The 144,179-nt window shown below is 38.1% G+C and overlaps 2 protein-coding genes across 2 annotated transcripts; both read left to right on the forward strand.

Moving 5' to 3' along the window:
• The first annotated feature begins 18,676 nt into the window (after nt 1-18,676).
• On the forward strand, nt 18,677-37,893 carry LOC115435778 (sodium/potassium-transporting ATPase subunit alpha-1). Its single transcript, XM_030158397.1, has 23 exons — nt 18,677-18,855; nt 19,277-19,390; nt 22,631-22,690; nt 24,337-24,438; nt 24,589-24,690; nt 24,777-24,890; nt 25,139-25,273; nt 25,670-25,787; nt 25,983-26,251; nt 26,355-26,663; nt 27,196-27,330; nt 27,526-27,718; nt 27,823-27,998; nt 28,487-28,623; nt 29,042-29,192; nt 30,872-31,040; nt 31,123-31,277; nt 31,968-32,091; nt 32,511-32,656; nt 32,752-32,882; nt 32,984-33,085; nt 34,082-34,173; nt 37,728-37,893. The coding sequence occupies exons 1-23, from the start codon at nt 18,844-18,846 to the stop codon at nt 37,754-37,756; spliced, it is 3,075 nt and encodes a 1,024-aa protein (XP_030014257.1). The 5' UTR covers nt 18,677-18,843; the 3' UTR covers nt 37,757-37,893.
• A 2,878-nt stretch (nt 37,894-40,771) lies between these two features.
• Nucleotides 40,772-72,608, forward strand: atp1a1a.1 (ATPase Na+/K+ transporting subunit alpha 1a, tandem duplicate 1). Its single transcript, XM_030158387.1, has 23 exons — nt 40,772-40,991; nt 57,263-57,376; nt 57,673-57,732; nt 59,157-59,258; nt 59,420-59,521; nt 59,908-60,021; nt 60,236-60,370; nt 61,010-61,127; nt 62,219-62,487; nt 62,591-62,899; nt 64,479-64,613; nt 65,020-65,215; nt 65,340-65,515; nt 66,385-66,521; nt 66,702-66,852; nt 68,180-68,348; nt 68,434-68,588; nt 68,664-68,787; nt 70,214-70,359; nt 70,470-70,600; nt 71,647-71,748; nt 71,916-72,007; nt 72,229-72,608. Exons 1-23 carry the CDS (start codon nt 40,980-40,982, stop codon nt 72,255-72,257), a joined length of 3,078 nt encoding a protein of 1,025 aa, XP_030014247.1. The 5' UTR covers nt 40,772-40,979; the 3' UTR covers nt 72,258-72,608.
• The last annotated feature ends 71,571 nt before the right edge of the window (nt 72,609-144,179 follow it).

Below are 144,179 nucleotides of genomic sequence, written 5' to 3' on the forward strand. Positions count from 1 at the left end.
TAAAAAATGAAACAGATCTTGAAGAATAAACATTTGGGAGTAACCATGTAGCTGTGATGGTTCATTTATATGAAATAAAATCAGGCGTCTGGATTATCATATACTGAACCCATTTCTCCCAACATGAAGCAGAAGGTTCCAGTCTATGATGTACCACTCATTCCACTATTTTGACTGACATTTTAGAATGCGTCCAGATTGTTACATGGGGTTTGGTAATGTCACTTAAAAATGATAAGAGCAAGCAATGTTTATGCATGTTTCGAGGTCTTCATAAGTCAGTAAATGTATCTACAGTGTTGAGACAAAGATAAGAAAAAGTGCCCTGTAGAATCAGAATGGTAGAAAATGTTCCATGACTCTGGATGGACTGAACCAGACATTTAAGTGCTAAATGGACAGTCGGGTCGATCGAGACGTTCTGTGACTTGATTATGAAAACAAGAGGTGAACATCAGGGCAGGACTCTACACAAACTTCCTGTCTCATTTACTGTCTGCACCAAGTCCAACTTTGTCTACCTCACACACAGTGTGGACAGTGCACCTCTAAACTTCTACATCGTGTGTGAGACCTTGTTGCTAAGCAACACTGGCCGATGTCAGAATGTCCCTACATTAGAGACAGGGCTCTGGGAATGCTGTGTGTGTGTCATTTTCTTATAATAGTTATGAGCTGAACTTGTGTGGACTGGTTTGATTATTGATCATGTGAAGAGTTGTGTGTGGGCTACATGAGGACATCTGTGTGTGTGTTGTCACTAATCTGGGATACTGCGTGCAGTGTGTGTATAAGCCGTAGAGAGACACAGAGGGAATATTTTCCCTCTGCTGTCAAATCTAAACTTTGCAACGCAGAATGTCTGTATTTATTTTTCAGAGTCTAATATTGGTAGAGTTACCAGTGTCATATTTTATTCTTCTCTAAGGATTCTGTTTGTGTATCTTAGTGATGTGTAGTTAAACAGAAGCACTGTGACATCATTTTGTCTGTTTTCACCTAAGATTTGCTGTTCTTTGAGCCAAAAACTGTCTGTGCACACTATATTTTGTAAATAACAAAGTACGGACAGAGGAGACTTGCTTAATTGCTTAATTAAGATTCATCCTAGAATAATTATCGAGCTTTTCCACTGATGCATTAACTGCAGAAAGTGTTTGCGCTGTTTAGCCTAAAATATATACTTTCCATTTCAACATTCAAATTTTGTTACATGAATAATAAATAAGTGCTGACTACCCAGTTCTTTTTTGCTTACTTTAAAAAACAACTGAGCTAGTGTTTTAATGACTAAATTTTCTAGATAAATTATTCATTTTCTCAGAACACTGGGCTGGATATTACATGTTAGAAAGCTTTGCTGACATGGGGGTGTAATATGTTTATGAGTCACATGTCAAATAGGAAGTAACAAAATGGACTCCTTGTGTAGACTACATGTTTGCACCATTATATGATTTTCATTATGACTCAGATGCATTGTAGCTCATGTTATTGCATAATTCAAGGCTGGAGGACATCGATGGACAGGACAATGTGACGTATATATTTTATAAAACATTCTGTCTAATCCTATGTTAATCTAAAGCCCCTAACCCCACATGTCTACACATCTGGACCTACCCTATGCAATGAAATAATTTAACCTGCAACAATCCTTCAGGAAATGGAATTAAAAGTCTAAATATAGAAAATTAAACACATGAGAAATCTATAGGTTGTCTGTTAATCCTGTTAACCCTGTGCAGTTATGTCCCTATGATCTCAGTTAGAATAAAACTCATCATACTGATTGTACATGTGGCATCATCCTCCCCCAGTTGGAATAATAGAGGTGAATGTAAATTTCTAAGAGTCACGTATGATGAAATGACCTGTTCAACTGGAAACTTGTGCAGCCTTTGGGCTTAGGTGTTGTATTCTGCTGAGAATATCAGGTTGTCCAGGTGAGTGAAAATGTGTAGTTGCATGGAAATACGCATGCACCCACACAAAGGAAGCTCAGTGTTTGTGAAAGAAGCACTTCTGTTGGCTCATCCCAGTCAGCAAAACTGGAAAACCATTCACTATTTTCCCACTAAAGATGCTACAATTTCTCAGTTCTGTATTGAAGTGGTTTCTTTGGTTATTGGTGTCCATCTGTTGTATGTTACTGCCATTTTCTGATACTGTTCAACTCCCCTGCTGTCAATGAACTGTCGCTGACACCAGGCTCACATCAGTAACATGCACCAGTGTTCAGTTTTACGGGGGCTGAGGGTGATCTGCTATCCTTTTGCCTCTTTTCCACTGATTCTGTCACCTAAATTTGCTTTAGTTTGGCTCTGTTTGGCACCAGGCTTGTTGTATTTCCAATGCAGGTAGAATACTCAGTGGCTGGTCATCATAGCAAGTCACTGTAAGCAATTTTGACATCGTCTTCAGTGCGACTACAGTCACCATGAAACAGTGGAGGATGAAACTTAAACTGTAAATTACAAACAAAAAAAAATTATACTAAGAAATTTCTGAGTACTTTGGGTTTCATCACTTTTATTTATGGAGATATGTTGAGGACGCAACCTCATTTACAATATATCCAAGACAAAACAAAACATTTGAAACATACAATGGACATACCAGAAATACGGAAAAGTAGCATTGACAAAGACTAATTAAAAACAGCGAAATCTACCTAAAAACAAGAGGCGCTGGAGGTAAAATAATACGGAATCATGGATTTAAAACACAAAATATTTGAAACATACAATGTCATATCAGAAGTACCAAAAAGCAAAAGTGATAAAAATGAACTAAAGACAAAGACATCTACTTAAAAATCAGGAGCAGCTGGAAGTAAAATAAGAAGTGATTAAGGATTTAAATTGTCCTAATGATAAAAGTGTGGTAAGTTTCAGATGGTTTTGGAGCGTGTTCCAGGTTTCAGGTGCATAGTGAGAAAAACTGGACTTTCCCAATTCAGTATGCACTGAAGGAACCTGCAGTGTGAGCCAGTCCTTTGAGCAAGTGTGATATTCACTCGCATTAAACAATACTAAAAAATAAATATAAAATGATAAAAGACCTGTGAGGGCATTAAAAACAAATAAAATCCAATGTCTATCACACCTGTTGGATAGAGAGGGCCATTCAACTTTAGAATAAAGGTCGCAATGGTGAGTGTTGTAGCTGTCATTTGTAATATATCTTAGGGCTGAATGATAAGCTTTAGCTTCACATGATATACATTGACACAGTGTTGATTCTGGATTGACTAATCTGTGATCTGTATAACTTTATGGCAGCTTTAGTATTGCTTTGGCTTGCTTGGCACCTTAGTGAAGGTGGGACTAGAAATAGCATCTGATAGTATGTGGTAGTCCCCGCTCTCATGTAGGAGGAACACCAGAAAAGCCATGCCTTATTTTTGGTGAGTCAGGCTGATACAGTGGAAAAATGCATGGGTCTTGTCAAAGCTGCTTGATAGTTTGTTTGTTTTTTGTGTCCTTTAGCTAAAGATTACCTCTCAGCAAATTATAATTCAAGTGAGATGTCTGCATAATTATGTTTTCAAGCTGTTTTATGCAATTTTTTTTCCTAATTATATACATTTTCAGGCAGATAGGAGGGTTAAATACACTGTTGCCCATAAAGTTACAATAAAATCTTTTTATGTCTTCTCATAAGATAATTGTGACAATGTGATTTATTCTTGATAGATAAAACGTAACTTAGACTCAGTGCATCTGGTCGAAGGTGATTAGAATAGAGAATAGAATAGAATGCCCTTTATTGTCATTATACTGAATGTACAACCAGATTGGAGAGCTTCTCCTTTTTCAGTGCAAACAGGTAATTATTTATAAAATATAAGGTGCAAAATATGTACAAGATAAAGTTCTACAAGACAAATATGAAGATAAAATGATAAAAGTTGAGGATATAAAAATGTAAAAGTGTATTGCACAGGATGGTTGGCTATATACAGAATAACTATAGTGCATAGGGTGATTAATACTCACAGATGAATATATATTACATGTGAGAATAGTTGTATTGCATGGGATGAAGGAATGTTGAGGTAGTACGTATGAGGTACAATGATAGATATATTACACAATGTTCTTTATATTGATGGCTGTGGTCATTACATGTGAGAGTTCAGAGTGGTGATGGCTCTTTCAGTCTATTTGTCCTTGCCTTGATCCACCTGTTGTGCCTGCCAGAGGACAACAGGTCAAACAGCTGAGAACTGGGAATTACTGATGTGTATAAACAGGAATTAAAAGAGGAATGTGTTCTAACTTCATGGGCAACAGAGTACATTCCTGACTGCTGTAATTAACAATTGCTAATCAGATTCTGGAAGGCGCAGGCTGAATGTGACTACTGCTCTGTTCCATGTTACCAGGTTCATCTGTCTTTATATTTGCTGCATTAATGGAAAAACTGAAACTTAGGAGCATTTAACAGATTTTCTACAATATCAGTTAAGTATATAGGGAACAGGTAAATAATATGATAAAGCACCTTCCAGTTATAGTTGGGTCAGTAGAGGGTTAGTCCATAGAGAGGTGCTGCTTTGAATGGACTATCTCTCTCTCTTTCTCTATGTGTGTGTGTGTGTGTGTTTGCAACATAGTGTACAGTGTAAGCAGTGGGTTGTCTGTCAGTCTGCCTTTCAGCGCTGTTAGGAGTGTAAATACCGCGAAGGTCATGCGTGGGGGTGAAGAAGTGGGGAGTTTTAAAAGTAACTTTAATTTTCATCATCATTTTATTACCATCAAAGACACTCTCTGTCCCTTTTTCATCACTTGTGCGCTGGTAGTTTTCCATAAGGGAAGGCATTGAGGGCCTCAGGGGAAAGTCTAGAGGGGAGGAGTCAGCTAAGGAATTCTGTGTATGTGTGTGTGTTGTGACAGCATGGCTACGATATGAAGAGGGAATGTGTGGGAAGCTCAGGTGTGTGTGTGTGTGTGTGTGTGTATGTGTGAAAGAGAGAGAGAGAGAGAGGGAGTTTTGAATGAACACCAATTGTTCAACAGCAGAAGTTAGCGGAAAACTCCACAGTACAAAAGAGGCATGAGTGTGTGCGGGCTTAGTGTGTGTTGACGGGAAATAAGGGACTGTTGGGTAATAGGGGAGTTTGTCATTTCCGTGCTGCGCATGCCGACACACCACAGCAGCAGATTGTCACATGGTTTATAAGTTTTGAGTAGTAGAGACAAAGTTTAGTGACGTCAAAGGAAGTTAGGCAGCGAGGAGATAGAGAAAGGAGGGGCGAGAGAGTTAAGGACAGAGGAAGGAGAGAGAGTGAGAAGGCAGATGCAGAGAGATAGTAAGACAAAGAGATCATTTGTTGTCATATGCCCGTGTCCTTTCCAAGGACAAGCAGACATGCCACTATCGTCATGTGAGGAGACTCCTCCTCCCCCTCCTCTTCATCTCTGTCCGTTCAACTCCTCCTCCTTCTCCTACTTCCACTTGTCCCCTGACTGAGTTTTCTCCTCTGGACTTCTTTCAACTTCTACCTTTAGTCAGTGACACAAATTCAGTAACAGATGAATTTGTGGGTGCATGAGTCAGTAACAGAGAAACAAAATTAACATTTGTGTTAGTTGTTATCAAGACCAAATCATTTAATAAATATAAACTAAAACAAAATTACACTGCAGGTAAGATCAGTATTCAGTGACAATCGGTGTTAACTGTGTAAAATATTGAGTTTGTGTATGTTTAGTCCTTACCAGGCAGTGTGCTGCGGTAAATGTATGTGCTATTGTCCCTATAGTCATTATAACTGTCTACATGACCTTTGACCCAAATACTTTGCAAAGGGTCTGTGGCTTCTCTCACTGGCAGGGGAGTAAAAAATGGCTTTGTTGTGAATAGGAGTTACAGGAGGGCTTTTATTCTGAAAACCATTCCTAATTCCACTGTTAAACTGTCACACAACTGTGACTCAGATCACATGATAATTACAAGTTTACAAAGACACTAGTTGAGTCATTGATGAGGTGTTTCTAAATGTGCCAGAACATCACTTACTTCTGCTCCATGCATACTTTTTCACTTCTTTAAAACAGGGATTACATGTTGTTTTCTATTAGTAGGAGTAAGTAGTTCCATATTTACAATTATGGTTGGAATAGTTATGGTTGTGGTTAAAACAGTTGGCTTTCAGAAACATGGCGAGCTAGTGAACTAAAGCCTGAGCTGTGGATGTTGATTTTTTGATAACAGTGACTTGAAACTGGAGAAAGATGTTTACACAGACAATTAGGCAACGCCTTTACTTATCAGGACTGTATGACCCTTAACAGTTCGCAATAATTGATGGTCATTTCAACACATTCAGTCAGCGGTGTGACCTTTTCACACCAGTCTGGCTCCCACCCAGACACAAAGAAGGAGTGGATGACGGATCAATGTATGACTGAGTCTGAGAACGGAGCCAAACCAGAGAATGATGTTGTTTTGCTGATGTTCATTATGTCTCTGTAGTCACACATCAAAGCTTTGTTTTATTTGACAAGTTTAAGTTTTCTTTGTTTGCATCGAGTTCAACACACATCTGCAATGGAATCCATGTAATGCAATAGCACAACATTTATTTACATAATTCTTCGGTCAAACAACATCAATTGATGCAACCCCAAATCATAACACTGCCCCTAGGCATGATGGGTAAACTTTTCATCTTACTCTGACATGCCCATCACACTAGAAAAGGGTCAATCTGGACACATTAGACCACATGACCACAGTCCAATCAATGATGTTTTAAGAAATGAGAAGCTACCCACTGCTTCAGTTAAAGGGTTAAAGAACTTGTTAAAACATATTAACCATTGCAGTAAATATCCAATGGAAGGATCTGAAGTATTTGTGTTGGGAGTTGGCAGTGTATACTCATTTATAATTTCCAGTAATACATGATTAATTAAAATGCATGCTGCAACTCAAGTCACCAGAGATAAGTTGACATTGCACACTCCTCCAAACCATAGATCTCTGAACCAAAAATACTCATCATATCTCATATAAACATCATTTCCTTTTTAGGATGTTGTAGTATGTACAGTCATTTCACTAACTTTACTCCTTTGCCTCTTTTTAGATTTCCTTCTATGTGTTTTTCTCAGTGACATTCCAGAACATTTATTAGCATTTTATGACTTTGAAAGACGTTTACTGGCAATAATTCTCATTTATGCAAAGAGTCGTTCTGTGTCGCTGCCAAGACCTTTGGCTATGACTGTACATGCTTCTCAATGAAAATATTTGATATTAAAATACACATCGTATGAGCTTGTCAATACTTGTGAATCATTTTGTGTTAATAATAAACAATCCAGTCACCACACATGTTTTTGCTGCTCAACATACAGGAAGTGGGCGGGGGGTGGATTGTGGTTATACAAAATACACGACTGTGGCATCAGAGGTTTAGATTCTAGAAGTACTTGAATGCTATGGTTTTGTTAAAGCATTCGTGAATACATTGTGAGTCAATTCTGTATATCTGTTTGAATCTTTGTCTACTCATGGTGCACATTTTGGGTTGCAATTGGGTCATCATTTTCTCTCAGTGAAAAGTAACGGAAAGCAAACATGCACAGGGAAAGTACATATGGTTGAAGCCACCTTCGTTAGTGATAACACACAGTCAAGTACGGGGAGAAGACAGAAGAATCTGCAGCCAACTGAAAGTTTCCATAGATTGAGGAGGCTTCTGAGGTAATCATCATTATACTGCATTCTTGACATATCACCTGAACCAGGAGAGCCAGAAAAACCCAAGTCAGTCAGATATATACAAAACCAGTTCAGCTTCTCAATAATAAAGCTAAGTGAAATCGTAAAGGTTGTAAGAATCATCAGCTTGCAGTGAACAAATTGATACTGGAAGCCCGAGTATAAAATGTATTCGGCTCAAAACTGGTAACACTCATTGATGGTTTGCAAAAGCCTTAGTTTAGAGAAAAAAAATCAACAACCACGACTGAAAAGCCACATCTATTTTTAAACCAAAGTGAAAATCAACCATTTTTTCCTGCACATGCTGGGCAGTTTTTCTGACTGCAGGGCCTCCTGTGTGGAATTTTCAGAGAACATCCCCCAGGTTAGCCCAATGGCCCAAAAATAATTTACATATGGTGGCCCTTGTAGTTAGTCCATTTGTAAATCTGGGTGTTCGCAGTGCAGTATGCGTGCATATGTGTGTGAGACACACTGAGCGGAGACAGTGGCTCTTTGTTGCAGTTGCCAGGATTTTGGATCAGCCGGGCTGGCAGTGCCTGCAGTGGCTCTTTTTCTTTATCCTCTCATTCACTAGTTTTCTGCAGTACTTTATTTTTCCACTGCACATGTATTATTAAAGATGTATTATGTGAAGTAAACTATTTTTATCCAGTATTTCCTGGTCTTTATTTCACTTAAGCAATGCAGGAAACTAAATGTAATGTATATTTACCTAGAAGTATGTATTTTCTATTCTTATATATCTCTAAAGACTAGATTTTTTGAACATACAACAGAACAGAACACCTCTCAAACATTGTTACACAGTAATAGAGTAACACTAGCTACCAAGGTTGTATTCATAACTTCAGTAATACAATCAATATGAGGAGAGAAATTAATGTGGAAAATAGAAACCTGATGAGCCCGACCGAGCCCTCTGTAAAGCCAGGATACATCTTACTTAATGACAGTAATTCTATTGATATCCTTTCTAAATAAATTACGCATACGTAACAGCACAGTACGCATCAGTGTGTTGATGAATCAATGTTTTTCTTGATTGCAGGTTACTCTTTAAATCCCCATTTGCAGCTTTAACTGTGACCTCAACTGCATAATACTAGCAATACTGACAATAACAATAATCAGAATTAGACCAAATACATCTCTCACCCTGTCTGTCTGTCTTTACGCTTCCTCTCTCCATCTCACTTTCTCATTCCTCTAATTGCAACTGTAATCCTTGGCCAGATTAGAGGGATGTGCAGTATCTGTATGTGTGTGTGGATACGAGTGTTTGTGTGCGCGGTCGTAGTGTGCAACGGACAGATCCATCAGAGATTACTCAATTCATGTCATCATCACACGGGTTGAAACTGACAAGAATCCAAATCCAATTTAGTGTATGTCGATGTTTTCTCAGATGCGGAACGCGATCCAGCAGCTTGTGACGTGTCTACACTGAACCGCAAAGTGTTTTTGTTGTTGCTTGAAGCATTGTTTAATTACAGTTCGATCTATCAGCTTTTTCCGACAGATCTGAATTCTTTGGAGAACAACTTCTTCCATAATTTCCCTCTGATCTGAGTGATGAATTTCAGATCTCCCGCCTACTTTCGCTTTCATACAGGCAACTGGTCGGAGCAGGGTTTCTGGAAAATGTTTTGGGTCTATAAATAGCTACACTCTGTGTCTCTTTTGTGGCTCTCCTCCTCTCTTGCATAGTCTGACCTACTTGTCATGAGCCTTATTGGCGTGTAATTATGATCCATCAGTGTAAATGCAACTTACTATCTTGTCATTTGGGAGTGCTTTTTAAACCAGGTTAGAACATTTAAAGTTTCAATAAGTGATAAGTCTAATGATTTTCTATATTTTTATTACTACCGACATAAACTGCATGAAGTTTAACACCACAATACAGTTCCATGCATGTATCAGTGACCTGGTTTTGCTCATTTGTCAGTGCTGTAAAGTTCCACTGTTATCTGAAACCAGTTAAAATCTTAATAATGACATGTTTCTTCCTTGCATGATGGCATGATATGCTCATCTGTAACAAAAACCCTTCAAGGTCAGTCACTTCTTACCCTGTCCCCTGAAGGGGAGGCAAGGGGTTTTGTTCTTGGTTCGGTTTCTTTGTTTGTTTCTTTGTTTGTTGACACTCTAGCAGTACAACTATTGGTGGAATTCATACCAAATTTGGTTTATAGATTGCCAGAGATCCAGTATAGATCTCATTACATTTTGGGAGCAGTAGGCTGAAGTTCAAATTTTTTTTATGAATTTTTCCACCCTTTTTTTTCCCCTATTACTTATAATGGGCAAAATTTCAGATATCTATAGCAGCAAAACTATTGGTTGAATTCATACCAAATTTGGTTTATAGATCGCCAGTGACCTAGAATAGATGTGATTACATTTTTGGAAAAGTAGGTCAAAGTTAAAAGTTTTAATGAATTTTTAAAACCTTTTTTTGTCTCCTATTTACTTTTAATGGGCAAAATTTCACGTCTATTAAAATATAAATCATATTTCAATTTACTTCAAACTTGGCACATATATAGAGGCAGTTGATATGCTGACATCACCATATAGACATGATAGCATCAGCTGGATCGTTGCCAAAATAAGCTGCAGTACGTGTGAAGGGCGAGGTTTGTTGTGCCTGGCACCACTTGTTTATAATGATAGACAAGTTCTCCCTAGCAAAAAACATGTATTTCTTTACATTTCAGACCTGACTAGGCACAGTTGTCTATCTACGTGGAGCTCTACAGTACAGATGAATAAGCAAAATCACATTACAGATGTAATACCAGGAGTGTACTGGGTTGTGATTGGATTGGATGAAGATGGAAATCAACTGATGGAGCCTAGAGACAAGGGGAAATAGTACTTGTGATTTAGAAGCAGCATGTGCACAGTGGTACTCTTCCTGACTGAATTTTCATTAGACTTCAAGCTCTCCAGGCATAAAAGACGATGTGTTAGATGATATTGATATAATTTTCAGTCATTTTCATTTCCTGTAAACAACCCATCACTGCATCTTTATGATTTGCTTCTAATCATTAAAAAAGTACTTTGCAAAATGTCAAACTCCTCAAATATTAATGCCACTTTTCTGCATTTTTACTATCTTTGTTAAGTCTTGCACAATCATATTGTTTTCCCTTTCTGCTATTGCTTTTATCTTTGTTTTTCACTTATTCTTCGGAGGACCTTGACAGAGTATGAGTATTCACAGTAGCAGTTTAGTGAAAGGGTTGAGAGGTGGATGGAGTCACACATCTGGTATTCATGGTGTCGTCTTCTCCCTTGTCTGTCATCTTTTTTCCATGTAGAAGTGAGATATTTGTGGGAATACTGCAATATTTTTAGACCCACTAGCCTACATCTTAATTCTCAAATCATCGTGCATTACAGCAGCCCCTGTGCTCACAAAACAACCCAAAATTGTCAATAATGTTGACAGTTTTAAGTCAGCACTCAATACAGTATCACTATTTATCTCTTTGCCGTAGAGAGAAGATTGAGACACAGTCACTTGGGTTGGGAATTTCAAGCAGGTGTGTGAAGTCTCTTTTCAGGAGTTCTCAGGCCCTATTTATGCAACAGACTTCACCAAGTCCAGGGAGTCGACAATTTTCCTGGGCTGTACCTGATAGAAACACAGATTATCATTCTATGCTTCTATTTAGCTCTCCTAAGTAGCCCTAATATTGAGTTTCAGCTTAGAACAACTACTTTATTCAGCAGAGAGAAGGGGAAAAAAATCCCAGAAAGAGTAGGTCATTGAAATAAAACATGCACAGAAAGTCCGCATGAATCCACAATGAGCCAAAACATTCTAACAGATAAAAATAGTCAGGGGAAAAAATAAACATGGGCAAAATATATTCTGCTGACAGCATAGAGATATACAGGGTAGCTTTAAACCTGATAACTTTACACAAATGAAGATAGAGCATGTGAAGGTATTGAGCAGGGGTCTCGGGGCCACATACAGCCTAATATAATATAAAGTGAGCCGGACCAGTAAAATAATGTAAATAATAGGATAAGAACTTATAAATAATGTCAACTCCAAAGTTTTTTTTATGTTTTTGAGCGAAAAAAGTACAATTCCGTAATGAAAATGTTTACATCTACAAACTGGACATGAACATGACATGAACAACTTGAATTTTTTTTTTTTTTTATACTTTGTTTTAAACAGATTTTACATTTGTAAACAAACAGATAATAAAACGAAAATGCAAAGACATAAGAAGCAACAGACGTCAACACGCACAGACAGGGCAGTATCAAAACTTAAAGTACAACGGTAAAGAAGTGGGTCAATGAGTCACAATATTATTCCATCATGATAAGAACTTGAAAATTTTTAAGAAAAATAAGTGCAATTTTAATAATATTACGCCTTAGTTTATAATTTAAACATGTACATGATAACTTACAGATTAGCAGTGGATCTACAAATACACAAAACATTTAGTAACAGGCAGAATATTGGTAAAATTTGACATAGTTGTCTTAAGGCATTTCAGGTTGTTCATATTGTTTTAGGTTATTCACATTGTTTGTAAAAGGCTAGTCTATAAATGTAACCATTTTTCTGTAATTTAACTTTTTTTTTTTTTTTTTACGCTAAAACAAAGAAAAATGTGCAGTTTTCATTATTCATAGGTTATTATGATAGTATTTTTTCTGGTCTGGCCCACTTTAGATTGAATTGACCTAAAATGACTTTTAACATCCTTGATTGTTAATATCTTCAGTGTCATTTTTACATTTCACAAATTCTTCACACAGGCCGGATTGGACCCTTTAGTCTGGTTTTGGCCGCATGTTTGACAGCTGTTTGACAGTATAGAGTATATACAAGTCATGTGCTCTATTGTAGTAGAAGAGTAACAATAGAGGCAATCACTGTGGGCTTGTGATCATGTTCCGTGTCTATCTTAAGGCACATTTTTTGGCTTCAGAGCTTATTGGAGTGTGAAGAACAGGTTCCTGTCTTTTAACAGTTTGTGCCTGAAAAATATACTTAGTTGAATAAATTGGACCATGCTCTTACAATGCAACTATGCACTGTGGGAGAGTCCTGGAAGCTCTGTGGGCTGAGAAACATACTGTTCGCGCGACGTAGTGGGTTGGAATTTGACTCAAGGCTGTGGTGGCATTTTACATTGGCTTTGCTGTTCATCCCGTAGCCAGAGAGTCACAGGTTTAGTAGTTCCAATCTCATGATGGCTGAAGGATGGTAAAAAGCATCATTGTCTATTCAGGCTGCTCTGCTTCTCTGCATGTAATTTGAGGCTCCTGTGTAGAATAGTTTAATCCTCAAATACCTAAATAGACACCATTGACCAAAAGCATGTACTGATCTAAAATGTTTACCAACTTTTGATCCATTACTCTTATCAGTACATTGGAGTAATTCAAATAAAATGCAGTTTCTCAGCTTTTCATCACCCATTTGGGCATTCAGAGGCTCCATAGTCATATTCTGCAACACTGATTCACTAGTAAGTGTAGTTTGACAGATTTATAGATGCTCATTTTTACATTTTGCTGAAAAAGTCACTATTGCTTCTGTTTTCCCTGATTTGATTTGATTTACTCAGATCAGTACATTAAAATATAAGAAAATACAAGCTTTTCACTAAAAAAATATTGAATAATCTCATAATAAATGGTGATAAATTACTTAGAAAAGGTTAAATGTAGTGGGAAATTTATTCAGAAACTGGCTTTAATCCTTTGTAGATGTGTTGAATATCACCGGTGTCTCTAACCTTTAACCTTAGATTAGAGATAGTCCTTTTCATTGTTTTTATTTTGATTTCTAATGTCTATCAGGCAACAGGATACGTCACTGCTCCTATATTAGTCAGATAATCCTCAGGCAGTTTGTCAGTATCAGTGAGTGCAAATACAGTTCAGTATCAGATCATTTATCTGTTTGGATAGATGCTGAGTGTCCTTTGCTTTGTTTACCCTCCTCCTCCTTTCGTGTCACTCAGTGTTGGACTTCCGTCAGATAGTAAGGCTTCAAACAGAGGAGAATTTGGTTTGATAATTAAACACTGAAATGCCTCAACGTCACACCTGGTCCAAAGTTCATAACAGTTCACGATCCTACAAGGGCAACCTGCAATGGAGTCAAACATTTACAATGAAGTTTTTTTTATAGAAAACCACTTCAGCACATGGAGAAATTATCCCTGCATAATGTAATGTTGTAACTAAAGGACTAAAGGGGTCAGTTGATCTGATACGCATGTTGCTGCAGAGGTTTTGAGATATCCACATGTGAGATTTGTTTACACCGCTTCAACACTGCTGAGGTGAATGTACTCACAGGGCTTAGTTTGTCAAATATGCTGAAAAACGACCAATCAGACCTTTGTTACCACAGTAACATTCAGTCAAACTAGTGGCACTAACTGACACAAAGGAGGAAACATAATATATGGCTTAATAATATTGTGGTAAGAGAAGAAGAGTGGTGGTCTGAGCTCTGTTTGACCTTCTAGTCACCTTCAACATAGAGGTTGTGTGATCAGTCCCATTTGTCTGTTTATCAGGTAGATTACACAAAAACTACTGCACTGATTTTCATGAAGTCTAAGGGTTGTATAATGACAAACCTGTTACATTTTTTGAAGAAAATCCACCAACGGGGCTTTAAGACTTCAAGACAACCGTGACAAGTCATAAAAACTGACTGGATTTAGTGTTTGGTTGAAGCCAATTGAATTTTTTGAGGCTTTCGTCACCTTGTGCAGTACGGAACTTTGGATGTAAAGGTATAAGTGATGTGTGGGAAGATGCTGCCATCACACAATGTTGTTCTGAATTGTTAAAGTCTGAACCCAGTGGAACAAGACGTGAAATGCATCTTAAATTGCATTCATTGCGGTGTTAAGAAGCTGTCGATCGAACTTGTGGAAAACCTGCAGAAAAGTAATTGTGCTGCTCTTTAATACTGGGGAGACTTGGTCGAACACAGAAATTAAAAAAGTAATAAAAAACGCACTTGAACAAACTTTGACCTTAGCTTTGCAATCAAATCTTATCAGACAGAATTTTTCCGTCATATACGCATATATATGTCAAATTAAAAGATACGTTTACAGCTCAAGACAGACAGGCACAGTTTGTTGTAAAACATGTGAAAATACATTATTCCAAAGACTAAACACACAAAAGTTGCAAAAGAGGATATTATTGTAATCTTCAAACTGTTTAGAGTTGCTGAAGATCTCTCTGCAGCTTCAACATGACCTGACTTGTAGTGATTTCCAACTCTTTTAATGTTAGTTTACCTCATTCTTGAAGATAAAGGTTAAATGTGTTGATGTCGCAGTGATGCATACATCATGCAAGAAAAGGACCTCCGACTCATTTCACATAAAATTAGATGTTACTTACCACAAACTGCAACTGTTTTGACTTAAACAAGATAAACATATGTGTAGTTCAACGCACACCTCACAACACAATTCACACTCACAAAAACAGAATCAGAGAATTCTTTCTCTTTCATCACTGACCGCAGTTCCAATTCTTGCTGAAATTCGGTTCTGTAGGTGCCTTTTTATTGGTGCCAACTGACAAATTCAACGTCAGGCTTTTGGCACCAACCGATAATAATGAATTAAACATCATGAATTTGTGTTCTTTGTGGTGTAATAATAGTGGTGAACAAAATGAATGATGGGCTGTCGGTCATGGTGGGGTTCTACGCTTTGTGGTTGCCATTATACCTAATTTTGTGTTATTTTTTGACTGTTCTTTTATTCTCAGTGTTTTGTAAGGCAGGAAATGTGAAACATTTACCGGAGGTTTTGTTGATTTTCTTTCTTCAGGGGTGCATTTTGTAAGATTATCTTTTGTGGTGCTCTGTGTACAACTCAACCCAAAAATAAACTTGAGTCTTGAGGTCAATGCAGTGGAGTAAATAGTACATTATAATATTATATTGCTGTGCTTCAGTGTGTGGAAATGCCTTTAACCCTGTAAAGCCTGAACCATTAAAGCATTGACAGAAAATTGCAGTTCTTTGAAACTGGAGCCTTTATTGGTCCTTCTGAACAACCAAAAAAAAATGTTGTCAAATATCAATTTCCATGTATGAGTTTCAATTTTGTACCATATTTGATACATCGGGTCTCAATGCTCAAATATTATTTTTGAACAAACATGTCTAACAAATTGGTAATTCCTTTTCAAAATTGGTAAAGTTCTACCTCCTTCCTCATTAATGACAATCTTGTAGTGTCACTGGAAAGGCCTCTGGTCAATGAATTCCTCCCCCCTGGTGGATTATATGTATATTGCATGTATCTAATTGTATACATCAGGATTTTCAAGTAAAAAAATATCATACTGATCATGTAGAGGGCTTCAAACCTCATGTATCAAATATGACATGTTTGGCATTATAGGGTTAATGCGGGTGAACTAAACCTTTAACTCCACAGTTTTACTCTCAGAGTTAAATCTCATACCAGAATGGCTTTTAGATGATTATTATGTGCCACATGTTATTAATATGTTACATTACTGTCACTCCATGCACTTGGTGACATCCCAAAGGCCATGTTTTACGTTGCTAGCTGTTTACATGTGTCAGACATTGTTTTGGGTTAAACAAGAACGCTTTTTGCATTAATTACGGAGCTCCAACCCCCATCAGCCACAGAAAAACTCTGAGGGAGCCACTTAGACTCAATCATGGTTTGGTTGTTTTGGATTTTATGGATGCATGAGTGATGTCAGTGCTGCGTGGGAGGTCATTTTCCCACAGACTTAGCCATAACTCAAGGTACAAAGCTTGTAAATGAAAGTGTAAACGCAAATTCTGTGTGTGTGTGTGTTCAAAAATATTTAAATAGAAGGTGTGGTCGTCTGTCACTGTGAGGCTGAGCAGACAGCTGACATGTAAACACACATTTTTGCGCCTTGAAGACCATGTTTTTTGTTAGTATCACAATTAATTACTGCGGGATAACATGAGTAACTGCACCACAGACCCATTTCCACTGGGCTGAATTGTGTTGTGGTTAGTTATGACCATTATCTGATGGATATGGATATACAGTGGTCTGCATAAGTGGAAAAACAGCTTTTAATTTATCCCGTTCCCTTATGATTTCCACAAACTTTTTCCCTCTTTGTATCACTCACATCACTTGTGTTTCCTCCTTGATTTTATCTCCCTCTCTTGAATTGGATCAGAACAAATTGAATTCAATACACTGTAGGCTCTACTACTACCCACTAAACAAATATTACGTACATCCAATCTATAACTAGATCACACCTTTTTCCCTGTTTCACCTTTTTCCGCTCTAACCTCTCCTTCATCTCGTCGTAGCATCGATGCCCCCTCCTCCCTGCATCGTCCAGTGACTATAAACAGCCAGAAGTTTACTACAAACACATCTAACAACCTCCACCAAACAGGCAGCTAACAAGGACAGTCCCTCCTTTCCCAGTTTGACTGAACAGGAAGAGCACTTCATGGTTTTGTGAGTGACTCTAAGGTCATGAGTGTACTTTGATGCAGCTAATGAGGCAGTCTTAGATGATGACTTTGTGATTAAGGAGCCTGAGTGAAAGCCTTTGACCTGGTAAAAGAGGTTCGCGTTAACGCTTTTGACATTTAGCTTTTTTGTTCCAACCTGAAGACCGTTTGAGAGAAAAAATCTGTTCAAGGACATGGTGTATTTAAGGCCCATTCAGCCTACATTGCTCAATCATTCATTAAAACCCTCTCTGTTAATCTTTATGGCTTTGCTTTAGGTTTCTAACTGCTGGGTGGTTCAAGCACAGTTTCCAATTCAAGCCTAAAGCCTGTTGGTTCCTGTTCGAGTATCAGCTGAACTAATCAAAGAGCAGTTTGTGTTCATTTCCTGGCCTGGGATCAGCCGGACACTGACGCGAAACCTAAATCTTACAGAACAAATTGGGTCTCAGATGGGGATTTTTGTGTTTTTCCTGAATGATTAGCATATATTAATCCTTTTGCCTCAGAATGTGAGAAGCAGCAGCCTTTTAAGCCCACTCAGTACTGCACCAGTATGGACAGCCCTGCTGAGCCCGATAGTTGAACGCTGTGAAAACATTCCAGTTTTAAGCTCTTGGCTTTTTTTTTTCTTGAAGTGTGAAAACTTCAGAATCGATTACAAGGTAGTTTTTATAGGACAGGGTGACCTCAGTGAGGGAGTGAGGGAAAAAAAACTGAAAAGCTCAGTAGATTCCTCCCTGTGCATTCCACATGTTATCTGGTTTGGTCCAACCTCTTTCTCCCATGCCTAGTGGGAAAAAAGTCGCTCACTTTTCATCACTGTCAATCTTTTTTTTCCCTTTCGGCTTTTGTCAGTCAGATTCAACAGATAGGCACTTGTATGCTGGACTTTCACCTTTTCAGTCTTTATTGATATCTGTTTCTCATTCACTATTCCACTACTTTGCCTTCTAGTTCATGCCTGTTTGTGCTGTAAACGTAAAACTCTGCAGAGAGATTCACTCATGCAGGAGGTTGATGTTTAAGTTGTCCACACCTTGAGCCCGCTGCAGGTTAATATTCATTGAAACAAAATGGTTTTAATAGAAAGGGAAGGGAGTAAAGAGCAAAAAGAGGAGGAGAACAAAACAGGGAAGTTGAGCAACATTAACCCCTCCCCTTTCTTCCGTACTCCTTTTCCCTTTTTATACCTCCTCCCCCAACCCCCACCTCCTCCTTCTCTTTTAAACCCCCCCCCACCCACACACACACACACACACACACACACACACACACACACACACACAGACACACACACAATACTCACCTGTCCAGTTTCACCTCAACCCGACTCCCCTCCCCTCAAGCTCCTCCTCTCAGGGCAGGTGAGCCGGTTTGGGTATAAAGGTATGCTAATGTGCAGCAGCCTATCTTCTCTGCTCTGGGGAGTGTGGAAGGAAGACACAGGACGGAACAGGGCGAGAGAGAGAGAGGGAGAAAGAGAGAGAGAGAGTGTGTGTGTGAGAGAGAGGCGGAGTAGGAAAGTTGCAATTTAAACACAATTGGATTGACTGTTCTCAGACTTACTTGCAACCATGGGGCTGGGGGTAAGTGTTGGAACTTTGTCACATGTTTTGGCCTAGTTTGTAAGAGTCTTTAGATTGAGGTTAAGATTAGGCCGTTATGTTTTTACAGTTTTGAGCTCAGATCAAGTTTTGGTCACAAGTTATGAGTTAAGCTTGACAGTTGTGGATTGCTTGATGTACTTTGTACTTTTGTTTCGAAACGTGTTGTGCGGCCAGGTTGTTGCTTCACAGTTTTAGGAATATCAAACTTTCACATAGGATATATTCATGAGTTCTAGAAGATGAATTCATACACACTCTAACAATGATTAACACAAGTTTCACAGCATGTTTGAACAACACAGTTTACTTTCTTTTCTGACTCTTGACACCGTAAGAGGAAGCTTCATGCGGTCTCTGAGCATGTGCTCAGTCTTATTGAAACTCATATTCTTCTCTACAGAGAGGGAAAGAAGAATACAAATTGGCGGCAACGTCAGATGGCGGGGACAAGAAAGGAAAGAAAGGTAAAGGGGACAAGAAGGATATGGATGATCTTAAGAAAGAAGTCGATCTGGTAAGTACACAAAAGTAAAACCAGTCTTTAATTAGGTCTTAAGTATTTAGGAGAGTTTCAGTTTGGCAAGACGATAGTTAAATGCTCACATGCTGCTTTGTAAATCATCTGTGAAATGTTTATAACTTGAACCTTCAGAGACTTATTGCACTTTCTATCCTCCATTACACGTTGCCTCATACTTAATGACAGCCTCACTCAGGCCGTGTTAAAGCACTGGTCACTCTAAGTCACTGCCATTCGTCACGCAAATGATACAGTCACGGTTGAGACAAATCTCCTTGTTGACCTCACGGCCAGTCACATGAGATGTAGCTGTCTGCTGTATATTTCCATATGATTGCTACTTACACCTCTGCATGTCATGTTGCATGTCATTAAGGAGTTCACAGCTATACTTAACTGCAAAGTCATACTTATCTACTTTGACTTTTAGCTTTGAAATGTTGAAAAAGCATATGAGCTGGTCCTTTATTCTGTGATTACACAGCTAATATGCATTACTGTGCTTCTACTTTACCTCAAAGTTATTACATCCTTAGTTTTATTGCTAGTAAAGACTGTTCAGAGGGGATGTAGGATAGTAAAAGGCAGGTTCTTTACATGCACAGAAAGTTGTAATTTATATACTGAGTCGGGTTTAAAGTCCCAATGTTAAAGCGGAACAGCAGAGTAATTTCCACTGGTGTCAGCCTTTCCTCTGTCAGGATCTGTAGCTGGTTGAGGTCATTTCCCAAGGTCACGCTGCTTTAAGTTCATCCTTGAGTTTGTACCCCCCCGCCCCACTCCTGGTTATATGTACAATGGGGTGTTTTATAGTCACTGCTAGTAAAATCTGCCCCCTCTCAAATGTCCTGAGGTTTAATCTGCAGCCGTATAACAACCATGTTTGGTATTTGTACATGAAGTATCCTCAGACAGCTTGGTAAACGACAGAGGCCCTTTAACTTTAAGGATCAGGTCAGTGTCCGCCACAAGGTCACTGTAGTCGGAGGAGGCCCAGATCTTATCTCGAAGCGCTAATGAAATATTTCACCTGCTGAAACTACCAAATAATAGCACAACAATTACCACTGTTACAGTTGATATATTTAATTTTTGCTGTGTGATGTACTTTACAGGAAAACTAACCTGCGATTTTCTCATGTCATTTATTCAACTACCTCTATTATACTCTTGAAAACAGTAAAAAAATATACCAATTTGATGAATAATTCCCTAATTACTATGTGACAGCCACAGTTTCTGCTCAGTGTCATGCAGGTCACAGAGTACTGCAAGTTATTAGGTAATAAAAGTCACATCAAGGTGACATATTAATGATTACTGTTCTCAGTACATGTTAACTCGATGTCAAAGTCCCACAGTGACTGAAGGAACATATTAATGATTACTGTCCGCCATACATCTTGACTAGATCTCAAAGTCCTTCCGCTGCTGAAGGACATTTCAATGCCACAGTGACCGATTAGCTGTCTCCCATAACCTTGCACAGTGTCTCAGATTTAGGTGCTCAATTTCTAACTGGAATACACAGATGTCATGGTCTCCAAAATGTTTTCAAGTACATTTTCACAGTTTGTCTAAAATCTACTGGAGTGCATTAATGAAACAAAGGGTTCTTACAGTATCTGAGCTGTGGTTAAAGGATAATAGCACATTGGGATTTAGTGAAACAATAGCAGGAATATTGAAGAGTTTCTTTGAAGAATATGGAGCTGGCATGTTAATGATTATTGCCCCATTGTACACTTACCTGTCGTAGCAAAGTCCAGCTTAAAACAATGAGAACCGTTCCCATAGTAACATAAAGCAGCTGGTGATTTGATCAGATGTGACAAAGTCTACCAGAAAATGCTAAATATAGAGTCCTTTTTGATTCCAGGGAGCGTGTGGTTGGTCTTCCAAACATGACCTTAATGTGTGTTTAGACAACTTCTGTATCAAAGCATGTGAAGAAATGTCCTCTGCAGGCTTCAGAGGAGCTGCTGACTATCAGTTTAAAAAAGCAGCAGTAGTTTGGTTCATGTGATAACACATTATCTGTGGCACATTTGACGTGGAACACTTCGTTTGCTTATTGTAATTCATAACTATGGAGGCCAAGGGAAGAACTATGCCATCACAGTCTTTTCTTCACTGAAATTAGAAATCAGAATCAGAAATGTGTGATAGTATGTAAATGTGTTTAGCAGTGAAAGATAGAAACATTAACCTTTAAAAACACCAGAATAGATTTGTGTTGGGAATACTCTCATATCATTTATTTGATTTAATTTAATACTGAAATTGGAAATAAATGAGAATGTGATGGTGAAAAATCGGAAAATTACTCTTTCTTTAGAGGCACAGTGGGCTAAAATGTTATTCTTTACATATGTTGGATATATAAACTAATAGAAACAGTGTCTATATCACTGTCTTCCATTTTGTGTGAAGATTGCGGTGTTTTGGTGCTTCTGAAAACACTAGGTGGGAGTGGATGATATTGCAGATCATCCAAATTACATTGGAAAAATTTTCTTTTACTATTCATCCAATCGCTGTAGGCGTTATTGAAAAACACAGTGTAGGCACATGAATGTGTCAGCTTCTCTGGTTGTTCATTTGCAGAGCTACTTTTATTTGCATTCTCCAGCCACCTCTCCCCCATTGTGTCATTCAAAAATAGAGCAGTTGCTACGGTGTAAAATCATCTCTAATTACCTTAAAACTAATCTAAACATACATTGAACAGCACTCTAGAATATCAAGTTATTCACCAAATCACATGAGTGTAACTGTGAGTGGGCTCCACTTCTGGGTAAGCTGCATCAAAATGTCAAACACATGAGCAATGCACTTGGGAGCAAACATCAGTGTATCAGTTGGGTGACATTGATTCATGTGGATGGACTGTTTGCTCGCAGCACACTGACTCCCTGGATGAGTCTATACATAACAGAGCTCATGGCGGCTGTGCGCTGCTGTTTGGATACGAGTTTCCAATCAGCACAGGCCGCAGTTTTACTCAAATGTCTGCTAATCTTAAAATCACACTGTATGCACATGCGTCCGTAATCCTGATCAGACGGCAGATTTTACCTTGTCATCTTTATGTTCCCAGTGTCCCTTTGGAGGACATGATGGGACATTTTTTAATCCTCAACGGAGATAATATCTGCAGTTTTAAAATAACAGGGATTTCGGCTTGTTTCATGCAATGTCACTCAATCTCTGTCTCTGCCTCTTTCCCCTTAGGATGATCACAAGTTAACCTTGGACGAACTGCACAGAAAATATGGAACCGATCTAAGCAGGGTGAGCACTTTCAGAGTAACTGTTCACAAATGTTTACATGGGCAAACAAATAAGTCTAGGAGGATTCTGCCATTTCATTGCTTTACTTTTACTCCTCTACATTTGTCTAAAGCTTTAGTTACTTTTTCATTTTCATAACTTTACAGTACAGGCTACACGTTTGAATGTGTGCAACAGACTTAAGGATTAAATGTTCCTCTATTGGTTGAGTTTAAAATTCTCCTCCTTCTTAAGCTAAATAAACTCCCATGGATTAGCTGGAAAGAGTAACGTCACAAAGCTGTTTTTCTGAGCTCATGAAAAGTTGACTTTCTGACATATTATGATGGTAATCTTATAGAACATCATGCATGTCTGTAGATTCAACTACCACTAGTATATTAAATCAAATGAGCGAAGTCAACAGCAACATATACATCATTGTAGCAGTTATTAATCCAAAAACATCATATAAAACAATGTGAACCACTTAAAGTTTTGCCAATAATACACAATTTCACTCAAGGTTTTCAATGCAGAACTTTTTTTTCAGTTGAACACTTTTGCAATGTGGAATTAGTACTTTTACCTAACTAAGAACCTTTACAATTTTACCACCGGTACAAAGAGAACAGATATAGCAGGTTTGATAACATGTTACCTGAATACAGAAAAAGGAATAATAACCACAAATCTACAGCTTCTTTTTGCTTTTGACCTCTTACAAAGAAGTGTATTATGTTTATGACTGCTAATCTCAGGTAATGTTTTCCTATTTTTCTTGTCAAACTCAGAAGTATGTGTACAGAATTTTTCTCCCCCCTTTCATCCTATAATCACACAGAGTCCGATAATCCACACACAGAAAAACAAAGCTGCTATGTACTAAAAATATACTTTTTTTCTGCTTCGAACCCTGGTTTTCATCAAGCTGAGGACCCGCACACAGTTTCATTACACAACACAATTTGACACTGGCCAAATGCTTCACTGATGCTGATTATCTCCTGAAATCTGATCTGTCTGAGTTTGCCCCAAAACAAAGACTTCATTCACGCCCAAACACGGGTCTTATTGACCCTACCAACAAAAAAAAAATTCTTCTTTCCACCTCTCCACTCACAATTTTCTTTACTCTTCTGGAAAAGCTTGACCTTGTGGAAGTACACACCGTTCACTGACAACAGAGACACTGATTGTAATGTCTCCCCGTCTCACATTTCTCATATCACAAACTGTTATTTACCACCAGCTGTGTTTTTACCATCTAATTACGTAGAATTGTGAAAACAGGAAGCTGTAACTGTGAGATTACTGAGATTTCTCTTCCTGTGGATGTGGCTTTGTCTAATCCACCAGCTCCTGAGGTAATAGTGGCCTGCCTGTTTACCAAATATTACAGTCCAGCAGGATATATGTCTCTCTGCTCTGCTTTTCATTGTGTTGCCATTCAGAGACAAAAAACAAAGACACAGTGGGGCAGTGAGAGTAGCAGAGCAAAAACAGGACCTACTGGTTTTTTATGGGTTTCCTTAGTTTACACAGACACAACCACACGTGTGCACAAGGCAGCACAGTTGTACCCTGTCTCCACTTTCATGGCGTCACTCCACTCGGCTCTTTCAGCACAATGGAGTCTCACATCCTGTCTTTCCACCTCTCATTAGGGGTTGTCCTCCTCCAGGGCCAAAGAGATTCTAGCCAGAGACGGCCCAAACGCCCTCACGCCTCCTCCCACCACCCCTGAGTGGGTCAAGTTCTGTAGACAGGTAAAAGTCACTTCTTGTAGAAGTGGGAGTCCTATGTTTTTCCTACCAAAACACAAATCTGTGTTTGAATATTCAAACTTTGTAAATGTAAATGTTCTCTGCTGAAGGCATTCAGATTGGTGACTGTTTTTTTTTTTTTTTTGTTGCCAGCTCTTTGGTGGGTTCTCTATGCTACTGTGGATCGGTGCTATCCTCTGCTTCCTTGCTTACGGTATCCAGGCTGCGTCTGAAGATGAACCAGCCAACGATAATGTAAGTAGGCCTTTGTTAATGTACCAAATGTAAAAATTATTCTCTCTCAAAATGAATTGTCTGTAACAATTTCTGTCTTCTTGTAGTTGTACCTGGGTGTTGTACTTTCCGCTGTCGTCATCATCACTGGTTGCTTTTCCTATTATCAAGAGGCAAAGAGCTCTAAGATCATGGAGTCTTTCAAGAACCTGGTGCCACAAGTGAGTTTTTCTTGACTTTTATTCCTGTAGGTGATGTCATATCATCTCCAGTAGTTCAAAAAGGCTAATCTTGTCAGTTTCAGACTGCAGCACAATGCAAAGGAGGTCTGTTTCTTCATTAGAATTACTGCAATTCTGACACATTTTGCAGTTTCTACAGCTTTTCACCGCTGGGGATAAAACCAAAACCTGTTAAAATTGTAATACCGCTTGGCATATGAAACGTGTCTTTACCTTTGATCTCATAGCAAGCCCTGGTTGTCCGTGACGGTGAGAAGAAGAATATCAACGCTGAGGATGTGGTTGCTGGAGATTTAGTGGAGGTGAAAGGAGGAGACAGAATCCCTGCTGATCTGAGAATCATCTCTGCCCACGGCTGCAAGGTATGTCCTACGGAGTCCTCTTAATTAGTGCAAACAGAACTTTAATTCTAAAAAAGCATCTACAGATATGAATATTTAAATTTAGCTTGAGTTTATTATAGTTATTACACCCATCATTATTTGTTTTGTTTATTTATTTCATTTACATGTTTTTAAGAGAGTGCAAAGGAGGACAAAATCATGATTTAGTCACATGCCACCACGTGACGCAAAGTGCTTCATGCTGACAAATGTGCTTTATCATGTTACTTCCTCTCAATTATTTCCTGTCAGTGAGTTATTTTATTGAACCAAAGACAGAATTCAATCTTCTTACACCCTCTTTGACCCCAATGTGTCATCTGCCTAGCCCAAGAACAGACATGATGCTTTTCTGATTTTACTGTATTCTCTCAGGTGGACAACTCCTCTCTCACTGGTGAATCTGAGCCTCAGACTCGTACTCCTGACTTCTCCAATGACAACCCACTGGAGACCAGGAACATTGCTTTTTTCTCCACCAACTGTGTTGAAGGTAGACAACAAACAAGTACAGGGATCATATCACTGGATTTTTTGTTGTCTTATTTGAGTATTTTTTTATACTTGAGGTGGACTGAAAGTGGATTTTCAAATGCTGAAATAGTTTTGAGCAATAGCTGATTAACTGACTGATATTTGTCTATTTCTACTTGTAGTCTTACGCTTCATGTTATACATTTCTCATCAGGTACTGCTAGAGGAATTGTCATCAACACTGGAGATCGTACTGTCATGGGTCGTATCGCCACCCTGGCTTCCAGTCTGGAGGGCGGTAAAACTCCCATTGCCATTGAGATTGAGCACTTCATCCACATCATCACCGGTGTGGCCGTCTTCCTTGGTGTTTCCTTCTTCATTCTGTCCCTCATCCTTGGATATGGATGGCTGGAGGCCGTCATCTTCCTTATTGGTATCATTGTCGCCAATGTGCCAGAAGGACTCCTAGCTACTGTCACTGTGAGTTCCGGTGTTAATTGTATCGTAAAATTGTAATCACGTGTCCTAAAATGGAAGACTAGTTTCCTCAGTCCCTATCTGAGTAAAGTGCTCCCATCTCCAGGTATGTCTGACTCTGACTGCTAAGCGTATGGCCAAGAAGAACTGCCTGGTGAAGAACTTGGAAGCTGTAGAGACCCTTGGCTCCACCTCCACAATCTGCTCAGACAAGACCGGCACCCTGACCCAGAACAGGATGACTGTAGCCCACATGTGGTTCGACAACCAGATCCACGAGGCCGACACTACTGAGAACCAGAGCGGGACCTCCTTCGACAGGAGCTCCGCCACCTGGGCTTCCCTGGCAAGAATTGCCGGCCTCTGTAATCGTGCTGTCTTCCTGGCAGAGCAGAGCAACATTCCCATCCTGAAGGTGAGAAGGTTTCTGACTTTCTCTAAAAAAATCTCATTGTCACCAAAAAGCTTTGCTCCAGTTCCCCCTTTCACATCACCACAAAGAGAGTAAATAATTCATCAAGATATCAATAACACCAGATCTTGTGTAACCGCATCTCTCAGAGGTAAAGACCAGGGTTCGTTATTTTTTGTCCTTAAAGCCTTTTGTTGAATTGGATACTGTATCAACTCAATTTGTAATTCAGCTCAATGACTAAAAGCAATGTGGGTGATGTCTTGGCTTTACAACTTGGCAACTTCAAGCCACACAACCCAGCCAACTGCACTACAAATCTTTATAAAAAGCACTCAACATAATTAAGGCCTTTTCAGGAATATATTATTGTGCCTCTAGAAAGAAATGGCTGCACAGGTTCATTGATTTATCTCATAATGAGTACTGATGGGTGTATTTTTTTCTAGAACGTCAGAGTAGAAGCTACGAGAAATCTGTATTTATGAAAAGTTTATTGCAAAGTGATATCTAATCGTTCTCTTTAAATTCACAGAGAGATGTAGCCGGTGATGCCTCAGAAGCTGCCCTGCTGAAATGTATTGAGCTGTGCTGTGGCTCCGTTGCTGGAATGAGAGAAAAATACCCCAAAGTTGCCGAGATCCCTTTCAACTCCACCAACAAATACCAGGTGACATATTCAGATTATTTTCAGTATAGTTACACGATGCACTGATGCATATTTACCATAATATTTTTCCAATCTCAAAAAAAGAAAATGATTTTGCACCCTCTAGTGGTCAGGTAAATCATTACACAGCTGTCAATACTGTGATGGCAACAACAAAACATGCACTGAAATTCAGGTCTTTGCTTTGTCCTACAGCTCTCCATCCATAAGAACTCAACACCTGGAGAAACCAAACATCTGCTGGTGATGAAAGGTGCTCCAGAGAGAATTCTGGACCGCTGCTCCACCATCGTGATCCAAGGCAAAGAGCAGCCTCTGGATGATGAGATGAAAGACGCTTTCCAGAACGCCTATGTTGAACTGGGAGGACTGGGAGAGAGAGTACTGGGTATGGGTTTGATCTATTCGGTTAAATCCTTGTATCTTCTGCTGATGATAACTCTAAAAATCCCCCATTCTAGGTAATTTCATCCAACTTCCTGTCTTATTCAGGTTTCTGTCATTTCAACCTCCCTGACGACCAGTTCCCAGATGGCTTTGCTTTTGATACTGATGAGGTTAACTTCCCCACTGAGAACCTGTGCTTCATCGGCTTAATGTCCATGATTGACCCTCCTCGTGCTGCTGTGCCTGATGCTGTGGGCAAATGTAGGAGCGCTGGAATCAAGGTGCATAAAAAAATACTTTTGGTTTTTACGTACATGGAAAGTCTCTAACACATTAAAAGTAAGATTGTTTTGATTTGCAGCTAGAATTTTTGTGGGCATCCATCGCTAGCCTGTGCTTGTAAAATCTTGGCTAACCAGTTATTGTGTAACGCACAGACTGATTATAAACAGGGAAGAGGTTATGTGTTGTCAGATGAATGTCCAGAATGTGCAGTATACACACCCAAATAATGTTCTGAAAACCTTCTATCAGCACATCACACATCCCTAAATCAGAAAATGTCACATTCAGAATAATCCAAATGTGCCGACATAGTATGCTCTTTACTTGTTGTTTAACCATATCGAATTTAGAATAATAAGTACGTTTCAATATAGTCTTTCAATCAGGTTGTCATTTTGCTTATTTCTGGAAACTTTTAAGTCACAAGAAGTATTTTGATGATCCGTTGTAAAACTTTTTTTGTTGAATGTCTTTTTCTCCTTAGGTTATCATGGTAACAGGTGATCATCCTATCACAGCTAAGGCTATTGCTAAGGGTGTGGGTATCATCTCTGAGGGTAACGAGACCATTGAAGACATCGCTGCACGTCTGAATGTTCCAGTTTCAGAGGTCAACCCCAGGTTAGCATGTTTAAGGCTCAACTGACCAAATCTGAGCATGTATTTACCATAAGGAGGATAAAATCTTCTTCTGTCTTTGCCCTGAGTGGACATCTTTCCTTTTTCCTTAATGCCAGTTCTAATTGTGCAAAATTAAATCAAACTGTCACTAACAAGGCTTGTGATCTACTCAGCCAAAAGAGCTTTTATCATTAATTTTCCACAGACAAATAAATCTAAATTAAATTGTTCCTTTATCAGCAAGTTTAGTCTGAGAGTTGAGATCACAGTCTCAGTGTGAAGTAACTGTCCCCCTGCAGAAAAGTCATCCTAAAAATAATGTGAAATGGTTGGAAAAACCGCCCCCCACCATTAGTTTTATGAAAAGGCGCGTCTGATTTGAGCTGTTTTTGTAATGCTGCTGTGATTTCCTCTCCAGGGATGCCAAAGCCTGCGTTGTTCATGGTGGGGAGCTGAAAGACATGACCTCAGAACTGCTTGACGATGTGCTGAAACATCACACTGAAATCGTGTTTGCCAGAACTTCCCCTCAGCAGAAACTTATCATTGTGGAGGGTTGCCAGAGACAGGTCAGTGTTTTGGAGGAGCAGAGATATTTTACCACATTAATTAAGATTCAGTCCTCTCAGCGATTTCTAGTTTTGACTCAGATCTGTCTTTAAGTTTGGTTTGAAAGTCAGTTATGCAATAGGGATGCACTTGTAGAAATGGACAACTTTAAGATTAGTTTAGTTTATTTGTCTTAAACTTTGAAGTTAAAAAAAAAAACAAAAAACCAAAAAAAAAAAAACAAGAAAAGCAAGAAATCAATTACATATGCACCCATCATTAATCACAGAAAAAGTAACAAAATACAATTAATTGAACATAAATGTACATATGAATCAACTCATAAAACACAGTTTGAGAAGGGACCGAAAGAAGCAAAGGCTTCTCTAGTGCTGCCCCTTCCTTAATTTCAGTGTCAGATTCTTAACCAAATAAATTTCCTTCATCAGCTATTACGTTAAAATAAAATAAAAGAAACTCTGCAATGGAAAAAAAAAAAACAAAAGCAGAATGAAAGGCTGTCAGTGTGCAAGATATGTCAGTTGTATGTATGCGAGTTCACATAAGCCTCATCAGGCTCAGAAATTACATTCTTTACCATTGTTTGGTGATACTGGTGATGTCTCTCTCTCTCTCAAGTACTCATGTAATTATTCTGATTTTCACTCCCAAATACCCAACAGGTTTGAGAATTATTGGGGGCAGCCTTGATGAGTTTAAACAGTTTGGGAGGGTTACAGTTCAATCTATTCTGTCATATTTCCAGATCGTCTATTTATTGAATTAATCATTATTTAATCAGGAAAGACTGACTGAAGTTAAAAATGTCTTTTACAAGAGCATCCTAGCCAACACAGGCAACCCCACAAGTTTACCAGGTTGCTGACAGGGTGACACACAACCATACATATACACAAACATGTTATGAAATACAATGAAAGTATAAAATGATATGTGCAAAGAGAGTACACTGGAAAAAATCTAAATCTTACCAAGTGTATGTTTCTGATTTCTAGTCAAAATATTTCATCACACTTAAAATAAGACAAAATCGCCTAAAGAGTAACGTTTCAGTGAGATTTAAGAACTTATTTTTAGACAACAGATCTTGAAAATCTTATTTCAAGAAATCTTAGCAAGATAATTTTCACTTGTTCCATTGGCAGATTTTTTTGCTTGAATTAAGAAAAACAAACAAACAAAAAATCTTGAATCAAGGAAAAAAATCTGCCGATGGAACAAGTGAAAGTTATCTTGCTAAGATTTCTTGAAATAAGATTTTCAAGATCTACTGTCTAAAAATAAGTTCTTATATCTCACTGAAAAGTTACTCTTTTGGTGATTATGTCTTACTTAAGTGTGATGAGATATTTTTACGAGAAATGAGAAAAATACACTTGGTACGATTTTGATTTTTGCAGTTTGATGTAAGTATTAAATTAATTAGGCTAAACATCTTCGAATAGATGTTTCTACCTCTATAGAAGCCAAAAATCTGGGTTGATTCAGGTCAGAAACACGAATTCACCTCCAGTTGTCAACAGTGCTTAACCTGGTGTAATTCGCCGCAAAAGTCATGTTGTTATAGAGCCCAGCATTATCATGTTATTTTGCTAAAAAAAACTCAGTGTGAGTGTGGGTTGAAGGTAATGTCTATCACCGTCACTTGGGTCTAAATACCTTTTCCTTCTCTTTGTAGGGAGCCATTGTAGCTGTGACAGGTGACGGTGTGAACGACTCTCCAGCTCTGAAGAAGGCTGACATCGGTGTTGCCATGGGAATCGCTGGGTCTGACGTCTCCAAACAGGCCGCAGACATGATCCTGCTGGACGATAACTTTGCCTCAATTGTGACCGGTGTGGAAGAAGGTAAAGGCCTGCGCTGCCTCATCACTGCCTGATTTCATGACCAGTCAGTGTATTCACTGTATTCACTTCCTTTTCTCCTCAGGTCGTCTGATCTTCGATAACTTGAAGAAGTCCATCGCCTACACTCTGACTAGTAACATCCCTGAGATCTCCCCTTTCCTCCTTTTCATCATCGCCAACATCCCTCTTCCCCTCGGAACTGTCACCATCCTCTGTATTGATCTGGGAACCGACATGGTGAGTTCTTTGACATAATGCTGCAGACCAAATTTTCCTTCACTTTATCTGTATTTTTCATAATCTTAAAGGGGTCATATTTTGCTAAACCCACTTTTATTAGTCTTTGGTACATTTATTTGTGTATTTGGACCCTAATAGTTCCAAAAGTTTGAATTTGAACCCTCCAGGTGCTGCAAAGTTATCTTTATATTAATTTAAGCAAAAATCGAGGGCATTTCTACAACCTGTTTTAATTCCTTCTTAATTTGTTAGATCTATAACTAATTACATCAGAACATTTGTATATTTAAGGTCCAGACTTCCGAGAAACATTTCTTCCAGTTTGTCAGCAGCAGCGGTTGAAATCCATACTGAAAATATGTCCAAACTTCAAGCTGATTACCTAAAATGTTCAGTTTTTGGTTGAACGGGACAGAGCAGCACAGCCAACAACCTGCAGGGGGTGGAGCGTGAAGTGGCTCATGTGCATTTAAAGGGTCATTACTCAAAAACAGGGTTGAAGATGGGTCTGGGGAGTTGAATTAATGAAGATTTCAGACCCAGGCATAGCATTTACAGTTTATGTAGACCACAGGGAGATGTTTTAAAATGCATAATTCTATTTAAAAAAGCAAAATATCACTCCTTTAAGACCAAATATGTGCTACAAAGAGATAAAAAAAAAACATGTCTTTCATTTATTTCCAGGTCCCCGCCATCTCTCTGGCTTACGAAGCAGCTGAAAGTGACATTATGAAGAGGCAGCCCAGAAACCCCAAAACAGACAAACTGGTGAACGAAAGGCTTATCAGTATAGCCTATGGACAGATTGGTGAGTAGAATAGTCTCATAGGGGTCTCAGAAAATATTTATACACTTGAATGTCAGGACATTGTATTACGTTGGAAAATACTGTGTTATATGCAAAGATTTATGGCAGATAAAGGTTAATTTTGTGCCGTAGACCCTAAACAGTGGGTATCAGTGAGTCAGTCTGTCTTTAGCCGCTTGAAAAACTGGCTCCATATGTCTTTACTTACAGCACCACCAGTTATTGCAGTTTATTGAATCATAACCCCTGTACCATGACTCATATGTATTGTCAGATTTTTGCCCTAATAACTATGGTTTTTACTCAATAAATGTTCAAAGTATACATGCTCGCCAGTGATTTTCTTTCCATTCAGATCTTAAGCTCCAATAACAGATGTAAAACTTTTGACTTGACTGCTTTTTTTCTCCCTCTGTTAGGTATGATGCAGGCCACAGCTGGGTTCTTCACATACTTTGTGATCCTGGCTGAAAACGGTTTCCTACCGATGGACCTGCTGGGAATTCGTGTTTTCTGGGACGACAAATATGTAAATGACCTGGAAGACAGCTATGGACAGCAGTGGGTCAGTGATAATGCCTCAGCCTCTCAGAGAAAGTAAAGTGAAAATGGCATCCCTGTCTCCTAAATATGATGTGATTTTCCTTTTTTTTTAACCAGACATACGAGCGTAGAAAGATTGTCGAGTTCACCTGCCACACAGCCTTCTTTACCAGTATTGTGATCGTGCAGTGGGCTGATCTGATCATCTGTAAGACCAGGAGGAACTCCATCCTGCAGCAAGGAATGAAGTATGTGCATCTATAAATTCAACCTACGTATTTAGAAGTGACTCTCTCATGTGAAGTTTACAAGAAAAAAAAGGAGCTCATTATTTGCTTTTCCTGTACAGGAACCGCATCCTGATCTTTGGGCTGTTTGAGGAGACAGCTCTGGCTGCTTTCCTCTCATACTGCCCTGGTATGGATGTCGCCCTCAGAATGTACCCTCTCAAGTAAGTAAAACACACATCAGCACATAGTATACAGAAATAAACTACCCACAATTCATACACGTGATGTATTTTTAACTCCCATGGTATAATTCTGCCTTTTATTCATTTATGCAAACGCATTCATATGATACTAATTAAATGTATCCCTCTTCAATAAATAATCCATGAAATCCTTCTGTGTTAATTTGCCCATATTTGCTGGTTTTCTTCAGTCAATCAGTGCAGCTAATATGCTATGCCATTGTTACGCTTGGATTTTCACTTCAATGTTATCACTTGATCATCTTGTTCAAAGAGGTGGATATTATCTAGTGTCAATGATGCTTCTGAAGTAGAATAAAGCTTCAGTGCCGAGGAGGCCCAAAAGAGAAAAAAGGAAGCAGTAAGGGCACGATAAGCTCATTAGCTCAGGAGTTTCAACTGAAATCTCCATGTCTAGTTCTCCTCATTATTGTTTCCCCTAGTCTGCCTTCTCCTTTTTCATCTCTTCCCGGTCTTCCCATCTCTCTTCTCACCCTTCTTCTATCGTGCTTTTTGAGTTTCTCTCTCTCTTCTTGTTTTATATTCAGACTTGAATAGCAGAGGTTTTTATTGCTGCAGTTTGGTTATATCTTCTCATTAGGGAAGGTTTTCAGAACGGTCATGCCTACTTTGACATTTGTAGAGTTCAAGTCCGAGCACTTTCTCCTGCATGACCTTTGAGGAAGCCCATGTTGGCATTTTAGAAGAAAGATGAGACTTAGTCCACTATTCTACCAGTGAATAAGGCGGCAAAGTATACTCAATAGCGGCACAAGCCTAATGCTCAGCCTGCAAAGCTTTCATGTGCTCTTAGAGTACCCTCAGCCAACCATAATGGCGTAGAACTGGTGTTACATACCATCTCCGCCTCTCAAAAGGCTCAACAGAGTGCTCTTATCTTTTTATACTTGTCCTACGCTAGTTGTAACTCGGTCTATTTGTCTGTCTGTCTGTCCATTCATCCATGTGCATTAGGCCAAGTTGGTGGTTCTGTGCTTTCCCCTACTCCCTCCTCATCTTCCTCTATGATGAAGCCAGAAGATATATCCTCAGACGCAACCCAGGCGGTAAGAACTTTTTCTTTTCTGAAAATAGTCAAAGCTTCTGTCTGGCCTTTGTTCTCTGTATGTAAAAAGTATGATTCATTTTATGTAGAAAGACATGTTTTTTTATTTGTTATGTAACTTTAGACTAAGTATTATTGGCATTTTGTGCAATTTTGAAAGTAGCTTAAAACACAATGAGAAAACCTCAAAACTATTGTTATGATACATCTTAGATTCCCCCTGAACTGTGAACCATGCAGAGAGCAAAGGCTCACAGTGTCAGTGAATGGTGTGTTAGATGTGCAGTCGTGGAAAAAATTATTGGACCACCTTTTTTCTTCAATTTCTTGTTCATTTTAATGCCTTGTATAACTAAAGGTACATTTGTTTGGACAAATATAATGATAACAACAACATCAATAGCTATGGCATTGTACAAAAACAGTACTTTTAGGCATTCTATGTTTTCTTTTCTGTCTGTTTTAGTCACATGATGCACACAGGAGTCAATACTTGATTGTATAACCATTGTTTTTGATGACTTTTGATGGTCTAATAATTTTTTCCACGACTGTAGATGGCATACAGAGCTATGTGTTTAGCGTGGAGGATGTATGTGTTTTAGTGTCTTTGTGTGTGATGTGTCTATGGTCCTGTTTGTTATCACTGCCACAACTGCGTCTCCACACAGACCAGTGAACTGTGGCAGATGGTAAGTCCCAGTGGGATTTGGACCCTCAACCCCGCCATTGTTAATGCCTCGTTCCACCCACGGAGCTGGGCAGAACCTGCATGCAGGCCTGGCTCTGATGCAGCTGTGTTTCTGTGTGTGGGTTTGCTGCATCTGAGCCCCACAGCACAGATCAGTGAACATCCCATTATCCATTCATGGTGAATGATGTGTCACAGTCGCACAGAGAAAGAAGTTAAACTGACACAATTTTTTTCTGGCTTTAAAGAAGAAGGTTTGACCACTAAATGAAAACCTCACAATTATTTTAAAAAGTTATTCTAATGAAATTACTCTAGAACCTTACATTTCTAATCACTGTCATCCAGTTTATGTATCCCCCTGGTCTCAGTAGAGGTTGACAGGTTCACTCAAAAGAGGAATCCATGATTCCAGCCCAGTGATTTTTTTGCCTTATACAAGTACATACAGCATAAGGCTAAAACTGGATGTAGCTTTATGCTCAGTTGGGCCTGAAGAAAAGCGCTGCCAACAGATATTAGACTTTATATATCCAGCTTTATTGGAAAAACAAGGGGTTATTATTGTTTTTTCAGGGCCGATACCAATACTGATGACTTGTATTCAAGGACACAGTTGTGGATCAAGCACTTAGACAGAGAACAAACAGTTCTAAAATGACAAGACTGGGATTATTTGTCCCAAATATATATTCAACTAAAAAAACGTCAAAGCACTGTGCATACTCACAGGGCCTTTAAAAAGAGATAAACAAAACTCTTACCAAATTACGACTGAACAAAACAAGACATAATCAAATGAGACATAGACATATGTACTAACTGATCAAATCAACTAAGACAAATGTTTGAGGATGACAGAAACAACAGCTATAACAGTACGAAGAAACTGCATGTGCACTCTTCTTTCAGGAACACTGTGCATTTAATGTACTATTTAACAAAATCATCTTTCTAAGAGTTTTGTGTGAGATTGAATTGACTGACAACAAAATCACTTTTGGTCTTTTTCTGATGACACCAAAATGCAAATAATATTTGGAATTAATATATATTTACAGTAAAACTAAATAGATAGTAAGTGCTGTCCACAGAAAAAGACAGCTGCATCAGAGCCAAAGCAGAATACCATTTTGACATATTTTGGGGTCTGGGGTTCAAACCTGGGGTCTTTCTGTGTGGGGTATGCGTGGCTTCTTCTGGATGCTCTGGTTCCTAAACCCAGTCCAAAGACATGCACCTGAAGAGGCTCATCGCTCACTCTAAAATGTCCATAGGTGTGAACATGAGTGAGTGGCTGTCTGTGTCTATATGTCTGCTCTGTGATGTTGACCTGTCCAGTGCCTTCACCCAGTGTCACGCAGGATAAGCTCCAACCCCATCTGAACTCATCAACGACTAAAACATTCATGAGTGAAGTAACCCTTAAAGATTGGGAACTAGTTTCTCTGTTCAACCATTCCTAAGTGATTTATCATCATTTATTATATTATTATTCTTTGGATATTTCAGTGAAAATTAGGTCTTTTCCTGTATTTTATTTACTGATCATATAGATGTTCATAAAAGCTCAGAGTATCGAGAAAACTGCAGAAAAAAATCATTAACTGAACATAAAAAAGCACCTGCAACCACTGCAATTCATCAAACTACATGGGTTTTGCAAGTGAATTAGGCTACGTTCCAACAGCAGGCCAGGTTTTTGGGTGAAATCCGATTTTTTTGTGTGTGCCCGTTTATATTACACATTAAATGCGACTTCTATCAGTTTTGACTATGAACTGAATGCAACCCTGAAGTGACCCGCATGTGTAAAAGAGGTCCTTATGTAATACGTGATCATGAAGGCATGCAATGTGTTTACGGAGTAACACTCCTGGGATGCAGAATTGTGACGTTTATCGCATTTCAATTATGTAAAGGTCAGATAAATGCGACCTGGCTGTTCAGACTGAAGTCGCATTGCAAAATATACGATAGGTATCAGATTTAGGACCACATATGAAAGTGGCCTGGGTCGGATTTGAAAAAATTGGATTTGTGCTGGTCAAATTGTCTTTAATAGATCGGATACAGGTCACCTATGGGCAAAAAAAAATTAGATTTAGGCCACATTTGCCTGCAGTCTGAACATAGCTTTAGTGTTGCAGAAGATGACAGTGGTGCCACGTTCACTACAGAGCTTTTGAACGTCCAAACGAATCGTATGTGATGACAAGAAAAAGCTGAGAAATTGCATTTTACCTGAATTATTTACATGTATCAATGGGATTAGTGTTTGAAATGTTCTTAAACATTTTAGATCCATGGATGCTTTTGATCCCCAGTGGCTGTTTAGGTCTTTGATGATATGAAATAAAGCGATACTGTTGATGAAAAAGCTGGATATCAGATTGGAAAATGGCCAAACTGGTCCATGAGAGATGCTACCAATGTGTGTGGCTATGTTTGAACCAACTGAGCTGCACGTACAGATTAGTTTATGCTTTTCCTCCAAATAATTATAGCCTGAAGGTTTGCTACTAGCACAACTCAAGGGTGATGTCATCATCTCATGACCTACAGAGGCACAACCTCTTCATCCTACTGGACACATCTCTTAATAGCATCATCAACATAAGTTCAGCGTGTTGCTCACACTCACTGATCCCGTCTTATTTCTTTGAATCACTGTCAGCCAACATGAGGGATGATATCATCCTGCAGCCTGAGTGCAAAGTCAAATGTCACAATAATTTCAGTGTTGTCGTATCCCTGTCCTTCTTCATATTGTCTAGAGAAAACATCAAGGGGACCTTTGACCCTGAATTCAAGGCTAAACATCCCCAGACTATGTTGCTAATTGTGCCTCCTCTGGTTTCTAGGTTGGGTGGAGCAGGAGACATACTACTGAGTCCACAAGACACAGTCACGGAGGGAGAAGTCAGTGTTTCATCATTATTTACTGCCATGTTACATATCTGTCTATTAGTCAGACCAAAACACAAAGCATGGATAAATTAAGAACTTGCTGTACATGTCATTCACAATAAAACATTTCCGTACTGTTATACACTGAGGCTCATTGGTAATTTGTTTGTTCACATACGTTTCTACTTGGTTAAACTTTAATTTCACCAAACAAATACTAACAGCATGTTTGTCTGCTTGTGTTATCTCAAGGACCAGTTTGCTACAATGATGTTTGCGATGGATCACTCCGTTGACCGCTAATGCAAAGAGGCCCTCAGTGAAAATTAACTCAGACCACTCTAGTGCTATCTACTTGGTGTTTGCCCTGGTCATTATGTGCAGCCCCTTCTCCCCTCCCCTTTCCTCTTATGTGTGTGTGTACATGGCATCCAGTCAACCTGAACACAGATCGCCAGCTTCACATACACTTAAGAACCACTTCGTAATAATTATTAGCTGAGTTTATACACAAAAAATGCATCTTCGGGATAGATTTCTGGATGAATAATGGACAAATCAGGTTATTGATCGTCTTAGTTCTGAGGTGATTTCATTTACAGCAGAGGGTGCCAGAGTAAGATGGGAAACAAAAAGATGAGATAGGGAAAATGGAAGAAAAATAAAGATTAATGCAAGAGAAGCTGAAGGAAGATGTTGATAGATGGTGAGAACAGAAGTCAATGTGATAGCGAGTGTATTGGCGTATTTGTAGCACATGTTTTCAAGACATGTAATTAATCATTCTATTATGGCTCGACTGCAGAAGCTTTTCTCTGCTGCTTTGCTGATATTTTTGAGATAAATTGTCATGCCGATAAAGCAGTTCGGTTGAGCAAATTTGCAGCGGAGAGAGGGGGAGAGAGCAAGAAAGCAGCAGACTAACATTATCATGCCTTCATCCTTCCTTCACAAGCAGGGCCCCTGAACGTGCCTGTTGCTATGGCAACCTCATTTGAGAGCTCTCTCTTTCTCTCTCTCTGTCTCTCTCTCCAACATCTAAATAAAATCTAGGCTATTTATAGAGCAACACAGGCAACACACGAACCGAAGTGATCGCACATACATACATGTGAAACCACTAACCAAAACAAAAATACAGTATCTTTATACTTCAGTACGTGGATGCATCTTCATACATATTCATAAAGGCACACACACATATGAGCATATGCACACACACTCCTCTACAAAGCCAGGGCATGCTGCTGTGTGTCCATCTGTGAATCAGGTCCACCTGTGGTTTGGGTTATTTACACCTACTATTTTTGTTTGTTTGGTGTAGATTTTGTCATGGTTTGCATCCTCTTTCAGAAAAGAGACGGATGGAGGGAGGGAAGGAAGGATAGATTAACAAGGAAGCAGCGTGTGTGTGTGCCTGTGCATGTGTGTGTAAAGGGGAAAAATGTACTGCCGTCAGCCTTACTGAAGCCTGGCAGTGAAATCTTTCCGTCGCCGTTTGATCTATCTCAGGTTTATCTTGTCAGTTGGTGCAGAGTGCTCTCCAGGCCAGCTGATAAGGTCTATTAGAATACACAGGGAGCCAGACAGTGAGTGACACATTCTACCTATCAAGATACAATAGCACTCCAACAGCTGACTCGGTCAGCCTGGGTCTACTTCATGGTTGAGGAGGTCGCTTTCAAAATCTAATCTATTACAGTCTGCTGATAGAGCTGGTTAAAGCTGCAGACGTGAGAGCAATTCAGGAAATTTGGTTCATTTTGTAAATGCTGTGTTTGCGTACAGTGAATAACTTGCTTTGTTACTGGTCTTTATCCTTAACATACATGATAATATGAGGGTTTTGTGTATTTTCTTCTTGCATACCACAAGTGGCTGAATGTTTATGCTTTGAGCCTTAGATCAAGGGATAAAAGACTAAATCTCTCATTTGTGTTGTGGGATGAAGGGGTTTAAGAGCTCCTGGAACAGATGCAAATGGCCATAAGGGGACTGCGGCTGGGGTTCCAGCAACAACTTACTGTTGCCACTGTCATTGAAAAACCTAGAAGCCCACTGCCTCTAACTTCCATCTCTGCAAAGAGGTTCAGAGGTCAGCGAGCATCCTGAAGCAGACAGGGGTTCAAAGTCAGGTTCTGAACTATTTGCAGCCCAGTAACAGTGTAGACAGAAATATGTCAACAAAAACAAAGAACAGGGGCTCTCTCTGCATTCAGAAGGGGAAGCTGGAATACTTTCAGGGGGCCCCCGGGGAATAAAAGGGGTCTGTGTCTGTTAGGAGAATCTCGAGTGGAGTGGCACTTATGAGATTTTCATATCACAGAGCACTTGACGGTGGTGTCAAAAACACACAGTCGATGAGGAAATGCAATGCTTGTGTGCAGTGTGTCTGTAGTAGACGTGTGTGTAGAGCATTCAGTTTTTGCAGGTCTGAGTTTAGAAGCAGAGTTCAGGAGGTGGATGCCTGCTATAAGCACGCAACAACCTTGACAGAGCAGCAGGGGGAATGAGATGTGTGCGAACCCAGCTGTTATGCCTGCTGAGGGGGAGAGGAATCAGGCGTTTGGGTGCATGTCTTTTTGCAGAAGAGCTGCTGAAGTTTGGATGTAGAAAGTATGACATCACTCCAACCATCAGTAAAGAAACACACAAAAAAAAAAAACAAAAAAAAAAAACAGCTACACCACGCAATATATTGGTCTGTTTTGTTTTATTTTACTGTTGCATCTCCATTAAGTATCAATAACATGTTCTATTTAGTTTGAATATATTTGTGTTCATTCACTTGCAGCCCATATCTATGATAAATGATGTGTGTTTTGCATGTGTGTGCTGGATGGCAAGATAAAAAAAAAAAAAAAAAAAAAGCAGAAGAAAAACGCCCAATAATGGAGGACGCCCCGCCTCCATCCGTGGGGTTACCATGGCGAACGGCGTCGACGTCACAATGGAAGGAACGCCGTCTATAAGTAGTGGAGGGTCTGCCGCTGCGGTTCGCGAGCTCGGATGTGCGTGCCGGAGGAGTGACACGTGCAGAAGAAAAAAAAAAAAAAAATAGAAAAATTAAAAAAAATATAGGGGTACATCCAGGAGTTTTATTTTGTGTTAAATTTTTTTTACTGTATATATATATTTTTTAAGGTGGATTTTTGTCCTCAATTTTTACTTGAAGTGGGAAGAATTCAGTCCACATCTTAGCAACCATGGGAAGAGGAGTGAGTATGATTTTTTTTTTTTTTTTCTTTTTTGTCTTCGTCTGACTTCGTTGTTGCTTGTGTCCCCTTCTGAATAAAGTTGGGCGTGGTTAAAAGTAATGTTGACTATTCTGACAAGTGGTTGACGAAAAGTGGTGATTATTGTCGCGAGGTTGTCATGTGTTAAACCTTTTTGTTAAAACGCCTTCTTTAGCTTCAACTACTCTGAGGACTTCCGTGTTGGTAGACTCCCCCCCATTCCCTCATGACCGTGTATTGAGACAAGCAGGGGGAAATAAGTCCCACAGATAAGTTTCCACCTCGGTTACAAAGATGCTCCTCAGCGCCTTCAGACGGTTGTGTGTCCGGTTACATAACGGGATGTGCTCCCGTTATGTGGACTGTCAAAGTTTTCCTGTGTAACAGTATTAGCTACGACGGTGCAGCTGTGGAAATAATGCCATTTCAACTGAGATATAACGGCCAAAAGGGACTATTTCACGGTCTGGGGGGTTAATTTAGTCGGGGAAATAGTTTCAATACCATATATATTTACTATTCTCTCCCAAAAAGCGCCATATTTGAGGTTTTCTCCCACTTGTCAAAACAGAAACATGTGTTGCTTTGCTACTTGGGTCACATTATTCTAATATATATAGATAGCACTCTTCTTTTCCCCCAAACTGCTGTATTCTGGGTAAAACAGCAGTGGGAGGGATATCTTTCAAGTCCAACCCTTTTTTTTTTCTTTTTTTTTTTGCCTCCTCTACTAGGATTTGGAGCTCTGTCACCAATTTATCTCCAACTTATCCAAAGTCACATCTTCTCAGCTTTTAGGGTAACATCTTGGAATACAGCTGCTTTTTAGGTAAATGCATTTGTGATGCTGTAATAAAGAGACATATAAGGGACTGTAGCTGCCTATATAAAATGAATTGTCTGATTATATTTGCCAAATGCCTGATATTGATGTGCAGATTGGGATCACTGATCTCGCAGAAAGAGCTGATTAGATGAAATGTAATTGTTTTTTTTTTTTTTTAAAGAAAGTATATAAAATAATACATGAAGCACAGGTTGAATATCTGTTTTTGTCTTATAGTTTGTGGATGGTTGTGTTTTGCTAGGTTTCCAACTCTTCATTCCTATATCTGTCCTGCTGTTTAGTATGTTTAGACAGTAGGCTGTACTCTAACTCCACCCTGCCTCCTAGATTTGACATCAGCCCGATTGTTTTCCTCATGTGATATTTAGACTCGATACTCTTTTATTCTCCGCATGCGTGAAATGTATAGGATGGAACTGAATCCTGTTGTATTAAATATCAATAAGTTGCCACACCCTGCCATGCTGCGCAGCACAAACACTCATTAGAGATTCAGCCTGCGAGGGATGGAGAGGTGGAAGGAGGGAGCGGGGGGGGGGGGGGGGAGGAAAGATGCTCCGAGATCTGGCGGGAGATGTGAAGCAGAGTGGCTCATTCAGTCTGGCTTCCTTCCTCCTCTTCTCTCATTTAGGATTCTAAAATGTTTGCTCACTCTCTCCTCGCTTCATGGTTGCAGTGCCTTTTTTTTTTTTTTTTTCCCCTCCTCACATATGCTATAAAAGCCATGCCCTGCCCCCATCCAACCCCTCTTTACTTCCCCACTGCGTCTCTCCTCTCCTCTCTTTCCTCTCCTCCAGTCCTCTCCTCTTCTGTGATATATCCAGTGCTGGCACAGACAAATCGCTAGACTTGAATGAGATTATCACCACTACAGAGGAAGAAGAGAAGTTTTATTGTAATGGAGAAGAAACCCAGGTATAAAAAGAGCCAATCAGTTCTCATTATTATTTTGTTTTTTTTTACCACCCCTCATATTTTGGACTTGAGGGGCCTACTGTTCATTTCCAATATGAGATTATCCCTTTTGCTGGCCTTTTGAATGATTTGAGTGTTTTCTCATCACGTCTGCAGCGTAGTGAAATAAACAGACAAAAGCAACTGAGCTGAGAGAGGAGCGAGAGCAGAGACTGAGATTGATAGCTTCAGCGAGGGCGGAGGGGGTGATATTAGGGGGAGCCAAGAAGCACCAGTTGCCGCATTGCCACTTTTGAGCAACTTGGCTCTCAGACATGGTAGAGATGAGAAGGAAGAGGAGGAGGGGTGGGGTTGAGAAAGGAGGAAAAACTGCAAAACTGCAGTATCGAGTCCCTTAATGAGTGATCCGTTGCATAGTTCCAAAGTGATGGATGATAACTGGAGCTTAACTTCTCTATTTTTGAAGTGAGTCAGTTTTTTTGTTTCTGCTCATTTTTCCTGTGAAAAGTGGCTGTAGACATGCACCTCATTAAATATACATGAAGTGATGAGGGAGGCAATGCGGCACCTGTCCTAACTGCAGGATCTGCGCTGACTGGTTAACTGGGCAGCGATGCAGAGTAGGAACTGGGAGACAGCTGATGAGGGGAATCCAGCTTAATATTTCATCACATCACCTGACTCAGCCTTTCAGAACTTCTCACCCTAAGCTACTGAATTATGAACTTGGCAGCAATTGGAAAACATACCGTGATCGTAATTAGCTCATTTTTTGACACATTACTTTACATAGTGCAGTCATGATAATGAATGGCATCTCAGTCAAACACTGCAATTCATTTTTATTGTCTTTCATATACGTTTTAAGGCGCTTCCTCAAAGCTAAGAGTCTTTTCCTGATAAAATAATTCTCTACTTCTGGGAGAGAAATATTTAACTGTTTGATCAAACTTCTTAAGAGTATAAGAAAATACTGTTAGATTTGAGTTTTGTGATATTATGTCTTCTCATACTGGTTTACATGCAAAGACTCAATTGTGTTAAGACCTCGAACTACTTACTGACGTATATTTCACCGTATCATCACGTTCTTGCTAATTCATATCCCATCTTTTTGGCTTTTTAAAGGTATATTTCTCAGCTGCTTTCCATTATATGAACAACCATGAAATTTGCTTCACCCAGCTGCTCTTCACACCTTCTAACTTCACACATAAACGGCATAAAGTATGTTTTTCAGATTCAGGAGGAAAATGCAGGGTATAAATGTCACAAATGCAGGACGGTCTCTTATTTGGCCAGAGATGGCAACACTCAACCAAAACCGAGCCCTCCTCCCTCTGCCATTGGCTATTTTTCACACCATCCTTCCCACTGTAAACTGACCTACCATGTCAGCCCTCGGCCGCTTTTAATCTCTGCCAAAGGGGCACCCCGACTACTCCTTCACATCCATTCTTTACAGTCCGTTTCCCTCTTGTTCTCTCTCTTTTTTTACCCAGTGTGTTTGTACCTGTTTTCCTTCTACCTCTCCCTCTCTCCCTCTCTCTCTCTGAGGATTTAACATTCTTTCCGCTTGGCAGTCATTGTGTATTAACCAGGGCTTTTGTCACACGCCACCCGTTGTCTGTGACAGAACACAGCGTACTCCCTGTCTCCTCCTTTCTTTTTTTCTCCTCACACTCCATCGTTCACTCCCTTTTTTTTTGTCTGTTTGCATCACTGTTATACCTCTATTCACTCCCATCCTTTTTTGGTTTGTGCTATAATAACTTTTATGTGCATCGATCATCCATCTCTGAGGGCATCTCCGTTCCTTCTTGAATCCCCATCTGTTTCTCCCATTCTCTCACATGCCAGCTCTGTCCGCCTCTGTTTGGTGAAGCAGCGTGAGCTATGCGATTTGTTTTCTGTGGCAGCTCTTTGAACTTTCCCTGCAAGCCTGTTGCTCAGCAAAAGTGGAACATGCACATTAAAAATAACACACTCCAGAGCACACTGCTTCACTGTCTCTGTCTGTGCATTCCCCAAAATGAGGAAATATGATTTTTTTTCCATGCCAGGAAAAGACGCGCCACATTCCAGATCTTCATGACTTTCACCCGAATCACTGTGCTGTTTGGTTTTTTTCTTCAAAGTTTAGATCCATGAATGAGATGTTTCCTCACTTGAGGGAGATGATGCAACTCGCAACTATGGAGTCTTGGCCTGTTAATGTCACGGAGGAGGGGCTAAGGCCTGAACAGGGAAAAGGGATTTACTGGTTCATTCATTCTAGCCCAGATACTCTATTCAGCTCTTTACAGACTGTTTTTCCCCACAGAAAGAGCAGCGGTTTATTTCATGCTGAAATATTCCCTGACGACATAATATATGCAATCATTGCTTGTATCTTTATTTTATCCTAATTTGTTTTCTGCCAAATTTTAAGATGGATGCGTAGCAGTTTGAAGTTGGCTGCCAGCATTTCCTTCCTCTGAGAAATTCCTACTGTGGCCTATCATTACAGAAGATTTTGACTTGATTAAATTTGATATCTTTGTCGTCATTAAAATTTAAGCCTCGTAAAAGCTGCATCTGGGTGAGTAATGGTATGCTGAACTGTGAGGGGCCAGACTGCACACTGGAAGATGTTCAGTGTTTCTCTGTGATGATTTGCATGAACAACTGTAAAAGTATTGTAGAAGAGGAAAGCACTTTATATGGAGGTTTTCTAGATCTGTGAGTAATAGTCTGTGCCGTTCTGGCTGTATAGAAGTGCTGACAGTTTCCAACAAGTGAAGGCATTGATTCATTCACTGGGTTTTTTTGTGGTCTGTGCTGGAAGTTGGTTAGGACGTGGATGGAGTGTTAAGTATGACCCGGTGTAAGTTAAAACACTTTGTATTCTCTGTTTAAACATGAAAAGGGGCAGTTGGAGGAAATGAAAGAGAAAAGGAGGAGGGAGAGGAATGGGTGAGCAGAGGGGGACATGGGAAGAAAGGGGAGAGAAAGACACATGGGAGGGCCAAAGACACGTGATTCTGTCCATTCACATATCTCAAGAGGTGTGGCAATAGTCGCCGGTAGCAACCGGGCAAAGTCCCAATACTGTGTGTGTGTGAGTGTGTGTGCACAGTTGAATGAACAGCTTGTGTGTCTGGTAAAAGACCCTGGCACTGGAAGGGACTGTTCATAGGAATTCAAGTCAGCCTGCAGAAAGTGTGTGTGCTTTAAAATATGTGCCTGCTTGACCGAACTTTCTCCTTTAATGTTTGTTTGAGCCTTAGGATGTTCTGTCGGGAAAGAAGAAATGAGGAAAGATGCCTCATAAAATCTGATGTTTTTCTTTTCTTTTCTGTTTATAGATGCATTCCATGGTGGTTTGTCCTACAAAGGCCTTAATCTTAACATCTAGTATCCCCCTTTGACTTTTCACAAAGTTGTTATTTAGCTTCCTTACATGTATGTAGTGTTTAGTCAGTGTGTTGCTATAACAGAAGCTCATGTTAATGAATTAATGATCAGAATTCATTGTTTTTTTATTTTATTGGTTTATTTAATAGGGTCCGTGCACATTTATGAACATTGCTGTATAAAAAGTACACCTATGTAAATATGCCAGAATTAGTAAAAATAACTACTTTTCATCTGCAGTCCCTAGGCAGCTGACAGAAACAAAACATAAAACAGCCAACATTCATACATCACTCATTTGCTATAAATTAAAAAAACATTGAAAATACAAATAATAATGACATAGGCATCATCAAAACAAACAATCAAATAAACAAAAAACAAATAGACATAGTGTTAACAGAAAGTTTTTCCTCTTCATTTTGGCCCGTCATTCACATGAAAACAGGTAAAACATTAGAAATAGCTTCTAAAGTGTACATTTTTAAATGTTATCACCACTTCTTGTGCATGCCCATTATTTTTTATAATGTATACACACCTGAAATGACTAAAACAGCTTTTATATGTGCCTCTCTGTTTGGTTAGATTTATTACTAGTTTACAACTTAATGCTGTGTTGCTGCATCAGCGTGCAAAAATATTGGTGTTTTTTTCCCACCAGGAAATATGCCCAGAATGTGCTTCTGCAGTATTTGACTTATTGTTGATGTGGACTTTTGATGAATTCTTGGTGAATCCATGTAGCATCTTGAAGCTTTTGGGACAGCACAGTACAGGTGTCGTGCAACCAAACCTTGCAGAATGACATCATGTTTGTTATGTAATAATGTTATATCCCCACATGCTCTATGTTTGTAAAGTCTGCAGAAGACACACTGGTGGTCCGAAGATGAAGTAACCAACGTACCCGTGGTCTTAATAGTGACAGGAAAATATTTCTGAGCCTTTGTCTGTTTTTTTGATGCAGATTTTATGGAAATAGAACAAAGGGCCATTGTTCTGTGTCCACTGGGTGAGAGAGTGTTTGTGAGAGATTCCACACAGTTTGTTTTTCATTTGCTTCTTCCCTCCTGTCAGCTTCCCTCTCCTTTAATGCCTTAATTTCAGCTCAGCGCACCTTCCCTTTATCCTCCAGACTACTTAGTCCTCCTGTCAATACATCCTCGTCCTGCATCCTTCATATTTACAGTTGCTAAGGGGAGGTGGTACTGACCTTGAACACTGCTCGTCAAGGACAGGAGTGGCTTAATTATTTTGCCTCTGAAGGGACTCTATATCTGAAAGCCTGGGATGCATGGTGTTAATGCTTTAAATCAAATATATTCTAAATAACTGGGAACATTAACATGCCGACATGCTGGTGAGTAGTGTCATTAACAGCATGTATCTTCACAGAACACAATATTATATTAAGTCAAAGTGATAAAATGACATTGTTGTGCATGGATGGTTTCTACAGACTAAATTTTAGGCTTTAAATGTGAATATGATGGGTTCAAATTGAGAGGATTATGAAGCAATAATTAATTTCACAAAGCATGGACTCTCGTCTCACTCCTTGTATATTTTTGGAGCACCAAGGCAAACTGTGCAACCCAGCCAATTTATCAGAGCACACCAAGCTAATGTGTAATGATGTGCCGTGTGGGCTAATGTGGTCTCTCCTCAAAAAAAAGCTGCTTCTCTTACTAATTAGTTGAATTTACAAGTGTAAGTTCAACAAGGTCTGGCTCAAGGATGAGGCATTTACTGTTGATGGAAACCCGTGGTAAAATAATGTAAAATGAGTTTGCTGATTTATTTTTGCTATATTTGTAGACACCTTATTGTAGCAGGTTATGTTTTCATTATATTTTCGAACCTATTTTGTGTGTCTGATGGGAACTGCATTGATGAGGTTTGTTTTCATGGGCAATGTGATAAGCCTTTTCTTTGGTTCTACGTCTTCAGAGAGCACATGAACTCGATTGTCCCTGTAGTGTGTTCTTGCCCACAACCTCCATTTAATCAATTAACACGATATAAAACTTCAGCAAAGCCAAAACATTCATATTACAGTAACACATTAGAAAGCCTGCTTCATCTCGAGCAAGAAAACATTTAAATTAAGAATTAACAAATGCCTGCATCCACATCAGGAGCTTCATCACCCATCACTAAAAGGTCTGCATTCGTTAAGGTCTTCAAGTTAAGGAGACCTAAATAAAGTTTATGACCTCAGTAATAAGTGCTGATTTTACCTGGATCACACAGTAGCAACATCTTGACTGTTCAGACTGCTTTTTTTAATGCTAGACACTGTAGAGGCACTTATATTGCTGTAAATGCAAAAGAGGGAAAATATTATGTATAAACTATATTCCAACATTAAGACTTTTGGAAAAATCCCAGATTAAGTAGTTGAATAAAGCATAAGTGCTACGTAATGGTGAGTCTGTGATGTCTCATTTGTAGCTGGATCTGTAACTGTGAGGTGAAGTGCTGCCACAGAATTGAACAAAAAGTGAGTTGGAGTTGGGTTCACTCATTTCTGTACAACCCAACTAAGAAAAGTGAGCCGAAACAAGCTATAGAATAATATCCAATCTGATATCACAGTGCACCCACCTGATACTGTCTTATGAAATGTCTTAGAGTCACGGAAAAAAATGATTAGACCATCAAAAGTCATCAGTTACAATGCTTATGCAATCAAGTACTAACTCCTGTGTGTATCATGTGATGAAAACAGACAAAAAAGAAAACATGGAATGCCTAGAAGCACTGTTTTTGTCAGTACAGTGCCATAGATATTGATGTAAGAACTGAAGTGATTTTGGTTATTATCAAGAAAACATGGAAAATGCATAGATATCAGCTCTGAATTTAAACTCTTATGAACTATTTTTGTTGTTATCATTATTTTTGACCAAACAAATGTCCCTTTAGTTGTACCAGGCATTAAAACAAACAAGAAATTGAAGAAAACAAGGGTGGTCTAATACTTTTTTCGGCGACTGTATGAAATGGAGGCAGATGCTATAAATCAGTCTGTGAATATAAGTATTATAAAAGTAAATGTAGACTGACAGGTGCACCAGTGTAAAAAAGTAAAGAGGATATCAATCATGTGTAGTGAGCGGAACCCACTCTCATAGACTGTTCTAAAGACAGAACAAAACCTGAGGGTGATGCTGTAGATACGTGTGAATGTGTGTCATCTTGTTAAATTTTTGTTCAATCTGTTGTTGTCTAATTGGAAACACCATGTGTTGATTGATAATAGCAAAGCAACAACAGCTTGTTAGCAGTGTGTTTTTATTTCGGACAAATTGATAAAGATTGGCTGTGCTCGACATAGACTCTAGATGAAAGATGCCAATCCAGTGCCGTGACTGAATAAACCAAGCGAGACAGCAATGAAAACAACATAACTTTGGCTGCAGCGCAAAGGGAGAAATCACAGTTGGCCAGACTTTGAGACAACTCAGCCGGGAAACTTGACTTTTCAATTTGCTCTGTCGGCGGAGGAAAGTGTAGACAGCGGGGAGGGGAGGGCTGTTCTGGTTTTGACTGTCGCTTGTCAGATGTAAACAGCTGCTGGGCTAATATGGGAGATGCTGTCCAGAACACAAGCACATTTTTAGTTTCAATCTCTCTTGTTATCAAGGACACTCTGAAATCAGCTGAGAACATTTCTATTCTGCCTAAGGACATTTGTAGTGTACTTGAAAGACAGGTATTTGGGTCCTGCAGAAATACAAACTAGTGATTATTCTGTGATGTCTAATAACCAGGTAGCGGGCAAGAGACTTCTACTGTTAAGTAATTTTTTTTTTTTTTTACTGATATGAAGGACCATGGAGGCTGCTATAAATTGCTTAAAATAATTTGATGACTGGGATTGTTGCCAAATATCATTCATTCATTTGTTATTCAGCTTTTTTTTTATTTTTAACAATTTAGAGTAGATATTCATTCTATTTAGTGTTGTTTGGGGCTGTATAAGTTAGTTTTATTCAGTTGCTCCATTTACTGATACGTTTTGTTCAGGGTGGGTGGCAATTATTAGTACTGATGGAAGAGGATACCTGTATTTGGAACCACTACGTAAGAGCAGAGTGAATGAGAATCTTTGTTAACATCCACAATAACTTTGATAACTCAATCTTCAGCATGGTAGCAATTTTTCACAAATAATCACTAACCATTCTGATTTGCCTGTTTCTATTCATAAGACTAGAGGCAACTCCACTGGACTTGAGAATTGTTGCAAATTGCTTGAAAAACAGTTTGCTGGATTTCCTGTGAATGGAACGTAGGGATTGTTCAGATCCAGGCAGTACTGGTTTTTGCATTGTCTCTTCCAAAAGTCTTTTCGCAACATCTGGAAAAGCATTGTGCCACAGAGGCAACTGTCAAAGTTAGTGGTAATGTAAAGTAACAGCTTTTTTTATTGTATTTTATAGGATATCAGAAACAAAAGAAGAAAATAATAAAATATATCAGATCAGATGACTGTAAAATTAGTTTTCTGAGATACTTTGTTGGATTTTGATCAGTCTCATGCAGTGATGATATTGTAGTTTGTAGATGATCAAACAGAACCTGTCAGTCTGAGACTCTGGACCACTGCTTGTGAGTTATTTCCCTCAAGCCAGATGGCCCCTGGAGGCCCTCAGGGGTCCAGAGGCTAAGATGTGTCCGCACTGATCCAGAATCAGGGCTCAGTGTTTTCCCAGCTTAGCCGGCCAGGGGGCTCGAGCAACAATAACAACATGTGCTGGGATCACACACTCTGCTCTGGTGACTCCCTGGGAAACTTGAAAAGGCTAATGCAGTAGAAAAAATGTTAGTTAGCATATTTCCATGAGCAGGAATGTGTGCAGGACGTCCATATTTGGTGACAGTGGTTAGCCTAGGCCACACTCGGGTTATTATGTGTCCTAAAGGTTTTCAAAATGGCAGCTGCACACATTATGCTGTTGCATGCAGATAAACGGCTCATTAGTAGTCTTTTAGCAGGCAACACCCCCCACCCCCACCCCACCGCTAACATTCTAACACCTCTGATCCCTGTACAGCACTGAATAATATATGAGTGTTAACCGCTGATCGATGTCAGCTTCTAGCATTACCTTATCCGGTTACCTACCTGAAACACGCACTTTCCCTTGGTCTGTGGGATTGGCTCGAAGCAAGATCTGTCATTATTAGAGCTGTTGTACATGTACACACTTACACCTTAAACCAGTACCAGCACACCTGGATCACATTCACCAGTATTTACAGGAGTTCAGGCCTTCTCTAAGTAACATTCACTGACTTCAAGTCAATTCATATCTATAATTTGTATTGCAGCCGATCCTCTCAATTTTTATATAAACTGTAGATCACAGGCGATCTAGAAAAGATTATCATTGTCTGTGTTAAAAACATTAAAACACAATGTTGGTTTAACCCATAAAGACCCACAGGTACTTTTGTGGCAGTTCCCGAATTAATGTTTTCTCTATATTTAACCTTTCTTAACTGATTTATCACCATTTATTGCTATATGATCCTCTTTAGTTTGAGTTTTTTTCAGTGTAAATCATATATTTTCCTGTATTTATTTCACTCATCATATAGATGTTCATAAAAGCTCAGTGTAAATTCAAAGGTTATCATATCAGAAACACACAAAACTGAGGAAAAAATGATATTTTTACATAATCCAAGTGTCTCCATCCACTGTCAATGATCAAACTCCATGGGTTTTACTGGTGAATCAATGTTGTAGAAGATGACGGTGTTTCCACAGCAATGAAGGAACCTCTGAGCGTCCAAATGGGTCATATCTGATGACCATGAAAAGATGACAAACTGTATTCTACACCAATTATTTACATGGATTGATAAAATTAGTGGATCAACAGGTATTAAACAGTTTACATCAGTAGTTGGTTTTGGTTGACAGTGGCAGTTTGGGTCTTTTTGGGTTAACAATACCTTTATTTCCACCATGAATCATTATTTTCATATTGATATTTTCACATTGATAACGCAAAATAAACACAACAGTTGTGGGTCTTTTTTCACAGCAGCGATTGTTGATGGTACCAGTAACTACTACGGATTCCATTCCAGTGAACCAGCATGCACAATTTTGAAGCCTGACACCATTTACAACTGTATTTTCTAATGCAGTTTCTGGCCGTGAATAAGCAATTAATAATAAAATAACAATTAAAATAACATGCATCGCTCTGTTTAACATAAAGCTTGAAAATGACAACTATTACCATTTTTAAACTCATCGTCTCTGTTTTGGTTTTATAATCGGCTCTGCATCTAAAACACTACTGCTGCTACAATGTGTACATGTACAACATTTGAGGTACAAATGTGTGAAGCTATTTGATCCTGTACTTGTTTATGCCAAACAGGAGTAAACCAAAAAAAAAAAATGATGCAATTGAATTTTTTCCAAAATGAGACTAGACTTCTGTAAGATCAGTTATGATGTAAAAATCATCAGATCATGCACCAATACTCCAAACACTCCACAAGAAAAAGAGTGTTTATATCCGTGTGAAAGTTTTATGCCTCTGGCTTAGCTGACCATGTGGATGGCTGAATTAAATCCAGATGTGGCGTCTATAAACTGAACATAGCTGCGGCGTGGAGCAGAGAGAATTTCAGAGTGGCTCTGTCTGTCCAACAGAGACTGATCCCATGAAATTGCGTTGTATGTCACGGCAGTTCTTAGGGTATTTGGCGTGTTATATGTATGCATTTTTGACCTTTAGCGTGTTATTCAACATCGTTTGATCACGTGTCAATTAGTTTCAGATATTTTTTATTCTGAAGCCTTATCATAATACAGACTTGAGATCCCCTGATCAGTACCTTATGCTTCATTTTTGATATCAGCATAACAAACGCACAATCAGAAATTAAAAGAAAACAACACTGATAAAGTGAGGAGGAAAAAAAGAAGGGGGCAGAAAAACAAAAACACAATGTGACATCTCACCTAATTCCCCCTAACCCCCCTCCCCATCCCCAGAGCCACTGACATAAATCGTGGTAGTGCTACGCTGTGGGCTACTGCTTCTCTAGTGGATCTTAACTGTCCAGCCCTTCTATATATGACATCACTGGTTTCCAAATTTTTTCAAATTCTCCCAGTTTGTTGTTAAGTGTATATCTAACCCTCTCTTAGTGAAGAGTATCCATCATTGTTGTTATCCAGGCTTTAAAAGTTGGTGTCTCTTTTGACTTCCACAACAGAAGAATGAGGTCGAGTGTCAATTTACGCCAAGATCTCTGGTTCACATAACCCTAACCCTCAGTGAGTGGTATTTGGCGTGGCATGAACAGACACGTGGAAAGCTTAAAATGCATACAGATAACACGACAATTAAAAGTGGTGTGTGTATTTATGAGAGTCATGATATCACGTTGGTCCAACACAGCTGATGACAGGAATATGCTAATTTATTTAGACTTTATTTAACAAAGTAAGTTAGTTAACAACTGATTCTCATTTCCAATAATGACCTGGCCAAGAGGCAGCACAGAAACAGGATGAACAACAGCACAGATTACATGTACAACAAATCACACAGTGTCAAATAACAAATAGAAAGGCTAAAAACAGGTGCATTGGTCCTCAAATGTAACTTTCACAGACCTTTTATATGAGGAGAGTGGTAGGAATGATGTGAGTTTTAGGGATTTTTGCCAAGAATTCCGATCGTTAGCAGCAGAAAATTGGAATGAGGATCGACAGAGAATGGTACGGACTTTGGGAATGTGGAGTTTAATGAAACTGCTGGAATGAAGAGTATGGATGGAGTTATGAATGGGGAGTTGTGAACGCAGATATGGTGGTGTTTTAGCAACCGGGGTTTTGGAGATAAATTACAGTATTTGAACAGTGTTTGTAAGCGATCTCATTAGAGCTGCACCATATATCGTTTGAGCATCATCATCGCAAATAGTGGCATCGCAGGTTGTGCAAAGTAGGAGGAAAATGAACTCGACATTTTCTCATCTAATTTCAAGGGTATGTGACACACACTGCGCAAGGTGATCCACCAATCACAATCGTTCTTAATCAGGTTTGAGTGAGGCGCTGGTAACAACTTTGAAAAATGAGCAACAAACGAGAAAATCACCAAGAACAAAGACTTGGTGCCAAAAAGAAAAGTAATGTCAGTTATATGGAATTATTTCGGGTACAAGAAGGATGATATTGAAACACGTGTTCTGTGTCGATAATGTCTTGCACCTGTTGCCACAATCAGAGGAAACACAACTAATTTGTTTGACCATTTACGTCAGCACCAAACGGCTATTATATCCTCCTGAGTATTTTTTCATATTACAATATACACTACAAACAAATAGTTAAGGATATTTCTTTTTTTTGGTAATTTTTTTGTCATTTTTGCCATTTGTAAATAAAACTATGTCTGGTCATTAAAAAAATGTGTTTCAATTCAGTTCACACACAAAAAATTAAAAAGCGCTGTGCAAGAATCCCAACTGAAAAAAATTGCCAAAAAATTCAAAATATCCTTAACTTTTTGTTTGTAGTGTATATCACATGGTTAAAAAAAAGTCACAACGTCAGTTTTTTCCAATATCGTGCAGTCCTAGAACTCATGTTGGGTCGCCTTCCTCCTGATTTCTACAATGTTCAGTGGCCATCAGTCTCCAGCTTCTCCCCTCCCTCTTTCTATTCCCCATCTCACCTTCTCACTGTCACTGTCTCACACACCCTCTGGGTTGCAGAAGACACCATCTCCACTCCTTTGTTGCCCTGTCGGCTACACTGAGCGCTGATAACGGGAGGGAGGGGATGTCTGTGGAGGAGGAGGTGGATCAGAGGAAGGGACAGAGGGGAGACGGGGTGTCACAGTGTGTCAGAGCGACAGAGCTGATGGTGTGATGGGAGATGCCAAGTGAGAGATGAGCCGCGCAAATACAGACATTTTTGCATCTAAATAAGTGCTTTCTCCTTTTGCAGCCCATCATGTCAGTCTGTGTGCATACTGGTGAGATCCAGGCCTAAAATTAGACATCTGTGCTTTTAATTAAATTTTCTTCTGCCTGCAGCAAGTGAATTTCTCACAGTCAGAGTCAACAAACTATCCCTTAAGTGTGATTAAATGACTGCATCTTGCTTTACTGTTTCACTGTGACATTTTAATTGGTAAGGTTATGTTTGGGGATGCAATAAGTTAATAACTAAAGCTTTGTCTTTTCTTTATTGAAAATGTGCAGGGTGTCAAACTGTGTTTCACCCTATAGTCCATGGGTGTCAAACATATGGCCCACAGGCCAAAACAGGCCCACCAAAGATTCCAGTGTGGCCCATGGAATGAATCTGTGCAGAAAATGACACTGAAGATGTTAACAGTCAAGTGTGTCAGACTCATTTTAGTTCCAAATTCCAACAATATTGTGTCTGTTACTAAATGTTTTGTGCCTTTGTAGATAATGCACATATATAAATGATAACTGGAGGCATAATATTGTTAAATTAAACGTATTTTTCTAAAAAAATTTCAGGTTTTTCAGATAATTTACATTTTTGTGAAAGGATAGGAACTTTCAGAATTTAATGTTTGCAGTTCTTATTTTTTTCTAGGTTATTATGCTATTATTTTACTGGTCTGACCCACTTGAGATCATATTGGCTGAATGTGGCTCCTGACCTAAAATGAGTTTGACACTCCTGCTGTAGTCTAATCTGTGTAAAGGTTTGCTCTTCCATAGGGTTTCATTATTTGTAAGAAAACAAATGGAAAAACTGCAATGAGTTTTAATGATGCCTTCATTCTGTTGCATTGTGAGGCGGATGTAACAGTTGGTCAGCTGACCAAACCCTGACTTAGACTCAAACAGATGGAAAATAGTTTAGAAAAAAAACAAACTTTTTTTGGTAGAGGAAACACTTTAAAAGGCTGTGGACCCTTAAAAAAGCAGATCCCTGTGGAGTTCTTTGCAGAGACAGATGGCATTGGTGTCCAAAAAGCCAGGACTTTGTTTTTTGTGTTTTTTTTCTGGTTGTCAGACAGAATTCTTTGTATCAAAACCAAACTGTTACTGACAGATTAAAAGGTGACTGTTTTTCAGGGGCTGTCAGTTAAAGTTTTTGGCAGTTTGTCTTCCCAATTTAGGCCATGGTTTTCTCTGATTCAGACTTCACTCCGACCATTTTTTTTTTTTTAGAGGTCTCATTCCAAGTGCGGTGACCCACATGGAGGCGATTAAAAAGATGCACCGTGACAAAATATCTTGTGGCATTTTGAGTCAGCATCAGCAGACGTGCTCGCGTTGCATCAGACTCACCTCAACAGAAGTCATCGTATTATTTATGCATCATGGTGTCCTGTTACCAAATTGTTTTTGAATTTGACCACTTGGGGTGAAGCTTGGCGTGTATTTCATGTTTTGCATATCAGGAGCTGAGGTATCAAATGAGTTGTTGTTTCTTAGTCTGTCATTTGATCCAAAATGATACCCCTCCTCAGTCTATGAAATTTAGTAAGTAATTTAGTCCATTTAAGGAGGCTTCAGGCATGGTTTTTAGATTAAACTCGGCTAATTTTTCAATAATATTACCCATTAAAACTGCCATCACATCCCACAAGTATTGTGCATCTGCTTCGAATAATGGATAATAAAAGTAATTTTTCCAAAAACAACATTATTTTGTCATTAGTGATGCTATAGGATTGCAGAGGAGAGCTGAGGACTGTAGCAACAGGGTTTCACGATCGACTTCTTGAAAAATGCACAACAAATCTGCAAAAGCCCTATCAGTCAAAAAAATGAGACAAAATGGGAATCACTGGCAACCAGTGCAATGCTTTGAACAGAGCTGGCATAACAACAAATAAACCCATTTCTGACCCTTGGGGTTGCTCATTTGAAAGAACCTGCTGCAGTGGCTGCCTACATTGTGTCCCAGTTGATAGTCTCATCTCTTCTGAAGGCAGTGAAGCTCAGTTCACATATCATCCTCAAATTGGATGCAAGGTAATAGTAAGTTAGTTTGAGCTGCAAAGGTCTGAGAGTACATTTAATTTTCATCCTTGTTGTCTTCTCTTTTCAGGAAGGACGTGAGCAGTATGAATTGGCTGCGACCTCGGAGCAGGGGGGCAAGAAGAAGGGGAAGGGGAAGAAGAAAGAAAAGGATATGGATGAACTGAAGAAGGAAGTGGATATGGTGAGTGTCCGGGCCTCAGTTTGTTTTGTACTGTCTTCAAAAGGTTCTGGATCTTTGTCATTCTTTACCCTTTACCTTTCCATCTTCCTTCTCCCCCCACCTCCCCTCCTTCCTTTTAATCCTCGCCTCTCTCCACACCTTCTATTCATTCTTCCTCCTCAAACTGTAAATGTTTCTCAGCCATTGTTACAGCTTGTGAGAGTTTGTCATTCTAAATTGAAAGGTCACCACACAGTGCAGTCTAAATGTCACTGATGCCACCTTATTTCTCTCTCTCTTTTTGTTTTTCCTTGTAGGATGATCACAAGCTGACCCTGGATGAGCTCAATCGGAAGTATGGAACAGACCTCACCAATGTAAGTTGAGTGAAATATTGTGTGCAGATCCTGCAGTCTGACTGACTAACAGAAATGACTTAGGAATGAAGCCTCCAAACTCCAGAATCACAATGTAATTTTAAAAGTGTCCCACATTCATCATCGATGGCACATAAACATCAAATATCATTAGATTAGCGTATGTTGTGTGCTAATAACTTCCATTTGTCTCTGTAGCCTGACAGCTAATATTCAGCTCAAGTCAAATTCAGGATGGCAGTTTTGAGCTGAAGCAGGATTAATGAGGTTTAGATGACTTTTAGAATGACTGAGTAGCTTTTGTGTTTTTTAAAAAGGAAAGAAGAAAGAGTGTGTGATGAGCTACTGCAGCCTCAGCTCTCAGGGATTTCCTCTAAGAAGAGAGAGGGATGTGATGAGGTGGGGGAAGGTTGCAGGAGTAAAAAGGAGGATGGTACAAGACAAAGGCAGAATGGACAGATGAATTTTTTTTTTTTTTTTTCTATCTCACCATTTGATTTTTGCTAAGGGCGTCCACTCTGATGGAAGTGGAGCATTGAATAGAATCCAGAATCTTCTTTCCAGAGATAATTTTAATAATAATAATAATAATAATAATAATAATAATAATAATAATAATAATAATGATACTAATAATACATTTTATTTATAGGCGCCTTTCTTGGCACTCAAGGACATCGTACAGTTAACAAGGAGAGAATAAAACAAGGAATAAAATATCGAGTAAAAAGTAAATTTTTCAGTAATTAAGTAATTTTACATTTAATTTTTTTTTATGAATGTCAAAATACACTAACACGTGCAGATATTGATGGGTTCAGGAGCTGTTGTTAGTCAGCTATATCCAGTGTCAGTCATTTATTATGTCTAAATTTTTCCCCCACTCATTCAGCCACACTCACACTCCAACTAGCCTCCTTCCTCATGTAAATGTGCTCCTGGTCATGCTGTAACGATGAAGGAGAATAGTTAATCAGTGCCGCTAAACTAGGGGCTCCGAGCTCTGCGTGTGCGTGCATGCATGTGCAGCGCCTGTGAATAATTTATTAGCAGCAGAACCCCCTCTGCCCTGATTTCGTATTATCCTATTTGTCTTATCTTCTCTCTCCCCTTTACCTTCACTCGTCCCATTTTCTCCCTCTTCCTTCTGTTCCTTCTGCTTTCCTTCTACTACCTGCTGATGAAGGAAATGGACCTGTTTTTGTGTTGATGCTTTGTTGCTATGCAACTATTAGCATCAGCAGTCCCCCCTGGATTTTAATGTGTCAGTGAGGTTTTGTGTACATGGTCTGTTAGACTTGCAAACAAAGATGAGTTAAAAAAAAAAACAGTTAATTATCCTGCTTTCAATATGTCAGCTGGAGTCAAAGCATAAGATCTTTATCATTAAGTAAGACTTTATCTCTCTGCTCTGAATGTATTAGGGTTTGACCAGTGCAAAGGCGGCTGAGATTCTGGCCCGTGATGGGCCCAACGCCCTCACTCCTCCTCCCACCACCCCAGAATGGGTCAAGTTCTGCAAACAGGTAAAACCGGCTTTGTTTTCTGATCCACAGTATTTCTGTGCCTTCTTATTAATTAGCCGTAACGGTGACAATCTGTGCAGATATCACCACCAAAACATACTCATTAGGTACTTGGTCAAATTTCAGGCCCAAAAGGTCATACCCTTTATTTTTTTGCACAGATGTTTGGCGGTTTCTCCATGCTTCTGTGGACCGGTGCCATCCTCTGTTTCCTGGCCTATGGCATCCAAGCTGCAATGGAGGATGAGCCTGCAAATGACAATGTAAGAAAAGGACTAAATGGTTGTGTAACATCCTATGTCAGGGTAATGCATGTTCATTAGTTTGACATCTAAGTTCACAAGTGACAATCTATTAAAGATGCAGTTTGTTATTCATTTTGTTCTTGCTGTTACTGTGACAATTTATGGGAGAGGCGTTATGGATTTCAGTGGCTATGTGAATATGTACATTCTATGGTAATTAATACTAATAATTAGTGTGTTAATTACTAGTTAGTTTGACAGTATGAGTTGGCAGATGTTTCCTGAATCTATAAATCTACGTTTGAACTCAATGATGAAGTCAAAACACACAACTGAGAAGTTCCATCCACACCGTTCTCCAAATATTGCCTGAAATTACAAATGTCATGTTTCATCTCCAACAGTTGTACCTGGGTGTTGTACTTTCCGCTGTCGTCATCATCACTGGTTGCTTCTCCTATTACCAAGAGGCCAAGAGCTCCAAGATCATGGACTCCTTCAAAAACCTGGTGCCACAGGTGAGAATGTCATGCATTTAATTTGAACATTATATGTCCCACCTACATAAAAATGGAAAGTGATGAACTCCTCTTAGCCTTGTTACATAAGCTTGTAAAAAACACTGCTTACATTTGTCAAAAAGAAGTGGAGAGGAAAACAGCCCAGAAAACAAGCCATCAGTCTGATTTTATCCGTTGTCTTATGAGTGTCTCTGTCACGTCTGTCTCACAGCAAGCCCTGGTTGTCCGTGACGGCGAGAAGAAAAGTATCAATGCTGAGGAGGTGGTTGTTGGAGATTTAGTGGAGGTGAAAGGTGGTGACAGGATCCCTGCTGATCTGCGAATCATCTCTGCCCACGGCTGCAAGGTGGATGCTCTCAACTCCTGCTATTTTTCTCTCTGAGCAATAGATTTAGACTCCTTGATTTAAGGGATGCCTTGGCTTTTCATATTCCTGTATCTTACTGCACTTCAGTTGACACTTTACGATCCCTTGAACCTCTTAATGACTCTGCTCAGCCAGGAAGTTATACTTTGGTTTAAGAAGATACTTGGAAAAATGATATATGAAACCTTTTAGACTAGTTTCAACCACTTTTAATGAATGAATGTCACCAATGTGAACAAAACTTGTCTAGTAGAATATGTGGGGCCAAATTACCCTCTTAGACTTTTTTCTTTTGAAGTCATTATGGACTCGTCTTGTTTTGACTGGCCTCATTTTGAGGACAAAAACAAATCTGTGACCCATTTGAGCTCCTATTTGAGGTTATTTCACCTGCCTCTGTAAAATGTAGATTTTGCTCCATTGTGGACCCAAAACAGCCACTTGACCTGGATCTGCCATAGACCTCATGAGCAACTAGTGAAAGGAGTAACAAGTGAGAAAGATGTTAGATATTCCCACTTCAGAAGGAAACCTCATGACAGCTTTCTTCGTTAGGTGTGATAAATGTCCACTGTTTCCTTTTCTGTCATGGTAATCACAGCCGATGTCTTTTCTCAGGTGGACAACTCCTCTCTCACTGGTGAATCTGAGCCTCAGACTCGTACTCCCGACTTCTCCAATGAGAACCCACTGGAGACCAGGAACATTGCTTTTTTCTCCACCAACTGTGTTGAAGGTGTGAAGACAGGATCCATCAATTACTTTTGAGACATTTCATCTGTTCTTCAAATTTTGTTTTCACAAAATAATCACTAAGAGTCTTACCAGACAAAGCATTCTTTACACTGGAAAATTGTCTGCTCTCCTCCCATTCTAATATACAGGGTGTCCCAAAAAATTTGACATCATTTCATCCCCTAATAATTTGTTTAAAATGTGTTTGCTCTTTTTGCTCAAAAAAGTGTAATCATTTTTATTGGTCTGCTTTCAGGAATAGACATGCCGTTCACTGGAACAGAAATGGCGCTCTGTGTATTGAAGTACACCCAAACTCAATCAAATGTGAATTTATTATAAAATTTCATAAACAACCCCACCACTTCCCACATGTGTAGAGGAACTCAAGAAGAGAAACACTGAGGCTCTGGAGAATGTTACACACGATATACTGCAGCGAGTGCAGAAGGAACTCCACTACCAACTTGATGTGTGTTGCGTCACAAGTGGCACACACACTGAACATTTGTAGTAACTTTGGAACATTATAAAATTACCATCCCCCAGAATTTTTCATTTGAAATTTGTAGAATAAAACATTCTATGTCCAGAATAAATATTATTAAGTATCATTTAGTCACTCTGATATGGACATCTCAAATTATGTCAGTTTTTTTGGGACACCCTGTATATTCACTTGGCCATGATGAGTCGGGGCTAGTCACAACCATTTATCTGATACTGGGTTGGTATGATATGATAAATGAACACCAAGATATCTTACTTAAAAGAAGAATAAACTATAATTATATATAGAATAAACTTAAACCTTTCATTGACGAGAGCTTTTTTCTTTGCGTGATTCTGGGTCTATCCAAGTGTATCTTAATATTTTCATATTTTAGTCTGTGCATGGGATAGACCAATATCCACAAATAATTGTACATGTCTATGTCATCGGTGTTGCATCATCAGATAACTGGCAAATAAAGATGGGAAGTGGCCATTGTTCATCTGTTGATTCTAGACTGACTTTATACTTCAAACGTAGTGCTTTATTTAAATGGTGGGTCAATGTTAACTGACAATAAAATGCTTATGTTACTACAGGAACTGCCCGTGGTATTGTGATCAGCACCGGAGATCGCACAGTCATGGGTCGCATCGCCACGCTAGCTTCTGGACTCGAAGTCGGACGCACACCCATCTCCATTGAGATTGAGCACTTCATCCACATCATCACCGGTGTGGCCGTCTTCCTTGGTGTTTCTTTCTTCGTTTTGTCCCTCATCCTCGGGTACACCTGGCTGGAAGCCGTCATCTTCCTTATTGGTATCATTGTCGCCAACGTGCCAGAAGGACTCCTAGCTACTGTCACTGTGAGTCCTGGTGTTAATCGTATCGTAAAATTGTGATCATGTGTCCTGAAATGGAAGACTAGTTTCCTCAGTCCCTATCTGAGTAAAGTGCTCCCATCTCCAGGTATGTCTGACTCTGACTGCTAAGCGTATGGCCAAGAAGAACTGCCTGGTGAAGAACTTGGAAGCTGTAGAGACCCTTGGCTCCACCTCCACAATCTGCTCAGACAAGACCGGCACCCTGACCCAGAACAGGATGACTGTAGCCCACATGTGGTTTGACAACCAGATCCACGAGGCCGACACTACTGAGAACCAGAGCGGGACCTCCTTCGACAGGAGCTCCGCCACCTGGGCTTCCCTGGCAAGAATCGCTGGACTTTGCAACCGTGCTGTCTTCCTGGCAGAGCAGAGCAACATTCCCATCCTGAAGGTAAGCTTTTATTCTGTTCAGTCCCTCTTTGGCATCTTGCTCTTGTTTCCTTAGAGTTAATTCTAAACTAACACAGCTTTTTAATAAGATGACAACCTACAGAACAGAGATTGGAATTATTTGAAAAATAATGAACTGTGAGGACTTAACCCCATCTCTTATCCTTTTCTGATGTTGTAAGCATTTATTTTGTGGGTGGGGATTTGGCCTTCTGGCTTCCTTTACTTTTTCACTGTGCCCACAATTACAACAAAACCAAACATTTTTGTTGTCGTTTGTCATTTTATTTTCCTGATATTGGCATCATTGTTGGCATCAAGGCTACTCAGAATGTTTGTTTAGTGTTTGTTCAGTTATCAGAAAGAAGAACAGAAATGTTATGAATAAATTCTCCCCACTGTAAGGAGCAAAAGGTGACTACAGCGCTAATAACTGTTTCATGCTGCATAAGTTCTCACTGTATTTTTTAAAACCTTGTAAAAGAACAAATGAATCATCTTTATAATATGCCAGTCTTTAATAATATCACACGTTTAATACACCCTTTAAACAAACCTGTTATGTTTTTCTACTTCTCCTGAGATGTTTTTCACTCAAGCAAACAGACTTGTTTTCCAGCTCTCCCTTGAGGAAATGCACACATTTTGAACCACATAATTATCCTGAACCCCACCCACCCAAAACACACACCAACAAAAACACCTACGCAAAAGGACACTTGTCCCCTGGCTCACTCTCTGTTCTTGGAGCTCAGTCCCTGGTTTTCACCCTGTGTTAATAACCTGTAAATGTGTGTGCGTGCCCATGTATGTGTGTGTTAAGCACCTGTAAATGTCTGGCTGGCATCATGACTCTAATTACCAGTCATTCTCTCTCACTGCTCATTGTGTTTTTTCCTCTGTGACTGTTACAAGAGTGAGAGGAGGGTAAACACGGGCTTTGGTGTTTTTCAAGGCTAGTAATTATGCTGGAAAAAAAAAAAAAAATCTTTGAATTAGCATTTTTCTGTCATTACTGTCTACCAAAACAGATCTGTCTTGCTTCCTATCAAGTTCTATTGTAGAACATGCATGTAATGATCATGTTATTTCAGATATGCCTCCAAACTTTACTATCCCATCTGTTCAGTTTTTGTCACTATTTGTATAGGCCTGACGATAGTTAAATTTTGCACAGACTCCTTATAAAGTAGAGCAAATTATTGGCCTTGAACATTGGACGTTAACACCATAATGTGACTTCTATCATAGATACATATCAGTAGATAGACCGAAATAGTGAAACATTAGAATAGTCAAACATTAGAAGTGATCAGTTATCCAACCAAGTGGCAAAAGATGACGTTATTATGTAAAACAATGTGGAAATAGAGAGGGAAATATGATATTTCTGTCAGTTTCCTTCAAGTCATTTCATCCAAGTGAATCCAAGTGGGTATTTATGGAAGAATGGTCTCAGGCCTCTCAGGTGGAAAATGTCAAAAGTGCAGTGTTGCAGTGCATTGAAGATCACAAACCACTATAAAGCTAGGCATAATTTAAAGATTGATTTTTCTCTTTTATCCATTTTTGTCCTTCAGAGAGATGTAGCTGGTGATGCCTCTGAGTCGGCTCTATTGAAATGCATTGAACTGTGCTGTGGATCAGTTCAGGATATGAGAGAGAAGAACCCCAAGATTGCTGAGATCCCGTTTAACTCCACCAACAAATACCAGGTATTAAGTTAATGTTTGTTTATGTTTGTGGTGATAGAATGTATAAATCTGAAGTAATTTCCCTTTACAGTATCGTACTTCAGAAATGTCAGGATTTGACGAAAAAGGGAAATGTCAACTCATGTGATTCTCATGTTCATTATAAATTAATGCTAAGATCCTAACAGTCTCTTTTTGTATGACCTTTGGTGTAATTTGTGTTTGTTCGTAATTTTTAAATAGATCTCTCTTATGCAATCTGTTCTGATAGAGATTTTAAGAGAAGCTTAAAGGTCAAGAAAGTTACACACATCATGTTCCTAATTTCTTTGTCATTCTTGCATCTTGAATTGGTACTTTTCCTTCTCTTTTATCAGCCATCAGGGATTTTAGACCTAAAAAGTCCAACCTATTTTTCTTTTTTTAGCTTTCCATTCATAAGAACTCCTCAAGTGAAGGAGAGTCCAAACACCTGCTGGTGATGAAAGGCGCTCCAGAGAGAATTCTGGACCGCTGCTCCACCATCATGATGCAAGGCAAAGAGCAGCCTCTGGATGATGAGATGAAAGATGCTTTTCAGAACGCTTACCTGGAACTCGGAGGACTGGGAGAGCGAGTGTTGGGTAAGGACAAGCTAACGCTGGACCTTCTCTCCAGACCTTTGAACTTTAAATAATATTTCACATCATTATTCCAATCCCTCTGAAGACGTAAAGCCATAATTGTCTTGGTTTGTGTCCCATTCAGGTTTCTGTCATTACAATCTGCCTGACGACCAGTTTCCAGATGACTTTGCTTTTGATACTGATGAGGTTAACTTCCCTACTGAGAACCTATGCTTTATTGGCCTAATGTCCATGATTGACCCTCCTCGTGCTGCTGTGCCTGATGCTGTGGGCAAATGTAGGAGCGCTGGAATCAAGGTATGATCATGTCGAAATAAAGTGCAGTTTTATTTAAAGGTGCCCTGCCACACGTATTTCATTAATGTTGTGGTAATGTCTGAAGTTCTACCATGGAATCTGTAACATTTTTTGTGGAAAAAATGCCTTGGTTACCAACTTTCAAGCCATTCTAACGTGGTATAGAAAACCTGCTGGAAGACTCGGCTCGATTTGCGCCAGTTCTCATGAATATTCAACATGCTAATCTGCCTGGCTCTGATTAGCTAACAGCTAGCCAATGAGAGCCTGGCTTTTCAGCATCCTTTACAATGCGCAACAAGTAGAGGAACTGGCAGAAACCGAAAGTGAAACTTAACATGCTTTGAATGTCCGACTCCCGCCTTCTGTGCCTCTCTTGTACGGTGGACCTTACATGGAATTTTCACAACTTCTAACCTGTATCCACTGGGCCCCCTCCACTGCTCTATGAGCCCCTCTGGAATGATGGGTCCCCCCTTTACGGCGCCCCAGCTTGCTGTATATGAAAATTGTCACTGAGCTAGATGAACTCTGTGGATGTGGTCTCACCCGAGGGAGCTCATGAATAGTAATGAGCTCGGGCATTAACACGTCACACAGACCAGTTTTTCTAATTGACCCGATTTCTCTACTTATTTCTTTTCAGTGGCAATAGCAGACAGAGGAGTTAGGGTTCATTTTCAAATTCACTACATAACACAAACACCTATGGACCTAACATATTTAAAAAAAAAAAAATTACGAGTAAAAATGGTTTTGTGTGGCAGGGCACCTTTTAACATAAAATCAGTTATTTCTCCAGTTTCTACAAATCAAAGTTTTCCTGTTTGCTTCTTAAATATTATGAGCTCAACTGTTTCTTCTTGTAGGTCATCATGGTCACAGGTGATCATCCAATCACAGCTAAGGCCATTGCTAAAGGTGTGGGCATCATCTCTGAAGGCAATGAGACTGTTGAAGACATTGCTGCTCGTCTGAACATCCCGATCAATGAAGTCAACCCAAGGTACTGATTGTTTTGAGAAGATCCACATGCACAGAAAGGCTAATATTTCATTGCTTTAATAAGCATAACATAAGTACTGCATCTGGGGTACCCCAAAGCCCCTTCCTGGGTCCTATTTTGGTCTTTTCATTTGAATTAAATTGCTCAAAGTTGAGTGTAATGTGTTTATAATCTTTCCAGAGATGCCAAAGCTTGTGTTGTTCATGGTGGGGACCTGAAGGACCTGACCTCTGAGCAGCTTGATGATATCCTGAAGCACCACACTGAGATTGTTTTTGCCAGGACTTCCCCACAGCAGAAGCTGATCATTGTGGAGGGCTGCCAAAGACAGGTAGAAATGCACTGAATGTGATTCATTCTCTTATGAGCTCTGTGGTGTTTGTACTCCAGTGTTACAGTTTGGCAAACACAGCATGTGTTAAGGCCTTATTATGTAAATTCACGAGAGACTATTTGGTATTCTTGTCCCCTAATGCTTATTTATGATTATTGCTTTGGTCTGATCACTAAGTTGGCAGAATAATCAAGCAGAGCAGCTGTCAAGCTGTGAGCTCACACATACACATGAATAATCATGAGTGCATCGGCAGGCAGTGCAAACTCTTTATTGATATTGTGTGGACCAAGCATTGGTTTATTTGCTATCTTTGTGGATTAACACCTATCAAAGGCTACAGCAAACATTGGAAAAACTGGAAGTTATTGCCCTGTTTTTCTTAGTATTCAAATTTTCAGTTATTGCAGGAAATAAGTGCATAAATAAAAATCCAGTGATCTCAAGAAGGAGACTGGAAGTGTGAAATATTAATGTATTTCTGAATTTTAAGATAAATTTTTGCTGGACTGTATTCATCTACAGCTTCATCTATTGGTAATAAGACATTTAAATAGATATCTTAGACCAATAGTGCATTTTAATTTAATGCAGTTCGGCTTCAGGAAGGCTGGCAAGTCATTGAAGACGTGCTGTCACGGTTGATCAAAGTACACAGTAACTGATGGCCTGATGGCAAGTGGCACAGCTAACATAATGTATTCCAGTGTGTCCCACTTGCTTCCTGCAGGAGGAGAGGGAGACTTGTTATTGCAGTAACCTCTATATTAATTTCAATTTAGAACGATTTTCTATGAAGGCAATCTCTCAGGCCTAAATCTATAAACAGGTTGTAGCACATCTTCTGACTACCTTCAACTCCCAACATCATTTCAGATGTGAGTGGACTGCTGTCTCTTATTCACTTTAATCTGCCAGACGTGCTGTCAAATGAAACGAAACTCCCTGAAGCCTTCTTTGAAAGTTGAGCTTTTTCGCCTTTCACACAAAAGCAAATTATTTTGTGAACTGGATGTAACTTAAGAAAATGGAAATGTCAGTCAGCAATAAGATTTGTGACTTTTCTTTCAAAAGGAAGTGACTCTTGTTACTGCTTCTAAATGCAGGGTAATGCAGTTTGACTTTTCACAGCAGGCAAAAGTGACATTCTTTGCTCAAGGATACTATTACTGCTGACAACAAAACCAATAAAATCCTGACTGAATGTGTTCAAAGACAAAAACAAGTGTAATTTTTCCTTTCGTGTCTATTCGTTCCCTTCCATTTGACTGACTTTAATCTGTTCGGGAAACATTATTTCAAGCCTCAAACCTTTTCCCCACAGGGAGCCATTGTAGCTGTGACAGGTGACGGTGTGAACGATTCTCCAGCTCTGAAGAAGGCTGACATTGGTGTTGCCATGGGGATCGCTGGGTCTGACGTCTCCAAACAGGCCGCAGACATGATCCTGCTGGACGATAACTTTGCCTCAATTGTTACTGGCGTGGAGGAAGGTAACAGATGATATTTAACATGATGCATAGGGCACGTGTTGAGCCGAAACGCTGAATAAATCCTGAATTCCTTGTGTTGCATCAGGTCGTCTGATCTTTGATAACTTGAAGAAGTCCATCGCCTACACTCTGACAAGTAACATCCCTGAGATCACCCCCTTCCTCCTCTTCATCATTGCCAGCATCCCTCTGCCTCTGGGAACCGTCACCATCCTCTGTATCGACCTGGGAACTGACATGGTGCGGACTGATGAAATAGAGCACACTTTTATTTCACATTTGTCAACCTGTTGACTGGTTGTGTCCTGCCTCTAGGTCCCTGCCATCTCTCTGGCTTATGAAGCAGCTGAGAGCGACATCATGAAGAGACAGCCCAGAAATCCTAAAACAGACAAACTGGTGAATGAAAGGCTTATCAGCATCGCCTACGGACAGATTGGTAAACAAACCCTTCCATCATGATTTCACATTTTAACCACTGAAGTCAAAACCAGGAGTTGGGGGTGGTTCTCCCACCCTATAGTTCTGAGTAGTAGAGTCCTTTCAGCATGTGGGAGGTCCAAGATAAGTAGAAGAATGGCATGTACCAGAAATAGGCTCTCACTGATAGAAAACTGGAGCACGTGTGTGGTTGTGTTTGGGTGACGACAGCACCTCTGGCTTTGGATTATTCCCTCTTTGGTAGTAAAGCCCAGAATAGGTTTGAGCCTCCGTAACTGCCTTATAAGAGAAGAATACTCTGGGAATGTTTTTTTTTTTTTTTTATGTTTGCAATGAAAACGCTTCTGTATTTCCATAGCTCAATGTTAAAAGACAAAGCTACATAATTATTTGATATAATCACCTCTTTTTTTTTTTTTTTTTTGTTCAGTATTTTTATTGTTTTTTAAGACAGCCAAGTAACTTACAGGAATACATAGGAGAAAAGAAATGAATAAATACAAAAAAAGGATACACAAAAAAAAGATAAGTAAAACTAGAAAAGCCCCCCCCCGATCACCTCTAAAATTTTAGCATTTTTTCCTTGTGCCAGTATCAACATTTCTTAAAAATTTCATCAACACACCCCCCTGATCACCACCAAAATTTTATCATTTGTTACTTGTGCCAGCATCAACATTTCCTGAAAATTTCACCCAAATCTGTCCATAACTTTGAGTTATCTTGCTAACAGGGTAATAAAATAGGTAACAGAGAGGTAATACAATAGGTCGTACAAGTCAAGATGATAAGGTACATAAACGTTGCATTACTAGTAAACTGGCGAGATTCCACACAGATTCCTACAAAAAACAAAGAGGTGAGTGCCATGTTATGGACCGCTTCCCTGCCCAAGGTCTTCACTGGTTTGAGCCACATGGTCCAAAAAAGGCGGTCAAATCTTATAATATAATCACCTCTTGAGCCTTTGTTTTCTTTTCATTCTCCAGTTACGATAGCCATGACTGAGCTTATTGGCATTCACTTCTCAGTCACAAAAGTATCCAAATCCTCACAAATTGTCTGAATTTGTCCTCCCACTTTTCTCCTTTCAGTTGCTCATTTGTCTTTCTGAAACTTAAATTGACTTAAGAAGTGATTCATTTTAATCAAGCCTCTAAAATCTTGAAATCAAATGATCTGAAAGACTCATTCGCTTTCTCATTCATCATACGGTTCCCAAATGAACCACGAGCCCAATTGGGTTGCTTAATCAATTATTGATCCGCGGTATAATTTTAAATCTTAAGTGAAATAATTGATTGCGAGTTTAAGCGATTAACTTCAGCCATTCATCAAAAGCTTTGCTGTATTTATTTACGTGACATCTTCTCTTATAAGGAGAGTTTTTCTTCATGTCTGTTTCTTATATCCTTCCCCTGCAGGTATGATCCAGGCTTTAGCAGGTTTCTTCACCTACTTTGTGATTCTGGCTGAAAACGGCTTCCTGCCTGCCACTCTGCTGGGCATCCGAGTGTCCTGGGATAACAAATATGTCAACGACCTGGAAGACAGCTATGGTCAACAATGGGTCAGTGAAGTTTATCGCGCGTCTTTTCTTTTATTGCGCTGCACAAGGACCCGACATGGTTCATCTGTGACCTTCTGGTGTTAACCGTACTAATGTGCCTCTCATCTCAGACTTATGAGCAGAGGAAGATCGTAGAGTTCACCTGCCACACCGCCTTCTTTGTCAGCATTGTCATTGTCCAGTGGGCTGATCTGATCATCTGTAAGACCAGGAGGAACTCTGTCTTCCAGCAGGGCATGAAGTGAGTACACAACACCCAGATTTCTTTTTTTTTTTTTTTTTTAAATCTTTTTTTATTTTCAATTTTCAAATGTACAAGAAACATACAACTTGATCATGAAACTGTTGTATCCAGTTCCTATCCAACTGCCCTCCCACCCCAAGTACTGGACCTTTCGTTAAATTTATATACAGCCAGATATAAGATACTTACGTACAAAAAAATATATATAATAAACCCCTTCAAACACATGTACAGACACATACATGCACACATATGCAGGGTGTGATTTGTTGGGGGGGATGGAGGGGATGGACCTCTTCTCTGGTTTTTACATCCCTACTTCTGCTCGATGAATTTCATCCTCGGGGGGGCAACCAACCAATGTAAATAACAGGCAGGTTGTGACTTAGTTTTCTTACATCTATATCCTACATTACTGGCACGAACGTTCACCTGAACCGAACTTTCGGCAGTCTCAGAATTCACGAACGTCCCCATGCACTGGGGCACCGAAAAGAGGCGGGGGGGGTAAACGTGAAAAATTCATGGAGCCCATAGAGCAGAGGAGGGGGTCCAGTGGATACAGGTTAGAGGTTATGAAAATTTCGTGTAAGATCCACTGCAAAACAGAGGAATAGAACCCAGGAGTTGGACGTTGAAAGTATGTAAAGTTTCACTCTCGTTTCATGCCAGAGTTAGTTATGTTAGTTATGGACCACACCCCCACTGGCACCCCCTGCTCCGACCAAAAAAAAAAAAAAATCCCCCACTCTGTGTTTTTTTTGACAAATCGGATGTACACATATACACACATGCATACTTGTAAGTTCACATAAATAAAAATAAATAAATAAATAAGGGGAAAGAAAATTAAAAATAAGTGAATGAATTAAAAAATAAAGTAAAAAGGTACACAGATATTGGAGTTACACAGATGCCATATCTTCTACAAAGCTGATAAATGGCTGCCAAGTGGCATAGATAAAACACCCAGAAATTTTTAACAACAAACTGTATCCCTCAAGACGTTTTAATGTGTAATATTTCCATACTTCTTACTTCAGGAACAAGATCCTGATCTTTGGGCTGTTTGAGGAGACCGCCCTGGCCGCCTTCCTCTCCTACTGCCCGGGTATGGACGTTGCCCTCAGAATGTACCCTCTCAAGTAAGTAAATCTCAGTTCACTGCCCACCACTAAGCCTCACTTATATTATTTTTTACACTGTAATCATGCTTACTTACTCCACCTACCACATGTTGATCCATCCAGGCCTGGGGGCACTGGATCGCTCCTCTACTAGGATTTCATCTCATTTTGTGTGTGTTTTCCAGGCCCAACTGGTGGTTCTGCGCTTTCCCTTACTCCCTGCTCATCTTTATCTATGATGAGATCCGTAAGCTGATCCTCAGACGCAGCCCAGGAGGTGAGCCCAGAGTCCATGCTTTTATTATCCTCTCCTGTATTTTCCTATCTCTGCCCTTTTGGTTTTTTTTTTTTCTTCTGCACAGTTTTGCCTCTCTCTTCACCTCTTCTCCACCTCTGACTTATAGTACTTGCCCTGAAATGAAGTATATAATGTGCTACAGTGTATATCTCCACTCAATCCTGTGTATATTTTTGTTTTCTTTCCTCGTGTGTGTGTAGGTTGGGTGGAACGGGAGACCTACTATTAAAGACCCGTCCGCCTGTCAGTCCAGTCAGCTCGCATCTTCTCCTCCACTCCCGTCTTTGCATGAATATTGTCTTGCTGCTCGGAATAAAATTTTAACCTCTGTGGAAAAAAAAAAAAAAATTGGAACGTGTTTTTATATTAGGGAATGCTTGATACTACTATTAGACAAATACTGAGATGGAACGTGCTGATGATGCTGATGATGTTGATAAATGATAATGCTAATAATGATATGAACACTGAACATTGACATGACTATGCGTGCCTTGTTTATGAAACAGGACCAATTTTATACATGTTTTTAACAGTTATAAACGTTCAATAAAAATGCGCTCGAGTCAGGTCCCACAAATGTTCTCTGGCTTCATTTGTGTGCTTGTGTGTTTGCACAGTGTGTGTCTTATGAGAAAATTTCCACAGGAAAAGCACAAGATCCCCCTGTTATATTTTTTCATCCCATTTTTATTTTAGTCATAATGAATTGTAAATGAAGTGGAAATATGTCGTGTATAGTGATTCTTAAAGTTTGGCACAACTTTTTCTAAAATGGGGCGAACTTTTTTCATGTTTTTCTTTGAAATAATGAATTAAAATCCAGTATTTCTCCTTGTTCACTCACTGTCCATAATCACTGTGTGGTTGTGGTTGTGAGATGAATCTTTGAGTGGTTATGTCCTCTTTTTCTTACTGTGGGCTGACCCTAATTACAGTTTAAAGAGAGGAGAAATCCAAGCTTAAGTCGATTTAAACAATCCTACATAAATTCAGAAGATTATGAACCCACATTTTTTGTTTTAAATTGAGCATTTCATAGAAAATGTACAAACAACAAAACATGGTTTGCTACTTTTAGCTCAGTATTTTAAGCTTCTATGAGTTGTTCTCTTAGATAATTAAACTATATGATAAACACAAGGTCACATTTCATTACAAATTCTAATGAAAGAATACATTTTCCTTCAGCCTTAAAACTTCATGGCTACTTCCTCATAACATTGAAGGTATACAACGATGCACATACATCTGAAAATAAATGATCTATCTCTGATCTGTAAATGCATACATCAAAAAGACACGGCCATCATGGCATTTTAGAGCCACAGGTCAAACTGTTTGCACAAGTTTTATCAGTAGAACAAGGGGAAGTGTTATCAGCCTGCTGTTTTCAGCTGAGTGCTGCTGCTGGTATCACTGCTGCTGTAGATACAGTATGAGCTGCTGCTCTGGATAAACTGTTATAGACACAATCCACCTCAGTTGTGTGGGTTTATAAGATTTTTATGAGATTTGTGACAACAGCTATAACAGTAGTGGGAGGAGACATGATGTTTGGAGTAAAAATACACTTGGTTTGGTGTCACAGTCCACAAAACTCCTGGTAACTGTTGTGTTTGGGTTGCAGTTTGAGCAAACATTGATGAACTTCACAGTAGTGGTATCTAAGCTGTTTGGCCATAGTGGGTGTTTTTTTTTTTTTTTTTTTTTTTTTTTAAGAGGGACTGTGATGTTTAATCCAGTATCATTATGCTTTGAGGTGAGTTTCAAGCAGCTCCTGTATGTGGTCTCTGTCCTCCTACACACAGCTCGCTGAGTCTTGACACACATTGGATAGAGACTTGAGACTTTATGAAGAGCAGCTCTGCACCCTCCTACATTTGAAGAAACTGTTAAAACAGACAGATGGAGGTTTAACATCGAACATATTCACATTTAACATATTCACTCTTAACTATGGAGAAATAATGAAAAAAACATAAGTTCAGGAAAACAAAAGCAATCAACCCATAATGACCCAAACATCTACCATCTATGAAAAACCATCTACTGATATAAACTGTTTAATCCATGGAGATAATTGGTGTAAAATGCAGTTTTTCATCTTTTCATGGTCACCCCAGGAAGAGTAGTTGATGTCCTGCTAATGGGGATCCTAATAAATAAATAAATAAATAAGATATGAACCATTTGGACGTTCAGAGGCTCCATGGTGAACGTGGAAACACCATCATCTTCTACAGCAAGGATGTCAAACATGCGGCCCGGGGGCAAAACCGGCCCGCCAATGGGTCCAGTCCGGCCTGTGGGATAAATTAGTGAAACACAAAAATTACACTGAAGATATTAACAATCAAGGGTGTCAAAATAATTTTAGGTCAGTTCCATCTAAAGTGGGTCAGACCAGTAAAATACTACCATAATAAACTATAAATAATGAAAACCACAAATTTTTCTCTGTTTTAGTGTTAAAAAAAAAAAAAAAAAAGGAAAATTACACAAAAATGTTAACATACACAAACTCGCCTTTTACAAAAAATGTGACACACCTGAACAAATATGAACAACCTGAAATGTCTTAAGAGAATTAAGAGTAATTGCACAAATATTCTGTCTGTTATTAAATATTTTGTGTATTTGTAAATCCACTGTGATCTGTAAGTTGTAATGAACATGTGAAAATGAGAAGTTGAGGCCAAATAATGGTATAAATTGTTAAATTTGCACTTTTTTTCTTAATACATTTTATTTTGGTCATGGTTGTTCATGTTTTTCCACATTTTTTTTTTAAAGGATGTAAAAATTTAGATAATATAATTTTACTTTTTTCACCCTAAAACATAGAAATTAGACATACAAATTTTGGAATTGATATTATTTTTGCATTATTGTGTTATTTTAATCATCCGGCCCATTGCAGGTCATATTGGGTTGTATGTGGCCCCTGAACTAACATGAGTTTGACACCCCTGTTCTGCAGCATCAATTCACCAGTAAAACCCATGGAGTTGGATCAGTGACAGTGAATGGACATACTGGGTTTATGTTCAGTTAATGAGACATTGGACTGAAAATGACACTTTTTCTTCAGTTTTCTCATTTTTTAATAAAATAATCCTCAGTTTTACTCTTTACTTATGAACATCTACATGATTAGTAAATGAAATGTAGGAAAACACCTGATTTTCACTAAAAAAAAAAAAAACAACAACACAAAATACAGAAGATAATATTAGAATAAATGGTGATAAATCACTTAAGGATGGTTAAATATGGAGAAAAAATGAATTTGGAAACTGCCACAAGTGCAACACTGGGCCTTTATGGGTTAAAAACCTGATCAAGTCAACACACATGATCTACAGTCAAACCATCACTCATCAGAAGGGACAAACTAAACCACTATAGGTAAACACAGAAAAGCGAGGAAACAAAGAAGTGGCTTAATACTGTTTTTCCTCTCATCAGTTAAAGGTTCCAACTAGTCTAGAAAGCGAAGCTAGTCCTAAAAATATTGTCCCTGTCACCAGGTTAAAATGTACAAATACTGGACAGAACTTGTGCCTTCCCTCCACCCCCCTCTTTAATATCCAAATGGTTTAGTCTGGTGCGGCTGTTTAGCATTATTAGATAATTGCGTCGTTAATTATACATGAGGAAAGTGCCAACGGTGCAAGAGTTTACATGAAAACTTCTCCCGAAAAAGACTGGAGAATAAAGGTGAAATTTTCAGTGTTTTATTTGCAACAGCTTTAAGAAAACCAATAATTATTCTGTAGTTGTTGGATGTTAGAGGTTTGGTAAACTATGGCTGTGTTTAGTTTGTTGGAAGTACACTTAAATAATTAAAATGCACACATTAAACTTAACCAAGTATAATCCAAGTTATATTTTTAGACTGAATGAGACTAATTCATCACTAAACTGAAGTGTTTTTCTGTAGTTCATGAAGACCAGCCCACAGTCCAGTGTCTGCACATGCCTGTCATCCCAGGGTCCATGCTTCTGAACCTCATATGTGAGTGTCTTATGACTTCAGCCAAAGGAAAATACATGGGTGTATACCGGCTAAACTTTGCTTAGAGGTCTTATTTCTGTCTTTGTGCATAAGAAATCAATAGAAGTGAATCCCCAATGGAACTTTGTGTTGGTAAATGCAAGTTATGCAAATTTACAGGATTTCAGTTCTGTTCAACATGTTGATGGTCATATGAACTATGTTTTCAGCTCAAAAATGTCCAATTTCATCACAATTAATGCTATATTTTCATGTCACAAATGGCCGAGTTATATTTTAACTGAATTTTCCTGAAAAACAAATATTCTATTCTTTTAGATTCCCCAGTTTTGTTTTGTTTTTTATAAGATTCTATCATACATATCACATGTTTTATTTTTACAGGTTGTAATATGGAGTATGGTGCTGATCCATCCTGCTTATGTCACACTAATACAGGGTGGGGAAGCAAAATTTACAATGAACATTTAGTTCTTTTTTCTCAGCAGGCACTACGTCAGTTGTTTTGAAACCAAACATATATTGATGTCATAATCATACCTAACACTATTATCCATACCTTTTCAGAAACTTTTGCCCATATGAGTAATCAGGAAAGCAAACGTCAAAGAGTGTGTGATTTGCTGAATGCACTCGTCACACCAAAGGAGATTTCAAAAATAGTTGGAGTGTCCATAAAGACTGTTTATAATGTAAAGAAGAGAATGACTATGAGCAAAACTATTACGAGAAAGTCTGGAAGATACTATTAAAGAAGAATGGGAGAAGTTGTCACCTGAATATTTGAGGAACACTTGTGCAAGTTTCAGGAAGCGTGTGAAGGCAGTTATTGAGAAAGAAGGAGGACACATAGAATAAAAACATTTTCTATTATGTCAATTTTCTTGTGGCAAATAAATTCTCATAACTTTGAATAAACTAATTGGTCATACACTGTCTTTCAATCCTTGCCTCAAAATATTGTAAATTTTGCTTCCCCACCCTGTACATACATTAAGAATGTCACACCTCACTTTTTAAATCAACAGTTTTCTAATAATAAGCATTTTTATAAAGAAACAACAACTATATTGTTATTTACTCTTTAGTATGATGATAAACTATACAATAAATAATTATGATCCTGGTTTTTGCACAGGGATCATTAGTGTAAACGGTGACATGGCTGCCGAGCATCAGTATGATGGGATCTGTAACAACCATGTCACATCCGTCCACTGCCACATTTTGTATTTTTGTGTCAGCTGTTATTGTTTCAGATCCACAGTACTAACATTTATGAATAAGAGGGTAATTAGCAATAGTAACTATATAAGTTTATTACTAATAAAGTACTGGAACTGACCAGATCATCACTGGTAATGTCACGTCCGTCCACCAGCAAAAGTTTTCACATACACGTGCTATTCAAAATCCAATATTTCTGAAAATAGAGCTTCCACTGTCAAATAATATCAGTAGTCTGTGCACAAATGGATTAGCGTTATTTCAACACAGTTCTACGCATTTCTTACAACTTTTTTTTTTTTTTTTGACAAAAATGGCCATTCATTTGACCCCCAAAGTAAATTTTAGCCAATATCCTCCTGAGACCCAGCAATTCATTTTTGTCCTCAGTAGGGGACAAGAGTTTTACAGCTTTACTAAAAAAACAAAACAAATGCTGTCCGCTGTAAAGAATATTCCATTAAAAAATATTATCTGAAAAAATTGTTGCATCATGGCATTTTCAGTCAAGACGATTTAATGTAAAAAAGCCATAACTTTTATTCTGCAGGGTCTCAGGAGGATATACAAATACTACAGGTGTAGGGATGCATCTCTGACCTCTTTTATATCTTGCTGATCCACTTTTTTTTTGACAAGATAAAGGAGAGATGGGAAAGGAGACTGTACGCAAACCAAGCCCTTTGCATTCTTGCCATGTTGATGAATGCACAATATTATCAGGAAAGAATGTGACAAAGGTTTGAACAGAAATGGGTCAAAATAAAGGTTATGTTTACACAACCAGTCAGTCTCATCCTCCTGTTCACTCATGTCGGTCAAAATGAATCTATGGTATCAAAATAGTAAATGTATGCAAGATAAGATATACATACTTTAAAAACCAACTAGCCTATATGTGATGATTCTTACATTTTCTTGCTCAATTAAAACATGTTCTGCCTACATTTACAATATATGACAAATGCTTATCCAAGCCTGATTCTAGAAAAGATAAAATAATCCTTTATTAGTCCCACACTGAAAATGTGTCACAGCAGCATAAAGCAATTACAACACCAGTAACATCATATTAACTGTAAAGATGATTGAAAATATTAAGAGACAGAGGTAACAGCAGGAAAATAGTAAAAATAAATACAAGATAAGAGCAATATGTGAAATACAGTCGTGGAAAAAAATTATTAGACCATCAAAAGTCATCAGTAACAATGGTTATGCAATTAAGTACTAACTCCTACTAGTACTGTGTGTATCATGTGACTAAAACAGACAGAAAAGAAAACATGGAATGCCTAAAAGCACTGTTTTTGTCAGTACAATGCCATAGATATTGATGTAAGAACTGAAGGGATTTTGGTTATTATCAAGAAAACCATGTAAAATGGATAGATATCAGCTCTGAAATTAAACTCTTATGAGCTATTTTGTTATTATCATTATATTTGTCCAAACAAATGAACCTTTAGTTGCAACAGGCATTAAAATGAACAAGAAACTGAAGAAAACAAGGGTGGTCTAATAATTTTTTCTGTGTAACATTGACTGTAACATTTCCACAAGCTAACTCCCATTAAGTATAAATATACTGAAATATTATTAATAGGATATATACAGTACTATTAGTTTTGGGTAAATAAGAAATCTATTGCACAATAAAAGTATTGCAATAGAGGTCAAATGAGGGTGGTTTACTGTGGGTGTACTGACAGTTAAACAGTTGAACAGCAGCAGGAAGGAAGGGCCTGTGGAGGTGCTCCTTCACACAGTGAAGGTACAGCAGTCTGACACTGAAGGAGCTGCTCAGTTCTGCAGCGTCCTGTTCTTTATCAGAGATGTTAGCCGTCTGTTTCTTGTTCACCACCTTCACTGGACTCACATGTGGTCCAAGGTCCACATGTGAGTCCAACTGATCTTCGCGATGAGCCTGACTGCTTTTGCCTCAGCAAACCACTCCATAACAGATGGTTAACGCCACCATGGAGTCATAAAAGGTCCTCAGGAACACTCCCCGTCCTTCAAATGACCTGAACCTCCTTGCAAAGTAGGAGCTGCTTTAACAGGCTGCCACACATACGGTGCCGTATTTCTCTTCTTGCTCAAGATCAAACTTACTGTGTAGTTTTTCTTAAGAGAACTGTGACTGATTATGATGAAATTTAATCAAAATAAAAATTTAACTCATGCTTTTTACACTAATAGTCATGCCCATAATCACCAGTATACCTCACAGAGGTGGGAAGTAACGAAGTAGAAGTAGTTTGTTACTGCACTTAAATAGATTTTTTTTTAGGTATCTGTACTTTACTTGAGTATTTATTTTGTGGCAACTTTTTAATTTTACTCCCTACATTTTTGCATAAATATCTGTACTTTATACTCCTTACATTCTCAGAATAGGCTTGTTACTTTTTCAAACTAAATGGATGTGATGGTATGTAAAATATGTCGCTTCAGAGGGAAAATTAGTGGAAGAGAGAAGGAGCACAGGCTGTGACCAGAGTCAGTACCAGAGTCCTGCACAGGGTCAGTATCAGTATCATGCAAAGGTCCAATTTTTCCAAACTTTTCCACCTGTACCTGCAAAGCTGTGTACCGTGACCCGACCCATGATTAAACACATTGTCTACACAATAAGTCAGTTTTAAGGGCTTTATTTTTGGCTAAAACACACACCATAAGTAAATCTCAAATATGTGCTGCTCAGTGATGTCTATGGCCGGATATAAACAGAAGTAAAACTCACTTCAAAATAAAACAGACTGGCTGTGGATCAACCAGGGTCAAATTACATGATAATCATCATTAAATGTTATGCAAATTATTTTCATCCATGCATCTTCTTTTATTTTTTCACTTCCTTGCCCGCTGCCAGCCCACATTTTGTTTCATTTTACCTGTGCCCGTGAAAATGCTTAGAATTTTTTTTTTTTTTAACTTGTCCCTGCAGGTTTTTGTGGGTTACCTGTTGGGTACATTCATTGTGGAATTAGAAATCTGATTAAATAAGTATTGTTTCATTCACGGCAAAAAATGCAGTTTTACTAGCTGAAAAGTTATACTTTTTTACTTTTACTTAAGTAAAGGAGTTGAATCAGTACTTCTACTTTTATGAGAGTATTTTTTCACACAAGTAGCTGTACTTCTACTTAAGTACAGAATGTGAGTAGTTTTGCCACTTCTGATACCTCAGCATATTAAACAATTGTGGCATAAAATGAAAATGCATGTCCTGTCGTGTTTAGGGTTTGTTTTCTTGAATAGTTGAGCTGGCTGATGTTGCAGTGAATTGTGGGTGGGCTTTCTCTTCTCTCCTTCTAAGCCATCATATGCTGAAGGAGATACTGAAGGAAGCGCTGAAGCTCCTTCCTTTGCATTTTGAGAATTTGTACAGCTGTTGTCATGGCTGTTATCAGGATACTTCTGGATCATTTCCCCTTTAAGGCAAAATGGAGTGTTCTGATGTATCGTAGGTCTTCATGTACCACAGTTTGACTGCATATTGTGTTATTCAAATACTGTCCTCCTTGAATACAGTAACAGTTTGTGCTTCATCAGTCTCAATTATTGCGTTTTTCTTCCCCCCGCCGTTTATGTTTCATATTAAACATTACTTAAACATTTATCTTCATAAAGAAGCTCCTGGATGAGCGATGACTGGATTATTCCTCTAAATAGATAAAATGCACCATCATGTCATCTGTTTTAGGATGTAGAGCCGCTTCATTCTTTAACTCACAACTATGTAAAACACATTTTCCTTAATATTATACTCATAAATCTTAGCCTGAATGGTAATAGTGTAAGTGGTAAATTTGCTTAATTTGTCAAGCAATAAATGCTTCACAAACCCTCAAAGCAACAGTGACCATAAATGACTGATGACTCATGATTCTGTGAGAGAACAGTTGGAAATAATAGATAGATTTGCTGGAACTTAGTAGAGTTCCAAAATAAATAAGGTTAAAATCTAATGTAATTCTAATGTGGTTAGCCTTAAAGGAGTCGTATTTTACTAAACCCACTTTTATTAGTCTTTGGTACATTTATTTGGACCTTAACAGTTTAAAAAGTTTGAATTTGAACCCTCCAGGTGCTGCAAAGCTATCTTTATATTCATCCTGGCAAAAATCGAGTGGATTTCCACAACTGTTTCAATTCTTGCTTAATTTGTTACGTTTTATAACTAGTTGCATCACAACATTTGCACATTTTAATTTGTAAGTCTGTTCTAAGTCTGCTCCCATCCTGCCTTCTGACCTACATCAGTCGGAGAACCACAGACACTTACAATTTTTGTTCTCAGGATTTTTTCTTTTTTTCTGTTCCTAAAGTAAGAACTGAACAGGTGAAAAAGGCCTTCAGAGGTCCATTCACCTGGAACGAACTACAAAAAGACCTGGGGCCTCATGTACAAAGACTTGCGTGGATTTCATACTGAAACCTGCCGTACGCCCAAATCCAGAAAAGTTCGAACGCACAAAAAAATCCAGATGTATGAAACTGTGCGTACGCCCGAATCCAAGTACACTTCTTCATTCATCCCAATCAGCGTGGAATTGAGCGCATATGTTGGAGTACCTGACTCCTCCCTCTCCACGCCCACATTTAAATATGCAAATCAGCATAAACGGGGTCTGCAGGTGGGATTCCCTCTGGGATTCCCCTGTCTGCAGGATCAGACGATGACGTCAAGGTGGACGCGAAGCGGAGGCCGAAACAGATGGAAGAAGAAAAGAGACGAACTCAGACCGTTTGAGGAAAGAGTCGCCGATATTGTGACACTTTTCTTACAGGGCTGATGCGGATCACCCCCAAGATAAATATATATTTAGTATTTGTGTAAGTCACACATAAGTTCATTCTAGGGGTCATACACAGTCTGATCACAGCCAAACAGGATAAAGGTTCATGCGTAATCATGTCAGGATATCAAAGAGGAAATCAAGGACTTTGACTCATGTTTAATCACTCAAATTATTATTTTCCAACAATGACACAGTAGACAGTCAGACTCAGTATCATCCTCCTGTCACAGAGGCTTCTGTTGCCTCCCCAGCGTTAGCCGGTCCTCCGGTCCGCCACAGCCCACTGCTGATGCCCGTCCGACCGGCATGGGTCTGTACTGACCCGAGTCACCAGAGGACATCGTGAGGACAATCGGCGGAGTCAGTGAGCGACTGGACCGACTAATAAATGTTCTCACAGACATGAACACTATATTTATCAACCAATGAATTTTATGTCCTTGTCTCTTTGCTGCTGCTGAATGTCCATCCGGACAGGATTGGCATTGATGGATACAGGGTCTAATTGGTTCTGGTTCTGGTAGTGGATGTGCTGCTCTGACAGTAGGATGACGTGCCGGTGTGTTTATTGTTCTTCTGTGTGTCTCCGATGTGCACATCAATCGGAGGAATGACCTTTTCCACATTATTAACAGTTTCTCAGTGTCACCTCTAAGTGTCGCCAATGGTTCCAAAGCACTAGAAACGTGCGTACGCCAGCTATGGACTTGGCGTGGAGGACCGCACATTTCCACGGTCATTTCAGTCTTTATACATCTGAACGTGAGCGTGGAAAAGGGCGTACGCCGGGTTTTTGTGCGTACGCACGCTTTGTACATGAGGCCCCTGAAACTTAAAGATCTGGTTTCGCTGGACACTTTCAAGAGGATGTTGTATGACTTGGAGAGGGAGACATCTGGCTGCAGATGTTTTGTCTGATGCACTTTATCTTCATCTCGTGGACACTTTTAACAAAGTTGACTTAAGAAGGTTTGACTTGATTTTGTGTGTTTTTTATGTATTGAAAACTTGTTATATATTCATAACATGGTGGTGCAGTGGATAGCACTCATGCCTCACAGCAAGAAGGTCCTGGGTTCGATTCCAATACCAGTTGTGGGACTTTTCTGTGTGGAATTTGCATGTTCTCCCCGTGTCTGCGTGGGTTCTCTCCAGGTACTCCGGCTTCCTCCCACTCTTCAAAGACATGCACTGATAGATTAATTGGCTAATCTAAAATTGCCCATAGTGTGAATGTGAGAGTGATTGTTTGTCTATATGTCAGCTCTGTGATGAACTGGCAACATGTCCAGGGTGTACGCCACCTTCACCCATAAGTAGCTGGGATAGGCTCCAGTGACCCACATGACCCTAGTGAGGATAAAACGGGCTCAGATAATGAATGAATGAATGAATGAAAACTTGTTTTTGTTTTTATGTATGAAAGTTTGTGTCTGTAACTATTTAATGTACAGCTGCCTGTCTTGGCCAAGACGCTGTTGGAAAAGACATTTTTAATCTCAATGAGGTTTTCCTGGTTAAATAAAGGTAAATAAATAAATACTAGCGGTATTGTACCTGTGGTGCCATTGTACGATAGCATGAGAGGCTAAAATCACCCAGCATACCTCACAACATTTGAATACAGACATAAAATTGTGCCTAGTAGATAGTCAGGTAATGTTTCTGTTCATTTGGTGAGTTTGGTGGCGATCGGGCCTGTGAAGGCTGAGGAAAATTTGTACAAACGCCCTCCTGTGCTGCAACATTGATCGGACGGACACAGAACGTGCATTATATAGTAGGAAGGATAGGGCCAAGACTTCCGACAAACATTTCTCAGAGTACGCTATAATTGTTAGTCAGCAGCAGCGGTTGTAGTCCATACTGAACATATGTCCAAACTTTGAGCCGATTACCTAAAATGTTCAGTTGTTGAATGTATTAACAAACACAAGTGGCTGAACAGGACAGGAAGCATGGTCTAGAGGGGGTGGGGCGTGAAGTGGCTCATGTACATTTACAGGGCCAGCGCTCAAAACGACCTGTCTCGTGTAATTACTCAGACATAGGGTTGAAGATGAGCCTGTGGAGTTGAATTATTGAAGATTTCAGACCCAAGTATAGCATTTACAGTTTATGTAGACCACAGGGAAATGTTTTAAAATGCATAATTCCATCTACAAAAGCAAAATATCACTCCTTTAAATGTCATAAGTTAACCTAAAATTTTATTACTACAAAATGTTCCAATAAAGATAAGATTATTTCAAGAAGGAAGGACAAACTTCTACTTAAACAGGGGCAGAAGTGGAAGTACAAAGGGACAGGGATAGGCTGTGAGGCTCCACATTGTGTTGCGTGTGTTTCTGTGTCAGTGAACACTACGGTTCTGTCAAGATATTGTACGTCTCCTGAATGACCCCAGTGACAGCCCTGGCATTCTCATCACTACTGTGCGGTTTGTGTGTGGATGAGCGGCAACCCTGTGCTCCAAAGAGCATGCGCTTAGTGCTGACACTGCAGTGTTAATGCAACTCACATCTCTGGTCTCTGTCTCGGAGGATAGACTTTGTTCTGAGAGGGCGAGTTTGTGGTGACAGATGCCATGAGTTGGCAAGGAAGTACCTTATGGATGGAGAGAGAGGATGACAGAAAGAGAAGGGGTCATCTTTTTTTTCCTATTCTATTTGTGTATCATAGAATTAAAAACCAGTGAGTTGTCGGTTGATTCTGGTGGATTTGATGATCAGTGGCTACATTTACAGTGTTTGCATTCATGCTCAATTCTTTAATGAAATGTAATTTTTTTTTTGCTTGGTTTTAAAAATTGTACTCAACACAACTGAACTGAGATACATGTACAAAAGCACTGGTTTTAACTGGGATCATATCATTTTATTCAAAGTACTTACATGTATACAATGTGTGAAAATACACCAATACAAGAAGTATGTGCAAAATGTAAAGGTCCCCGTCAGAGTTCAGCTGTTATGTATGATGTTTTGGATTGATTTTGTTGCAGAATTAATGTGTGGGTGACATTTTAGTGCTGTAGATGTTTAAGGTTGAGCTCATTTGAACTACAAAATATGGACAAATAACGGGCCACCCCTCTTAATTGTTACACCAGTGTTTCTCAAATTGTGGGGTGGGGGTGCATGGGGTCTCTCCTGTGTTTTTTTTTTTTTTTCTTCAGGTTTAGAACATGTAGCAGGTGGAACTAATGTTTTAGCGTTTGAGCCCCCTGCACTCATTTTAAGGTTGTACAACAAACAAATCTACTGCCATGGAGATCTGTCACTAGACTAGACAAAGAGTTTAGGTTTGGAGAATGGACAAGGATTTAACTGGAAAAGAAAAATGTGCAATGTTTGTGTTTTTTGCACAGTTTTTTACTTTAATGTTCTGAGATGTGTAATGTAAACGGGCTCAATGCAGCCACTGATATTGTTAAAATGTTCATCTTTGTTACCAAAGTTAGTTTGTTGTTCTTAAAAAAAAGTAACTTTATCATCATAGTTGTACGATAATTGCACATTTCCTCTTTTTAGTTGGAAAAATATTGTCTCAGGGAGCAGTCTTGTTGAGTTTATTTGTATTATTCAAGCAAAAATCTAAGTTATTTTTAATTTGCACAACAAATTATTCAAGGAAAAGCAAAAAGTATTGTTACAATATTGAGGTTTCTTTCAAGAAAAGTTATGACTGCACCACGATTACAATGTTGTTGGGGTTGAGGGGAGCCTGGAAATTTTTCATCCTCCAAATGGGGGTGTGACAGAAAAAAATGAGTGCCACTGCTTTACACACACTTGTAAAAGAATGTGCTTTTCTAAAGTGCTCACTGAATCCAAGCAGAGCAGTGTAATAGGATGCCACTATTGGAACAAGTCAATGAATTATTTTTGTCTCTCCTAGATATTCCACAGTCAACTGTGAGTGGTGTTATTGCAAAGTAGAACCGTTTAGGGTTACCCAGTGCTAGGATACATCGTGTGTAAAAGTTGCCAATACTTTGTGAACTCAACAGCTGCAGACTTCCAAACCTTCTCTGGCATTAACATCAGCACAAAAACTGTGCACCAGGAGGTCAGTGGTATGGATGTCCATGGCTGTCCATCATCAAACACAATGCCAGCTTTTGGATGGAGTGGTGTAAAACAAGCCCCCACTGGACTCTGTAAAAGTGGAGTGGCGAATCACACTTCTCTATCTGGCAGACTGATAGACGAGTAAGGGTTTGGTGAAAGTCAGGTGAATGTTAACTGTCTGACTGCATTGTGCTGGTGTCGGATAGAAAAGGGACCCCCATGGAAAAGTGACCTGTGGGTCAGTTTTCTATGATATGATTCTGACCCCCTTATGCAAAAGTGATCCACCCCCAATAAATTACCAAATTTGTATAAAAAAAAAATTAAAAGTTTATTTAAGGTATATATAAACACAAAACATTTGATGAAAAGCACAAAAATTATTAACAATCATGCATTGCACAAATGTACAAGCACATATTACAAATATATCTGTGAATCTGTGATTAACAACTGTTATTTACTCAAAAAAACTGTTATTGATTCCAGTCCCATGACCTTTACTGCAGTCTGTTTTCATCCATTCAGTAATACGTACTTTTTGTTACAAATATTACTAAATTAGTATATATATATGAAAAAATAAATACATAAACCCTTTTTTTTTCTTCCCAATTTCTTTCACAATTTAGGGTAAAGTTCATATCTATGATGTCCAGCAACTCTAAAGTGAACACAGATTATTCACTTCAATGGCTATATGAATGAATTCATTTTGTAGTTTCTGGTGAAAATGTCAAATTATACACGTATATTTAAGCTTATTATGATATAGACATGCATTACAACATTTTTATTAACATACAGTACAAATTCATATAAGGGGTAAAAATTCTATGGTGTGGGCCAGTTTTCCATTCTATAAAATTGCCCTGTGGTTCACAATTCTATGTAGAAAAGTCACCCAGGGGTCAGATGTCCATGGGGTCAGATTTCTGTATGACATGGTGGTAAAAGTAGGAGGAAGGTGAATGCTACTGGTTGTTTTCCTGAAGTTGGCCCAGGCCCCTTTGTTCCACTGAAGCAAAATCCTAATGCTTCAGCTGACCAAGATATTTTGGCCAATTCTTTGCTTCCAACTTTGTGAGAGATATTGGAAAATGTGCTTCTCTGCTCCCTCTGCACACTAGTGCACAAAACAAGGGCATGGTTGGATGAGTTTAAAGTGGAGAAACTTCAACTCTTGACTTTCACGCCATCGAACACCTTTGGGATGAACTCTTGTCTAACGTTAGTGTCTGACCTCACACATGCTGTTCTGGATGAAAGGACAAAATTCCCACAGACACACTCTAAAATCTTGTACAAAACCTTCCCAGCAGAGTGGGAACATTTATAGCTGCAGATGGGCCACTAACTCCACATTCATGCCTGTGTATTTAGAACAGGATGCCAATAAAAGCTTCTGTGGCTCTAAATTTTTAAGGCGCTCTGTACATTTGTCCATATATTGTAAGTGACCTCATGTGAGTGACTCTATCTGTTGCATCTATATTTCAGTCTAGAGGGATGTAAAAGCTGGGTGAGTTGTTGTTTGACTGTTTGAACTGAGGCCATACTGATTTAGGACCACATCTGGAATGGTGCCAAATCAGATTATAAAGACCAGATTCAGTGTGATTTATGTTGTTGAGATATGAGAGATGCGTACGAGTGAAAAGATCAAGTGGCAGGTGAAAGCACATGAAAAGAGTGATATTTCTTTTGATTCTAGGTTAGGTGTGAAAATAACCTCTGTAAGGCTATTTGGGATGTCATGTTTGACTTAAAGGTTTTGCATTGTGCAGCATACAATGTCTTTAAGCTTTGGAGCTTTTAAGTTTTCTTTCCAGTCCTTGAACTCGATGTGAAATAAAACACTGGAATATAAGAGCATGACTTGCAATTGGCAACATAGGTATGTTACAATGAATAGAGATTAATTCTGAAACTTTGCTGAAATGTTTGTGTGGCTGGAGAAAACAGCAGTGTGGATGTAAATAAAGAATAAAGCTTCATCCTTAGAATTAAGTATTATTCACCAAGTTAGACCACCAGGAAAGATGCTGCCATGACAAACTGAACCTTTAGATCAGGGGTGCCAAACTCATTTTAGTTCAGGGGCCACATTAAGTCAAATTTGATCTGAAGTGGGTTTGGACCAGTGAAATAATAACATAATATATAAATAATGTCAACTCCAAACTTTCATCTATGTTTTAGAGTGAAAAAAGTTAAATTATGCCATGAAAATGTTTACATCTACCAACTATCCTTTAAAACAATGTGAATGACATGAACAAACTGACATTTGTTAAGAAAACTAAGTGCAATTTTAACAATATTGTGTCTCACTTTAATATTTACACATGTAAATTACAACTTACAGATCACAGTGCATCTACAAATACACAAAACATTTAATAACAGGTGGAATATTGGTAAACTTGCACTTCAGACATTTCAAAGTGTTCATATTTGTTCAGGTTATTAATGTTTTTGTGAAATGACAGTTTGTTTTAGTGTAAACACGGTAAAATGACATGAAAATGTTTACATATACAAAGAGAAAAAATTGTAGTTGTGAGTATTTCTAGGTTATTATGATAATATTTTACTGATCCAACCCACTTGAGATTAAATTGGTCTGTATGTGGAACCTGAACTAAAACGATTAACATCTTCAGTGCAATTTTGTAAATTTTGCATTTCACAAATTCATCCCATGGGCCAGACTGAACCCTTCGGCTTTAGATGGACAGGGTGAGACTATTGATTTTGTAATATTTTCATGAGCAGAGACATTTAAGACAAATTTGAGTTCTGTCTGAGAGTTCTGATGACTGGATATCACAATGTTAGTGTCTTTGAGTGTTGATTTTTTTTTTTTCTTTTGAATAAAAGAAAAGCAGGAGAATGCATGATAGAAAAAGTGAAAGAAAGTTTAGTATCTTCCAATGTCATTTATGTTTTTAAAAACTTGTAAGTCTTGTCTTATCATAAGGCCACAGCTACTGTGATGTTTTGTTTGTTAAGGTTGTGTCTGACAGTAGTATTGTTTTCCTGTCTACCCTTTAATGAAATCTAGATTACATGTGCGTCTTGGTTGTGTGACCGGTCTGGAATGTCTGTCCTTTGTCCTCCATTAAGGAATTTATTAAGTCATATTATAAAGTTAATTGTATAAAGAGGAAACCTATCCTCGCTTATCTCTGAGATTTGATATCTTTGACCCTCGATAATGTAATCACATTCATTACAGAACATGCCATAGATGTAAATAGGAGACAAGCGAGTGGCATTTCTGGTGCAAACAAGACGTTAAACTTTCTTATAGACTGAAACCAATATTTAATCAGCTTGACAAATTAACCAGTTTGTCCTGAAAAAATAAAAGATAAAAGAATGGAAATGAGCAGACTGGCAGCGTAGGTTATAAGAGCACATGAAGTTATTAACATTACCACGCAACAGGATTTTAAGGGATTGGTGATGCTATAGTGGAACGTCAAATCTATCTATTATGTTTTATTATACTTTCACTTACAAAAACATTATCTGTGCATTAAGCTTCATAGAGCTGGGTTTCACATTCAACACTGTGGTCTTTATCTTATCCAACTGTCCTCTTTATCATTTAGTCTTCTCTGTACACTGTGTCTGTTTTTAGTAGATTAACTGTCTCCTCTCCTTATAAAGTCATGATATTGGAGCCACTGTACAAAATGTCACCCAAGTACACACACTGTGTAACAGTTGCAAAGACTAAACAATTAATCTAAATGTAAAATTAACCTATAAAGACCCAGTATGACTTTTGTAGCGGTTTCCAAATGAATTTTTCTCTCGATTTAACCTTTCTTAAGCAATTTATCAGTGTCTATTACAATATTATGCTCTATATTTTGCATTTTTCACTGTAAGTCGTGTATTTTCCTATGTTTAATTCCATGTATTTAATCTGTTCATGAAAACTCAATAGTAAATTCAAAAGTTATTATATCAAAACAGAGAAAACTAAAGAAAAAGTCACTTTTTTGGCAAAAATATCAGTATCTGAATGTAAAGACACACGTGTCCATCCATTGTCACTGATCCAACTCCATGGGTTTTACTGGTGAATCAGTGTTGTAGAAGATGACAGTGTTTCCATGGTAACTACGGAGCCTCTGAACATCCAAATAGGTCATATCTGATGACCATGAAAAGATGACAAACTGCATTTTCCACCAATTATTTACATAGATTGATAGGATTAATGGATAAACAGGTATTAAACATTTTACATCAGTAGATGGTTCGAGTCACCAGTGGTTGTTTGGGTGTTTATGGGTTAATCAAACATTTTGACAATCATTAATAGGCTAGTTCTTTATTTTTATTTATTTATTAAAATAAGGTAAAATGGTCTGATTTGGTCTTCTTAAATCTGAATATTTTCTGGCTTCTTTTATCCTTCTGAAATGGAATATTTTTGGGTTCTGGTCCAACAAGAATTGTGGGGGTGGGAAAGATTTACTTATTTATTTACTCTGTACTTACTATTATTTACTACTTAGTTATCTATTTTTTTTTTTTTTTTTTTTTTTTTTTTTTTGCCATTACTAGATACTGTATGGGTAATAAATTATTCAACCAACCAATTAGTTGTAGATTATTAAATTCATTGAGAACTTTTTAAAACCTTGATTACACATGTTTATACAGATTCTGTTTCTTCCTATCATTCATTTCATGACTAAATTCATTCCTATTTTCTCGGACGGCGCTGGTCGAACATTCCAAATATTTGTACGCAAATCATTTGTCTGCACTAACATTTCATTGACAACCATCATTATTTGTCTTCTGCCTGTGACTTATGCGACTTATAAAGCGGTCCTCAGCTCCAGAGGTTGCTGTCGTATAAATACTGATGAAGTCAGTTCATTGCTGAGTGGAGTTAGCTGAGACTGCAAGTAGCCACACATCCCTCTTCAAGCGTCATTGAAGCAGATGACAGCAGTAGCAAATTAACCCATGTCAGTGCCTTCGAGCATCATTGTCCTGAAGAAACCCTGTAATTCAGTCAAATCCAGGAACTGGCCTCGTTTTCAATCTGTCACTAACAGCTGACATCGTACCTCATGTGTTGAGCATTTTAACCTATAAAGACCCAGCGCTACTTTGAGGGCAGTTCCCAAATGATTTTTTCCTCTGTATTTAACCTTTCTTAAATGATTTATCACCATTTATTACAATATTGTCCTCTGTTTCTTGCATTTTTCTCAGTGGAAATCTGGTATTTTTTATGTAGTGATCATGTAGATGTTCATACACTGCAAAAATCTAAATCTTATCAAGTGTATTTTCCTCATTTCTAGTCAAAATATCTCATCACACTTAAAATAAGACATAATCACCTGAAGAGTAACTTGTAAGTGAAATATAAGAACTTATTTTTAGACTTTTTTTTTTTTTCGCTTAATTCAACATTTTTGTGCTTAATTTCAAACAAAAAAAATCTGGCAATGGAACAAGTGAAAATTATCTTGGTAAGATTTTATGAAATAAGATTTTCAAGATCTGTTGTCTAAAAATATGTTCTTAGATCTCACTGAAAAGTTACTCTTCAGGTGATTATGTCTTATTTTAAGTGTGATGAGATATTTTGACTAGAAATTAGAAAAATACATTTGGTAAGATTTGGATTTTTGCAGTGTAAAAGCTCAGATTAAAGTTGAGGGTTATTATATTTGAAACAGAGAACACTGAGGAAAAAGTGACTGATAGTGAAGTGATATCAGTAATTGAACATAAAGTGATTTAACCTTTCTTAAGCAATTTATCAGTATTTATTACAATATTATGCTCTATATTTTGCATTTTTCACTGTAAATCGTGTATTTTCCTATGTTTAATTTCATATATTTAATTTAGATTTCCATGAAAACTCTAGTAAATTCAAAAGCTATTATATCAAAACAGAGAAAACTGAAGAAAAAGTCACTTTCTGCAAAAATATCAATATCTGAATGTAAAAACATATGTGTCCATCCATTGTTGTTGATGAAACTCCACTGGTTTTACTGGTGAATCAATATTGTAGAAGATGACAGTGTTTCCATGTTAACTATGGAGCCTCTGAACGTCCAAATGGGTCATATCTGATGACCATGAAAAGATGACAAACTGCCTTTTACACCAATTATTTACATGTATTGATATGGTTAATGGATCAAGAGGTATTAAACAGTTTAGATCAGTAGATGGTTTTGGTTGCCAGTGGCTGTTTGGGTCTTTATGTGTTAAATGGCTCCCAGTGATCATGGTTTTTCGCAAAATATTGTTACTTGGAGAAGTAGTGCCTCGGAAATTGTTTGGTTTGTTACTTCAAAATAAATCTGCTTGAGAAATGTAAGATGGCCAGTCACCAGGCTATGTGATGCACGAGTGGGCACGAGCCAAAGGAATAGAAAAATAGACTTTTACGAGTTTATGGGTCTCATTGTGGTTGTAGCTACAGGCAGACCCTTGTAACGGCTGCTGCCTGCCATTTCTAATAGGACCCAACGAGCTAGAAAATTTGTCCAAGAGCAAAGAAGGAGCCTCTCGTCCCTGTGTTAATCCTCAAATGACATTGTGTGTGTATGCATTTTGGTTGTGGCTGCATTTATGCGTCGTTGTTCACTTCAGCCTCTCGAGGGCTCAGCCAAGTCACAGAAATGTTTTTCCTCTCTCCATCCATAGTGCCCCCAATCTCTGTTGGTAGGAGTCGGGAGGTGGCCCTAAGGCAGAGGTTATTTCTTAGGCAACTGCAGCTGTCTACTCTCAGTGCTACACACAAGTACACACACACACACACACACACACACACACACATACACATACACACACAAACTGCAACTTTACAGATGAATAACCCATGTCTCTGCTCTAGAAATAATAACAGGAACAGCAATGGCATGAAAAATCTCTCATGATGAAATTGTTGGCTGCAGTAGTGTAACAACTCCAAATTTAGGTCTGAATTACAGTCCAATGAGAGGGCTCAAAGCTTCCTGAGCTTCCTGGGAACTTGGGGGAAAAATGGCACTTGCTTACATCTGCTAATATGAGCTCCATTTAGATTCCGCTATTCAATTTGTGTGCATGGTCACATTTAAAGCACATTATAAAACTACATCCTTCAGCTTAAGCCCTTCCATTAGACAAATAGAGATCTAAGCAACACATTCTGGATCAATAGGAAATACTACAGTGATATGATTGAATAATATGAAACGCAAGTAAGTAGGAAGATAAATGAATGAAAATGTACTGTTTTTGACACAAAGTTAAGTGTCATTAAGAAAAAAAAAAACAAAAACAGATGTTTGTGACAATATGTAGATCATTATCTTTTACCAAAAATGTATTTCTGTGTCATTCATTATTGCAGTGTTTATAACATCTGTCTGGGCGATGCACCCTTCAGAGTACTCCTCCACGGCTGTTAATCAAGTCGTCTGAACCATCACACACAGGTGACAGGTATGTTACATTCATCTGTATCTTTTAGCAACAAAAACGAGCAGCTGTAGGAGGTTGCAAACACATTTGTTCTGTTTTTATCACATATTCCACTTGCACTCTCCATCATCTGGGTTGAAATACGTCAAATGCCAGTGATAATGTCTACAATTAATATTTTAGGTGTAAATGAGCTGATTTAATACCCAAAAGCAGGGATTATAGATTCTGTAACTGATTTGATCACAATATTTTCCTGTATTCAGAGTGAAATGAAACTGCGGAGCTACTAATTAATGTACACTGATTATTTATTGAAAGGACTCCTATTTGAGTGCATACACGTCTTTATTCAAGTGAAAACAGCAGCTTGTCAACTCCTGTCTGTCAGATCTCACGTTATTTAAATACAGCAGACAGAAATCTGTCATTTTATCCTGTAATAGTTAATTTACAGAACAGAAAGGACAGGTATCAGTGGACTATACTGGATTTGCTGTAGTGTCTGGTCACCTTAAAGCAGTGGTTCCCAACCTTTTTGGGCTCAAGACCCCATTTTAACATCACAAATTTCTGGCGACTCCAGACATTTATAATGGAGACTTTTTTTTTTTTTTTTTTTGCTGAAATTAATTTGTTTTTGATCATGTAATAGTTTGCTATACTATGTTGCAAATAAATGTTAATTTTAGATGACATTTGGTCTATATAATGTATATTATTATGGACAGAGGCAGAAAAGCCAGGTGTAGATTACTGCACAAAGTGAGAATTTTATTTTCCTTGGTCAGGATATGTACAGTCAGTCCAGCTTGGATTTACAAGGCTGACAATTAATACTGAACAAACAAGAACTCAAACTATGAATTATGAAAGAGCTGCAGCATCTGAAACCGACCACAATGAACATTTCAAAGATAAACAGTACCACAGTGCTTCAGTTTCAGCTTCAGAGTTTGTCATGTCTTTTATGTATTGTGATTGTCTCTGTCAACTCACCATATATTTTTTTATTAGTAAGTTTTTATTACCTCCGCCAAGGAGGTTATGTTTTTGCCAGGGTTTGTTTGTCTGTTTGTTTGTTTGTCTGTCCGTTAGTGTGCAACATAACTCAAAAAGTTATGGACAGATTTTGATGAAATTTTCAGGGTTTGTTGGAAATGGGATAAGGAAGAAATGATTAACTTTTGGGGGTGATCGGGGGTGGGGGGGCCCACTGATCAGCCTTGGCGGAGGTCTGTGCTCTCCGAGTGCTTCTAGTTTTTATGTATTACTAGAAATTTCAGGTGACCCCATTTGAATTCCAGTCCCCACCCCAAGGTTGTAAGACACTGCCTTAAATTATCCAAAGTTAATCAGAAGTCTAAACTCTTATCAACAGTCAACACTTCCACTCATCACCTGCCTTCATAAATTAGCCTGCACCACCTTAACCACTACAACCATTTAGATATTACAGGTGAATGAAGCAAACAGCAGACCTTTATCCAGGAGAGGAACGGCAGCTCAGCATTAGGTTTTGAAAACCTTTTGCTGATACTTATATTTGACCATGTTTGACACATTCTCTGTTCGTTTGTCTTCATTATTGTGTATCATTTCCATTGTCACAGTTGTAGCCATTGCTTTTCCTCCAAGATTTTCTACCGTTGAACCGTTGAAGTGACAAGCACCTGGATGTGATTGACCAAAGTCTCCCATCACAAGCTATGACCTAGTTTCCTTTCAGAGTACTTCATTTGTAATATGCTGAAAGGTTAATATGAAATTTTTGGCCATTGTTGCTAAACATTATTATATACCCCATTTTTAAATCATTTAATCAGATGGTTATGTCTAATAATGTTGTAAATCATTACCAGTAGTCCTTTCTTTTCCAAACTCTACCTTCTCTGGTAATTGCACAATTTGACATAAAAGTTTTGCCTCAGGAAATCAAGTTTTGACTTATTTAATGCCATTCATAACCATTTTGATATAAAGTGATATTCTGATGTCCCACTGTAAACCTTACTATGCTGAACAATGATAGTTTTTACTCTCTTGCTCTCGCCGCAGGGTATTGTTATCAGTTCGTCGTCGTCCATCCTTCCGTCCGTCTGTTCATCTGTATGTGCAAAAACTTTGGTGTGGACTGAGGGTCGAGAGTTTTCAAGTGCATGTTATGTTTGTTGTTGTTAAGAAGACGACAACAAATTTAGATTTATGTGCATCCAACTTTATATCAAATGACTGCATTAAAGGGGTAATAACTAATAAACTAGTGCCATATTTATTTACCTCATTGTCTAATTATTATACCATAGCAATTCTAGACATCTGAAAAGGAAACAGTTTGGAATCAACTGTAAGTGAGCCAACAACACTACAAATAAAAAGGAAACTTCTTTTTTTTTTGGCATTTTTGCCATTTGTAAATGAAACTATGTTTGATCATTAAAAAAATGTGTTTCAATTCACACAAAAAAAAGAAAAAAGCGCTGTGCAAGAATCCCAACTGAAAAAAATAGCCCAAAAATTAAAAATATCCTTCACTTTTTGTTTGTAGTGCACTTGCAGTTAGGCAGACAGTGCATAAAGCAGCATATAGTGATAAAAGATTGCAGGACATCGCTCATTATTTAGTGGATTCTCTTGAAAAATGATTAATTAAGATGAATTGAGAAAGGAGATTATGGATGAAATCAAAAAGTGGGATTAGGAGTGAAATGTGCAAGGCCATAGATGAGAGTGGTTTGGTTTGATGAAGGCCAGCTTGGATGTAAAGCCTGTTAATTACCTGACCTATTACGTGTTTGTATATAGCATGTGTGTCCTTGTGTTAGCGCTGCTGCAGGGCTGAACACAAACACACTCCAGTAGCACTGAATGGGGGAGCATCTGGTTTGAGAAAGATGAGCCATTATAGCAGCATGCAAATGTATGCATGTTGTGTGCATCCCTGTGTTTTTATATAACTATCTGTTCCTTCAGGGTGTTTCAGAGATTATTATGTTCAAAATGAAAGGATACAAAAACTCCCACACACAATTCATAGTATTACTGTGGTGGATTCTCCTTATGCTCATTTGAAACATCCTCAGCGGTGTCTAAACGGCTCTAATATCCCACTAATAATCAGATTAATACCCCAGTCATAATGAAGTGGAAGCATATGTTGCTGTTTCCTCATTTTTGTGAATTCTATGGGCTGTAAAATAAGCCTCAAAACAACATAACATTTGTTTGGATAGTTGGATTCCCATCTCGGTTGACGCTTGTTGAGGACTTTAATGGTTGTAAGGTTAAGTGTTAAGTGAGAATCCACCATCCAAAAGAAAAAAATGTGTCTTTCTGTTAAATGTGTGGGAGATTGGAGCAGGGCTTTTAATACAAGTGTGTAACTTTTAATTTGTTTTATCTTCTGGTTGTATTTTTAGAGACTATTTATCTTATTATTGTGTTCCTGTTTGATGAGTTTTAGCATATCTTATCTTTTATATCCATATATTTTTATTAATTTTATTATATTTTGTATTTTTACCTATATCCTTGTACAGCACTTTCGACACTTGGCGTTGTTATGCGCTATAGAAATAAACCTGACCTTGACCATGAGAGCTACTACACACACTGCAAAAAGTAATAATATGCTTCAATGCTTGGATGTGTGAATGTATATCTAATCAGATTACTTAACCCATAAAGACCCAAACATCCACCATCTACCAAAATCATCCACTGATATAAACTGTTTAATCCCTGTTGCTCCACTTATCCATGTAAATAATTGGTGTAAAATGCAGTTCGTCATCTTTTCATGGTCATCAGATATGACCCATTTGGACGGTCACGGTCACTATGGATTTCAAAGACTCCATAGTGACCGTGGAAACACCGTCATCTTCTACAACATTCACCAGTAAAACCCATGGAGTTGGATCAGTGACAGTGGATGGACACACTTGGTTTATGCTCAATGTTATTTTGTCACAAAAGTCACTTTTTCATCAGTTTTTGCTGTTTCTGATATACAACCCTTAACTGTAATCTGAGCTTTTTTCAACATCTACATGATCAGTAAATTAAATATAGGAAAATACCTGATTTTCACTGAAAAAAAAACACAAAATATAGAAGATAACATTACAATAAATGGTGATCAATGACTTAAGGATGGTTAAAAATAGAGAAAAAATTGATTTGTGACACAAATGTCACACTTGATGTCCTTATGGGTTAACCCTTTATACGGCACTCATAGAAATACAATGAAATTCTAAATTTCAACCTTAGTGTGGTTTTGGAGGACCTAACAAGACTTAATTACTGTTGGGAAATTTTTCAGCATTTTTTTTATTTTCAGGTAGAAAATCAAGGACAATGAAGTTACCATATTTGGTTCCTTCCACTAAGTGGCAAAACAAAAAAAAATCCAAGAAGCTTACTGTATATATAAAAAATACAAGAAAAACACATGTAAGGTGAAAGGAATATGTACTTTAGAACATTAGAACCTGACTTTCCTAACATCAGACCAACATAAGTACTGATCCAGACCCCTGTCCACATCCACATTCTCCCTTTGAACATCATTCCTTACATTAGTACCATTACTTCATGGTACCTAACAAAGCAGGTCCACTCACTGTTCATGCAGAGGTGGACCTTACAGACGCTGTAGACAACATTGGACCTGAGATGTTGCCTCACTGTCCTCACTGGAACTGTTGCTGTCACTGTCTTGTAATGTGTGTGGAAATGGCCAAAAATAGTCACTTGCTTGATAAAGGGTTAATTTAGTTCTTAGAGACTTATTTTCTAATATGATCAGAGTTTTTGTCAAGTTAATGAAATATTTTCTTAGCAACAGTCCTAGTCATATTTTAAAATACTGTTTTGCAGTATGATCCAAGTCTAGTCATAAAAATCCCGGTAGGGTAGGGGGATCAATAAAGTATATCTTATCTTAAACCCACTTTATTTTTATTGCTGCCAAACAGTAAGAACATTATGCCATTATTTTTAAGTTCTGCTTTAGAGTGGATTACAATGAGTGAAAAACATTCTCATCTGGAGCCAGTGAAAGGCAGAGAAAGGACAGCGAGAGGGAGAGAGACCGTTTAGTCAAAGAGTTGAATAGGTTTTCAGGAAGTAGTTTGTTCCTCTCCACTCAGCCAACGTCATCGTCTCTGGCTCACACTTTTTCCATTGCCTTGGCCAACTCTGTCTCTCTTTCTCACACACACACACACACACGAACACTTCCAACCAGGCCAAAGTACAGCGTCTACAATAACATGTGAATACAGACATCAGCCTTTTCAAGACCTTACAAACTGTTTCATAGCCTCGGTCTGAGTTCTCCTGGAACGAGTCTTCTACTTAACATCCACTCCGAAAGCCACACGCATGTTCACAGTGTGAGTGAGAGTCGATCATTCAGCCACGGGTGACGCTGGTGGCACTATAACAATGCGGACATTGTTGGACTCCACACAAAGGCGAGAGAAGAAGAAGAGCAGGCACAGAATAGAAATAGAACTCTCAGAATGTATTCAGTAGCATTTGGGGTAGATTTAGCACTTTTTTTTTACTGGACTGCATTAACAATTTACAATTTATTTGTATAGTGCAATTCATACACAGGGCAATTCACAGTGCTTTACAAAAATGGAAAAGAGACAGGTTAAAAACACACACAATTAAAACATCAATAAAACATAAATAATAATTAAAATAAAGTAAAAGAGATGAGTGCAGATAGAACCCTTTCAGTTGTTATATACACAAGATGTCTTAGTTTTGCTGTTTATTCCCTAGTAGAGTATTTTTACATTAATGCACATGGATAACACTGCAAAAATCTAAATCTTACCGAGTGTATTTTTCTCATTTCTAGTAAAAATATTTCATCACACTTAAAATAAGACATAATCATCTGAAGAGTAACTTTTCAGTGAGATATAAGAACTTATTTTTAGACAATAGATCTTGAAAATCTTACTTCAAGAAGATAATTTTCACTTGTTCCATTGGCAGATTTTTTTTTTTTGCTTGAATTAAGCAAAAAAAAAAATCTTGAATCAAGCAAAAAAAAAATCTGCCAATGAAATAAGTGAAAATTATCTTGGTAAGATTTCTTGAAATAAGATCTACTGTCTAAAAATAAGTTTTTTATATCTCACTTAAAAGTTACTCTTTAGGTGATTTTGTCTTATTTTTAGTGTGATGAGATATTTTGATTAGAAATGAGAAAAATACATTTGGTAAGATTTTGATTTTTGCAGTGAACTGACAAATACTAATATGTGACAAAGCAGAGCATTTTGGTGAGGCATATTATATTTGCTTGTGTTTTATCTGCCAACTGAGTATCATCAATAAAATAAGAATATGGAGTTCACCTTGTATTCACTCATTAAAGATTAAGGTCTTTTCTAAAAGGCGTAGCTCTTTGAGGTGAGTGGGTTCAGCAGCAGCGGTCATCCTGGTTACCCTCACCCTCACTTTCCTTTTCCTCTGTGGACTCTGCTCATTCTCAGCCGGTGGTCTTTGTATGTGGGGTTCCCCGCAGTAATTACTATACTGCTTGTCCCCAATAACAACAAACCCACTGTGGCTGCATGTCAAGGCAGGAAACTAACTTTCTGCTTGGGTGACAGCCAGAGACAAAGATGGTCCTGTTTAATCAACCATGGACTGCCCTCTGATTATTTTTGTTGTTGTTTACTCAGTCAAATCTGGGAAAGAGTGCTGCTGGATGGCACTTTCTATATTGTGACGAGGGAACACATTCACCCAGTAAACCAGTGTCCCAATCGTAAGGTGTTTAACACGAGCGGCAGTGGCACAACACAATTTTCATGCAGATATTTGCACTTCAGAGCCGTTTACACCTGATCACACTAAAAAACACATCCCACGTGCAATAAACAGAACATAGAACAAAAGAAACTGAGCTCCAGTGGTGATTGTTCAACCCTGTCATCTCTTTCCAGGAAATCTCCTAGTGTTTTTTGGAAGGGACAAACCCAGTTATCAAGTGATGTGGACGAAAAAAAACACTGAAGGAGGATCTAAATCTGGCCGAGGGGGCAAGTTCCACAGTGCTAGTAAGTGATAACACATCACCTCAAGCACTACAAGAGCCATGTGCCTCTAAATACTCCCTCCTGGAGTCATAAAGTGGTCTCACAGATTAAATGGAGCAGCCTGAATTTTTAAAAGGTTTTCAGGACTTTTTTTTTTTTTTTTTTTTTTTACTTTTTGTGTTTATACAGTTAAAAAATTACATGATTTCAAGCAACAATGAATGATAGGAAATTCAGGAAACTAGTGATATTTTTAAGTATACTCTACTTTTTTTGGAGCCATAGTTGTTGTGCACCTGTGTTTATAGGTTAAGGGTTTGGAAAACCCATCTAATTCCTGGTAGTAAGCAAGTAAACTTGGTTACAGGCCACCAGGGGATGGGGAAATAAGATTTAATGGCCATTTGAGCCTGGATGAGCCCAGATGAAATAAGATTTGAGTGTCATTTCTTGACATAAACCCTGGGGCTGAAGCAGATAACAGATCAAAGATGAGGAGTAACAGGAAACATAAATTTACTGAGAAGATGATGAAGAGGAGAGAGCAGAAGGCAAGAAGCATGGTTGGTGTTTTGCAGGGTTGAGAGTATAAAGGAGGTAGGAATAAGGTGGAGTTTAGGCTAGATGGGGAAACTGGGTTATATCCTCCTGAGACCCAGCAATGCATTTTTGTCCTCTGTAGTGGGCAACAGTTCCACAGCTTTACTTTAAAAAAAAAAAAAAAAAAAAAAATGTCCACTGAAAAGGACATTATATTAAAATAAAATAAAGAAATGTATCTGAAAAAACTGTTGCATCATGCTGTTTCCAATTAAGGCAATTATTTAATGTAAAATGGTGAAAATGTTTACTTACTGGGTCTCAGGAGGATAAGGAGATACTCTCCAAAGTACTGACAGTGACATGATTAACCTGAAAGTAAATTAGACGGACCACTAAAAAATTATTAGAGGGTTCAAACAAATGAATAAGGGGGAAAAAAATGTGATTTTTTTTTTTTTTTTTTTTTTTTTTTTTTTGTTCTATGTAAGTCTGTGGGTCCCATGGGTTTTTGGAGCCTGCACCTAGAACAGGGGTCACCAATCCTGGTCCTCGAGGGCCGGAATCCTGCATGTTTTAGATGTTTCCCTCTTCCAGCACACCTGACGGTCGTTATCAGGCTTCTGCAGAGCTTGAAGATAGGCTTATCATTTGAATCAGGTGTGTTGGAAGAGGGACACATCTAAAACATGCAGGATTCCGGCCCTCAAGGACCAGGATTGGTGACCCCTGACCTAGAAGATGTTACTGGTATTACACATGAACATACTTGCTGGGGCGCTGAAAAATTCATGACAACATGACAAATTCATGGGGCCCAGCATTTGTGGGGGCCCCATAGAGCAGTGGAGGGGGTCCAGTGGATACAGGCTGGAAGTTGTGAAAATTTCGTGTAAGAAAGGCGTAGAAGTCAGGAGTCGGACGTTGAAAGTATGTTAAGTTTCAGTTTGGTTTTCACGCTAGCGTAAGTGTTATGTATGGAGAGATCGACAAGATACTGAATTTTATGAAAGGGTCCACAACGTTTACCTTTCGTGAGGCCTACAGTTGGTAGCGGCACCCCTGCATACTTGTGTCTAAGCAGTTTAGTTCCATACAAGTATCAACATTTGGACCTTATAATAGTGATATTAAGGCTGCTATTATTGGCAATGCTGATTCATTTCCTGTCTGTTAACTTATGGTTTAAATGATCAAATCATTCCAGCTGCAGTTAACTTATTGTTAAAGTATCACCTATGACATTTTCTGTGAGTCCCATCTGCCACTCAGGCCATGTGTACATGTAGCCGGGTATTTATAAAAACAAATATTTTCCCACCTGCATTTTCAATAATAACTTTGCACACGCCAGATTGTTTTCAGAACAGATTTTATCGACCCAAACTCACATAAATAAGCCATAGGGCGCTATCAGGGGTTTAAGGTTGGGATGAAGATTGCCTTCATAACTTTAACAGCTTGCTGGCTCATTCAACTTAAATGAAAAGGCAGAAAACCACCGACATTCAAGACCTTGATTAAAGACCTTATGAGCTATCTGACATTAGAGAAAATAAGATAAAACCACAAGAGGCAATGCAGCCAAATTGTATATAATGTGGCAGCCTGTCTTATCATATATTAAAAAGATGGACACAAACAATGTCATTGTAACTAAGCATATATATGTGTATATATATATATATATATATATATATATTTAAAAAAAATAAAAAAATAATTAATTTTATTTTATGTATTCATTTTGGATGTGTGCATTTATATATATTTGTTGGAGTATGAGGTGCATCAGGGTTGGGACTGATGTTATATTTTATGTACATGTAATTGTACAGTTTTGATTGTTAGAATATAAAACTCCAATAAGAAAACTTTTGAGAAAAAAAAAGGTTGGGATGAAGAAAGGTTGCGCACATGACATTGATGCATTTTTTTGTCACATACGATCACATTCAGGACCGTAAAACTCTTATTTTCCCCTGTGCACACACAAGCACAGAAACAGAGATTTCTACTTTGGTTAGAGTTTTTACAAGTAATTGTTTTTAGTGACGTAAACCAGAGTTTTCACATTGATAAAAGGCAAAAACACATGTGAAAATTACTGTTTTTCCAGATTCACTACGTGTACACATGCCATCAGTTCCACTATTTACTGACCTCATTTTCAGATCATGCAAACTCACACTGAGAGCCTGTAATATAAATCAAAGCTGAGCTAACGATGCAGTATACGTATCTTTTTGTAACCGATTTTGTTGCTGGTTTTGGGGGTGGATATAGTATTTTTCCTGCATTTCTCTCACACACATTCACAGAGAGGGGTAGTAGATGTTTATCTTGCTTATGTGTCATTGCTCAAGGCTGGCTTTCTTACTCTCTGTCAGACATGCTCACATGGCCCCATTCGTCAGGTGATGCAGTGTGCACATTAATTATGTGTGTGTGTGTATTAAGATGGATGGGTGTTTATGAATAGAAAGATTTATAGTAATGGATTTATGGGCCTGGCAGCCTTTGGCAGAACAGGTGCCTAGGGACCACCCCCACCCACAATCACCATTTCTCTTGCGCGATGAAAATGTTTCTGCAGACATGATGACACAAAGAGATTAATTATTTTTGATGTAATTATGAAAAAAAAAACAAAAAAAAAAACGCTATGCAATCTGAAGAGATAAAGGTGAGCGGTTGAAGAGGAGAGGCAAAATGGGAAAGGAATTAAGAGATGAGGAACGGAGGCAGTGGAGTAGCCTAGAGGGAAGAGAAAGTGAGGATGAAAAGCAGGGTAAAGCTTCACCTGGAGGCATACAGATTTGAGCATTACTCTGCTGTCCTTGTGACATGAAGCCCGATCACATGTAGGCGGCAAAGACGATATTAGTAACAAATCTGTTCAAGTAAAACGGGAGGTGTCACTCGAAATATGTCCACATAAAAGCAATTAAAAGAATCATCTTTCTTTTTAAATGTGTTCTGGTCCAGGAGAGCTTCATTAAAATTTGAAGTTGGAAAAGATAGGAGAGAAGACAAGGAATTATTTTAGTCTTAATTATGAAATATGGTCTCATTAATTTTTATACAGTTTGAGGAGAGAAAATTAATAAGGCAGAGAGTGTGGGGGCAAAGATGCAGCAGAGGATGGGATAGAGTCTGAAGAGGAGAAAGACAGGAAAGCAAAAAGAAGGGTCTGAGAATAAAGTGTTTGAGGGCTGATTCACCCGCCAAAGCTGACAGGAGCCATTATTTATGTTGCAATGATGATGTAGAGTATCTCCCATCTGAAGTGTGTTGACAGGTTCATATTCCATAACCTGAACCATGGATGGCACATAGCGGTTTCACTTCAGTTTCTTCAATCCATGCTAAAATCTCTCTGCAGTTTGATGGGGTTTTATTACATGCAACACTTTATTAAACCAGTCCCGGTTACGTGCATCTGTGATAAGTCATATTACACTGAGTTCTACAGTATGTGGGGGTTTCGCTCCAGATTTCTTCAGAGCCTCTCCTCTGGTCTTTTACCGTTGCCACAGTCTACAACAATACCTGTTTGCTTAGAAATGTTGTCAGCTAATGTCAACAGATGTCTGGTTCCCATCACAACGCAGACTCCAACACAAATATCATACATAGAGAAGCGTTGAGGTGAGGTCCACGTCCAATTTTAGGTTAACACCAGAGGTTTTTGCACAACAACAAATCTGTAAAAGAGCCTCTCAATGATGGGGTTAGTATTGGGGGTTTTTAGAGATCAAAAAGAAACAGTAAAAAGCAGTTGTTGATTGCTGCGATACAATCTATTTGTTGTACATACCTCTCATCTGTAGCATAGCGTTAGCTTTTGTATATTTCTTTTTGCATATTTTGTTCATTTCAGAAGTTCTAGTACTTTAGTAGCACATGTGTATTAATATTTCATTCTGAAGCCTTTGCACAGTCCTACTTTTTCTTAATACTCTGCGTGATATTTCTCGTATACAGTACCTTTTGCACTAAGTGTTTCGCTGCTAAATTGAACTGAGCTGCGACACTGATTTTCATTGTTCCTGTGACAGTGACAATAAAGATCTATTCTAAGAACCAAAGAAATAAAACCTAGCAATTCTTTATCATTGCATCATACACTTTTACATTACGTCATACCACATTGTGTCTAATCAGTTTGTGTTGAATTGCATTGGGGATAAATCATGTTTTGTTGGTAGTTCATACATTGAACTGTAAAAAACATTCATCGTTTTTTTCTGTACGTCAGTTTTTCTGGTAATGCAGTACCCATGCATAAATTCATGAAGTCATACTATCCTACATTTTATTCTGTGAGATGTTGGAGCTTCAGTTTTACTTTTTGTAGTACCCTAGATTTTGCCTGAAGTAACAACAGAATCATAGGAAACATGATTTTGCCACACTTTATCCTGTACTGCATGTCTGCACAGCCACAGTATTACATCACAAATCTGACATAAATCCTTTTTAGTGTGAGGGGAAAAATGACAAATAATTATTACATTTGAATAAACAGGAAAAGAGGAGGAGGAGGAGGATACAAGGGCAAATATAGAAAGGAAGGAAGCGAATGAAAGGGCAAAATAAAGAGGGGAAGAAGAGAGATATTGTTGGTGTCTGTCTGTGTTTTGATTGGAAGCTTCATTGTAATGAAAGGATCCATTAAAAATTGTTGGCGCTGTAATTGGTTTGGGTGCTTTGGGCAAAGAGTTGCTGCTACACTGTGATTATGGAGGGGATATGACATATCTCTCAGCTTTATCTTCACTCTATTAGAGCATAGATGTGTGTGTGTGTGTGTGTGTGTGTGCGCGCGCATATGCATGTTTCCATTTTCCGTAACCCATCCTCAGCTGCTCCTGCAAAATGCTGCCTGAGATGTCGTCTTCGCTCCTGGAAATAGTTGTCAGACTGTCAAAGGTGACAAAAGCATATGCGTGAGGGTCACTGAGGAATTTTCATTCGCTAACTGTTTGGTCTGTTCGGTAATTATCATATTCACCATCTGTTACAGTGCACATGAGAAGTAGGAACAGCAGTGGTACTGCCAAGAAAAGATGGAGGGAGAGAGAGAGGGACAACAATGGAAAGTCAAAGAGGGGGAAGGTAGAGGGAAAAGAGAGTAAAGCGTGTCAGTGTGGTAGCGTGTGTCTACCTGTGTTTGTGTGAATGAAGCTGTTTGCATGCACGTGACACTGTATACATTTATGCATGAGTGCATGTATGTGTGGCACAGCTGGTGGGAGCGGTGGGCACAGCAAGACCTATTTATAGCATCTGCCTCACCTAGCTGTTAGCAGTGTGTTTATGAGGAACAGGAGGCATCATGGGAGTCCTAGCAGACAGAGCGCTGCCTCACATGGTTATGTCACTACTCCCCTCCCTTATCTCTTCTGTCTTCATCTGGTCCTCCTCAGACGAGAGAAAATTCAATATGAATTGGCTTTTGTTGCTGTTTGGTGATTTAAAGCTGAATAAATGCAACCTTATTGCAGAAATCTACCACAAGCTCTACAATAATTCTATGTGGAGAGGATTATCCACTTTATCTTTGAAGAAGCACTGCTTTTTCAGATGCTAGGGGAACAGTTGTCGAGGTAGCAGTAATATATGTGCTTCTTAGCTCTAATGTTACACTTCTATATTTTGCCCGATGGATTAAGCTAAATAGTGTATTATATATGAATAGCCTGTAGTCATTATCAGTTGAAGTAGACTGGATGTGGCAACCCATGAGTTAATGTAAATGGAGGTGATAAATGAATTGTGTACTCTAATTTCAAAGGTTTGTGTGATTATTGACACTCAAATGAAGAGCATTTGTAGTCGTTTCATGTGGCAGTGTGAATGGATTGAATTCAGAATGATCATAGCCTCTTTGAAGCTGCTTCAAACAGATTCAGTAGTGGACACAGTACTTAGAAGCTCTGATAAAGCAGGTGCTTCTCTTGTGGATTTTAAATTAAGGGACTAAATGAACCCGCTGACAGATGCACAGCTGGTAAAATGGATCCAATAAGTTAAATATATGTGTTCAAATTAAAACCGCATTACTCCCCCCCTCCCAAACCAAAAGTGCTAGACAGCATTTTAATTAGTCTTGCTGATACAGTAAAAAAGTTCCTGCCAAGAATCCCTTACACACTCCCAGTTCTGCTCAGTTTGCAGATAAAGGTGTTTTCAATCACATTGATTAAACAGGTCTCTGCTTTGGCAGGTGGTTTGATGCAGTGGATGAAGAAGTAAACAAATATGACACATACAATACAAAGATGGTCAGTCTTTTCCCGTTACAAACGATATGTTTGTTTTGATATTTCATTGCTGTGCATGTTGAATTTTACTGCTGTAGATATTTAAGGTTGAGCCCAATTTGAATACTTTCTATGCTGTTTTGTAGTTTAATCTACAGCAGTGCGTCATGGTCTAGCCTATGTGATCACCATAGCTTGTAGTGTCAGGAGTGTTTTTAATGAATTTATTCATGTTAGGGCGTTACCTCATCACTGTGTCAGACTTGATCCTTCCTTTTGGACGACACATTTAGAAATACAGTTATCACTGGATAGGAAGGGGATGAAAAATTTCATTGTGAAAAACACAGATACACTGTATATAAAAGTGTAATTAGCTTATATTTGTACTTAATTACAGTAATTGAGTAAAAGCACTTATTTATATTCCACGACCGGTTTGTGGCACAGTATGTAAGTGTTAATAAAGTTAAAATAGACTTGTGTGTCAGTGTGTGGGCACATGTCAGTTTGTGTTACAGGGGAAAGGAACTGCCTTGGGCACATCAGTACAGTGTGATATTTATTTATAGATACATCTTAGTGGTATTTGGCATATGGCTCTTATTGAATATTCAGTAATGCAAATATTCAAAGGCACCTTTTAAAAAGTTTTGTCATTTTGTATAATCAGTGTTGGTGACATTTCAAGGTCTCATAATACCAGAAACGATGCTAATGAAGAGTTCCTACAACAATTAAATGTGCTTACAGATATTTTAATAGCATTGGGTGTTATATTGTACTGGTTACTTTGCTTAGAACAGCTGTAAATTCAGACTTACCAGCATAACTATGCATTTTACAGTTGATTGATTTTGATTGATTTGATTGAAGTATTTATTTTGAATATGAATGTTAAAAAAAAGAAAATAAATAGACAAAACATTTAGACATAAGCCAATTTACGTATTCGAAAAGGAGTGAGAAGAAGTATAACTTATAAACTCCAACCCCTTCTCCTTAAATAATGATGCACGTATCTGTACTCTAATGCCTGATACTTATTGTCAGATAATTTTGTTTCTGACTTTATATGATTTTTATAATTTGCGTATACCCATCATACAATAACACAAATCTATGCACATTCATATACGTACATAGACATATATACATACACATGCATATACATATACGCACATACCACTTGTACATTTGTATAACACCCAGTGATACCCAACCCCTCCCTCATCCCTGTACCTCTGAAAGATCATGTCTTTGTACCTCATTTTAATTATTTCATGCTTGGACGTTGCTTTAACTCTATACTGAATCTGTTCCACAGTCTCACCCCGCTGACTGAAACACAAAAACTTTTCCTGCTCGTACACATTAAATGAACATTGAAGTTAATTTTCCCCCTTAACCCATAAAGACCCAAACAGCCACTGGCAACCGAAACTAACAACTGATTTAAACTGTTTAATTCCTGTTGATCCACTAATCCTGTCAATACATGTAAATAATTGGTGTAAAATACAGTTTGTCATCTTTTCATGGTCATCAGATATGACCCATTTGGACGTTCAGAGGCTCCATAGTTACCGTGGAAACACTTTTATCTTCTACAACATTGACTCACCAGTAAAACCTATGAAGTTTGTTAAATGATAGTGATTGGACACACTGGATTGATGTTCAGTTAATGATAGATTTTACAAAAAAAGTCCCTTTTTCTCTGCTTTTGATATAATAACCTTAGAATTTACTGAGTTTTAATGAACATCTACCTGATTAGTGAATTAAACATGGAAAATACCTGATTTACACTGAAAAAAACTCAAACTAAAGTTAATAAAATTTCAATAAATTGGGATAAATCACTTAAGAAAGAGAAAAATTCATTTTTGAACTGCCACAACAGTACCACTAGGTCTTTATGGGTTAGATTATAACCTCCCTCATGAAGAATGAATAATTTCTATGTATTTATTGGCAATAGATTATTTTTAGCTTTGTGCATTATTTGAGCTGTTTGATGTAAATTTTAGTTATAGTTGCACTAATTCATTAAAAGATGTGAACACTGTATACTTGACAGACCCAAAACATCTCCGAAATCCAAAATGCACGCTTTTTAGCATATTTTGCATTCATGTTGTAAAAGTTATAATATTTAACATACCCACAGCAGACAAAATGCATAGCAGAGGCGGTTTGTTTTTGAGTTCAGTGTATTCACTATAACAAATCACTAAGGGTTCTGTTTTGTAGCAGAGAGGCAGAATATCTTCACAGCCTTCATACTGTATTTCCTCCACAAGCTGTCAGACAAATGTCTTGCCAAACACACAGCAGCAAAATCAGTCCAGAGCTGCTTCACTGCGCCAATGCAGAACCCAGCAGTAACCACACACACTGACAAACACTGGTTCCTCATGAAGCTGCAGATGCATCTTTATTCGTTCTCTCTCTCTGAACCAGCCTCATGAATAATAAATAACAACAGATGACGAGATGATGGATAAAGCGAACGGTATAGCACAGAAGTGAGGGATCAGAGAGATTGAAAGAGGAAAAGAGAAAGAGTGATAGTATCATTAAGCCCACCGGTGACACAATGGAAAACGAGACCACTGGGGAAAGAGAAGACGGCACAATTAAGGTGAAGAGATGGAGGTGGAGGAAGAGGTAGCGAGGTGTGAAAACAACTGCAGGACAAGCCATATGAGATGGAGGAAAGAAGTGTGGTGGAAGTGGAAGGGAAGGGGTGGAGGGGGGTGGGGGTGAATTCCAGAAGATGGCGAGGTATTAGGGGAGAGATGGGGAAGGTGGGGGAGGAGAAGATGAATCAATGTGAGATGAGCTCGGCTTCACAGAAGGAGAAAAGACAGAGGAACAACATCGTTTGGATGCCTCTGCTTTCTCACACTAAATCTCATATGATGACAGTCGGATTTTGGTTCTGTAATTGCTCAGATATTAAAAAAGAAGGGCTGCTTCACAGTGAAACCCCTTTGTCTCATTTTGTAGTAGCTCATTCCCTTATGTTCTATAAAACACAGGAGGAAGCAGAAACATTAATGTCCGTGTAGTGTCTTTAGCACTCACTCTAATGGCCATTAACGGGATCTCTCTCGCTCTCATTTTCTCTCATATAAGCAGTGTTTCCCTCTCTCCATTATGGAAAGGAAGATTGGATTGGAGAATAAGAGAGAGGAGGGGGGGGGGGGGGGGTAAGGGGGTATCACCATTATCAGTTTAGAAATACCCTTCACTTAAGAAAAGAGTAAAGCACATTCCACTGGACTTTTTGACATGCCTGGCACATTCTAGGATTGACATATTCAACCACATTTGGAAACCCTTCTTGGACTGTACTGAAGGAAATGTGTCCTCAATTCTGTCTGGAGTTTTCATCTGCTCTAAAATGGACTTTTATCACATTATATAGATATGAATGTGATGGGAATCTGTCTCTATGCTGACTGTAAATCTCTATTTTTGTCTAGACTGGTGCTGAGCTGTTTTGTTTTGTTGTTTTGAAAAATGAAAACTTAATAAATGTATTCTTAAAAAAAAGATAAGAGTAAATATGAGGATGGATCAAGAAGAGTTTATGTGCATTATTTCAGATACAGAAGAGGAAAACACATTAACAGTGGATATTGTCTTTGTGATACTATCATGACTGAGGCATTAATGTGTAATACTTTCAACTTGTCACTAAAAAAAAAAGTATACTTCTTGCACTTTGACCCCTCTGGCCTTGACAGTTAGGAGAAGGCAATGACCACACAATATAGGCAGCAAATAAGTCGAGTGAGTCTGAGAAACATCAGAGGATATTAATAAAAATGGATCACATTAAGACTGAAGCAGAAACAGGCAGATGTTTGACTTCAATACGACTGGGTGCAAAGTATAGGAGCAGCTTTAATGGAAGTTTTGACTAAATGACTATAAGTCTCATTTAATCTCGAGGCTGTTCTGAATTTTAAGGCAGATGAGCAATGCTACAAAACAGAGCATTTGGGTACCTCTATGAAACTGGCTACATTTTGGTACCTGGCACTTTGCTAGATTTTTTTAGACCCTCAAAATAGACAAATTTAGACACTCATCCCCCCAGGATGTACCTAATGATGACCTCAAAGACATGCAAAGAAAAAATTAGACTCTTGCTTTGAGCCATCCCAAAATTAATGATTTTTTTTTTTATCAAATATTGGGGCCAAAAATAGGACCAAAATTGGGGCATAAAAAGCTGCCTAGGTGTCAGTGCATTTGATCTGTAAAACATGGCTTGAAATAGTTTTATATACCACTATAAATAAAGACACTTTGTTAAATTTGATGATCCTAAGGTTTTTCTAATCCAGACATGGGGGTTTTTCATGAATCTCAGTCTCATTCCAGGTTTCGTGTGTAACCTGTTGTGTCCACTGGCATTACATCCAGAACCTGCCCATTTAAACACATGAATCGCAAGTGATTTTGCAACAGCGATCATTCTGCCTTGCATAATTTGTTCAATTCCAAAAATTTATCTGTGAGAGAATAAAAAGATATTCAAATAAATAGCAGCATGTAATTTTTGTGTCCTGTTGACCGTGTTACATGCAGATTTTTGTATTAAAAACAATGTAAAAAAAAATACAAAAATGTGTTTTATCTGAAAAATAGTGTCTCTTTTATCTCAGTAAATATTTATCTTTAACAGACCCAAAATGCTTCCAAATTTGCTTCATACAATTAGCCTACATCTGGTTTGAATTTTTAGCTCCTCTGTCCTGTTTTTGGGGACCAGTTTCAAAGAAGCACCCATTTGTAAACTGTCGTTGCAGTTTTACATTTAGTGTTCAGGACTGCTCTGTGTTTATTTGCTACCAGTGGCATTGGGCAAACGTGTTCTTGGGCTGAATCTGTTTCAGAAAACAAACAATGCAAAAGATGCCAGAAATACACAGTCGCTTGAAAACACACCTTGATGCCACACACGGGTTTTGGAGAAGCATGAAAGAGACTCTGATTAAGTTAATTAATTCCCTCGTGGTGCAGAGCTGAGACAAACTTGTAACAAACCCAGAAAACAGATAAAGCCACCACACACACACATACACACACACACACACACTCTCCCTTTTCATCTTTTTTCATGCTAAAGCGGTGAATACACCAACCCAATATCTGTTATGTTATTTTAAAAACAATTTGTGCAACCTCCTGAAAGTAAGATGCCTGCAGAGGGAGATATCACATTTAATATGGAACAAATTGATCTGACGAGCCTCTTCTTTTCACTCTCTTCCTTTCCTTTTTATGCTCTACATCCTACTGTCTCCTCCTCCTCTGTTTATACTATAAATGACCACAAGCACGCCCAACACCCACATAGCCAGGCAAAATCAATTCATACTTTACAGCTGCTGGGTTGGCTGCATGAAATGCTGATGAGCAGTGAAATTGAAAAGGGGAGTGCCTGTTATTGTTCCAGAAACACAGAGCTGAGAAAAGAGTTGGCATGAATAAAAGAACTGCACATGGAACAAGATTAGATTCATTAAACAGAGGGCTCTTAACCCTACGGTGATACATAGAAGTATTGTATTATGCCATGTTTTATTACTGACTGTGAGACAGTAGATCTACTTACAAATAGATTTAATTTCTGTTAAAGTTCTCTTTCATGTGATGTGACTGGTTGTTGAACATGCTAATGCCTATTGATGTTAAATAAGGCACTATTGATGAAAAAATGTTAAGCAGCTTCATTGATAAGCAGTGCTGCTTGTATGATGTAAAGGGTGACTGCTTTATGTCCTCGCTTTTCATCTATTTTATACATGCACTGGTAAATTTTACATGTGTTTGATACACTCTTGCTGCAGCACAAAGAGTGCACGTGAGTCAAAGTGTTTCCTCCCCCAGCAGAGGAGTTATCTCCATGCATGTGGGCTGCATTATGGATGCATGAGAAATCTAATGGAAAGTGAAGGATGGAGCTGAGTCACACACACACACACACACACACACACACACACACACACACACACACACACACACACGCACACACACACACACACCCTTTTTTCCCTTCATATTACACTGGATTCCATTTGTTCCTGGAAACTCACCTTATTCATAACCAATGCCCTTACGATAACACCTTATAAAAATGTTAGATGTTAAAACTGTTGGTGCCCCTGAAATGCAACAACTGACACATATACCTTTAAATGGGTAGTTGTGGGTCTGTTTAAGCAGATTTACATGCACATTACATCAGTAATATCTGGCCCCATACACATTTGTACACATGGACATACCTATTTCCATATGTTAATATGTGGTAAAGTAATGACATGTTTCTGAAGGTCTGTGTGTCCAAAATCTGCCAAAGCTGCCCCCAGATAATGATACATACCATGATATAACTCATTTTCTTTAAATTCTGTGAATATTTTATATAAAATGACCACTTGGGAGGTTTAGTATTACATACTTGCTGTGGTTTTCTGGTCCTTGTCAGTTTCCCTATCCAATCCACATCCATCCGATAGAAATGTTCAATCTTTGAGGCTCCTCTTGTCTGGTCCTAGAGTCCTCCACCTGTTCACAGTTGTCATGTTCTGTTTATGGTCACTCCTCAACTTCAATTTTTTGATTCCATCATGCTATTTTACCACCTGTATCCATGTACAAAGCATGATCCAAACACATTTCCATAAAGAAAGTAATTTTTAACACAACAAAATGTACTGTAGTTTATGTAATGATATTTCTGTATTTAATAATATAATAATGTGTCTACCCCATAGTTTGAGCAGTGTATATGGTGTTATGTGTGGAAGCTTTTTTTTTTTTTTTGGGCTGATTTGATATTCTGTTGATTCTGTCATAGATAAATCACTCTGATTATTTGCCACCTTGGCTCCAAGCACTTTTGCAGTTTATATGATGGAGTTATGCATACATAGATGCAGATATGTATGTGTGCACCTACACAAACACATGTCGTATAAAATGTTACTGTTTACATTTTCATTGTGGGTTAGGGTTACTCTGTGGTGAATCCAAACATAAACACCACTCTGATGGGGAAATCCCGATAAAACCATTTTTGTTACTATCTCATATTGCGCCCTAAGCTCACATGAGGGAAGTTTTTGCACAGTTTAAGATGAGCTGAATAAGCAGAAACATAAAGTGCTAAACGACTACTGCTGTTATTCACAAGAGAAGCAATAAAACCACATCATCTATCAAGCCAGGGGCTGCTAAACAGCAGTATTCAGCAGTTTGACTGGGAAGATTCATAGAACCTCTTTACACTGCTGCAGTATAGTGTGAGTGAATGAATGCTGCAAATATTGCAATCATGTGTTCATCATTCATAATGCCCTCCCTCAAGCATGCACAAGTAAATTCAGAGACATATACACTCTGCAGCTACAGCCTCATCTGTAATCTGGGGCTTCTGTTATTTCAGTTCTCAGATTTGCAGCTAAATGTCCCTCTTGCATCAATTTTTTATCTTCTATCTCTCAGTTTTTTCATGCTCACAAGCCATATTTACTTCTTTGCCCAAACTATTTCCTTCCACTTGTTCACTCCATCTTGTAGAGGCACCTCTCTCTCTTCCTCTTCACTGCAGGGTATTATGTCGTATGGGTGTGTCTTTCCCCGCGTCTGTCTGCAGTGGAGGAAATATCCCATGAGGCTTACAGATGCAGAGACAGACTGTGGAGCCGAGCAGTGCAGCAGCTCTGAGGCAACGATCCATTAGGCAACTTTGTGTGGACATTCAGATGAGGAATGCTGCCTGCAACAGGCACTATGAAACATAATCAAAAAATCTGTAATGGTGAGGTAGAAGGAGCTCTGAACAAAGCAACTCAGCACTTTACCAAATATTATCTTACAGCCTGGTTCATTTACAACATAACAAAAATTGCCTTTCTCCTTGGATAACAGATATGTGTAGAAGTCATTAAAGCTGTAATGGCAGCATGAGGTGCAAGCAATAATACAGCAAGGCCACATGAAAAATGTCATTTTATGCACCATTAAGAGCCGGTGATCTTAATAACCAACTCTGTGACTAAGATTACATTATCTGTGCACTGATGTAAAGAGGAGGTTTGGAGAGAAACAAGAACTAGGCAACACTTGATAACTCAACTCGTGCTGGTGTTTGTCTGATCATAAAATATGTTCCACAATGTCAATTAGTAGTTCTGTCACAATATTGTTGTTCATGACTAATTTTCTTTCATGTTGAAGAGCTCAATATGTAAGAGATGTTTCCTTAGTTCCTTTACAACGTATTTAATGGAGTGTGTGATTGTGTGTGGGTGTGTCACTGAGGTCAGTCCACTACTGACAGCAGAAGGCAGAGGAGGAGGAACAACTGAGCGATAAAGGAGCAGAGTGGTTGATTAGAAAGAGAAGAAAAGTCCATCATCAGCAAGAAAACTGCCAGACTGTCGATTACTCTGTTGCTGCAGTGTGTGTGTTTGTGTGTGTGTGTTTGTGTGTGGGTGTTTGTGAGTGAGTAGTGGTGCAATGGGATGTTCGGCACAACAGAGCTGTCTCGCTGTCTGGTCAGGGAAGTTGCCCTCTGAATGTAATTTATTTAACTATGGCTAATGTTCTGCTGTAAGTGGAAGAGTTTGCTTTCAAAGCAAGATACACACCATTAGGAAAAAGGGGACTGCTTTCATGAAAGTCAAGTACTTTATGGGCAGAGGAATGTTCTTCTAACAACAGAGTAGGAATTGCTTTTTGCCAAGTAATAAGAACATTTTGCTCACTCAAGAACTTTGTATTGGTTAGTTATTTATGAGATGCACTTTGCACTCGAGTGACAGTTCAGTTATTGTTATTATATTAATATTCATCTACTATAAAAATATAATAAATCAGGACAATGAATGTTTTTTTTCAACTTTTGCTCAAAGTTTAGACCCTAATATTAATAAAAGTACATCAAAAGTGTATTTTAGTGCAAACTTTAATGTTCAAACATGATTTTTAATCTTTGTGGGGTGAAATATACGCTATTAAAAATCTCCAACACGAACAATTAATTTATGCATATCATCGTCAATCCAACCGAAAAAAAAAACAGGCGAGGATAAAAAAAATTCCAATTTCTCTTTTAGTTTGTTACAGTTTACTCAGGCATAGTAACAGATACAATATTTTAGACAATGGGAATAGATTATGTGAGGTCTCTAAATGTCCATAGACACCAAGAACATCCATATGAACCTTATTATTGTGAAGTAATTCTTCATTTACTTTGGGTATGTCTTTTTAGGCGTTTTTCCCCTGAAAATATGGTCAGGGTTTAACAGGTTAATGCAGTGAAACACACCTGGCTTTCTTCTATGAGGATCATATAAAGGTACAAACAAAGCTGCTGCTGTTTGTGAGTCTCACTCTTGCTTCTTCTCCTTTTATTCCTTTCACTGTTGTCTCGTCTTTAACTGGGAGATTTGTTAAAGCTTCATGAAAGCAACGATATTTGGAGAATAATGAAGCTTTGCTGGAAGGACTGCCTGTGCCTTTTGGGCTGTTTTAGTTGGAGCAGATTGATGAGATCATAAATTACAGCCCTGTTTGCCCTATCTGTCTATATAGCTGCAGTAAAACAGAAAAGAGCTTCTGCTGACACACAAAGGAAAGCTGTGAATCCAAACCAGAGCCAGTTGAAACAGAGTTAATTCACACCCTTGCCATTTTTGCTGGAATGCAAAGAAAAGGCCAACACACTGTCTGTATGTTAAAAATGTATATGTTATTTCAGGCATTTGTGTGTAGAAGGCAAAGTAGGCTGTGTGGAATAAATTATGCACCCACAGGTGGACTTCTTTCTTATTTGCAAAAAAATTAGTCCCCAGGCTCTTTTTTTTTTTTTTTTTTTTTGCTGGTGACTGATGTTTTTTTTACATGTTCAGCCACAAAGCCACCTGCTGCTTTCGGTAATTGTCCTCATTTTAAAGCAGGTGTTGGTGTGTTATTCCTCAAGTCTATGATGCAGATGCTTCTTCTACAAAGATGCCCTGTAGCTTCTTCACTTTGGAGTCTAGATGACTGTAACTTGACCATTATGGACTCTATTTTTACCTAAAGTAATGTCATAACCAACGAATGTTTAATAGAATTGTTCAAGCACCTTGCATTATTTTTTGTTTGGCTTTTTTTTTCATATGAAAGGATATCCACAGGTCTTTGTTGTCATGTGCTGTCCTGTTGTCCTTGGATCTGCTCTTATGAGATGAACCTGTATTAGATGTTCCGGGCCGTGTGCATTCTCAGATGGTTGACATATCACTGTCTCCTATTATTGTTTTAGCCACACAGTGACATTTTAAAAGTAGTCGCTATCTGTGCAAAATTGTGTCATTAGCATTTGACATTTGTTGTAAACACATTGACAAAGCTCTGACTTGATCATTATTGAGCATAAGCTGGAGATGTTTTGCCATTGTAGCCTGCAGGTTGTTTTACAGACAATAATATTTTCCCCCTTTATTTGTAACGATGGGTCTAAAGTTTGTGTGTTTTCTGTTGCTTCAGTCTCACAAGCAAAAGTTGACACAAAACTTTGGTGCTTGCAGGTGTTTTGGAGTTTCTCTGAACTTGAAAATAGACTACAACCTGTGGAAAATGTGCATTTCTGTTTCTGTTCCACTTCTCTTTGTTCCATTAATCTTGAGTTTAGCCCTGTCATTGTCCTCTTCTCCCCTCTTTCATCGTTTTCCCTGCACTGTGCTCTGAAGCCCCTGGTGTATCCTGCACAGCTCTTTGCCTTTTAGGCTATATTGACCATTAAAGTTTAATTATTAATAGACGGAGGAGGTCTGATCCTGCTGGTCTTAGCCCAAGGCTTTACACACATGTGCACGCTCTCAGAAGAGAAACCATGGGGAAATCAGTCTAACAGCTGTCTTTTTAGTTGATGTTATATTTGTTTTCACATGAACTTTCTTAGCTTTGCAAAAGATGATAATGTAGGCTACAGTTTTTAACAGAAGGGGCTGAAGTGTAATACAGTCTTTAAAGGGCTCATATTTTGCTTATTTAAATAGAATTATACATTTTAAATCATTTCCCTGTGATCTACATAAACTGTAAATGCTACGCTTGGGTCTGAATTCTTCATTAATTGAACTCCACAGGTCCATCTTCAACCCTATTTCTGAGTAATGACACCAGAAAGGCTGTTTGGAGCACTGGCCCTTTAAATGCAAATGAGCCACTTTATGTCCCACCCCTTCCAGGCTGTTGATCATGCTGCTCTGTCCTGTTATTCCGTACTCTGAGAAATGTTCGTCAGAAGTCTTGACCTTAAATGTGCAAATGTCATGATGTAACTAGTTATAGACGCAATAAATTAAGCAGGAGTTAAAACAGGTTGTAGAAATCCACTTGATTTTTGCCAAAATGAATATAAAGATAGCTTTGCAGCACCTGGAGGGTTCAAATTCAAACTCGATGAACTATTAGGGTCCAAATACACAAATGAATGTACCAAAGACTAGTAAAAATGGGTTTAGCAAAATATGACCCCTTTGTATCTGAGTAACATTTTAACCCGTAAAGACCCATTGCTATTGGGTGTCAGTTCCCAAATAGCTTTTTCTCTCTTTCACTTTTCCTAAGTGATTTATCACCTTTTATTACAATATTGTCTATTGTAATTTGTATTTTTTCAGTGGAAATCAGGTATTTCCATAATTTTAATTTACTGATCATGTAGATGTTCATAAAAGCTCAGATTAAAGTTTACGGCTATTATATCAGAAACAACAAAAACTGAAGAAAAAGTGCTTTTTTTTCCAGTAAAATATATCTTTACCTGAACATAAACCCAGTTTCTCCATCCACTGTTATTGATCCAACTCCATGGATTTTACTGGTGAATCAATGTTGTAGAAGATGAGTGTTTCCATGTTCACTACAGAGCCCCTGAACCTACAATTGAGTCATATTTGATAGCGATGAAAAGACGATAAACTGCATTTTACATCAATTATTTACATGTATTGATAGGATTAATGGATCAACAGGTATTAAGCAGATTAGATCAGTAGATGGTTTTGGTTGCTAGTGGCTGTTTGGGTCTTTATGGGTTAAGCCTGTTCTGGACATTTAACAGCATTTACTTGGACAGCAGGGGGGCCTGTTTCATATAGTTGCAGAAAAAATTAAGACCACCCTTGTTTTCTTCAATTTCTTGTTCATTTTAATGCCTGGTACAACTAAAGGTGCATTTGTTTGGACAAATATAATGATAACAACAAAAATATCTCATAAGAGTTTAATTTCAGAGCTGATATCTACCCATTTTCCATGTTTTCTTGATAATAACCAACATTACTTCAGTTCTTACATCAGTAGCTATGGCATTGTACTGTCAAAAACAGTGCTTTTAGGCATTCCATGTTTTTTTTAGTCACATGGTACACACAGGAGTTAGTACTTGATTGCATAACCATTGTTTCTGATGACTTTTGATGGTCTAATAATTTTTTCCGTAACCGTATATAGACTAGAGCCTTTGAGAATTCTAATTGACAGGTTTATATCGGATGAAGATGATGATGATGTTGGGCAAAACTCACACGTCGTAATTTGAATTTGTGCTTTATGTGTGAAATGCTCTAACATTTCATTAAATCTTCATTCGTGTGGATATGACGTCATTTCACCTGAGAATGCTTTTAGTTTGCAAATAAGTTCTCAGAAGTATTTAAATATGAAGACATGAACAGAAAGATGAGTCCCTGAATGTAACTCAAGGCCTCATGTTGTCATCCCTGTGTGTTTGAGCTCTGACCTTGTGTCACATGGTCTTCAAACACAGTGCGTCTTTCTGCCTCACACGGTTGTGAACAATAGGACTTGTTTCTCAGATTCCTGCAGTCTAATCGTGTTATGCAATCTCTCTCAGACCGCAGTTGGCAGACCACCCCAACACGGACTCTCTCTCTGCTCGTCATTTTGTCTCTTTTCTCACACTCTCCCTAAAACTGCCTACTGACTACATAAATGTGAGGGAAATACAAAGTGTATGTGTGTGTGAGCTCAGTGGTGCCAATGGGAGAAAGGATCTTTGTTCTAGAAGCCAAGTTTCAGCTGTTTTAAAGGAGCAGTGCAAGTAGTTCCAAATAATTTAAGATCTTTGTGTGCTATTGTGGGATAACATTTAATTACAGTTGTGTCGTTAGAAAAAAAAACATGCCATTACACATAGGATGCTTTGTAATGTAATGTGAAGAAAGGTAAATTAGATGACGCTAATGGTCTACAAATGAGCTTTAATTCCCAGTGACAGAACTGATCTTTTCATGGACATTGGATTGGATGGAGGAGGCTCAGACTGGCACAACTCTTCTTACTTTACACTCTTGTGTGATGTCATTAATCATTGTTGACGACAACTAGACTAATTGCTGCAGAAGCCTCAGATTTATGGTCTGTCCATTTTAGCGTCAATGTGCTAAAAGTGAGATTAGCTTCATTAGAAGTAAGGGATGAAAAAATCAGAGGCTAACAACTAAAATGAAGATTACAGCAGGCGTATATGTACAACTGTATTTATGATTAAAATTTAATGTCAGTGCGTAATGAAGACAGGCAGACTGAAAGCAAGCAGAAATCATGCATTATGGAATGGACATGTTGATGTTTAAAAAAAGGAGGTCTTGTGGTTATACAGTATGTCTTGGTCAAACAGTCAAAATTGCAGTTTACGTGACAAATATGATTCTATAATGGTGAGAAATATGTTATATTCATATTGTATTAACCCAGGCCTTTTTACATGGCACTGTTTTGTTACATTTTGCATAATATCCCTGCATCGTGTCATCGACGTGTACGTGGCCTGTGTTTGCCTACACTTTACATTTGATTATTTTGTAGAGGTTTGAGACTGATGTTGGTTTGTTGACAGTTTCACAGGTTCTGTGTTGGGCTGAATGGAGAAAAATAAACAAACTGATTATGTCTCAACAGTCTTATTCTTCTTCCTATTCTTATTTTTATGATGTCACTCATATGATCTCTCTTCCTTGCAGAAAACCATTTTTTGGTATTTGTTGTGTTTTTTGTAAATTGAGATTTTGTCTTTTTGTGCTTCTTTTGTTTAGTAGCCAAACCATCCAAAAATGTTTTCATTCTAGAATAGATAGAACTCGACTCGGACCACTTATTTTCATTGGATTAATCTTTGGTTGTTTAATCTGCATTGTGGTCCTGGAGAAGTTTCACACGATAACATTAAGATGACCTTTGGCCTTTTGGATGTAAAATGTCATCATGTCATACTTTTATTATAGAACACATTTTTATGGTAATTTATTATTATTACTGGATGAAATTTAACTGATGGCCAAAAATGTATGTTGTGATGTCACAGTGACCTTGACCTTTTGAGAATTAAATTCTAATCAGTTCATCTTGAGTCTCATGAACGTCTGTGCCAAATTTGAAGAAATTCCCGCAAGATATGCCTGAGATATCACATTCAAGAGAATGAGGTCAGGCTGGTGGATCACAACCCAAAAACACAGGCACAGAGGCATAAAGTGTAAAGTCAGACTCAGATTTTGGGTTGTATTAACCTGTGATACAGGTGTCTTTTCCTGTCTGTTCCGGCCTCAGTCTGTCTCTCATATACTGTACGTAAATGGAGGCAGGAAAAGAGCAGAATTCATTTTACAGAATAAAAAATGGTCCATTTCTAATGACCCATTAATCCAGGTTTACGTTTCCATGCCCCGCAGGGAAGGAATCATTTGAGCACTCATCACAAAGTAAACTGTAATAAATCAGAAAGGGGGTGGCTGCATGCCAAAGAACCACTTGCAGAGAGGTTGCTAGTTCAAATCCTTGTAAAAGCACCAATACACACCCTCAGAGTGTTGTTTCTCCATAAGCTTCCCCTCCTCGTTTTGTCATCCCAAACCGCGTGTATTGGTGTGGCCTCTGGAGGCCTCATACAGTTGATTACATAAGCTTTTCGCGGCAGAATCCCTGCGTGCAGGTCTCAGTGTCTCTGGCTCCAATGGAACAGAAACCACTCACACTGGAGATGTTGACAGCATTAGTCCAACCAGTAGAGTTACATGGCAGCCGCCTGCCAATCTGTCTTTGTGAATGAGGATTGAGCTTTTCCAATCTGTTGCCCCAACCCCAGCCCCCTCGTATCTGGTTTAATGTTGTAGTTTCTCTGTTGTCTCTTTCCAGATGTCACTTTGAATGTTGAGGACATGGATGGTTTTAATTCTGTATGAATGAATGAAGCAAAATAATGAATGAAAAATCAGTGGACAGCAGTCGTGAACAAACAGGGACCCCTCAGCATTACACAGCGTGCATTGTTCAAGCTGTCATATTTAATTGAATGCTGTAATACATAATTTTTTTCTTTCATTTTCCTGTCACTCAATAATCCTGAAGAGTCAAAAGGCATTAATCAGCTTCTTGATGGTGTTAGCAGACGCTGCCTCCTGGAAATCGCTGCTGTGGCTTTCCAAACAGCCGCTGAACATAGCTGCTGGGCTTGCGTGACACAACACAGAAATAGCTTTTGCATCCGCTCACAGCTGATTGTGAATAACAGGACTGAGCTCTTCGCTGGCAGCTACAGAGACAGATCACTGCAGACCACTGAGAGCCCCTAGTGGTTCATACATTTAATCCCCTTTTGCTGTCTCTCTTGGCCTCTGTACCACCAATGATGGAGCAGCAGCAGCAGCAGCAGCACATTAATGTGATTACAAAGAACACTAACTGTTATCTGTTTAATTTTCTGCAAAACGCACAGTTTGCTGAAGATACAAGCAGACACTGTAGCTGCAAAGAGGAATCTCAGTCAGGCGATTGAATGCCTGATAATGCTTTCAAATGATTCTAATTTTATTTTACAGTCACAGATTACTTTAAATAAATGCGTTTTAATCTTCTTTCTCGACAGACCTCAGGTAATTACATCACAAGGTGACACTGTAATTGTATAATGTGGGGACAAATGAAATTAATCCAATTAGGGGAATTATAGGTAACACTGCAGAGCGGTCTAAAAACTAATGTTTGGTCTAGGAGGACGCCTGCTGGACATATTAGGAATGGCAAACACACATTTTCATCCAAAAGAAAGAAGAGCATCCATTAAAAATAGCATTTTGACAAGTCCAGAAAAAGACCCCAAAAACAAACTAACCTACTTCCTGTCTGTTTTTTTTTTTTTCCCCTCATAATTTTTCTTTGAACTTGGTGGAAAATGTAATGGGTTTGAGGACAGAAAAGTAGAATTCATAAGGAATTAGGCTAAACACTGCAGTGCTGCAAGAATCCAGCGGTTCTTACCCTGCACAGACGTTACATAGGTCAACTGTGGTAAAACTACAATATCCTGAAAGTGGACTTGGATCTTGGGTACAAACAGGATGTAAACATGAATATGACAGTTAAAAATTTGACTTAATTGGAACAGAAATAGGTCTAAAAAAAGACTAAAGCTGCATTAATAATCAGGGTCATCCTCTGCAATGTGATAAAAGTAAAATACAAATGGAAAATAAGGATAAAGCTGTAAACTGTATAAATCTGCTAACCTACATATGGTATATTTGGTGAATTAAACATCATCTGCTGACATTTATTACATTAAACCCACAGATCAAGTGCACCTCTCTTCCTGCTGAAGGTCCACTTCATAATTTGCCGTTTTCAGTTTAGTTTTACAATGGAATCTGTGTCTGAAGGAGCTGAAAATTAACCACTGGTATAACTATAGGCTAGGATACAACTCATGCAAACTGATGCATAAACTTAGCATTTTACTCTAACAAGTGTTTAAAGTACACAACATATCATTGTGGATAGTTGTGGCATACACGCCCTGTCTGTCAATGTCCGGTCAGCTGATGTTGCTGTTGGAGTGAATTGTGGGACAGCATTATGTCCTATTCTTCTGTAAAGGATAGTCTAGTGTATACTAAGTTAAAGTAGGTGTGAAAGGAAGCATTGAAGCTCCTTTTCCTTGTGTTTAGAGATTTGGACAGCTCTTATCATGGCTGATATTTAGATACTTTTGGGTTATTTCACTCAGGGGCCTTTGTCAGCACCCTTTGTCTCAAACAGATTGACCAGATACTGTTTCTCCAGGCAGTTTTTAATGAATTTTGATTAAAAAAAAAAAAAAAAAATCTCATGTAATATTGCAGGTGGTTTTGTAGCTTTACATGAATATTTTAACCCTTTCATGTATGAATTATGAGAACCTTAGTTGAGTTTTTTTGAGTGTTTTTATTCCTCCTTAGACATGAAAAAAACAAGGAGACTGAGGTTTTTTTTTTTCATAGATTTACAAAAATGTCCACTCAGCTACACCATGAATTTTATTCTTGAAGCAAAGAAACATGTATTTAAAACCCAATATCATAAAGTGATATGAACACAGTGAAATGAAACCATGTTTAATGCAGCTAATCTGATGTTTTCTCACATTTTAACATATTCTAGTACTAGTTATTACTCACTTCATGGAGATAATATGCAAAAAATAAATATTAACAATTGATTTCCACTTAAGAACCAACCAAGAACAGCAAAGTTACAATAATGGTATGAATTGCAGTTTATGAGATGATGCATAAGTGTCCACTGTGTTGGTTGATATGAAACTAAAACAACTAAACCCATGAATATATAAGAGAACAGCTGGAGAATAACTGTCCACTGGAGTGAGCACTATGCATGAAAGGGTTAAAGTCAGGCTGTTCAAAAGGCAGTATTAGATATATGGCCAATGAAGTAAATATATGATAGAAAAAAGACCAAAATCCAGGCACTCATTTGGTTGTAAAAATTAGAAACTGTTACAAGCCTTTATTTCATGAGGGACTGTAGGTTAATTCTTTGGGGCTGGATTTACAAACAGACCAGTGTGTGCCAGCATAAGCCTTCTTCAGCCTTCAGCTTATTGTTCATGCCCTCTCCATGAGCACCTCTGGTTTGTCTTATACCAGCAGCTCCCTGTGAAATAGTCTTTTTGTCTAAAAGTAATTATGAGTTTAATTTATACATTTCATATGTAAAATTAAGGAACTTATCTTACTAATTACTACATCCTATCTAAGCCACAGTGATGAAGTTTTATTTAACCCTTTCATGCATAGTGGTCACTACAGTGGACAGTTACTCTACAGCTTTATTCTTGTATATTCATGGGTTTTGTTGTTTTAGTTCCATATCAACCAACACAGTGGACACTTATGCATCATCTCATAAACTGCAATTCATACCATTATTGTAACTTTGCTGTTCTTGATTGGTTCTTGAGTGGAAATCAATTGTTAATATTTATTTTTTGCATATTATCTCCATGAAATGGGTAATAACTAGTATTAGAATATGTTAAAATGTGAGAAAACATAAGATTAGCTGCATTATACATGGTTTCATTTCACTGTGTTCATATCACTTTATGATATTGGGTTTTAAATTCATGTTTCTTTGCTTCAAGAATAAAATTCATGGTGTAGCTGACTGGACATTTTTGTAACTCCATGAAAAACAGGTTGATTTAATAAGAATAATAATACTAATAATTCAATCACATTGTTTTTTTCATGCTTAAAGAGGAATAAAAACACTCAGGAAAAAAAAAACTTGATTAAGGTTCTCATAATTCATGCATGAAAGGGTTAATATAATTAAACATTTTTACCTTCTTTTTTGTTACTGCAAAAAAAAAAAAAAAAATCTTGGTTGTTTGTGTTTTTCCCTCTGATTTTCTTGGACATTTTGAATTGTTTTGCAGGAGCTTCAGTATTGATATTTTTTTGTAAAATATTTGAAAAACCCTGCATGTTGTTGGTGTATACTGCCATCTTGTGGCCACAGCTTTCAGTGACTTGAAATCAAGTTGTAAGTGAATTACTACAAAGGTGTTATGGGGAGTTGAAATCAGAGAAAATAAATGTAAATATAGATGACCTGATGCCATTTCACACTCTTCATAGCATCTTTGTTGAGCCACGAATTAGAGCAGTGAAGTCCTGTATGACTGAATCGAATCAACAATTGCAACCATCAGCCGCATATTTAACCCCCTACTTGTCTTTTTTTATTTGTATTTTTTAAAATGTATTACTATTTATTTATTTATTGAATTAATTACTTTTTTTTTAAATTCAACCCCCTACCTGTCTAAAACACCTGTGATTAGCCAAAGTTTGTCTCATGGAGTAGATTTCCTATAGAATGAAAAACCATAAAAGTTGGGAGAATTCTCATTTCCTCTCAGATGCTGATGCTGATCTGCCCTCATAAACTGTGGCTCCTCAGACCCAGTATGGCTTCTTACCTCTAGAGGCTGCTGTTGACCTGGAAACAAGAATCAGTTTGACTCAGTCAGGCATGTAGGATCAGGGATTAGGCTTTTTCATGTTGGTTATTAAACCAGAAATGCTCAAATGGAATAATTCTGAATCCTTAACTTAATTGCATTGCACTGTGTGGTTTGTTAGAACACAGTATGCAGTGTTACTGTGGGTTTCTGCTTTTTGCTGTGTTCTTAATGCTGCAAGTTGTTTCAGTTTTTGATAATATATAAGATCATCTGTAAATATAAGTGCATTCACTGTTGAGGTTCAGGATATTTTACATGAAAAGATGAACTCAATGTATCATATGTAACCAAATCATTACTAATAAAGACGTAATAGACATTTTAATTCTGTTCATTGATATAATTTTTAAATAGAGAGGCTTTAACAGCTGAACTTATTCTTATGACCACTGGTAGAGAAAAATATATCGTAAATAATTGAATACCGTTGATCATGTAGCAGTACCACATTAAGCTGTATTATAGATTTACTTCACATTTAATAATTATAATGATACATGTTTTTTTCTTAATGTCCAGAGTTTAAATCTGAGAGGACTGGCATTAGGAACAGAATACTGTATCTGTACATGAGTGGAGTTCATGTATGTTTCTGCACATTGTTATTTTAAAGCTGTAAGAGCTAGAAATCTGTATTAAAAAAACACAGAGCTTCCTTCTGCTAGTCTCTCCTTTCATAAACCTTAGAATTTTACACCATCTCAAGTAGCCTGTTATCTTTAAATATTGGCGGAAAAATCTATTTTTTGTCAGGCAGACACCAAACAAATGCAAATGATTTTTTTGTTTATTGTTAAGAAGAAAAAATCAAACTAAATGACAGTGTATACATGTCATACTCAGAGGTGTTTCATTATCATGGTGAAACATCCAGTTTTGACCTCGATGGAACAGAGCACGTGCAGAAGGGAGCATGTGGCAGAGATCAATGACTTTAGAGTGGTTCTTAATGCAGTATATCACAAATGCATAGGGTGTCCAGAAGCTTTTTTCCACCACTGTGTAAGGATTGATGATATGATGTTGTTCTATGTTGCTATGAAAAAGAGTTGAGCAGTGAGTTGAGGCCAGTGTGGAAGTAAGTTGAGCAGTAAAATAAGTTCCAAAAAGCCTTACATTGAACCTATCCCTACTAATACTAACAAGGCCATTATTTTTTCTACAAGTTAGTCTTATATGTTGATATGTGGGACATATGTGTGATCTGGTGGTCCATCTTTAACCTTTTAACAGGCAAATAGAAGGCTTTGACAGCTCTGTTTCTTGCAGATTCAAACTTGTAAAGCCTTTCTTCCTTCAGTAAAATGCATTTATCCTCATAGACAGCTCTACCTTAGTTGTGGTTAATTGTTTTATTGTAAACTTTGCTGTTTCACTGAGTCAGTAAGCTCCTGCAGCTATGCCCCTTTTGTCCAAATCTGGTCACTTCTGGCCCCAAAGATAGGGTTTCGGCTGGTCATTAAAAAGCATTAAAAGTTAGTAAACAGATTTTGTGAAAATTAAAGCCTTAAATGGCATTAAAAAGCATTAAATTTGATGTCCAGAGGTATTAAAAAATTAAATACACTTGATGGAAAAAAAGCACTCTTATTTATGATTTATTTTGCTTATATAAACATTTAATAATTTCGATCGGAAGTATAGTGTGATGATTGACAGGTGGAACCCTTTAATTGGCTATTGTTTTTGACCGATACACAAAGTCACAACACCGGATGCTTGGAATGCAGCGTGCTCACGCTGTGGCGAAAGAGCAAAGGGAATATTAGCAAATGTCAGAAAAATGGGAAAATGCAAGTTTCAGCAGAAGTGACTGGAAGAGGAACTTTTCAGAACCTGGTTAAAGCATATTTTATATGTCCATTTTTACTTTTTCTTGTGTTATGTGATTGCACTTTAAGGTTAACTTTTAATCTCGTTGTACTGCTATGCAATGATAAATAAATTCTGATTCTGATTTGACGATAAACCGTCATAAAACTATTTATAAAACTGTATCTACAGTTGGATATGGGCATTGAATTTGTTTAAAGTGGCATTAACAAGCATTAAATTACATTTGCTGGTACCTGCAGAAACCCTGAAACAGCCAAATCACAAACTACCGTCTTCCAAATGACCAATGAGCGACACCCACTAATTACATATAACTGTTTATGAGGGAATCTTAACACCTATTTCACCTCTTCCCCCCACCTATGATCTATTAATATCTATCTATGCAGAAAGCTTGTTTACTGTCAGACAACTTGAATTACAATATACCGCTGAAAGGTAATAGTTGAATTTTTGCCTAATGCCTCCAAATCTTATGAATTAATGTTGGCTGGTACTTCCTGTAAACATATGAAGTCCACCTCCAAACTCTGCCAGGCCTCGTCTCCATCTGTGTGTCGGAGCTTAAACTGATTTTGACATTGAAAGAAAAGCAAACCACACAGGTGATGACCCCGACTTCTTATCTCTCCTCCTTCCCACCCGCCTCGCCCTCCTCACGTACCCATTTCATTTTTCATCATTTTCACCCACCCCTACCCTCCCAGATGAACATTTGTTTCGTGCTCATCCACTCGGCCCCAGCCTAACCACTGTAATTCAATTGTTCCAATCTTTCTAATCTAAAGATTTCGTTTTCATTTTTCTAATACTATCAAGGCAAAAGGGGGAGGGCTGGGGTAGAGGATGTGGTGGTGTGTACACAGCTTGGGCACCATTTGTGAATATTACAACCTCGTTTTATTCCTTGCCTTGATTAATAAGACTTTGAACCTGCCCCCCTCTCCCTTCTCCCTCATGTCTCTTCATCTCTGATTACATCTCTGTCTCTATCATTATGTCACTTTGGTTGTTTTCTCATATCTCTTAATCCATTCCATCTTTCTTTTATTTCTTTCATTCTTTGTTTTTTTTTTTTTTCTCTTTCTTTCTTTACTTTCCTCCCCCTTTGAGTCGGCTTCCAAGTCCTAAATCATTCTGATTATTTTGCTCTGAGAGGAGCAGCAAAGCGTATTGGGAAATCGTTAAATCCATGATGGATTACGACGTCCAGATTGTCATTTTGAATTAAAGAAAATGATAAGGAATGTATGAAAAAGAAATCTAAAAACAATCATAAGTAGATTTTGTTCTCAAGGAGAAACTGTGTTATAATGACGAGCGGGTGGGGTGGGCATGTGGGGTAACGCTACTGCATTCAATCACTGAATATCAGCTCGGCGTGTGCCCTTAAAACCTTTCCCCGGCAGCTGGGCTTAACCAGGACCTGCATCCACTCAATTTAGGCTCTCATCAGGAAAGCACTCAGCAGCCATCTTGTTTGTCAGTTTGCGTTATTACTCTCCTCCTTCAACTGTCTCAGAAGCTTTATAATAACCGGTTCTGCTGCTCTATGTGCCTAAGTGAGACAACAAAAATATATGCAGTTTACCTCCAGTATGTTCTGTTTTCCATTACCTTCAGATGTGCTGAATTAAAGTCATTAATGACACATTTAAATCCTTGACACAAAAGTAACGCCTCACTCTATGCTGCTATCGGACAGAACACTGTTTCCCAAGTAATGATGATAGCACGCATGAGAACATACACTATTCATTCATGTTGTTTGCACGGAGAAGAGTTCCGCTTTATGTAGAGCAACATTTTGACTTTAGTCGATAGATAGGCAGGGGTCAAAACACAGTAATGTTCTGTCAGAGAGTGAACTTTAGTTGATTGCCGTTCCAACATTTGTTTCAATATAAAGTAGCTCCTTGTTTTAGATCATCTTTTATGGTAAAGCAAAAATTAATTTAAAAATAAAAATGTGGGTCATTTAGCAACACTAATCTGTCAAATTGTCTCTAAAATGTCCCATCAGAGAGATTTTGAATACCATGTTTTGACTCACAGATAGATAGATAGATAGATAGATAGATAGATAGATAGATAGATAGATAGATAGATAGATAGCTGTGCGGCTGCTATACAACATTTTATTTATTCATTCATATGCAGAGGTAAAAAATTATCAAACTCAAGTGTACAAGTCCTGGTCTGTCCCACGATTAGTTGTGTAAGGTTTCCATCTAAAATGTGGTCTCACTGGTGATCGAACCTTTATGTGTAACTAACATATGGATTAATACCATTTTTATTTTTTTTTATTGATTTATTTCGGATATGGAAATGGTTCAAGCTTCCTGATTGCCACTAATTGAATTCTTTGCTCAACATAATATAGAAATAAAAATTCAAGGAAGCAAAAAAAAAAAAAACACTCAAAAAATAATAATACACACAAAAAAGAAAGTCATGTTCGAAAAAGAGTGAGAAGAAGCATAGCTTATTAGCCCTCACCCCTTTGTCTAATTTACATTTCTTTTCGTTTTTGTGTATGTTTTTTTATCTTATCCTATGGACCTAGTTTTTGTGTCCTTAATAAAAATCAATCAATCAATCAATCAATCTGTATAGTTAGATAGAGTTGCGGAAAAAAATATTAGACCACCCTTGTTTTCTTTCATTTCTTGTTCATTTTAATGCCTGGTACAACTAAAGGTACATTTGTGTGGACAAATATAATGATAACAACAAAAATAGCTCTTAAGAATTTAATTTCAGAGCTGATATCTATCCATTTTCCATGGTTTTCTTGGTAATAACCAAAATCACTTCAGTTCTTACATCAATAGCTATGGCATTGTACTGCCAAAAACAGTGGTTTTAGGCATTCCATGTTTTCTTTTCTGTCTGTTTTAGTCACATGATACACGCAAGAGTTGATTTACCTGATTGCATAACCATTGTTTTTTGATGACTTTTGATGGTCTAATAATTTTTTCGGTGACTTTAGATAGAGACAAATAGATGGATAGTTAGATGACAAAGTAGAATAAAATAAAATACAAGAGCAAACACACTATACATAATAAATTAGGAGTAAAAAAAAAGAAGAACTAGTAGAAAATCTGGGATCAAACATTAAGGTGCACCAATAAACTGTAATGTACAAAGTAAAATGTAATTTTTTCAGTATTTTTTTTCAATAGAACTCTAGTATCTGGTATTTGGGGGGTGTGTGTGTTTGTGTGTGGTTGAAATCAAGCTTAAGGTTTGAAGATGAAGAGGGAGTAAGGATGAGGAAGAGTGGGATTAGTGAAGGAAGACTGAATGCTCTTTTTGGAGATTATGCTCCGGGGTCAGCAACTGTTTAAACTCAGATTATATTTATGATTTTTTTTTCTTTCTGTAATTCCTGGCATGTGTTCCTGTTATGCTGTGCTGGATTTCATCTTGAAAATGTGTGGAACAGGTCTTATGATTTAGACTGGAAGTGTCACAAAGTTATGTTTTCATTGAGAGGTGAAGGCAGAGCTTTACATACTTTTCTTGTGTTTGTGTAGTTTGGCATTTTTTTCCCAGTTCAGCTCACAATTATTCTGTTAAATTAAGGTCAGAGTTCAATCACTGCCCCAAAATGTCTTAAACCATGTTGATGCTATTTTATTATTGGTTTTTTTTTTTTTTTTGTTTTTTTTTTTTTAAATCCACCAACACCCTCCCTCTTTGGAGGGCAACTTTATTTGTAATTACAGCTTTTGTTTAAGCAACAATCTCAAACTTTACATTCACATATTATATATACATATACATAGAGGGAGGATTCATATAGACAAAAGTGTAGAGGGACAGGATGAGACAAGACAGTGGGACAAATTAGACATAAGACAAGACAGCTGATGCTATTTTGGAGCTGTGGTGAGATCATCATCCAACTTTTGTCTAATCTTTAGCCTCTTGACTGTCGACTTTAGACGCCTCAAGGTTTGTCGTGGTTGTGATAATCAATGCCAAGCAGCTCTATTTTTGTGTCATCTGACTGAACATTCCTCCGCTGCTCATTTGCAAACTTAAGTGCTTGTGGTTTCCTGTTGAAGGAGATTTTTTTTTGCACCATTTGATTCCAAGCTCTTTGCCTGTTTGCTCTTTTTCGGACCCGTCTCAAAATCCTGTCCAGCTTAAGGAGTCAGTTTATGTCTCTTTCCTAAATGATTCATTTGCTGAGTGGGTCTTAGACTTTGTATGTGTCTATTGACTGTTGGCTGATTTTCTTTGGAGTTTTCCATTGTTTATCACCAAAATACTTTGAGATTAATCCCAATAAAAAACAGTTATGCAGTCCAGAAGCTTCCCACTGTCAGACACAGTGAACTTTTGTAAATGTAAAAATACACTTTGCTATTATTCTGAAATGTCACATAATCAAAACAATGAATTTGGGTTAGCTTAACCCAGTTTGGCTCGTGACCCCATTTTAACATCACAAATTTCTGGCGACCCCAGACATTCAAAACAGGCATTTTTTTGCTAAAATTAATTGGTTTTTGATCATGTAATAGTTTGCTATACTTTGTTGCAAATAAACATTAATTTTAAATGACATTTAGTCTATATAATGTATATTATTATGGACGGAGACAGAAAAGCCAGGTGTAGATTACTGCACAAAGTGAGAATTTGATTTTCCTTGGTCAGGATATGTACAGTCAGTCTAGCTTGTATTTACAAGGCTGACAATTAATACTGAACAAACAAGAACTCAAACTATGAATTATGTAAGAGCTGCAGCATCTGAAACCGACCACAATGAACATTTGAAAGATAAACAGTACCACAGTGCTTCAGTTTCAGCTTCAGAGTTTGTCATGTCTTTTATGGATCGTGATTGCCTCTGCCAACTCACCATATATTTTGTATTAGTACTTTTTTTTTTTTTTTTAATCAATTACTAGAAATTTCAGGCGACTCCATTTGAATTCCAGGTGGCCCCACGTGGGGTCCTGACCCCAAGGTTGAAAAACACTGGCTTAACCCTTTATAAGGCACATAGAAATACTCTTTTTATTACTTTTGTGAATTTTTTCTAAATTTTGTATTGTTATGTAGAAAATGAAGGTCAATGAAGTTACCATATTTGGATCCTTACCTGTAATTGGTTAAAAAAAAAAGGAAATGTAAAAAATACAAGAAAAACACGTTAGGTGAAAGGAACATGTATTTTAGACCATTAGTGCTGATCCAGACACATTCTCCCTTTGAACATCATTCCTTACATTAGTACCATTACTTCATGGTACCTAACAAAGCAGGTACCCTCACTGTTCATGCAGAGGTGGACCTTACAGACCCTGTAGACCACATTGGACCTGAGATTGTTGACTCACTGTCCTCACTGGAACTATTGTTGTCACAGTCATGTAATGCATGTGGAACTGACCAAAAATAGTCACTTGCCTGATAAAGGGTTAACTTACTGACAGAATATGAATAAATAAATATAAATTCAATCAGGGTGTTTGTAAACTTTGACCTCATCAAGCCCAGGTTTGTCATGTCTTACTGTGGAGTAGAAACTTCTTGAAGCATTTTCACTTCCTTTTCTTTCACTGGTTTGCTCCAATCATCTGTAGTGATCCTTAAACCCATCACAGCACAATCCCCCCAATATTTTCATTCCATTATCATTATACAGTATGTTTTTTTTTCCTTTTATCCTTGTTTAGAGGCTTAGATTCTGTCTGAAACTCTGCTTTTTCTCTTTTTTTCCCTCTCTCTGATTCGCTGACATTTCTCTCCATCTCATACAATGTACAAGAAAAGACAGGGGGCAGTAAAAGAGCATTACACCACAATATGCAGCACCGTGTCCTGCTGCGTTATTACTAAGGTCTCCTGGCTATGTTAAGAGGCTTTGAATAGAGAACCTCTGAAAACATATTGCTATGGATAAACAATTACTCTAATGTTTGTTTTCATTTCAGAGGACATTCTTATTCAGTCATTTTTATTTGAACTAAAGTGCTGTTTTTAGAGAAACTTGTCTAAAAAAGATCTAGTATTATGATATAAACTGAATATAACACAAGAATGAACATAACTGTGAACTAATGAAGATTTATGCTGTGAATTTTTATTTTTTTTTTTTCAGTTTACATAATGATTCTTACTTGGATACCCTTACATAGTGATCATCTTTGTAGCCTTTTACTGTCTAATTATCAAACACAAAAATAAAGCATGTATTTTTCCAGAAGCCTCATGGTGATGATTATGTCCATAAATAAACATTATACCAGAACCAGACCGGTCCTCTATAGATGGAGTTTCAAGTGATTTCTTTATAGTTGGTGTTTTAACAGCTATATGCCAAATATGTATTTGTTTAATATTTTGATGTTTGAAGCCCACAAAGGAGCTTGTCCCAATTAAAAGTAATGTTTGTCCTGAATACAGTCACTGATTGCGTGTAAATCTTATGAGAACGTTCACTGTAAAGTTGACGTTGATGAACACAACTGAAATTCATAATATGTTAATCAGATGTCCTCTGAAACACAACTGTCATGCAGATGTCACTTGTAATTTTAATCTCCTTAAGTTCTTAATGTTGTCTCAAAAGCCTTTTGACTCTGGTTCCAGCATTTTTAACCAGAGGTGGCAAAAGTACTCACATTCTGTACTTAAGTAGAAGTACAGCTACTTGTGTGAGAAAATACTCTTGTGAAAGTAGAAGTACCGATTCAACTCCTTTGCTTAAGTAAAAGTAAAAAAGTACACCTTCTCAATTGTAACACAGTACAAAAGTAAAAAAGTAAAACTGCATTTTTTTGCCATGGATGAAACAATACTTATTTAACCAGGCAAAATCATAATTTTTCTAATTCCACAGTGAATGGTACTGACCAGAGTCCTGCACCGGGTCCCAACAGGTAACCCGCAAAAACATGTGGGAACGGGTAAAAAAAAAGAAAAAAAAAGAAAATAATTTTCAAAATTAAACAAAATGTGGGTGGATAGTGGACAAGGAAGAGAAAAAATAAAAGATTATTCATGGATGAAAATAATTTGCAGGACATTTAATGATGATGATCATCTAATTTGACTGTGGTTGACCCATAGCCGCTTTGTTTTATTTTGAAGTGAGCTTCACCTCTGTTTACATCCGCCCACAGACGTTATTGAACAGCACATACTAAAGATTTATTTATGGCGTGTGTTTTAGCCAAAAATACAGCCCTTAAAAGTGAGTTACTGTGTAGACAATGTGTTTAATCATGGGTCGGGTTGTGGTACTCAAGTGGATCCTGTGCAGGACTCTGGTACTGACCCTGTGCAGGACTCTGGTACTGACCCCGTGCAGGACACTGATTAGTTTGATTTAGTTTGAAAAAGTAACAAACCTATTCTGAGAATGTAAGGAGTATAAAGTACAGATATTTATGCAGAAATGTAGGGAATAAAAGTAAAAAGATTCCAGGAAAATAAATACCCAAGTAAAGTACACATACCTAAAAAAAAAAACAAAAAAAAACAAAAAAAAAAAACTACTTAAGTACAGTAATGAAGTACTTATACTTCCTTATTCTCACCTCTGTTTTTAACTTCTAAATTAGTATAAATATTGGTATTAAATTCTGCTTGAGATACATTTTGTGGTCTTCCAGTAGAAATAGCTGATGATCATAAAATTTTGGATTTGTTTTAGAATCCAGAATACACTACTTATTGAGTGTTTTTTTTTTTTTTTTTTTTTTTTAAGTATTCCAGAATGTGTGTGTGTGCTAGAGCTAAACAGTTGAATGAGAGGTGGATGACCCATGAGATCACAGCAAGGTTTCAGGTCGAATCACAATCCATGAGTAATCTCCTAAAATGTTGGCAAATTGCAAGCAGACTTTAAGTTTTCTGAAGTTTTTGGAAGTTTAGGAGGTGTGATGGCTTTGGTTGTTGTTAACTGACTAGAAACGAGTCATATGTGCATAATTTGGTGAACATCAATAGAGTATTTTGATAATATTTACAAGAAGTAGACAGTCCAGCTGAAAACTCTCCATACGTCTGTGTCAGGTGTAGTATTTCTATTGTTTTGCTACATTTTGGCGGCCTGATTTATCCTGCCCAAGTGTAAAAATGAATCACAAATGTTTTCCTCTCTAACAACTCTAGAGCATCTGTGTAAATCAGACTCACTGCACATTAAAGTTCAAATGCTAGACCCACAAATGACAGATTTATGCTAATTTCATCAACAGCAAAATGTTACACAATCTGTTTAAGGTAAATCTGCCGAAAATTGAACATTTTATCAAACAATTGCGATAAACAGACTGGACTGAACTACTAACTGTGTGACATTACGCCTAAATTATAATAAGCTAAAAGCTACAAACTTCCACTCTTTGTAAAATACCATAATATTTGTGGGCTTTTTAAAACACATTTTAGCTGAGTAGTGAAGTTTGGACAGCACGGTTATTAATTTTTATAGTGACACAGTCGATCCCTCTGAAAAGTAGATCATATGCCAAATTAGCCGAGGCCTAGTTACACACTAGTCAGTTTCTAGTCCACAGAGGTAGACACTGGGAATTCCTCTGTGCTCATAATACACACAGTTACTGTAAAAAGACTCGGTGCTGGATAATGTTTGAACATTATAAACACACATAAGAGTTATGGCATGTCTCATTGGGCTTCATCCTTGCACATGTCAAAGCTCAAGCTTAACCTTGTTTTAACCCCAATAAAACTCTTTGCTGCTCTCCTTCAGCCCCATTGTTTCACCTCAGACCTGCTTAGCTGCCAATTGACAGCTGTCCACAAGTGTCTTTGTGTAGGTGTGTGTTTTATTTTCCATGTTGCATTAGCCGGGTCCCCCAGCTGACCTACCAGTGAACCTTGACCGTCACATGTTCTAAAGACACCGCACCAGCTTATTTGTAGTCTGTCTGTGTGTGGACAGACGAGCATGAAAGGCCAGACATTCTTTTGCTGTGTCACTTCTCTTTCATCAGAGGCTTCTTTCTCCCTGCTCTGTTTTGCTGTGGACATGGCTTTCCCTGTCACTTACAGACCATTATTTAGTCATTTTCCACCTATAATAACTTTACGGCCTCTTCTTTTCTGTCTACTAGTACACACTTCTTTCATGGCAGTGGCCAGGGTCTAATCCAGTTATTTATAGTATACGTGTGTGTTTCTGAAGAGGGCTCTTCTAGGAGACCTATCCATTTCTTGATAAATGAAATTCCTTGGCCCATTGTCAGAGCTTAACAATAGGAGACACAGACACTGAGCTTAAGAGACTTAAGAGAACATCTAAACACATACATATGCTCATGCACCTGCTCAACTTGTCAGTTTTTTGTCTTTGTGAAAACATATTTAATCTACAGTCTAAAATTTTAACCCTACCAAGTGTTCCTTTACAGAACAGCATGTGGAAATGTAAGCCGATGACACATGGATTTAATATCTGTGACGTTTACGCTATCTAGTGTAAAGACTCATCACATGAATGCAATGATATTAAAATAATTTATGTAAATATTTATATATAACGCACAATTCATTATCATATTGAACCCCAGCTTCTTCATTTTATTGCTGTGTTTTCAGGTGTGAGTTTTAGTTTGTTGCTCATTTTGGATGATTTTCTGGACTAAATAGATGCATTTTACAATAATACTACTAATAATATGAATCCACATAAAAAAGATTATACACATTACTCTGCACCAAACAAGAGTTATTCACAAATTGATTCTTTTTTCATGTTTGGTGATGTATTTCAGATATATTATTGGCAATAATATAATTTAAAAAATGATAAACATTTGTTTAAAATACTATTAGCAGCCTGTAAAAAGGCTATTACTAAAAAATGACACAGATTAGAACCACCTACAACTAATGACTGGCTACAAATTGTGAATGGAATATTTGAGATGGAGATTCTGACTCATAGATTGAGGACTCAAGGAGAACAGTGTCATGATAAATGGGAGAAATGGACAATTTTCATTTCAGTGTCACATTACTAAAACCAATTGTTAGTCACAAAGGTTTTTTATGGTCAGTATATCCCAAATATCCCTTATGTTTGTATTGTACAGAATTCAAACAATAAAGATAAAGTTAAAAAAAAAAATACTAGTAATAATAATGCTTTACTTCTGTTTAAGTTTTTCAGTTTCATATTGCATTGTTAATCATCCTTTTGACTTCAACATCTCATGTAGAAGGATTGTTTTTAATTTTGTTTGTTTGCAACAAGATTGAAATTACAGGATGCACCCGTTGATAAGATTTTGTATGTTTTTTGTTTGTTTGTTTTTAAACTGACACTCCTGTTTAGTTAAAACTGCAATAGGTGATAGTTTTTAGTGTTATTGGAAAGGAAATCCAGTATGTGTGCCTCATGACACCTTGACTGTATGTAAATACAGGGTTTTTCAGACAGTTAGGAGGGTTAAATATGTGATTGACAGCTGTAATTACCAATCGCTTATCAGATTCTGTCAGAAATGAACTGCATGTGACACTAGGTTTGTGTCTCAATTTGCAACTTCAGAAAAGTGACTTCGCTTTTTTTTTGGGGGATGATTTTGGATTCCACAGCTTGAATTAAAGATGATACTTTGGGGTGAAGTACAGTATGTATTTATTTTCTATAATGTTAATATTAGTACCATGATTACAGTCTCTGTATTCACTTAAATGGTAAATATCTTCTTTGTCTGAATTGCATTTTTTTGCAAACACGGGGAATTGTTTATTAAAAACATTCTGCAAAACGGTTACAAAACGATCATTAAAAAATGAATAATGCAAGGATTTTGTAGCAGAGAAAAAATAGGAGAGGCACGTGGAAAGGAAAAACGCATAAGGAAAACGAGAGACAAAGAGAAGAAGAAAGAGAAAAATGTGTATGTCGGGGGATGTCAGGAGGGCTGGGTGATTCGGATTAAAATGGAACAGCCCCGGGCTTCTCTCCACTTTTGTCTGGTTAAAGGACAAAGTAAGAGGGGGAAGTTCGTCCTTGTGTGTGTGTTTTCCAATGAGGATATATTTTCTGTACACTGTGTGTGTCAGTTGATAGAACCCCTGGTATTCTTGAAAGGCTCTTATTGACGGACTTAATGCCCTTATTGGACATGAGGCACGTGGCTAACACACTCCGTCAAGTGTATGTGCGTCCACTCAAATGCTGAAAGTGTGTGGATCTGCAAATATCTGTTACTGTGTATGTGAACCCCCTGTATCCACCCGGAGTGAGCCTGTATTGATTTCCACACAAGAAGTCGTCTCTCTGCGCTGGTTGTCCAAGTTGCTGCCCTTGGGATGCCTCATAGCGTACAGCAGAAAAAAAAATCATTCATCTAATGACAAGTTTAAAAGCTTTGATTTTACAAGTTGATGCATACGCCATGAATCTTGTTTAATGTCAACTAATCTGAAGGACTTCAATAAAAAGTGTCAGATTCAGAGTGCATTACACATTAAATAGATGATTATTAAGAAGATTATCAAGAACACTGTCAAATAAAGAGATTGAAAGCCTCAGGAGTAAAATCTGTGAGGCTACTCAAGAAAAAAAAAAGTACAATAATGATGTCTATTGAGTATCGCTTGCCATCAAATCAGTTTTACCAGTGTATCTATACTAGTGGCCTCACAAATGGATCAAGAATCAGCTGTAAACATTTCACATGCTCAACTAGTCTTGATGGATCTTAATGAATTTTTCGACATTACTACACAGCTACTTTTTCATCAGTATGAAGTTCATGACTTAACATTCAGCATCATCTATGGGTTAAAGGAGTGATATTTTGCTTTTTTAAATGGAATTATGCGTTTTAAAACATTTCCCTGTGGTCTACATAATCTGTAAATGCTATGCTTGAGTCTGAATTCTTCATTAATTCAACTCCACAGGTCCATCTTCAACCCTATTTCTGAGTAATGACACCAGAAAGGTCATTTTGTGTGGTGGCCAACAAGGGCCAAACACATTCCAATGGCCCAATGCATCTCCGAGAAAACTGCTGCAAGTGCAGAAACAATGCAAATTCACAAACTTGATCCCAAGTCTAAAGGAAGTACAAAAAGAGGAATGTGGTGCAAATGAAAAAAATGCACTGCAAGAAACAAAAGCATGCATAATCATCAAATGCTCTGCAAATAAAGAAACTATGCAAAGCACAAAATGCTTCAAACCAACCACTTCCATTGTAGTGACTGGTTATGCAGCGTTTTTCATTTGCAGATGTTTTCTTGGTTTGCATGTGTTTTTGTTTCTTGCAGCGCATTTTTTCCTTTGCACCTCTCCTCTTTTTGTACCTCGCTTAGAATTGTGTTTGAGTTTATGAATTTGCATCGTTTCTATACTTGCAGCTGTTTTCTCTGAGACGCATTGGGCTGTTGCAGTGTGTTTGGCCCCTGTCGGCCACTGTAGTTTTTAGCGCTGGGCTTTTAAGTCCAAATGAGCCACTTCATGCCCCGCCCCCTCCAGGTTGTTGATTGTGCTGCTCTGTCCGGTTCAGCCACTTGTGTTCGTTAATACAGTCAACAACTGAACATTTTAGGTAATCTGCTTGAAGTTTGGACATATTTTCAGTATGGACTACAACTGCTGCTGCCAATAAACAATTATGTCGTACTCGGAGAAATGTTCATCGGAAGTCTTGACCTTATATGTGCAAATGTTGTGATGTAACTAGTTATAAAACATAACAAATTAAGAAGGAATTAAAACTGGTTGTTAGAAATTCACTCGATTTTTGATGGATTGAATATAAAGGTAGTTGTGTAGCACCTGGAGGGTTCAACTTCAAAATTTTTTTTAACTATTAGGATCCAAATACACAAATAAATGTACCAAAGACTAATAAAAGTGGGTTTAGCAAAATATGACCCCTTTAAATTACAAGTCGCAACCAACTGAATATCCCCACACCCACCCCTACAGCGGCCATGAAAGATATAAAAGGTAGATGTTAGAATCAATGTGTCTTTGTCTCTTCTGGGTGTTTTTGTTAAGAGGAAGTTCATTCTGCTCTGTACTCAAACATAGTGGGCCATGGTCATGGACTCCACTGTTGTGAAACTGAAAAAAGAAGTCAAGTAAGACAAACAGAAGCTACAGTAGAGACATTCTGGTGCAACATGGTGGTACTCATAGTGGGCCATTCTTTTTTTTTTTTTCATTTTATTTTTATTGAAAAAGGTGACAAAATATCTCTAACATTGCCATTCATACAGATGTTATCTATTAGAGCCCTTTTTGTATTTCCTTTTTTATACATACAAAAGTGTAAAAAAACCCAAAATGAACATATGAAGTGGGTCCTCACAGTTTTAGTATTTCTCATTTAAAAACAATCATAGCATTACAATACCTCTGGGTTCTTTATGCAGAAAAACATAAAACAGACTAAATACAAGGAGATTATAAACAAAAAAGAGGACATTTTTAGAGGAGCGATACAAATTCTGGGTGGCTAGAGGATACAAACTTGATCCATTTGTCCCAAAATAGGATCAAATTGATTGAGTTAGTTTTTCCAGTTTTAATATTTGCAAGATGATCTCGTACCAATCTTCTTTTGTTGGTGGAGCTGGGTTTAACCACCTTCTTGTAATAGATTTTTTGCTGGCTGCTAAAAGCGGTGGCCCATTCTAAAGTGGTCACACAATGGTCCTTAACCCATAGAGACCCAATCAGCCACCGCTGACACAAACCATCTACTGATCTAAACTGTTCAATACCTGCTGATCCACTAATCCTATTAATCCATGTAAATAATTGGTGTAAAATGCAGTTTTTCATTTTTTCATGGTCGTCAGATATGACCCATTGGTGCATTCAGAGGCTCAGTAGTTACCATGGAAACACTGTCATCTTCTACAACATTGATTCACAAGAAAAACCCATGGAGTTGGATCAATGACAGTGGATGGAGACATGTGTTTTTACATTCAGTTCGCAATATCTTTGCTGAAAAAGTAACTTTTCATTCATATTTCTCTGATTTGATATAAGTAACTTTGAATTTACTATTAGTTTTCATGAACATCTACTTGATCTGTGAATTAAATATAGGAAAATACATGATTTACACCAAAAAATGCTCAATACAGAGGATAATATTTTTTTTTAAAAATGGTGATAAATCAGTTGAGAAAGGCAGAAATAGAGAAAAAATCATTTGGGAACTGCCACAAAAGTAGTACTGGGTCTTTATGGGTTAATTTCATGCAATTAAAAAAAAAAAAGTTGCATAATATTTTCCATTTCTGCTCATACATCCCTCTTAAATTCCGCAAATCTTATACTTTGCACCTTTAATGCACACAATCAGATGAGGCTTTCAAAAATCAGATGACAACATCTTATAAAACAGAAAATGGCATGTTTTCACGACCGGCATCTGTATGGGCCACTTGAGTAAGGAAAGAGCTGGACAGCAAAGTTGTTGCTCCTGAGTTCTTGGTTGATAACTCGCTGTATTGTGTCCTCAAATCCATTGTATAACCAAAATATAAAATTTTTGTGAGGTAGATTTTACAAACTGCCTTTGTCTTGTCCAGTTGTGCTTCCCAGTAAGTTCCAGATGTCATCCTCCCTCTGCCATATCCACATATATTCAATGCATTCTTGTAGACTACATTGTTGTTGTTGTTGTATTTAAAGCTTTATATAATATTGTCATATTTGTGTCTATGCTTCATTTTTTTTGTATTATCTGTCAACTGTTTAATGTGATGTCTTGTTTTTATATCCTGTATTTACTGTTGTCTGTTTACCTGCCCATGGACTGCAGATGCCAATTAGCTCTTAGCTAAGTCTGGTGCAGTCATGTGACTGCACAATGTCCCTGTCAAATAAACAATGAAATGAAATGAAATGAAAATTAGGGCTGCCAAATTATTAATAATAATAATGATAATAATGGATTAGATTTCTATAGCACTCAAAGCGCCACATTATTGATCCATTATTCATTCACTCTCACACTCCCCCTCTGGTGGTGGTAAACTACGCCTGTAGCCACAGCTGCATTAACACAGATTAATCCACCATCAGGATTAATCTGATAAAAAAATTTAACTCAATTAACCCATCTGCAGTACAGACTGACTCTGAACATCTCTGGCAACGTATTTCGGGCAGTGTGTCCAAGCAGAGTTACCGTCACACATGCACAAATGGGCAGTTGATCCGATACACATACAGGCAGCAGAACCAACCCATAAAGATGGAAGGTGCTTGTCACCATCTTCTTCTTCCTTTTTCTCCCCGCTTCACTCTTTCCTTCTCTTCTCTCCCTTTCTTCTTCTTCCCCCTCTTCCTTCATGTCAGGTCTGGCATTGAAATGTGGTTCAGCGAAACTCAAAATAAAGACAGCAGAATATCAAGGGGAGCCT

This window comes from Sphaeramia orbicularis, chromosome 2 (genome assembly GCF_902148855.1).
Source record: "Sphaeramia orbicularis chromosome 2, fSphaOr1.1, whole genome shotgun sequence".
In the NCBI taxonomy this organism is placed as follows: domain Eukaryota; kingdom Metazoa; phylum Chordata; class Actinopteri; order Kurtiformes; family Apogonidae; genus Sphaeramia; species Sphaeramia orbicularis.

Coding starts and splice junctions, on each gene's coding strand:
- atp1a1a.1 (XM_030158387.1), top strand. Junction 65,216..65,339: donor ACTGGGAGAGCGAGTGTTGG/GTAAGGACAAGC, acceptor TGTCCCATTCAG/GTTTCTGTCATTACAATCTG. Junction 66,853..68,179: donor TGGAGGGCTGCCAAAGACAG/GTAGAAATGCAC, acceptor TTTTCCCCACAG/GGAGCCATTGTAGCTGTGAC.
- LOC115435778 (XM_030158397.1), top strand. Junction 25,274..25,669: donor TCTCTGCCCACGGCTGCAAG/GTATGTCCTACG, acceptor GTATTCTCTCAG/GTGGACAACTCCTCTCTCAC. Junction 32,092..32,510: donor TATAGCCTATGGACAGATTG/GTGAGTAGAATA, acceptor TCCCTCTGTTAG/GTATGATGCAGGCCACAGCT.